Below are 144,179 nucleotides of genomic sequence, written 5' to 3' on the forward strand. Positions count from 1 at the left end.
TCTTGTTTTCGAAGACGTTTGGTTCGTACCATTCTGACTATAAGAATGACGAGCATTACACAAGTTGTAGCTAGTAAACAAAACAAGATTATTTCAGTGGTATTAAATACTGGAGATTTATTACTTTCTGGAATAATATAATCGATGGAATTCAAACCAGCAGTGGTGGTCGACATAGCGTACTCAGTAGGGGTATATCCTTCTTTGTCCAACAATACAGACATTTCACCGTCGTTAAGATTCCCTTGAACAAAACAAGTTACAAATACTGCAGTGGATAGAGTGTCGGCTGGTATTAAAACTGTTGGCCCACTTGGTTCACCAGTAAACACTGAAGATACGTTAGAACTCCATTTATAGACCAAATCAAACTGGTTGTTATCTTGACCGTTGCATTCTAATAGATATGTTCCATTTGTTAGCAACTTTATGTCTATAGACACGTCCATAGGTGGTGATATATTCAATTCGAATTTGCATTCACTAACGGCGTTCTCGGGTGTACGTGCAACGCAGCGTACCTCGGTTCCATTCAACTGTGCATTTGCGACGAATTGAAGCTGTGAGCTGATGACAGAACCATTATCATTTCGGAGTGTAATATTAGGATACACAGCACCCTCCCATCTCGGATAGTCTTCCCAGAGTCCTATTGAAGCTGAACAACCAAGTGTGATGTTTTCTCCGGCAACAAAATTCGATTTTGATTGCTCGCATTCAAAAACTTTTACTTCGGCACTTTCAAGAAAGTAACGTCTTATACCATTTGCTTCACAACTGTATCTTCCAGTATCTTGAAGTCTGACAGGACTAAACAGCAAAGTCGATGTATCGTAGGTTTCGTTGAGTATCGTATGTATACGACTGCTCATTCCATTTCTAATTGGTGTTCTTCTCTGGTGGTTATATTTATCATCACGCAACCACTGGTAAGCAAATGTATCAACTTCATTCTCCACTGTACACGTCACGCTAAAGTCTTCCCCGGCTTTTGCCACCGAATACCATGGGATGATGACAAGTTCAGGTTTGCAGGAGTATATAAAAGTAACAAGTATAACGATACACGCTACTCCTCGAAAGACCGCCATAAAATAATAAGTATGCAGGGTTTTATTAAGACAAGTCACGTAGTTATACTGGGTGTATGTTAAGCGTACGTACGCAGTGCATTATGTTCTTACTCAGTAACAACTAAGTAAAGTGTGAGTTAATTTCTACCAATACAAAAGTGAAACAAGGAAGTGAATAAAAGAAAACATTGTAAATGAAAGTAATACGACGACGTTGAATCGATATCTATCCTCGATATCGAACACAATGCAAACGATCTAAATCTCCACCCAACTAATATACTTGCAAATCATACAACGTACTCACGTGGATATAAGCGTTATAATCAGATCCCAATATTAAAGATCGAACCTCCGTCGTCGATACAACGTCACAATTTAACGTTAAATAGAACATGTTTATTGTAGTTGTGTTTGTAATCGTGCACGTTTTATATAATCATATCATTTAAAAAATAAATAAATAAATACATAAAAAAAAGCTGCATTTAGTATGTAGATTTTTTGAGATAAAAACAAATCAAAATATTTTAATTGTAAGTTCTTTATTTCGTAGTTTATTGCACAATATTGACACTGGACTATATTTCTTTTTTTATTTTGTTACAGTATTGTAATAAGTATATTTATTTTTAGTTCCTGTTAAAATCATATAAACAATAAGCTAATGGCTTGTAATAGTATAACAGTACTTAATACAACCATCGAAGAACATGATACAACAACAAACTATTGTTCACACTTCTTTCTATTATAGTTTCTCCAGATATATAACAATAACGTTTTATGTTTTCATTTCAACAATAGCACCATTGTTTACATTTGTAAAGGGAAAATCCCTTGTAATCCAAAGTACGTTTGGAATGAATGAGCTGCTTGTACAGCATTTAGCTCTTAAGATTAAAAATAAAAAACATAAAAAAACACAATAATGAAAAACACATCAAAAGAGTTTTCATTAAAAAGGAAACCCCCCAATTTTTCTAATTCCTTTACAGTCCTTTCCTTTCAAAAATATTACTTTTTACAAACACAATAGTCAATTCTCAGTACTGTATCCATAGTTTGTCCAGTATCATAGGTGTATTCTATAAAACAGTGTCACAGTATGTAACCATGTGACGCCAGTACTGTATCGTAAGGCCACAAACCTAACCTTAACATAATACAGTGATATACAATGTGAAACTATATTTAACTCTAATTTGATAGTGTACATACATTCATATTTATCAGATATAAAATATTGTTTTACTATGTATTCATGGTGTTCCTACTTGTTAGCTAGTTTAAGCCTGGTTTCCATTAAAATCGCTACACGCGCAGATGTCGCCGACACAATCGGGAAGGCTCCCCGATTCATCACAGTCAAATCGGCAAAGTTCAACCATGTTCAACTTTGCCGATTTTGTCGGCGATGAATCGTATACGCGTACCAAAGAATATTTAGCGCTTGCGTACTAGATCCTCGATAAATTCTAGCGTTTCCATAGAATCGCTACGCTCTGTCGTGTAGCGATTTTATATATCCATGTTCAATATACCAATGTATATCTATATTGTAAAGATATTGTCAACATTTGAAAATTTGCTAATATATATAGGCCTACATTTTTACTTTCAAGAAAAATAATGAAAACAGAAATTAATATGGAAAGAGAATTATTAACAATCATCTATTAATGTACTTGTGATGAGGAACAAATAAAAGTGGTAGTTTACATCACAAAAGAGAAAAAGAAAATGATGCAAGTAAACACAATAGGACTAAACATTGATCAACTATTAAATTACAAACTGCATACATTTTAAGCATGGTGACTCAGTGGTTAGATGTTTAATGATCATTCTGAATGAATAAATTAATTGAAACGCCTCATGTTAGGCCAACAACACCCGTTTTCTCAACAACAAAGTAACATTTATTATTTGGTAGATGAGGTGAGAAAATCACCTCCATACAACGTACAACACTCTCCGTCGGGTTAAGTTCTGGTCTACGATTCTCAGAGTCAGACTGCATATCTACGTTCAGTCTGTAATTGGTGCGCGAGATCATTAAACGAACCTTAACAAAATTTGCCCATGTTAGTCCAAGTGCCGGAAGTACTGAAGGCTCAAAAACATTGGATGAACGCTTCATGTTTGCCGTTACCTAAGAAAAATAATGAAAAAATAAAATGAAATCAAATGCAGTTTAGAGAAGAGTATTATGCTCTGACGACACTGTCGCATGTAACATGCTTTTGTTGCTATGAAACTCAGATTGTATCCAAGATTGTGTTCAAATAAATATCTGTACAGGTCTAGACAAACCTGATTAACACACACAACTGGAACATCGTGTTGTAAACTAAGCCAGTTAAGTTTAGCTCCAACTGACTGGATATGCTTTGCACGCTGGGCAACTTCATTTGAGTCATACTCGCATCGGAATATTGCAGCTATTGAGTCAATCACGACTAATTTGATGAGGCCACGGCTTAGAAGAATTGGAATACGCTTGGTGATACAATGCCATAGCTGGTCCTGAAACATATAAATACAATAAATCAAAATTATTGTTATAAATATATGAGAGTTGTGTGGAAAGGGGGATAATTATTGATGTTGTTTTGTTTACTGAAATAGAGATCATTAATTAGTCAAATGAATTGAGTGGTTCCGCTTGCTCGCACCTGAATAAACTGGCCACAGTCAAATAGTAATGATAGTGGGATAGTGGGAGCTACTCCGGCTCTCTTCAAGTTAGTTTGTTCACAGCCTGGTCATTCTTCCTGATCTAATTTCAGTCAGTAAAACTAACCGATATACTCTAGTTCGGGCAATTTCACTGTTAGGAAAAGCATTTTCACTCAGACTGAACCCTTTTTCACCGACCGCTCCATTTAATTTTAAATGAAACAAGTCCTGTGAGAATGAGACTAGATTAACCAAATGTTCTTACCGATTCTGATATGTGCTCAACATAGATGTGATCTCCTAACTTAAGCTTTGATGCCATTTCACTGCCAACTTTGTGGTTGAACATTTGAATCATTTGATTTAATCTTTTACTTGGGAAAGCATCCTCTGTGCAAATGTAGACAGCTCCTACATTCATGATAAAGCTATATGAATTAAACTGAGCTAGGCTTAGGTTGGGCTTGACTGGGGATATACGTAGGCTATGAATGGTATAACTAATTCTTACCTCCTTCTAAACCACCCATAGATTTTGGGCACTGAACCGTTAGACAGAGCTGAATACATAACTGGGTCTTTCCTGACGCGCTTTCTCCCGCTATTTCAGTGATACCCTGCGAGAGGATCCCTCCTTGTAGAAAAGCATCAAGATGTGGGCAGCCTAGACTCAGTTTCTGCACTATCATAGATGCGTTACATTTTTCACGTTTTATATTTAACACTTTTAAAAAAAATAATAAATTAAGCTATCAGGAGGAACTGAGCAAAATACAAAACTAACAAGCTTTTGTGACCAATATACCAATATACAATACACACAAAAATTCAGAATAACTTAAAAAAAGGAAATAAAGGCAAATAATATACTTGACAACAATTTACTTATACAAAGTAAAAATAAATTTACTAAAATAATTGATTTTAGAAATGATCATGAGGCCATTCACAACACACTCAAACATGCACATACAATGATCATGAGGCCATTCACAACACACTCAAACATGCACATACAATGATCATGAGGCCATTCACAACACACTCAAACATGCACATACAATGATCATGAGGCCATTCACAACACACTCAAACATGCACATACAATGATCATGAGGCCATTCACAACACACTCAAACATGCACATACAATGATCATGAGGCCATTCACAACACACTCAAACATGCACATACAATGATCATGAGGCCATTCACAAAACACTCAAACATGCACATACAATGATTATGATAATTAATAAACATCAAATAATATACAATGATAATACAACATAACTATTTTAGTTTTAATTCCTGGTTTAACCTCCCTGGATGATATAGGAAACTATATTGATTGTGAGAAAAAAATTAAAAAGTGCTTCCAAGTACTCAGCCTATCTATTGTAAATCTTGTACTTAAGTCAATGTGCCTCTAGTACTTTCACTTTTTATTTATTCTGTCATGGGAGTAGAATTCATACTGAATTGCATTATTTATTATTATGTCAAGGTCAGCGTATGAAAACAGTTGTTATTTTTAGTGTTACTGTTACACACCAGAGACAGACAGCTCACTCCAGTGCTTCTGGTGTTGAATTGGGCTCTTTCTCGAAGAGTGTGATGCGTTCTTTAACATGCACATAAGCCATCTTCCACACCAACGGCTTAACGTCTCATCTAAAAGACAGTGCGCTATCTACATGTATTGTATTTCAACCTGCGAAAGTTAGAACACACGGAGAGAGCGGCGATGGGATTTGAACCGTGGACCAAAGGGAACTTATTGTCTTTATGGTTCAGCGCAGAACACAGCAACTACCACCAGTTTAGCTGACTGCGCTATGCCGCTCCGTTTTGTATGCATTTTCCCAGCTACTATATGAATGTGTATGAATATGTTTCCTGCTGGCTCTGATCATAAACCATCTACCCCAAAATGGATGTTTCCTCTTCTTCGTCTCGCCTTCTAAGTATTTTCTCCAGATTTCACATCAAGGACCAGACTCCTGTACTCAGTTATATGTTAATTACTATAATTTATAAATTGTGTAATATAATTACTGTAATTACTAGACTAGAGTATGTGCTGTTGTGAAACTGACCTGTTGTTACTGGTGTTTGGTAAGCTGCCTCAGAGATGACCTGTACAAGGATATTAACCTCACGTGGGCTCAGACCAGTAGCTCTTTCCAGGTCAGGTTTTGAAAGACACAGGACCGATGGTAATGTCTTTAATCCAGCTTTAAAAGAAGATAATAAATAAATAGATCACTTAATTAAAGAAAAATTAAAAAAATTGATATTGGCTAAGTAATTAATAAATAACTTAATAAGGGGTTTTTATCCAATCAGCTAAAAAAACATTTCAACGAAGCTTTGTTGGTATATCAAACACCTTGCGCTATATATAATAATTAATATTTATATATAGCGCAATAATTAATATTTATGAATATCCTTTAATTTTATTCAAATTATCAGTTTAAAAAATTTAAAAAAAATTGTGCAAATCGCGCATTATATATGGCATAACACACTCCATGCCACCACTCCAAATACTCAACTCATCATTTGCCTATATTTTAGCCTAGCGCCCCGCCCCCTTGGACTAGTAGTAGACCTAGCGTAGCACCCGCGTAGCCTAGCTTGGCCTACCTAATAATAATTGTACAGTATGTAGGCTAGCCTCTAACTAAGGGTGAAGGTAGGCATAGCCTAGCTAGGCCGGTAGCCGATCACTCCGGCCGCGCTTCACTCCGGCCGCCGTATCAGTTTAGCGCGATGTTATGCACTTCGGCCGCTATTCAATTCGACTTCCTGTGCAAAGGGGCCGTTAGTATGGAGCGCCCATATCTACGTTTTCTATACTGTTCAGTGTTATAACAAATTCTTGGTGAATTTAAATGGAACTAGTTGAATATTTATTAGCAACAATTTTACTTTTTTCATTAACAATAACAATCAAAGAAGTTGGAACTGCTTTTTCTTTCAAACTAAACTTAACTTAATTAAATTCAATAATAAAATAATAATCAAATACCCGTCTAATTAATGCTTGAATAACAATATTTAATTTCTTTCTATGTACATTTATTTTTATAGCTTTACATTTATTAACATTAAAAATCAGTTAAAACCCTTATTTTTATAACACTTTATCTTACCAGTACCCATACTTACTAATTATAGTTAATAACAATATGTAAAATATTAATTAATTTATTTCAAATAATCAATTATTATTGATGTTTGTTATAGTTAATAACAATATTTACAATATTAATTAATTTATTTCAAATAATCAAATATCCGTCTAATTAATGTTACCTGGAATTGTATCAAGAATTAATATATAATTTTTGTACAGTCCAATTTACAATGATTTTATATTTTAATTTATATATGATAAAAATAATATGACATATAGGGTACATTGCAATAAATTACATAATTAATTACATTACAATTAATATACTAGCCTATTACATTGGATAAAACACATAAATTATTTTGTTTTAGCATTAGACCTAATTTAAAACACTTGCGATGTTGTTGTGATCCTGAAAGAGAAAAAATATACTGAATGTGATTACAAATGTTTATTTTGATTCTCTACAAAAAACGTGTCTCGGTTGTAAAAGACTCATTGGGCGCTCCATAGCTGCGGCCGGAATGAATCGCGGCCGGATTGAAGCGCGGCCGGAGTGATCTGTATTCGCTAGGCCTACCTAGTCTACTAGGCCTAGCCTAGGCCTAGGTATTATTACCTTTTTTGACACTTATTAAAATCTTTTGTGGCAAATCTAAATTATCCATTTGTTTGCCCAATGTCTGTTCTTACACAACAAACAATTTATAGGCCTAAATGCTGTTTAAACATGATTTTTTAATGTAAGTTTACAGCATCTATACTTCCGATGTTTTGACTGTGGCGCTCTTTCTTACACTCAGACGATTCCGTGCGGTCTCAGAATTAGGCGTCAACAAACCATAAAGTAGCGTCAACTATCCTATGGAATAATGGAATACTGTCATCAAACATGCCTGTATGAAAGTAATCATTCATAATAATAATAATTAATTGTATATGATTAAAAAAAAAACAAGATCTGAATTTACGGTTGTTGTTCTTTAGTGATATTCATGGTAAAATTTATTTCTGAAGCAGCAGTTGACGCTTTATAACGGTTAGGTGACGCTTGCAGGTGATGTAGTGAATATGAGCGCGAACGGAGAGTCGGTCGTCGAGCCTGGGAGAGCCTGGTGATGAGGAGCATGGCAACACCTTTCGAGCATTAGCTTAACTAATGAAGGTTTGTTTGTTTGTCTGTATTGTAGAATAACATTTTGCCATAAAAAATATTTTTAGGTCTGGCCTAGAGCAGTAGAGGGCTAATAATATAGGCTAGCTAGGCCTACCTAGTAGGCCTACTAGCTAGGCCTACGCCTACGTACTAGGATAGTACTACTTAACTACTACTACTAGCCTAGGCCTAGGCCTAGTACTACTAGGGCCAGGCCAGGTAGGTCTACTAGCTAGGCCGGGCCTAGCCTAGGCCTACTAAGTACTAGCCTAAATAGAGTAGAGCCTAGGCTAGGCCTATATAGCCTATCTATATGCCTACTAGACTAGAGGCTAGTTAGTAGTAGGCCTACCCACCCTACTAGCTAGAAAGAAGGCCTGGCCCTAGCCAGAAGTCTAGTAGTAGTAGTAATAGGCCTAGCTAGTCTAGCTATCCTAATTAGGCATATATATTGGGCCTAGAATTATAGGCTAGAATTAAATTTGTTTTGACCAAAATAAAACGCAAACGCTACTGGTATAAATCCTCTCAAAAATTCTCGGTACCTGGGGGGCTGGACATGACTTTGAAAAATTATGTTTATACTTTACAATTTTTAGGTGGGATACTACTACAGTAAGCCACCACAATCACGTACATGTTTATCAAATTGCCAACTTTGCTACAAATTTATATTTATCTTTTTATTTTCAATTACAGAAAGCCATAACAATTGACCAAGATGTCATCATGTAAGCTGTCTTCCTATCTGTATAAACAAAGTATCCACTGTAGATTATATAGCAGCTCATTATCAGCTGCTAAACATACCAGAACATGGACACAAGGATGTTTAGTACACTCAAAATATACCCACAGACAGATGAGTGTACTCTGTCAAAATTGTCAAAAGAAATATGCATTTTCAGATATTTCTTTAAATTTGATGAGAAGGAGTTGCAAAACGTTAGCATCTACAAGCAAAAAGAAGAAGAAAAAGTTGGATCCAAGTAAATTTGGCGAAGGAAAAGGGAAGAAAATTGTAGAAGTTGAGAAGGCAATGACAGTTTCCAGTCTTGCAGATGCAATGGGAGTTAAAAGAGGTATGTTTTTGGTAAATGGTACAATCTAGTGCTAAGGTGTTATGTTGTTATTATGGAATTGAGTGTAAAGCTCTGTGTACACTAATGTGATGTTCCTATATATGGACATGGTGATGTCATATCACTACCATATTTGGGCATATCACACTTTTGTTGTCAAACTAGTTTTATAGTGTAGACAGTTTTAGAGAAAGGATTCTTGATATATGATAAATATTAAAATTGTAATTTTATTTGTTTTCAGATCATATTTATGATGCAATGGAGGTAACATCAAATCTAAATAGATTCAAGCCTGATACCAGTAAGGTTCTTATATAATTTATATTAAAAATATAGACAACATTGATTGAACTAAAAGAAAAACAAAAGCTTATTTCATTTGAAATAATCATAGCCTATTTAAGGTATATCAATACTTTTGTTATTATAATTTAATTTAATATAAAAAATTTAATTTAATATAAAAAATTGATATTTTGAAATATATATATATAATAAAACAGAGTAAACCTTATCAAATAGAAATGTTACATTTTCCTCTTACAGTTTTGGATTTTGATGTTATTAGAGATATTATTAAGAAATCTAACATGGTGTACACATTTAAACGTGAAGAAACATCACAAGTTGAAAAGAAAAATCTTGATGCTGTGCGACGGTATGATTTTAACTTTTCTTGAAATCTACTTTCAAGACTACATGTTATTTTGTTCATTAAACTTTTTAACCTTCATCTTAATGTTAAAAATAAAATTCCTGATGTCATTTGCCCAATGATCAAGTCTTTTTACTTTTTTTGACGAATCAGAAATTGTATTGCCGATAGTCACTTCTGTCATGGGCCCTAAAGCCTTCAAGCATAAGCAGCTTCAATGCAATAGCCCAGGGGTGGAGGGCCCCTTACGAGTGCTAAACCAGGGGCTTGCTAGTGATCCTCATTATTCCACCCTGTGACCAGCTCATCAAGTCCATCCAGAATATACAATTGATCTCTAATTACCCTTTATTAAACTACAGTACTAAATATATTGATTTTCCTAACTGTTTGTAGACCACCATGTGATCCTGCTGTGCTTAAACCAAGACCACCAGTAGTTACCATTATGGGTCATGTAGACCATGGTAAAACCACCTTGCTAGATTATTTGAGAAAGACCTCCGTAGCGGCAGGTGAAGCTGGTGGTATCACCCAACACATTGGTGCATTTTCTGGTAGGCTTGTTTTCTTTAAAAAAACTTATACTTTTTTGACACTGTGTACACAGTTTTCTAAACAAAATATGGTTTTATGACAATGTTCTAATAAAGAAACAAAACATAGTATCAGTTATAGCCTCACAATTGTATTTTATTTGCCATAATTTATGATTTTTTCTAAATTTAGTGTTTTTCCATAATTCTTTTTTCAATTCAATTTATTTTGGATTTCACTCACATATGAACAGTATAATGAAAAATAATAATGGAACAAGAAGTGGAAAAAAAGGTTCATCCGTGACTCCAACAGCAAACTTAACCTTTGTATTTGTCACTTTATTCCATATAATGTGCGGTTCCAGAGCCTTTTAGAGTACCATGATTAAAGCGTAATTTTTCTTGTTCCATTAGTATCCTTGAAAGACAACCAGAAGATTACATTTCTGGATACGCCAGGTCACGCCGCATTCTCAGCGATGAGGTCACGAGGAGCACATGTGACTGACATCGTCATCCTTGTCGTCGCTGCTGATGATGGTGTTATGGAACAAACAAGGGAGTCTATAAAGTTTGCTGAACAAGCTGGAGGTAATTATTAATCTAAAAAAAATGAAAGTATTATTAATTAAGTACATTAATTATCTATAACTAATTGAAATTAATCATTAAGTTTTGTTTAGACATTAGACACAGCTTTCAGAGTTGTGACAGATTTTCTATGAGAATGGTTTATGTCACTTTGATGCCTACATTATATCACTTTGATGCCTACATAATGTCACTTTGATGCCTACATTATGTCACTTTAATGCCTACATTATGTCACTTTGATGCCTACATTATGTCACTTTGATGCCTACATTATGTCACTTTGATGACTACATTATGTCACTTTGATGCCTACATTATGTCACTTTGATTCCTACATTATGTCACATTGATGCCTACACTATGTCACTTTGATACCTACATTATGTCACATTGATGCCTACACTATGTCACTTTGATGCCTACATTATGTCACTTTGATGCCTACATTATGTCACTTTGATGCCTACATAATGTCACTTTAATGCCTACATTATGTCACTTTGATGCCTACATTATGTCACTTTGATGCCTACATTATGTCACTTTGATGCCTACATTATGTCACTTTGATGCCTACATTATGTCACTTTGATGCCTACATTATGTCACTTTGATGCCTACATTATGTCACTTTGATGACTACATTATGTCACTTTGATGCCTACATTATGTCACTTTGATGCCTACATTATGTCACATTGATGCCTACACTATGTCACTTTGATACCTACATTATGTCACATTGATGCCTACACTATGTCACTTTGATGCCTACATTATGTCACTTTGATGCCTACATTATGTCACTTTGATGCCTACATAATGTCACTTTAATGCCTACATTATGTCACTTTGATGCCTACATTATGTCACTTTGATGCCTACATTATGTCACTTTGATGCCTACATTATGTCACTTTGATGCCTACATTATGTCACTTTGATGCCTACATTATGTCACTTTGATGCCTACATTATGTCACTTTGATGCCTACATTATGTCACTTTGATGCCTACGTTATGTCACTTTGATGACTACGTTATGTCACTTTGATGTCTACATTATGTCACTTTGATGTCTACATTATGTCACTTTGATGCCTACATTATGTCACTTTGATGCCTACATTATGTCACTTTGATGCCTACATTATGTCACATTGATGCCTACACTATGTCACTTTGATGCCTACATTATGTCACTTTGATGCCTACATTATGTCACTTTGATGCCTACATTATGTCACTTTAATGCCTACATTATGTCACTTTGATGCCTATATTATGTCACTTTGATGCCTACATTATGTCACTTTGATGCCTACATTATGTCACTTTGATGCCTACATTATGTCACTTTGATGCCTACATTATGTCACTTTGATGCCTACGTTATGTCACTTTGATGCCTACGTTATGTCACTTTGATGCCTACCTTATGTCACTTTGATGCCTACCTTATGTCACTTTGATGCCTACGTTATGTCACTTTGATGCCTACGTTATGTCACTTTGATGCCTACGTTATGTCACTTTGATGACTACGTTATGTCACTTTAATGCCTACATTATGTCACTTTGATGCCTACATTATGTCACTTTGATGCCTACATTATGTCACTTTGATGCCTACATTATGTCACTTTGATGCCTACATTATGTCACTTTGATGCCTACGTTATGTCACTTTGATGCCTACGTTATGTCACTTTGATGCCTACGTTATGTCACTTTGATGCCTACGTTATGTCACTTTGATGTCTACGTTATATCACTTTGATGTCTACATTATGTCACTTTGATGCCTACATTATGTCACTTTGATGCCTACATTATGTCACTTTGATGCCTACATTATGTCACTTTGATGCCTACATTATGTCACTTTGATGCCTACGTTATGTCACTTTGATGTCTACGTTATGTCACTTTGATGTCTACGTTATGTCACTTTGATGCCTACATTATGTCACTTTGATGCCTACATTATGTCACTTTGATGCCTACATTATGTCACTTTGATGCCTACATTATGTCACTTTGATGCCTACATTATGTCACTTTGATGCCTACGTTATGTCACTTTGATGCCTACGTTATGTCACTTTGATGCCTACGTTATGTCACTTTGATGCCTACATTATGTCACTTTGATGCCTACATTATGTCACTTTGATGCCTACATTATGTCACTTTGATGCCTACATTATGTCACTTTGATGCCTACGTTATGTCACTTTGATGCCTACGTTATGTCACTTTGATGCCTACGTTATGTCACTTTGATGCCTACGTAATGTCACTTTGATGCCTACGTTATGTCACTTTGATGCCTACGTTATGTCACTTTGATGCCTACGTTATGTCACTTTGATGCCTACGTTATGTCACTTTGATGCCTACATTATGTCACTTTGATGCCTACATTATGTCACTTTGATGCCTACATTATGTCACTTTGATGCCTACGTTATGTCACTTTGATGCCTACGTTATGTCACATTGATGCCTACGTTATGTCACATTGATGCCTACGTTATGTCACTTTGATGCCTACGTTATGTCACTTTGATGCCTACGTTATGTCACTTTGATGCCTACGTTATGTCACTTTGATGCCTACGTTATGTCACTTTGATGCCTACGTTATGTCACTTTGATGCCTACGTTATGTCACTTTGATGCCTACGTTATGTCACTTTGATGGCTACATTATGTCACTTTGATGCCTACGTTATGTCACTTTGATGCCTACGTTATGTCACATTGATGCCTACGTTATGTCACTTTGATGCCTACGTTATGTCACTTTGATGCCTACGTTATGTCACTTTGATGCCTACGTTATGTCACTTTGATGCCTACGTTATGTCACTTTGATGCCTACGTTATGTCACTTTGATGCCTACGTTATGTCACTTTGATGGCTACATTATGTCACTTTGATGGCTACATTATGTCACTTTGATGCCTACATTATGTCACTTTGATGCCTACGTTATGTCACTTTAGCTTAAATACTGTAGTTGACTTAATTTTGGGAGCGGTTTACTTTTTAACTTGTTTTTATATTTTATGTTTTATTAGTTCCGTTGATTGTGGCAATTAACAAATGTGACAAGCCTGTCGCTGACCCAGTAAGTACACGTTAATTTCCTTCAATCAATAAAGATGTTGGTCTGCATGTACAGTACTGACTGGGTATAACCCATTGCCTTATACTTTTGATAATTTTTCTTGCAAAATTAGCTTATACCTGCGCCAGTACAATAATAATAAGTAACCATTCAAATCCTGTCTACACTGTCAAACTTTAAAAAATGTGATGTGCCCATATATGGACATGATGTCATATCACTACCATATTTGGGCATATCACTACCATTTGAGCTTATTACTACCATATTTGGGCTTATTACTTTTTGTCAAACTAGTTTGATTGTGTAGACAGAGCATTAGAGAAAGTTTAGAAGCTTGAATATGCTAAAAATGAATTTGAATTTTATGAAATATAAACAAGAAATAGAGAATGTCTAATACTTTTCAATGAGAAAGTTCCCTTTGGCCCACTTTGAGAGGTAAAAACAATTATTCTGTTAACGATGAATTAATGTAAACATAGGTACAGACTTTATTAACAGAAAGTGAAACACTTTTTACAGTATTATTGATGTATTGATTGATTGTATATAATAAATTGATAATTTCATCTTTCTTGGAGTCATTCCAAAATCTGGACTGAATAAACATTTTAATGATAATTATGATCTGCTTGATTTTTATGTATTAGTCTACTCTGTAGCATTGTTATATACTGAAATGGGGGTCACGACTTAAAGTTCAATGAATTTACTGTGACCTCCTTCCACCCCACTGTATACATATGTTAAAACTGTTATTTGAGTGGAAAAGATATCATCAGAAATACTATTCAAGTTGCTTGTTTACTTAATAAAAATACCAGAGCTTCTCCTTTCACTTTTATTGTAATTCTTAAGACAAAAAAGGTTTGTTCAGTTCTGTGAGTCATATGTATGATATAAAGTATATTCAAATACATAAGCATATAAAACTCCAAAATAAACTCCAAAATAAACTCCAAAATAAACCCCCAAAAATTAAAAAAATTTAGCTGATGGACAAACCAATTCCCACCAATGTTAAAATTATCTTCCTATTATTAAAGGTACTTAAAATATAAAGTCTTTAAAAATAATTTAACTTTTACACACTTTATTTTTATAGGAGCAAGCAAAACGTGAGCTTCTTGGTCATGGAATCCAATTGGAAGACTTTGGAGGAGAAGTTCAAGCTGTTAAGATATCTGCACTTAAGGTTCTTTATTTTATTTAATGATGACGCATAACAAAATATACTATTACTAAAAAAGAAAGAATAATATTTACGTTTTAAGGCCACAAATTACTCTCCTATTTGTTTCAATTATTTATATTACTGATTAAGTAAAAGTTGTTTAAATCATTGACGAAATAATCTTATTTATTTCCTCCACAATTCAATTAATATTATTATGTCATGCCTCAACAATTACTTATGATGTGTCCAAAAATACAAAAAGTCCAAAAGTGTTTTTCTATCAAATATTTTTTTCTTTCAAATTAAAGGGAACAAATATTGATATATTAGGAGAATCAATCATAGCCCAGGCAGAGGTGATGGAATTAAAGGCAGATGTCACTGGTTTAGTTCAAGCAAATGTGATTGAATCCAAAGTTGATAGAGGCAAAGGGTAAGTAAAGCTAGTACATAGTTTAAGATTCCAGTTGATTTGTTATGTTTAACTATTAAAAACATTGTTTTCATATTGCAGCCCTGTTGCAACTATTATTGTTGAAAGAGGAACACTAAAAAAGGGTTGCATACTGGTTGCGGGGAAATCTATGTGCAGGGTCCGCAACCTCTATAATGAACACAATCAACAGATTGGTGAAGCACCCCCTAGCACGCCAGTAGAAGTTGCAGGTTGGAAGGAAATTCCAGCAGCTGGGGAGCTTATACTGGAGGTTGAATCTGAGGTAAATATGTGTGAATTTATAACAGGTTGGTGAGATGATTAAAAACAACCTCAGTTGACTTCATAAGTAATCGTTCTATTTTGAGAAGTTTTACTTTCGATTGTTTGTTTATTTGAACTTTATGTCTTTATCAATTCACAAACAAACATTCTGGCGGAGGTAATGATTGATTTATTATTGGTTTACAGAAACGAGCACGAGAGGTTATTGATTGGAGAACACAAAATGAAAAGGAAGAACGGTTAAAACAAGATGCTGTTGTCATTGAGAAAAAAGCGCAAGAGCAACATAAGGCGCATACAGAGAAGAGGAAAGTAAACAGCCTGTTGACGTGGAAAGAGATTCGTATGCGAAAAGCAGCTGAACAAATGAAACTTGGTAAAGAAAACGTAAAGAGCGATCATCCTGAATTAAACATTGTTTTAAAAGGTGAAAAAATAAGACCAGGTTTCTTTTAATTTTAGGAGTTTACGGAACATAACGAAAAATGAATTAAATTATATCTATGATTTTATAAAAAGAGGGCAAAATAAATTAGATTGACTTTTATGTGCGTGCACTATGTTCTGTATAAACAGCTCAACAAGAAATGAAATGTGTCTGCTATAAAATCAATATGAACAGCAAAACAATCCAACAAAATACAAATGAATGCTGTTTGACCACTGTGATCTTTCCTCCTTTATCAAAACTATACAACTTGAATTTTCATATTGCAGTGTTATTGTAATTTTTTGTTTTAGGCGATGTTGATGGATCGGTGGAAGCCATATTGGATGCCATGGCAACCTATGATTCAGATCAATGCACATTGGACGTACTACACTGCGGTGTCGGTGTAGTGTCTGATAAAGATGTGGAAATTGCTAGCACGTTTGATGGCATTGTTGTTGCCTTCAATGTGGTTGTCAGCAGCAGTGCAGAAACATTAGCAAACAAACTTGGTGTAACAATTCAAAAACATTCTATTATTTATAAATTAATTGATGATTTAAAGGAAGAATTAAATGAAAGATTGCCTCCAGTTGAAGAAGTATCGGTGCTAGGTAAGTGTATAATTGCCGTTTAGGTTTTGTGTAATATACTTACTAACTAACAGGGAGCCTACAACTGAAACCCCATGGACACTTTACACACATCTGATTCTGTATATGTGCCTTTTATACCTTTGTACCTAGTATCACACACAAGGGTGTATCTAGTATTCCCCCATGAAGGCCACTGCTTGCTGTCACATAAATAAAGTAGCACTAGGTAGGTGTCCACTTACAGACAAGCGAGACATTTCTACACAAGCAGTGATCACTATGTAAGCCAAAAGAGTATTTCTAGTAAACCTGTCTTAAATAGGTTCAGTGTTAGTTTTAGGTAAACTTCAGAACCCAATCTTTATAAAGCAAAGTTAGCAATAATTGTGCGCATGAAACCAATTTACACAAGGAAATAACTACGCCTGCTTGGGCCCTTTGATGCAACCTTCAGGTGCACAGTGATGGATTTTGTATAGCTGTAAGTTTTCATGCCACCATCAAAATTTATAATAAATGCACATTCTGTCTTTTGTTACTAGGTGAAGCCACAGTGTTGCAACCATTCACAATATCGGTAGGCAAACGTAAGGTACATGTAGCGGGCTGTAGGGTTAATAAAGGCAGTCTAAAAATTGGACAGCAATTCAAAGTTGTCCGAAATCAAGATACAGTTTATGAAGGTACAGTATAGTGCAATATAGAATTAACTACCAAAATATAAATGTTCTCCCACACCACATGTGACACTGTATTAGCACATTTGCCTATGATACTGGTTAGATAATGCCATAATATATAAAGTACAAGGAATTGTTTGGTATATGGCTCTGTGGTCCAACAGTACTATTCCTGTCCTGTCACCAAAAGTCACAAGTTAGATAATGCCATAATATATAAAGTACAAGGAATTGTTTGGTATATGGCTCTGTGGTCCAACAGTACTATTCCTGTCCTCTCACCAAAAGTCACAAGTTAGATAATGCCATAATATATCAAGTACAAGGAATTGTGTGGTATATGGCTCTGTGGTCCAACAGTACTATTCCTGTCCTGTCACCAAAAGTCACAAGTTAGATAATGCCATAATATATCAAGTACAAGGAATTGGGAGGTATATGGCTCTGTGGTCCAACAGTACTATTCCTGTCCTGTCACCAAAAGTCACAAGTTAGATAATGCCATAATATATAAAGTACAAGGAATTGTGTGGTATATGGCTCTGTGGTCCAACAGTACTATTCCTGTCCTGTCACCAAAAGTCACAAGTTAGATAATGCCATAATATATCAAGTACAAGGAATTGGGAGGTATATGGCTCTGTGGTCCAACAGTACTATTCCTGTCCTGTCACCAAAAGTCACAAGTTAGATAATGCCATAATATATCAAGTACAAGGAATTGGGAGGTATATGGCTCTGTGGTCCAACAGTACTATTCCTGTCCTGTCACCAAAAGTCACAAGTTAGATAATGCCATAATATATAAAGTACAAGGAATTGGGAGGTATATGGCTCTGTAGTCTAACAGTACTATTCCTGTCCTTTCACCAAAAGTCACAAGTTAGATAATGCCATAATATATCAAGTACAAGGAATTGGGAGGTATATGGCTCTGTGGTCCAACAGTACTATTCCTGTCCTGTCACCAAAAGTCACAAGTTAGATAATGCCATAATATATAAAGTACAAGGAATTGTTTGGTATATGGCTCTGTGGTCCAACAGTACTATTCCTGTCCTGTCACCAAAAGTCACAAGTTAGATAATGCCATAATATATCAAGTACAAGGAATTGTGTGGTATATGGCTCTGTGGTCCAACAGTACTATTCCTGTCCTGTCACCAAAAGTCACAAGTTAGATAATGCCATAATATATAAAGTACAAGGAATTGTGTGGTATATGGCTCTGTGGTCCAACAGTACTATTCCTGTCCTGTCACCAAAAGTCACAAGTTAGATAATGCCATAATATATCAAGTACAAGGAATTGGGAGGTATATGGCTCTGTAGTCCAACAGTACTATTCCTGTCCTGTCACCAAAAGTCACAAGTTAGATAATGCCATAATATATCAAGTACAAGGAATTGGGAGGTATATGGCTCTGTGGTCCAACAGTACTATTCCTGTCCTGTCACCAAAAGTCACAAGTTAGATAATGCCATAATATATCAAGTACAAGGAATTGTGTGGTATATGGCTCTGTGGTCCAACAGTACTATTCCTGTCCTGTCACCAAAAGTCACAAGTTAGATAATGCCATAATATATAAAGTACAAGGAATTGGGAGGTATATGGCTCTGTGGTCCAACAGTACTATTCCTGTCCTGTCACCAAAAGTCACAAGTTAGATAATGCCATAATATATAAAGTACAAGGAATTGTGTGGTATATGGCTCTGTGGTCCAACAGTACTATTCCTGTCCTGTCACCAAAAGTCACAAGTTAGATAATGCCATAATATATCAAGTACAAGGAATTGGGAGGTATATGGCTCTGTGGTCCAACAGTACTATTCCTGTCCTGTCACCAAAAGTCACAAGTTAGATAATGCCATAATATATCAAGTACAAGGAATTGTGTGGTATATGGCTCTGTGGTCCAACAGTACTATTCCTGTCCTGTCACCAAAAGTCACAAGTTAGATAATGCCATAATATATAAAGTACAAGGAATTGGGAGGTATATGGCTCTGTGGTCTAACAGTACTATTCCTGTCCTGTCACCAAAAGTCACAAGTTAGATAATGCCATAATATATCAAGTACAAGGAATTGGGAGGTATATGGCTCTGTGGTCTAACAGTACTATTCCTGTCCTGTCACCAAAAGTCACAAGTTAGATAATGCCATAATATATCAAGTACAAGGAATTGTGTGGTATATGGCTCTGTGGTCCAACAGTACTATTCCTGTCCTGTCACCAAAAGTCACAAGTTAGATAATGCCATAATATATAAAGTACAAGGAATTGTTTGGTATATGGCTCTGTGGTCCAACAGTACTATTCCTGTCCTGTCACCAAAAGTCACAAGTTAGATAATGCCATAATATATCAAGTACAAGGAATTGTGTGGTATATGGCTCTGTGGTCCAACAGTACTATTCCTGTCCTGTCACCAAAAGTCACAAGTTAGATAATGCCATAATATATAAAGTACAAGGAATTGTGTGGTATATGGCTCTGTGGTCCAACAGTACTATTCCTGTCCTGTCACCAAAAGTCACAAGTTAGATAATGCCATAATATATCAAGTACAAGGAATTGTGTGGTATATGGCTCTGTGGTCCAACAGTACTATTCCTGTCCTGTCACCAAAAGTCACAAGTTAGATAATGCCATAATATATCAAGTACAAGGAATTGGGAGGTATATGGCTCTGTGGTCTAACAGTACTATTCCTGTCCTGTCACCAAAAGTCACAAGTTAGATAATGCCATAATATATAAAGTACAAGGAATTGTGTGGTATATGGCTCTGTGGTCCAACAGTACTATTCCTGTCCTGTCACCAAAAGTCACAAGTTAGATAATGCCATAATATATAAAGTACAAGGAATTGGGAGGTATATGGCTCTGTGGTCCAACAGTACTATTCCTGTCCTGTCACCAAAAGTCACAAGTTAGATAATGCCATAATATATAAAGTACAAGGAATTGGGAGGTATATGGCTCTGTGGTCCAACAGTACTATTCCTGTCCTTTCACCAAAAGTCACAAGTTAGATAATGCCATAATATATCAAGTACAAGGAATTGGGAGGTATATGGCTCTGTGGTCTAACAGTACTATTCCTGTCCTGTCACCAAAAGTCACAAGTTAGATAATGCCATAATATATAAAGTACAAGGAATTGGGAGGTATATGGCTCTGTAGTCCAACAGTACTATTCCTGTCCTGTCACCAAAAGTCACAAGTTAGATAATGCCATAATATATCAAGTACAAGGAATTGGGAGGTATATGGCTCTGTGGTCCAACAGTACTATTCCTGTCCTGTCACCAAAAGTCACAAGTTAGATAATGCCATAATATATAAAGTACAAGGAATTGTTTGGTATATGGCTCTGTGGTCCAACAGTACTATTCCTGTCCTGTCACCAAAAGTCACAAGTTAGATAATGCCATAATATATCAAGTACAAGGAATTGTGTGGTATATGGCTCTGTGGTCCAACAGTACTATTCCTGTCCTGTCACCAAAAGTCACAAGTTAGATAATGCCATAATATATCAAGTACAAGGAATTGTGTGGTATATGGCTCTGTGGTCCAACAGTACTATTCCTGTCCTGTCACCAAAAGTCACAAGTTAGATAATGCCATAATATATAAAGTACAAGGAATTGGGAGGTATATGGCTCTGTGGTCTAACAGTACTATTCCTGTCCTGTCACCAAAAGTCACAAGTTAGATAATGCCATAATATATCAAGTACAAGGAATTGGGAGGTATATGGCTCTGTGGTCTAACAGTACTATTCCTGTCCTGTCACCAAAAGTCACAAGTTAGATAATGCCATAATATATCAAGTACAAGGAATTGTGTGGTATATGGCTCTGTGGTCCAACAGTACTATTCCTGTCCTGTCACCAAAAGTCACAAGTTAGATAATGCCATAATATATAAAGTACAAGGAATTGTTTGGTATATGGCTCTGTGGTCCAACAGTACTATTCCTGTCCTGTCACCAAAAGTCACAAGTTAGATAATGCCATAATATATCAAGTACAAGGAATTGTGTGGTATATGGCTCTGTGGTCCAACAGTACTATTCCTGTCCTGTCACCAAAAGTCACAAGTTAGATAATGCCATAATATATAAAGTACAAGGAATTGGGAGGTATATGGCTCTGTGGTCCAACAGTACTATTCCTGTCCTGTCACCAAAAGTCACAAGTTAGATAATGCCATAATATATAAAGTACAAGGAATTGTGTGGTATATGGCTCTGTGGTCCAACAGTACTATTCCTGTCCTGTCACCAAAAGTCACAAGTTAGATAATGCCATAATATATAAAGTACAAGGAATTGTGTGGTATATGGCTCTGTGGTCCAACAGTACTATTCCTGTCCTGTCACCAAAAGTCACAAGTTTGATAATGCCATAATATATAAAGTACAAGGAATTGGGAGGTATATGGCTCTGTGGTCTAACAGTACTATTCCTGTCCTGTCACCAAAAGTCACAAGTTAGATAATGCCATAATATATCAAGTACAAGGAATTGTGTGGTATATGGCTCTGTGGTCCAACAGTACTATTCCTGTCCTGTCACCAAAAGTCACAAGTTAGATAATGCCATAATATATAAAGTACAAGGAATTGGGAGGTATATGGCTCTGTGGTCCAACAGTACTATTCCTGTCCTGTCACCAAAAGTCACAAGTTAGATAATGCCATAATATATAAAGTACAAGGAATTGTGTGGTATATGGCTCTGTGGTCCAACAGTACTATTCCTGTCCTGTCACCAAAAGTCACAAGTTAGATAATGCCATAATATATCAAGTACAAGGAATTGGGAGGTATATGGCTCTGTGGTCCAACAGTACTATTCCTGTCCTTTCACCAAAAGTCACAAGTTAGATAATGCCATAATATATCAAGTACAAGGAATTGGGAGGTATATGGCTCTGTGGTCCAACAGTACTATTCCTGTCCTGTCACCAAAAGTCACAAGTTAGATAATGCCATAATATATAAAGTACAAGGAATTGGGAGGTATATGGCTCTGTGGTCCAACAGTACTATTCCTGTCCTGTCACCAAAAGTCACAAGTTAGATAATGCCATAATATATAAAGTACAAGGAATTGGGAGGTATATGGCTCTGTGGTCCAACAGTACTATTCCTGTCCTGTCACCAAAAGTCACAAGTTAGATAATGCCATAATATATAAAGTACAAGGAATTGTGTGGTATATGGCTCTGTGGTCCAACAGTACTATTCCTGTCCTGTCACCAAAAGTCACAAGTTAGATAATGCCATAATATATAAAGTACAAGGAATTGGGAGGTATATGGCTCTGTGGTCTAACAGTACTATTCCTGTCCTGTCACCAAAAGTCACAAGTTAGATAATGCCATAATATATAAAGTACAAGGAATTGGGAGGTATATGGCTCTGTAGTCCAACAGTACTATTCCTGTCCTGTCACCAAAAGTCACAAGTTAGATAATGCCATAATATATCAAGTACAAGGAATTGGGAGGTATATGGCTCTGTAGTCCAACAGTACTATTCCTGTCCTTTCACCAAAAGTCACAAGTTAGATAATGCCATAATATATAAAGTACAAGGAATTGTGTGGTATATGGCTCTGTGGTCCAACAGTACTATTCCTGTCCTGTCACCAAAAGTCACAAGTTAGATAATGCCATAATATATCAAGTACAAGGAATTGTGTGGTATATGGCTCTGTGGTCCAACAGTACTATTCCTGTCCTGTCACCAAAAGTCACAAGTTAGATAATGCCATAATATATCAAGTACAAGGAATTGGGAGGTATATGGCTCTGTAGTCCAACAGTACTATTCCTGTCCTGTCACCAAAAGTCACAAGTTAGATAATGCCATAATATATAAAGTACAAGGAATTGGGAGGTATATGGCTCTGTGGTCCAACAGTACTATTCCTGTCCTGTCACCAAAAGTCACAAGTTAGATAATGCCATAATATATAAAGTACAAGGAATTGGGAGGTATATGGCTCTGTGGTCCAACAGTACTATTCCTGTCCTGTCACCAAAAGTCACAAGTTAGATAATGCCATAATATATCAAGTACAAGGAATTGGGAGGTATATGGCTCTGTAGTCCAACAGTACTATTCCTGTCCTGTCACCAAAAGTCACAAGTTAGATAATGCCATAATATATCAAGTACAAGGAATTGGGAGGTATATGGCTCTGTGGTCCAACAGTACTATTCCTGTCCTGTCACCAAAAGTCACAAGTTAGATAATGCCATAATATATCAAGTACAAGGAATTGTGTGGTATATGGCTCTGTGGTCCAACAGTACTATTCCTGTCCTGTCACCAAAAGTCACAAGTTAGATAATGCCATAATATATCAAGTACAAGGAATTGGGAGGTATATGGCTCTGTGGTCCAACAGTACTATTCCTGTCCTGTCACCAAAAGTCACAAGTTAGATAATGCCATAATATATCAAGTACAAGGAATTGGGAGGTATATGGCTCTGTGGTCCAACAGTACTATTCCTGTCCTGTCACCAAAAGTCACAAGTTAGATAATGCCATAATATATCAAGTACAAGGAATTGTGTGGTATATGGCTCTGTGGTCCAACAGTACTATTCCTGTCCTGTCACCAAAAGTCACAAGTTAGATAATGCCATAATATATCAAGTACAAGGAATTGGGAGGTATATGGCTCTGTGGTCCAACAGTACTATTCCTGTCCTGTCACCAAAAGTCACAAGTTAGATAATGCCATAATATATCAAGTACAAGGAATTGTGTGGTATATGGCTCTGTAGTCCAACAGTACTATTCCTGTCCTGTCACCAAAAGTCACAAGTTAGATAATGCCATAATACAGTATATAAAGTACAAGGAATTGGGAGGTATATGGCTCTGTGGTCCAACAGTACTATTCCTGTCCTGTCACCAAAAGTCACAAGTTAGATAATGCCATAATATATCAAGTACAAGGAATTGTGTGGTATATGGCTCTGTGATCTAACAGTACAATTCCTCTCCTGTCACCAAAAGTCACAAGTTAGATAATGCCATAATATATAAAGTACAAGGAATTGGGAGGTATATGGCTCTGTGGTCTAACAGTACTATTCCTGTCCTGTCACCAAAAGTCACAAGTTAGATAATGCCATAATATATAAAGTACAAGGAATTGGGAGGTATATGGCTCTGTGGTCTAACAGTACAATTCCTGTCCTGTCACCAAAAGTCACAAGTTCTAATCATGCCAGAAAAAAAGTTGATATAACAAAATAATGGTACACTTCTATAATATTTATATACTGTATTCATAATATAAAATCATATTTTTAAAAAACTTTGGTTCTGTGGTCTAACATCCTAATGCCTGCCTTGGAATCAAGAGGTCACAAGTTCTAATCCTTCTACAACAATTTATCATCGTACATTTTTTGTCATATTATTATTATTATCAACCAGCTGAGTTTCCACATTCCACCTATATAGTGTCCATACCCAGCTGAGAAATGATTCCATATTTGAAATTATATAGTCAATTCTATATCATACAGTATCTCGATTTTTTAAGTCTAAATCACATTTTAAAAACATGAAGACCATAATTATGTTGATTGAGTAGGATCATTGGAACCATATTATGTTGATTGAGTAGTATCATTGGAACCATATTATGTTGATTGAGTAGGATCATTGGAACCATAGTTTATATCTATTTTTGTATAAGAATACTTTATATTAGCTTGACTATAATATTAACGCCATCACACTCGCACGCCCTCGTGTGTCGTTGTTGCAGTGCGCCACCTTGCGCCCTATCGAGCGACCTCGTGGTCGCCGTTATATGTGTTAGTTGGTTCTAGTAGGCTTAGTGTCGATTGATATTATTTTGGTTTATTAAAAGTCTTCATATCTACGTGAAAGTGATTAGTCTTTATTGCCGTAATACATCTCTCTTGCATTATAACTTTTAGATGTAAACATCCATTGCTTTTATTTTCTTTAGGGCAAGTAACATCACTGAAACACCATAAAGATGACGTCAAGTCTGTGAAAAAGGACATGGAATGCGGACTGTCTTTCAAGGAAAATATAGAGTGTGTTAATGGAGATGTGATTATATGCTATGAAGTATCTCATATACCCCAGAAAATTAACTGGGAATTAGGATTCTGATGAATTAATAAATTTGTTATAAGATGCAAACAGTGGAAAGAGTCTCAGTTTATTACCATGTTTTATCATTACATTCTTGTCATTAATTTACAAACGTTACAAAGGAAATTCCAAGTAAAATTGTTTCAGGAAAGTGAGGCCATATTTATCTAAATGGTTTCTCTGCAAATATTCATTATTTTGTGAGCGCAGCAAGCAACATCAGGCCTGGTTGGCATGGGGAGTCATCGGCCAATATGAGTGCAAAAATGGACATTTTAGTTGACAATGCAGGATTTGGAAAGCTGGTTTAAAAAAGAGGGAGGTTGTGCGAGTTATTTGTCACAGGTCACTAATTCAAAACACATAATGTCACTTATTCAAAACACATTTACAGTATATGCAATGTTGTTTTGTACTATCATTTCTTTCTTATCTCGTGATGTCATCAGTTGTTAACATCAGTAATGTATTAGAGAATTGGATTCTGTATTTGTTTGGCAATAAAATATGGTGACAACAGCAAGGTTGCCTGTGCATCTGATAAAGTGTTCAATTCTATCAACATGGTTTTCTTTGCATTAGACACCTGATTAACCATGCCAGGAATAACTTATGCTAACAGTATCATCATGCTACATGCCAATAGCATCACCCCAAAATTAGTAGGTACATTACATAAATGAGCAAGTATAATTTTTTTTAAATAACTTATTGGTAATAGGACAACAAAAACATTTAGGTTATGTTATGCCGATTCAATTACACACAGTACACTTTTACAAATAATAGACAAAGGCTTTTTTTGTGTAGTCCTTTTTTTTTTAATCGATAATCAATTCAATTTACACATCTTCACAAAGATAAAGGGAGATTTTATTCGTCCTTAGGATTGTTGTACACGTACGTCAGACAACATTTGCCGCAGTATTGCCTGTCAAAATGGGAAGCCATGAAGACGCCGGCACCACATTCTTCGCTCGGACATTCACGTCGAAGACGAGTAATCTTGCCATTTTCATCAACCTGCAAGATGAAATTAGTGAAAGAATGACAACACAAAATTGGTAGATCTATATTTTAGGTTGTTTCTCGAAAACATAAAATTATTTAGGACTATAGCTCTGTCTACACAATCAAACTTTGTGACAAAACAATGTGCCCATATATGGACATAATGATGATACCCAGTATAAATATATATTTCAATGTCATATCAATACCATATTTGGGCACATCACACTGTTTTTTGTCAAACTGCATTTCGTGTATGATGTGGTTGCTCAGAATTCTTGTTTAGTTTCACTTTGTATTCAAAGGTGTCCTAAGAAAACATCATTGCAACTTTAATAATTGATCATATTTAGCAGATAGCTTGATGGACACTGATGTTTATTGTGCTGGGTAGGTGAATGTAGTCCTGGGAGAATCCACCTTTGAAGCCTTCCACCCAGGCTGAACTTTATTTTAAAACCTTTCACCCACCTACATATCATCTAGTTACCTGAAAGTAGTTTTTTTTTTACCTGAAAGTATGTTTAATTTTGTTCTCACCCACACCTGGATTTGTTTACATACATCCCTGGATATAATTTAAGTACAGTAGTGTAGTTTTAATGATTTAATGAAGTAGGGTGGTTGTTCTCCTTGGAACATAGCCTGTAGTACTAACGGCACTTTGAACTTTAAAAGGCTTGTTGAAGTTAAGTTGTAGGCTGTGTGCAACAACTTTATGATAGATGTCCCGAATTAAGCTTAGTTCCCACATGGACGCAACAACGTAGGCTTAAAGCAAATGAGTCGACCAATCACAAGAAACAAATAGACGGATACATCTTGATTGGTCGAATTGTTTTCGCCGCACTTATGTCCTTTTCTTGCGTCCAAGTAGGAACCAATAAATTTGTTAACCCTAGCAGCAACATATCTTACTTTGTAGAATTTCAGTACTGCAAGCTTAACCTTCTTCTTCTTGTGTTTGTTCTTTTTTGGGGTGGTGTAAGTCTTCTTCTTTCGTTTCTTGGCACCACCTCGCAGACGCAACACTAAATGTAAAGTTGATTCCTTCTGGATGTTGTAATCTGAGAGTGTACGTCCATCCTCAAGTTGCTTTCCAGCAAAGATCAACCTCTGCTGATCTGGTGGAATACCTGGAGAATCAAATGAAAAGAGTTTAGCTCTGAAGACTGAAAATCATTTTAACGTTGTTAGATATTTTAGTTTTCTTTAATTTGTTGCTCAGTTAATAAAAAAAGGTAGTTTCATTGTTTTTCAAAGGTGTCCTAAGAAAGCATCATTGCAACATTTTACAAAAGTAGAATTATAAAAAAAAAAAAAAATTTTCTACTCAATGAAATTGATCAGAAAATAAGATTCAAGAAAACTAAACCATTAATTTATACCTTCTTTATCTTGGATTTTGGCTTTTACATTTTCTATAGTATCACTGGGTTCTACCTGAGTAATAAAAGAAAAAGTATTTCAAGATTTATATTATTATAAATATCGCGCACTTCTTTTATAAAACAAAAACCAAACTGAAGACAATTAAAAGATAATTATTATTATTAAAGTGAAGATTGCATTTGCTCAGTAAAATAATAAAATTAGTTTCATCTTTTTCAAAGGTGTCCTAAGAAAACATCATTGCAGGCACTTCACTTTAATTACTACTAGGCATTAATTTGCTAGGCCTACCTATAGCTAGGCAGCACCGGCTGGTTGCTTATTTAGAGAGTCACAACGTAACATACTAACTTGCTGCTAAACTATACATTATCCGCCGCGAGAAAAAAGGCATGGCGGTGGACTCCATTTAACACGTACCTCAAGGGTTATAGTTTTACCAGTCAACGTTTTCACAAAAATCTGCATTTTCGTGGATTGGTTTGCACCTAAAAATAACAAATAGTTTTTAATATATTTATATGATCACAATTTTATTATAATTACATTTATTTTAGCCCAAATTTCAGAGAGAAATTATAGTCAATTTTGTTACTCACCCGTCGGTGGCCGCGGTGTGTGCGAAAAGGCCGAGCCTCGGCATTGAAGTTTATATTTTTCTACAAATTGATTTAAAATTATAGAGATTAAAAAATACTTTTATTGATCAAAAAAGTTAAATACAATTTTTTAGTTTTTGTTGTGGTAAATAATTTATTTAAACGTATAAAATTAGTATTTATATTTAATTACTAATAAAGCTCTGTAGGTCGCAGGTTAAATATATGTGAATATCCGAAAACTAACGAGTCTTTCCGAATCAAACATAAGCTAGGCCAGAAAATCTGTTGGTAGACACCCGCGGAAAAGCAAAATTCCTCCGGGACCGGACCGGGACTAACATTTGTTATTGACATGGCTACGTCGAAGAAAGCAGCGGCTCGTCTGGAGAGTGAAATTGAAAAGAGTAGGGCAGAATGTAACTGGGAAAAGATTTTAGATATATCAAGGCAAGCAAAAACTAAGTCACCGAATTTGGGTATGCAAAATTTAAATTTTTTTTTCTTGTTAAAAAGCGAAAATAGAAAAGGGAGGTGCTAGCCCCGACTGACTCAGTGTGACTGAGCGTAGCAGCCACCTATGGGCGATGCAGCCCTGAGGTTGGGACTGGTAGTCTAAGCCATAGCCTATGGATTCCTAGGCCTACCTCATTTTTGACTTACAAGACAGAAGGTGCCATCATAACGAGCCCGTATATTATTAAAGAAGGAAAAAATAAATATTATTAAATCATAAATGATTAATTAATAAATTATTTTTATTTATTATATTTTAATGAATTTTGAGAATAATATTATTAAAATATTAATTAATATTATATCTTAATAATAATGTGTAATCATAATGTAATGATTTAGTAGTAGGCCTGGCTAGGCTATACTAGCCCGGGATATGACCGGTTGGGCCGCCGACAAGTTGAGCCGCCGGTGATTTCTATGAAACGCCCAGTGCATGCGTCTTTTACGACATTTCGCGTAGTGATTAGGATGGTGTCCTAGTACATAAGTTCATGGTCTTGGTTTATTGTGTCATGAAAATAAATAATATATAATTACATAGGCCTATTACAATTAACACAGCAAAGGAAAGTAGTAATATTTAATAATTTAATTGTTTTTAATCTTTCGAGGAAAAAATTCAGTGCACTCATAATTTTTCTCGCGTGTAGGCCTACCACGTAAAGTAAAGCCTAGTTCATATTACTGCCGACTGAGTGAGGGGCAACATGTTTACGTCATTTTTGGCTAAAAATGATCACTTTCGGTGATGTTTTATATTTTGGAATCTACAAGCCAGATTTTCATAATTATTTCTTTAATTATAATATTTAATAATATACAGTATATACTAAAAACCATGATATATAAACGTTTGAATGTAGGCCTACATCGTTATCCCTAACATAAATTGAACGAGCACCGGCGAAAGTTAGCATTTGGCGTTCCATAGAAAATAACGTTTTTCTGGCGGCGGCTCAACTTGTCGGCGGCTCAACTTGGCCTAATCCACTAGCCCTACCTAGTAGTATTTTAAAACTATTTAGCCTATTTTAACCTTTTAGATTTTTATAATTTGTGCTTTTTGTAATTTTTCTTTTAACATTTTATTGATATTTGTCTACCATAACCAAATAGTGGATAATGTTTTATAGAATTTTATTGAACATTCTTGCTCTGCTACTGCTGACTTCATCTTCTTGATCTTTTGACAATTTTTAAAATAATTTTTTTGTTTTTCAAAAAATAGAAATACTTGTAAATGTTGCCTTGGGAGAGGCAGAACTGGAAACATTCCTCTTAAAATATCCTCCAAAGACAAAGGACCATGTTGGTAAAGCCAAGAGGGAGCTACGATCAGCCAAGCAACATTTGCAAAATGCTGTTAAAGGAACAAATAAAGATAAGGTATCATCATTTTGTATATTCTCTTGCATACAGTAAAAAACAACACCACTGTATAGTAAAGATATAATAACTGAATTTAACATACAACAACACTAATTATGGACAACCCTTATTAAGGAGAAACTTTGTTGAGTCTCTTTAATAGGGTTCTAACTGTATATCATCACATTAAAAATAACAATAACTAAAATGTTTCAATGTTACTGATATATTCATTTTTATTATGTAGCATTATTTGCACAAGGAAGCACAGTTGCTGATGGCAAAGTACCATTTTGCTTGTGGTGATTACAAGGACGCTCTCAATGTATATGACGCTATGGATTTAGACTCGCTAGATGTCCAGGACACTTCCAACAGGATGCTTCGGATGATGGCAGAGGCATTTGGTCTAAAGGGTAAGGGTTCTATAACTGCTAATTAATTTATGTACAGATTGTACAGGAACCGTTAGATAGGTTTATTGTATTAAATTCAAGTTTATATTACACTGTTCACCCATTAGATCAATGTTTAATTGGTAGGTGATTTACAGTTTACTGGAACAGCATACTGGACTCTCTGACAAGCGGAAACTGTAAAAAAAACATATTTTTTCTGAGGTTTAAAAGGTCCTAAATTTGTAAACGCATACATAATATTGATCCTTCTATATATAATACAGTAGGAATTTGTAGCCATCTTTAAAGGGAAGATAGGTAGATAAAACGAGTGATAATTGAACTATTATAAACTTTAGTGAAATTGTTTAACATCAAATTTCTTAACTCTTAATAGAGATACTTATTCTCCAAGTTATTTGTATTTGTAGAGCTTGTGGAATCTGTTTAAGGGTATTTGAAACTGGCTGATTTTTTACAAAACAAAAACACTATCTTTTGAACTGATGATTTTGTTTACAGGTATCTGTATAGAAAGATCAATGGGAGAAGGAAAAGAAAAAACTTCAGATGAGGAGAACCAGATTATATGGTATTATGAGAAGGGTGGAGATCTAGCTCTCCACTATCTGCAAGAGCTTGAGAAGCCTGGCAGTGTTTGTGGTAGTAGTATTGGTATGGGTCCAGTCTTGGAAACAGTAGTGCAGAGAGCACCTATACTTCATCTATCCAATGGGTAAGTATATTCTTGGTATATTATTCTGTAAGAGAATACATCTAAGTTCAGAATTGGTTTAATGGTAAAACTCCATCGGGACCCAACAAAGTTCCTTCTTGTTGTGTGTGTTGGCCTAGAATAAAAACATATATTATGTTGCCCTTTGTTTGTTTCAGATGAAATTAATAGAGTTTTTCCCTTGAATAGGGGTGTTCTAAAGGAGTGATTCTACTTGTACTTGTGTGTTGATGAATGATAATGAACTTTTTTCAGTGATAAGAATCGAGGAATTAGTCGTTTCCGACAGATCTTGAAAGCTGTCGAAGCTCGTAGTTCCCAGGAAATCCGGGTCACGCTGGCGCGTGAGCTGGTTGAAGTACTTCTACGTGGTATCTGTGACAGAAACTACTTTGCCCCGGTTGTTGAGAATGAGAGCGGAACAGTGAGTCGTTTCATGACGTTACCCTCAGCTCATCCTGGAATGCGCCATTCGTTGTCAAGACAATCTCTAAAACCGAAAATGTACAGTACTGACAGGTGTGTATATTATATAAATCATGTGAGATACTGTGAATTATTTGGATCTATATCTACTTTTGTATTGAGAAACCAACCATGTTCTATAAGTGTACTGTAAGGACTTTTTGAAATTAGACAGCGTCGTACGACAAGGCCCGACTCTTCTTGTTGGGGAAAAATCATACATGTTTAAATTTCTCGCGACGACCTAAAAATTACACCAACACAATATCAATGGTAAGGTTTCCCTTTCTGCAGTCTTGGTAACACTAAATACTAACAAAAAGTGTGATTGCGGCTTATTCTATAAAGTACTTTTTATGCAAATTAATCCTTCTTTTAAAATTCAAGAAAATAAAACTAGAGTTGATGGTTGCATACCAGATTAGCAATAAATATTATAACAATATAATAGATTCTTGTCATTTAGTTTGTGGGTCACATAATAATTGAAATAACTGCACTGTAGCACACTGATGGAATATAAAATATTCAATGGAGTACTGGTGGATATTATTATTTGTATAATAGCGTGATGGAGAATCTATTATTTTACTAACAATATTTCTTTTGGTATGTCTTAACTGTAGTAACATATACTTTTGTATGGTACTGTAATGATCATGTGATTTCAATCGTTTTGTTTTATTTAGTCGACCAAGCCACTGCCCGATGGAACTGTAAGTTTGTTTAAAATCCAATGGTGTTGAACGTTTACCAGCAAACCACCATCACACATCCCTGAATGAAAAACAATACCTTTAACCTATAAATTTAGCATTAAAAACCTTTTTTTAGTTTGTTTTGACTAATTTCTCACTACTTTTGTTGTTTTTTTTTATAGTTTTATTTCTTTATAATTGTTTATATTGTTACTGGTGATAGTGAAAACTGCATGTTTTAATTTAGTTTTGTTTGTGATTTTATTTATGTAGTTGATAACTTTAGTATAGCATAAAGTGTGTAGCCTGTTTTTAACCTGTTTTCTCCTTTACTTGGCACCAATGCTTGTACACAATGACTTGTTAGGAGGCATGGTTTAAATTATAGCCACAAGTGACCTAGAGTACATGTACTGTAAAGTACATAGGTATATCCTAAGATAAAGTTGAGGTATATTGCAACATGTAACCAAGGCAATCTAACAAGAAGATGCTGAGCTCAAGAATTTAAAGTGTTTATCATCTGTGGCTGCCCTTAACAGAGAATATGTACATAGAACAGTACTGTTGGTATTTGTCGCTGCTAGAAATAAAATCAAGTTCCTATCTTGGCAAGGAGAGCTCAGTGTCCTGTTGTTAGATTGCCGTGATGTAACTGTCTCCAGATCACTGACGATTCAAATTTTAACCATATCTCAATAAACCCCAGTTGTTTTTTTATTTTCTTATAAATATTTTTTGAATCATACAAAATATTTAATTTTCAGCTAGAGAGTGTATTCCTTAAAGCTACATTCATACTTGTTCCGTTTCACAGAACGGAAGAGGCCGAAAATTGAACAGTGTCATCCTACTTTCTATGAATGTAGCTTTACCCTTGTATTTAATCTTACCCGCATTGTCAATTTTATCTCTCCTCTTACACCTTGTCGACTGTATATCTGTTTTCTGCTAATAAGGTATAAGGTATATCATGTTCCTAATAATATTGTTAAAATGTTCTCCTAATTGCAATACTGTATTTTTTATTGTTTTCTAATCTGTATTGATAATATTCCTATTTACAACCCATTAACATTTATTCTAAGGTAAGGTACTAGGAGAACTACTTAGTATTAGTTAGAATGGCATGATATCTGAGGTAAGGTACTAGGAGAACTACTTAGTGTTGTTAGAATGGCATGATATCTGAGGTAAGGTACTAGGAGAACTACTTAGTATTAGTTAGAATGGCATGATATCTGAGGTAAGGTACTAGGAGAACTACTTAGTATTGTTAGAATGGCATGATATCTGAGGTAAGGTACTAGGAGAACTACTTAGTATTAGTTAGAATGGCATGATATCTGAGGTAAGGTACTAGGAGAACTACTTAGTATTAGTTAGAATGGCATGATATCTGAGGTAAGGTACTAGGAGAACTACTTAGTATTGTTAGAATGGCATGATATCTGAGGTAAGGTACTAGGAGAACTACTTAGTATTGTTAGAGTGGCATGATATCTGAGGTAAGGTACTAGGAGAACTACTTAGTATTGTTAGAATGGCATGATATCTGAGGTAAGGTACTAGGAGAACTACTTAGTATTGTTAGAATGGCATGATATCTGAGGTAAGGTACTAGGAGAACTACTTAGTATTGTTAGAATGGCATGATATCTGAGGTAAGGTACTAGGAGAACTACTTAGTATTGTTAGAATGGCATGATATCTGATAGAATGTTTAGAACTGTGCTGTTGAATAGTATTTTATGTACATGGATTGATTAATTAATTGATAACTATTAATATAATTAATAACTATAATTAATAACTTTGCAAATTTTTCCACAGCAGTCTTTATTCTAATTTATACAATATTTAATAAATCAAACAAAGATACAACAGATTTTATCTATTGACAGCTTAAAACTAATGTTGATGAAAGATGCAATTCTCAATTAGATTGATCATCACAAACACACAAATAAAACACACTTAACTCTCAATCTAGACTCAATCTTAGCTTGGTCTTGTGACATTCTAAAACAGTCATCAGTAGTAGTTCTAGTAGTTGGAAATACTGTATGCCGAATCCGATACCAAACAACAACAACAAAAATTGTTCGGGACATTGAGTTGCTTAGTTAATTTACAAGTACATATTCTTAGTACAGTTTTAGGTCCAGACTGGACTAGATTTTTTTTGAATACAATGTCCTAAAACATCCATAGATTTCTCATTATTATTACATTCCTTTTGTTTATTCAGTATATTTGTTCCTAAAAGCAGAAATGAAGAGGTATTACTTCTATTGCTCATATGCGAACTTCAGGTATGTGCTATTTGCACAATTGTCTTCTGAAAATTAAAAATTAATTAAAACATTATTTAGTATCAATTAATAGTGGCCCTCTCAAAGCCACTGTTTTGTATACAATTTTATTTTCTGCTTTGGCCTTATGAACATTGAGCTTCTGTAGAAAATCCAAGGTAACAAATTGAACTAACTAGTTATTCCAGTTTGAAGCCCTCTGTCCCTGGTTCATGCCTAGTCCAGGCTCTAGTGTTGCATTAAACATGCATGATTTAAATATTAAATATATTTGAATGAATTTTTATAGTTTATTATGTTTAGATTCAACCTGTTAGTGGCGGTTCCATCGCTGTTGGTTGTCAACTAAATAAAATAAAAATAAAATATATAAAATATTATATTATATAGGTTTCTAAAGATGTTGTTTTAAATCGTTCTCCTGAGTTTTCTGGAGCAAGAAGGGAATCGATCATGAACATAGAAGCTGTCTATGATCTTCTGTCTATTTTTCTTGTGAGAATGTCACAGTTTAATATGCTTTCTGAGGTATGCCTATACAAACAGTATTATCCAATGACATAAACATTGTTTTGTTGTACATTTGTGTTTGAATTAATATATGATACTACTGTATATGCACTAAATGCACCATTGATATAAATTCTTGATAGTATTACAACTCTTTAAAAAAATATTTCAGACTTTTGACAGAAGTATGAAATTTTCATCTGAGGAGTTTCATCTGTGGTACCAGTTTGCATTGTCTCTTACATGTGCTGGCAAGGTAATGTATACTGTAATGTATGCAATAGACTATTTATTTTATATCATGTGATCTACAATCCACCAATCAAATTAAAAGAATCTACTAAAGTTTTTTTAAATGTCTATTCATTAAAAAGGTGGCAAAGCAATTTTATTTTTCACGCTTTGGCTTAAAATCTTAAAAATTTATCGTTAAACCTTTGATGGACAAGTTTTATGTTCAAATTTGATCAAATGTTATGGTCATTAAATCATATAGTCAAATGGTGAATCGTGTGATCAGATCATATGGTCAAGTTTTATGGTCAAATCATATGTTTATACCTTAGCCATTAGTCAGTATGTTAAATGAAAAACATAATTGTTATATATATTTATATATATATATATTTCTTTTGTTTTTAGTATGCAAGAGCAGTTCTTGTTTTACAAGAGTGTCATAGACTGAAACCAACAAATGCAAGTGTGTTAATGATGGCTGCCAAGATATGCTTTAAGCACTTAGCTCAGGTATGTGGGCTTGCTTTGTTATTATCAAATGTAATAGAAACATTTACATTGGCCTATTTTATAAAAACTAGTGTTGATGATGAAACAGAGTGTTCCAACATCTTTAGGAAAGATCAAGCATTTTGCAACATGTTAGGAATTAACGTATTGTATTTGAGGCTTTAGGGAGTGAAGTTGAAAGAGTTGTTAGTTACAACTCTTGCACTATAAGGTCAGGATTGAACCCTGGACCTTGGGATTGCTAAACAATTCTAATAGATTACGATTATTTCTTTTTAAATATCTAGATTGATGAAGGCATTGAGTTTTGTAGAAAAGTTGTAGCCTTGCAGAAGAAGCAACTGTACACAGCCAGGGCCTACATGATGCTTGGTATCGGGGAGGCAATGAAAGCTGGAGAAGGTAAGACTAATTTTGGGAAATGAATTACATATTAAATTATTTTTATTTGTTGTCCATTGGTATTCAGATGTCTCAACTTAGTCAAACCATAAAGGTTTTGTTAAAACAAAAATTATAAAAAGTACCCAATTTTATAATTTGTTATTTGAATTATTAGCAACATTAAATAAGGAGAGGCAGCAATATCATAAACAATCTCTAGAAGCATTGAAAACAGCAGAATGTCTGGATAGACAAGACCACTTGATAGCATTCCATTATGCCCTACAGTTAGCGCATTCAAGACAGGTTGGTTCATTTATTTTGAATTTACTGTATAAATGATTGTATATGTGTGTTTGGATAGACAAGACCACTTGTAGCATTATATTATGGCCTGAAAGAAATACTGCAACCACTTCCCAATAGGGACATTAATAATTTAAGTCCATGGAGCGGTAGTCATGTTATGTAACATGACTTAAGCTCTGTCTACACTATCAAACTAGGTTCACAAAAAAGTGTGTGATGTGCCCAAATATGGTAGTTATGCGTCCAAATATGATAGTGATATGCCCAAATATGATAGTGATATGCCCAAATATGATAGTGATATGCCCAAATATGATAGCGATATGCCCAAATATGATAGTGATATGCCCAAATTTGGTAGTGATATGACATCATCATGTTCATATTATGGGCACATCACATTTTTTTGTCACATACAATTTGATAGTGTAGACAGAGCTTTGTCATCATTGTCACTTCCTACTCATAAAGTATGACATCTTTGTCCACTCTCAGATTCCTGAGGCACTGGAAAAAATCCGCACAGCTTTAAGTCTTTGTAGTGAGCATGCTGAATCTCTCCACCTTCTGGCTTTGTTGTTGTCCTCCCAGAAACTCTTTAATGATGCCTTAAAGGTTATCAAAGGAGCAGTAGAACAGTATCCAGACAATACAAGGTGAGTTGTACTACCAGGTACTCATTTACACTCATTACACACACACTGGTAGAGTCTTTATAGTAAACCGGTGAACTGTGGTTAGTACCAGTTTATTACTTTTATGTTGTTACCTAAAAAAATGAAGATGATTGACTTTTAATTAAACCATTAAATGTTACTTTTCACAGTATGTTATTTACAATGATCAAATTAGAAGAAATTGTACGAGGCCCAGATGAAGCACTTATGACGTGTAAAACCATGCTGAGCATGTGGAAGAAGACACACGATGACATCATGCACAGGTAGTTAGATTAGATTTTATTCTACTAGAAAAGTAAAACTTAGACTGCCTTTGATAATGCTGTCCTTTAAACCTCAATTTGTTTCCTCACCTTTGTCTACACTATAAAACTAGTTTGAAAAAAAGTGATGTGACAAAATATGGTAGTGATATGCTCAAATGTGGTAGTGATATGACATCATCATGTCCATATTTGGGCACATCACATTTGTTTGTCTTTGATATTGTAGACATAGCTTAACATTAGCTTGTATAATGTTGCAGTCTGTGATTGACATATTTTATTGTAATATTCTGTTGTCTTTGCAGTGATACTTTTCAAGGCATGGTATTGATAGAAAAGGTTGGGAGTGACAAGAGAAGTATGGCACATGTACATATATCCGAGCTCAAAGACAGAGACTCAGGTATGCCTATATATATCGAAATAAATTAAATCAAATTGTGGGATTACAGTATACTGTATAGAGTTGATCCATGAATTGTTTTAAGCTAGACCCTACAGTAGTTTCATTTTCTGCCAGGAATATGCTTTTCTAGATCTAGGAAAGTACAGATTTGGCTATGGGACTATTGGTGTGAATTTGTTTTTAATGTGGAATATGCCGCTTCATATATGGAAATAACCGTAGAAAAATAATGTGTTTTAGTAATCACAATATATTGTTGTTTTTACTATCCATATATCCATAACACTTGTGATGAGTTTGAAGTAAAGTAAGTTTTGGGAAATTCTTTTAAAATTGCAATATTGCTTCAATTATATTTCTAAAGCTCTGTGTACACTATCAAACAAGTTTGACAAAAAAAAGTGTGATGTGCCCAAATATGGTAGTGATGTGATATCATCATGACCATTATGGGCACATCACATTTTTTTTTGTCACATAAGGTTTGATAGTGTAGACAGAGCTTTACTTTGGTATTTGCGGGAAATGGGTTTTAATTACTTTGATAATTTTTATATATAAGATCCACTGTCACTTCCTTCTTTTAACTAACTTTTAAATAATAATTTAAATGAAAAATAGAACAAAAGACAACATAACATATTTGTTTTACTAACATCAGTTGTTTTTGATATCATCAGTTTTAAGAGTTTAAAGTCAATAATATTCTTAAATTTGGTTGTTTTAAAAAAACTTTCTTTACATTTATATTGTTAATGGAAAACTTTATATTATTGATCAATTTTTATTAAATTATATTTAAGCTACAGAAATTAAATGTTTTCGAATTTTAAAATGCACAAACATTAGTGATGATATTCAATATAATGTCTACTTAATTATATTGCATGTTAAGCTATTACCTACTTATAATTGCATGCATGGTGGTTGTTTTTGTTTATTGCTTTTATTATTATTGTACAGCATTACAACCTACAGACAATTTCAAAGCTCTATTCGACCATAGTTCTACTTGGATAAAGACTTACAATCAGGTTTTCAGTGTACATATAGTACATATTATAGTATAGTGCATCTCTCGGTCTCAGCCCCTGTCTTGAACAGACAAATGGTGACAAGTATTATTTTGAACATAATCTTCACAATTTATATAATACAAATAACATTACACTGTTACTATTGCAGGTTCTATTCATAATTCTTTAGCAGCATCCAGGGTTGAGCAAGCGTTATCAGAAGTGGCATCTTCAATGGGGAGTTACATACCAAAGCCTGGGTCACAACAAGTGTGGTACACACAAGCTCAAATATGGCTCTCAACAGGTATTTACAAACGCTTGTCATTGGAGTGTTTACTGGAGCTTAAGCTCTGTCTACACTATCAAAGTTTATGTGACAAAAAATGTGATGTGCCCTTATTTGGACATGATGATGTCATATCACTACCATATTTGAGCATATCACTACCATATTTGAGCATATCACTACCATATTTGGGCACACAGCACTTTTTTTTGTCAAGCTAGTTTGATAGTGTAGACAGAGCTTTAGGCCTTCTTTTCAATAATTTAACTCTATTATAATGGCAATACAATTATTGATTTCTTGGTAAACATATTAGATGTTCGCATATTAGAATGGTGTATAGAAGAATGCTTGTTTTTACATTTCAACATATGGGCAATGGATGCGTAGGAGCCCATGACTTAATATGCTTGTTTATACATTTCAACATATTGGCAATGGATGTGTAGAAACCCATGACTTAATTAAATCATATTCGTATATAATCCCTGTCCATGGGGCTAGCTTTTTAAGCTGACCATGACAATTTAACATATTAATGAAATCATAACAATTTATCAAAGAAAATGGGAAATTTCCATAAAAAAATACCCAAAAGATGTGAACTGTGGGAGTTAACATTCTAGTTCTTTAAAATAATATCTATGGGATTAAGCCATCTGTGTGTATTCCATTCCTCATGGAAGATTCCATTAATATATTTCATATATATTGTTTGTTGTAGCTGAGATTTACCTAGCTGTTGGTAAGCTGAGTGAGGCAAGATCCTGTATGCAAGAAGCAGTTAGCATCTTTCCACTGTCGCATCAAATATTACACATGGTAATGTTTATTTCATCATTTCATCATCATGTTATGATAATAACAAAAAGATAAAGAAACTTATTAGTAATCTAATGTATTTTTTTAATTAAGCAATGTTTGAATACAATTACATTTTTACTGTTATGTTTAAACATTTAGTTGGGATGTATTCAGGACCATAAAGGTGAACTGACAGAGGCTAAGAAATACTATGATAATGCACTAGCTATCAATCCATCGTATGTCAAAAGTCTACAGAACCTGGGAATGGTGTACTTAGAACAACAGAACTACACAATGGCGGAAAAATTGCTAAAGGATGCAGTCAACATTGATCCAACTTCTCATGTCTCATGGTATGTCAATTTAATTTTAAGCATGCTGTTTTGTTGTTATATTTAAAACAATCGTGGCTATTTCTTTCTTTTTGTTGGTATACTGTGACCCAATGAATTATTATTATGATGAAGTACCTATAGAATTTGGCTTTGACATTATTTGACATCAAAAGACTATCTTTTGTGCTGCAATAACAGGATTTTTATGCTATACATTTTGAGGCACCGGAAAATTGCGTTCTAAAACCATCTGTAATAATATTGAAAGTATATATAATGTATAGAAATGTATTGAAAGTATACATAAATGTTTTTTGAACTTGAAAAAAAAATAGTGCCTGAACTCTCTTGATATTGTTGATACAACACAGATTATTATGTCAAAATGCTACATAGTACTGTACTACTAAATTGTTATTTTTAGGAATCATCTAGGAAGAATACTAATGTCACAGGGTGAATACGAAACGGCAAGTGAGTTTTTAATGACGTCATTAGAGCTGGAGTCAACAGCACCTATTGTTCCATTCAGAGTTATTCCAAGGATATTATAAAGACAGACAGTAGAGAAAAATGGAAAATACCAAGTACTAAGAACAATGTATAAACATTGTATCACCTGCAAACCATTCTGCTCTAAACAAAACAAACTGAAAACAAATATAGTGGTATTAACATATTGTTACAAGATGGAAGACGTTCAAGAAGAGATTAAAATAAGACTTACCTACAATATAATTCTATAGGTCTGATTTACAGATGGAACACTGACTGATAATTGAACTAAGATACAGTATTCTAAAGTAAAAGTGTAGGGTTATAGTATGTGTGAATGTTTGGTGTTTACTGAAAAACCAGGGTTGTCTTTATATGAGCTGTAGTGGTGATCATAGATTCTGTAATGTCACTGTGATTGAAAGTTTATCTATCCTAAGTTTCTGTAAGTTTTATGTGATCATGTTATGGTTTTGGAAAGATTTTATGCTGAGAGCACCATGGAATATGATAGCACTACAGGTGAACTAATAAATCTAGATAATGTTTCTATCTTTAGACACTATTCGGACTCCCTTTGAACAGAAAACAAATATTTGTACACTAGATTTATATGTAATTTTACCTATTTTTATATGCATTTATATTGGTGGTTTATCTTATTGTGCTAGTAGTGCCATAGTCTAGAATATATTATATTTATCTGAAAAAGCCATTTGTAATATTTGTGACATTTCCTAGTTAAAATATCATGTTAAGGGACCACCTCATTTAGAAACATTCTCATTTGCTAGTAAGTTCAAATCTCGCATTAACGGACCTCATCATTGAAGGTACATTCATGTAGCGGGAGGCAGTGCTGTTCAATTCTTTTTATGATTTTTCATTATTTAAACAAAAGGCAATGTTATCAGTTCCATGAAATATAATAAATAAGGATCAAGCTTTGTCTACACTATCAAACTAGTTTGACAAAAAAGATGTACTTCAGGTTTGGTGCTAGGGAACACGTCCATTATGGTAGAGGTTGATAGAACCAAATAACTATCAGTAATTACAGTATTTATAATTATTTATCACATTTTATATATACTGATTACAATATTAATTTATAATATATTTGCATAGTATTAAAACTATAATTGTTGAATTTAATATATTACATTACATAATATAATTCATTTATTTAATTATAATTATTATTATTAATTATAATGTAACTTTCAGTAACAGTAATAGATATCTATAAATAAAGAACATATGATTTCTAGTTAACAGGCCTATAGCAGGGTCAACGATTGTCTTAGTGATGAGATGTTTTTGAACCACTTCTGCCTCATGTTTGCTTGATTAAAGCCCGTTTTCCACTACGAAAATTGAAGGCACAATTGAATGCATATTTATATTTCCTTCAGGAGTAGTGAGGATAGTTCCTAGTGGAAAATTATTACAAATTTAGGGCAAATTTTTTATTTGGTATATGATTTGGTGAAAAACCAGCTTTACAGACAAATTTTAGGCAAGCAATGCTGGAGATCACATTCTTTAAATTTATATACTTTTTATACTTGTGGACCATACGTTGTGCAATATGCTTAGCAAGGACCCTGTGGCTGTATTCTCTTATCACACTGACAGTAGCAATATATTACCTTTAAAGATGCCATTTTAATGTCAAGTAATAGTTATTCACTGTGACCAAAAACTTAGTAAAAAAAATGATTTTATTATTCTTCATTTATAATGTTTTTATGGGGAAACCCTAAAGTGCGAAAGGTGATATGGCCACTGTCATTTATACTCTGATTTGTGATTTATTAAAAGAATAAAAACAAATGATACGGTTTTCTTATTGATTTAATTTATTTTCATTTATAATTAAAATATTTATATATTTTGGTATAAATTCACAAATTACATAACATACTATTTTATAAGTAATATTGTAATGAATTTAGATCTTCAACATTTTGTTCTCTTAAAGAGATTGATGTAACATGTACTGAAGTACAGTAAGAATGAAGTAAAGTTGAGAATGTCTAGATGCAACAACATTTATTCAATATTCAATATTTTACAAAGTTTATGGGTTAAGATACACAGAAGCCAAAGTGGCTTGTCTTTGTAGTCCTAAGCATAAACATAAAACATATACGGACGCATTACATTAACAAAAAATGACATTTTGAGACAGAAAAAGAAAAGAAAAAAATATTTTGGTTGTTATGCTACAACCATCCTGGAGAATATCTTAAGCTTTGTCTACGCTACCAAACTAGTTTGACAAACAAGTGTGATGTTCCCAAATATGGTAGTACTGTAATGTGATCATCATGTCCATATATGGGCACATCACATTTTGTTATCCCATTCAGTTTTATATTATAGACAGAGCTTAATTCATAATGCTTTATTGGGTTTATTCAGACAAATTATCATCCTGAATGAACTCTGATCCATCCGCTTCCAATTACTACCACCATCGATGATTGGCGCCGCAAGAGTAAAATAGATTAAAAAAGTTTAAACATCAATTGAAAAATTCTTTGTTAAATTAAAATATTAAACTTCTTTTGCGTTTATAGCATCATGATTTTTATTTTAAAATTTGTTTTTTAAAATGTCCTTTTGTATCTAGGCTATCCTACATGGAGTCAAGAACTGCATGTCCAAAGAAGTCTTCTACCAAGGTAAGTTGTCCAAATCAACATTTCCCCCACATAGTACAATGCATATCCTCTTGACCGATGCTGGTATTCGGTTTAACTGATCAGACAAAATGGCCGCTACACCTACTGCAGCAGCAGGTTCAATCACAAGCTGCAAACATAATGTACAAGAAAAACTGGTTACTGTTTTCTGTCTACACTATCAAACTTTATGTGACATTAAAAATCAAATTACTGAAATAAAACAAGAAAAATGCTGTGGGTAACCGAACGAATATACCTTTAATCGTTCCCATGTAAATTTCATAGCCGATATTATTTGTTCATCCGTCTGCAGAGGAAAAAAATAAATTGTTTTTTAGTTTTAATTAGCATAAAGGCATTTTTTGCTATACATTATAAAATGTTGATATAACGTTTGTGGCACACCAGGTATATTAGAAAAGAACTGTTTAGTTTAAACAACATTATTTATTCAACATCAACAGACAGTTTACATTGTTTATGGTCCAGACACACAGAAGCCAAAGGGGCTTATCTTTGAAGTCCCACGGACGCATAACAATTACAAAAAATGACATTTAGATACTAGACAGAAAAAGAAAAAAATACAAAGTGAGATCAAGCATAATAAAAAACCATATTCATAGAAATATAATGCTAGATTAACTGAACAGTTCTTTTCTACATGTGTATGGCCAATATTATATAAAAATATTGATTTCGCCATGCAAAGCTTAAAACAATATACATTATAAAAGTTACAATTTTAGTCTCACCATAGTAAAAACCTCTTTCTCTGCTAATTCCTTAAGAATAGGCCATGTGACCTGACCTAGTTGTTGAGTTGTCAGTGCATCTGCTACACTAGTCAGGGATTGCGGTGGATTAGGCCAAAGTCTCTCACCTAAAACGAAAATATATTCTCTAAATTATCTACGCCTAGATGTACCCAACTGTTCTAATTCATGGATTGGGTCATTCAGAAGGTTCCCCAAACCCAACCAACAGCAAAAGAAATGCGCCAATAACAGGAGGGTATGAAACAACTAAATGTCATAAAATCCTACCAGCTCTTAGTGATGGCTCTGTGTCTTTTCCTTTTGGTTCTGCAAGATATACTATAAGAAAAACGAAAACAATTCATAAATCATTAGCCTATATGTTTTAAATACTCAGTTCTACCTAGAGTCATGCTGAAAGACCAACTGACCTTTGACATTTTCCTTGATTCCTTTAGCCCCGACAGTAATTCCAGATGTTAAACCTCCGCCACTTACAGGAGCAATGATGGCATCCAAATCTTCAATTTGTTCCATTATCTCTATTCCAAGTGTTCCCTTTGTTAGAGAAGAAATTCTTTTGTTTTGCAGTATGCGCAAAAAACATTCAAATTTAGCCAATCAAAAGTAAGTACTGAAAAATTCATCCAATCAACAAGCATGAGTCATAATTTAAACTGAGCTTTACATTTCTTTATTCCATTCCTTCTGTTAAAGGGGATATGAAACATAGGCTGTAAGTGAAGGAAGGAAATTAGCTATTTCTTGGAGAGGAATTGCTTAACATACAGGGTCCGACACTGGTAAGGTAAACAAATAATGTATATAATGGTAACAATAAACCAGTTATTAAACCTGTCCAGCCACAACATCCAGGTGATCATAAGGTGGAATAAAAACCATATCTCTTTCTTTCTGCACTTTCTCACAGGCTTCCTTTCTAGAAATAGAAATAAACCTTTTAGTTCCTTTTTTGGGTGCCTGGCTAGAAATCTTTACCACAAGGTGAAGTGTTTTTTTCCTTCATTAACAGATATAAGAAGGATTGGAAAGAAATGTGTGTTACTACCTCAACCCATATGGCAAGACTCAGCATAATACACTTTGCTACAAATTCCACTTTCATGTATTTAAACGTTCTTTTCTTTCCCTTCATGAGACATCAAGAGTGCAATACCTGTACCTCCTGCAATATACATACCTAGCAAGCTGTGTTGGCTCACAGAAGACAATCTCAGCTCCTGAACTTCTGATCTCTTTTACCTTAAATTCTGCTGTTGTCTTTGGCAGGACTACACAGCATGGCAAATGGTTCAACTTGGCAGCATATGCAACAGCTATTCCATGGTTGCCAGAGCTGTGAGTTGTCTGAAATTTAAAACACAGAAACCCACATTAAACAAACTAATAGTGTTGGTATGAGTACTGCTTACCTGATAAATCAACAATATAGATTTTTGTATCCAGGTCAGCTATACATGAAATAGACTCAACATGTTGGTGCAGTACCCATTACCTCCTTGAGCTTGAATCTATAACCAATAGTCATCAGCACAAGCTTGGTAGAGGTGTAGATGTATTAATGCCAGGCTGATATGGACATGTGTGAGAGTGTCAGAGTTGGGTTAAACAGATGATGTACAGTATTTATATAGGTCTAAATGTAAATATTACACTTACTACACCACGTAATGACTGGTTCTCTTTGAGAGATATCATCTGGAAAAAAAAAGATGTTTGTAAGCTTTTTATGTTCATTTAAACACAAATATTATGGTATATGATAATATATTAAGCTATTTTCTATTAAGTAAGGATGAGATTTGATATTATATAGCTTTATGATTATTAAAGTATGGATTTCTAAAAAGGAAGTAAAATAAAGTTGATTGTCACAACATTTTGATTGCAGATTTTCAACTATTTTACTTCTTTTAATTGTATCGCAAACAATATTTAACTAAATTTGATAGGCAATATTTTGTGCTTGAACATAGCTTTATTCATTTTATCTGTTATTGAGAAATGTAATTGAATCGTATTAACAATATGTTTCAAGGCATATCAAAACATTTTCAGAAGTTTTACCGAGTTAAGTGCACCTCGAATCTTAAACGATCCCGTCCTTTGCAGATTTTCACATTTGAAGAAGATTTCCCTCCCTGTTATTTTATTTACTGTTGTGCTTGTGATAACAGGAGTTTGGATGACAAATTTTGAAATTCGTCTAACAGCCAATAAAACATCTTCGTATGACATATCTGGAGTAAAGTACAAGAAAGAATAGTGTTATGTAAAGAAAGTTTTTAAAAATATTTGCTTGCCTCACTTTCTGCTTATCAAATTCTAGTTGTGGGCTCTTGGAACTCTGTGACCAACTATATATATTGGAACCCCGTCGTTGTTGTAGGGTCTACTTAGAGTAGCAGTACAATTCAATTCAATTCAACTTTTATTTCAGACAATTGTCCATATGGTATAATACATTACAAAAAAAAAGATGAAGGAGAGAGGACCAAAACTTGTATCTATTGGTATATAATGCCTCTCTCCATTTGTAGTACATGTTTGAATCCATCAACAAATATTTATATACAAATTAACATTCTGTTTTCGCTTTTCATTATTCTTATAAGAAATCGGTAAGTCGAAATCCTCAAATATTTATAAAATGATGGAATATTGTTTTCCACAAACAAATTCTTCGCACTAACAAATCTTGGTTGTCCCAACAACCTCCGGAAAGCATAATTATAACAAACTTTAAGTACAGTACTAGTATATTATTATTACTAGTCTAGACTAGTAGTAGGGCTTACTACACTGTAATAACTTTGGGGAGGCTACTAAATTAATAGTAGTATAGTAGTAGTACAGTTGTAGCAGTAGATAATAAGATAGTAGGCTACTACTAGCTACTAGCTAGACTGACTTTAGTACTCACTATAGATAGAGGCCCAGCCAGATAGATACGTAGTAGAAGTACGAAACTACCTAGTTTAGTTACCTTACTTACTTATTTATTTACCTTACTAACTACTTACTGTCTATTTTTTATCTAACATGGACACTCTAATGATGTATTACATGGATGGAGGGGTGTAAATTCAGCCCTAATTTTGATCAAATAAAAGATTCATAACATTTCTGAACTACAGTAAACAATAATAAATGCTGCCCTCTCTCGTTGTGCACGTGTTTGTGGTTTCCGGTATAATCGATCAAGGTAGATTATCACTGATTGGTTTTTGTAATTGCTCCGCCCACTCATGCACCAATGATCATGCTCGTTGTTCGATCAAATCGGATATCGTCTGCCAAGTGAATTTTCAAAACTGATTCGAAGTTCAAGTTTACACGTCTCGTAACTCATCAAAGTTACCAAGGTAAATACATTAAGTCCTTTTGGTTTACTTATTGTTTAGCACAGGTTTATATTATAGTTTATCATAATTATTTAGGCCCCTAAATATTGGAGCTAGGGTCCGGGTAGGCCTAGGATAGGCCTAGGTAGATAAATAAATATAGGTAGGTAGCCCAGTCAGTGAGTGTCTAGGCTAGGCCTAGGCTAGCTAAGCTAGGCTACAGTAGGCCTAGGCCTACCTACTGCTGCTGTAAGGGCCAGGGCAGGGGCCTAGCCAAGCAAGTACTGTATGTGGTGGGTAGTCTAGGGCAGGTTTAGGTCCAGCTAGTAGTAGGCCCTACTACATATATATAGGCTACTAGCCTAGGCCTGTCACACCAAAATCAGTCCGGGCCAAAATCGGTCCGGCGGATATTTATCATGACATGCCTACTATATTGTATTTCTGTTATGCGCGATTTGAACGATTTGCGCAATTTGAAATTGCGCAAAAAAATCCTTGCGCAATTTGAAATTGCGCAAAGAATTCTTGCGCAATTTAAAATTGCGCAAGGATTTTTTTGCGCAATTTCAAATTGCGCAATCAACTTGCGCAATTTCAAATTGCGCAAGAAAATCTTTGCACAATTTTAAATTGCGCTGCACAATTTGTAAATTGCGCAAGATAGTTCTTGCGCAATATGACACCTTTGCGCAATTTGAAAACGAACTACAATCGGTATTATAATAATTTATTGGAAACTAAATAACTCAAAATAAAACATAATAAATGCGAAGATAACATGTGTATAATAAATACATAACATTTATTATTACAATTAAATAATATTATCACTGTACCTTGAAATAAATCAAAATAAATGTAAAAATTAAGTTTTTAATATTAGTTTAAGCTAGGCCATGTAACCTAGTCAGTATCAGTAGTCCAGACCCTAGCTAGGCTAGAGTAGTACAGCCGGCCGCCCGCGCCGCGCCCGCCTGGTGGAACACCACCGCTTCGTTTTCCTTCGTCGGTTCTTCGACGGTATGCTAACTTATAACAATATTTGCACTACTAAAATAAGGAAATGCGATATTTATCTTTAATTTTGAATCATTCTTAGAAATTACTATATAAATATGGGTGTGCATGATTTCACAATCTGTCGAAAAACCTTGCGCAGTTTGCAGATTACTTGCGCAATTTAATACGTTGCTTGCGCAATTTGAAACACATGTTTCAATTCAAATTGCGCAAGGATTTTTTTTGCGCAATTTCAAATTGCGCAAATCGTTCAAATCGCGCATAACATTTCTACTAGATAGGCCTAGCCCTAGCTAGAGGCCTACTTAAGCTAGGCCTAGGCTAGTACTTGTATTAGGCTAGGTAGGTAGGCCTAAATGATCAAAATTGAAATATTAATTTTACAATTATTCAAAATAAAGTTTTTTATTGCAAATAGCGTTCACGACGCATGCTGATGGAAAAGGTTTGGGAGCAATCGTCACAACTCGCACATAATTAATAATAATCTCCCGGGGGGTTATACAATTAACAAGTGCATAATAGGAATTCCTAACTAATAAAAGTTAAAGATAGGTCCTAGCCAAACTATTTCCTAAATATAACTAAACCTAACCCTCTATGTATAAATAATTTTAAAATATCAATCAGAGAATCGATACCATGATTAAACTAATCATTTTTTTATGGGGCCTAACTAAAAACTGACCAAAATTATGAAAGGGAAGCCATGATTCGATGGTTCGATCTTTATTTAACCATCAACAGTGAATGAACAATAATTCCAAAGACACTAATACTATATAGCTTATTTAATAATTATTTAATGAAATTATAATTTGTTTTCTTTTTTTTTAGATGTGTCATTTTATAATTGGAAATATTTCAGTTTAATTTCTACCTTGGATTTTATATAGCAATGAATCAACGGCCAAATAGCCTTAATCTGGATAAGGGCAGTGGTAGTAGTCATTTTGGTCGCAAGGTTCCCAAATCTCCAATGCCGAAAAAAAGAAGCAAAGTAGTTCCATTATCGGAGCGAGTAAGTATCATGATATATATTTAGGAACTAATTGTGAAATAAATTTTATATTGTGCCTTTTTCATTACTGTGGTCTAAAAAATTGTACAAAGCCATCGATTATTATTATCAACCAAATTGAAAGTCCAACACAATGTCTCTGCAAAAACTAAACATTACAAAAAAGATTTTTTCCAAACAATGGAAAAATGTGTAAAACTTAAAAGCAATTAAGCTTTTGAGTTATATCAAAATTGACAACCGTTCATTTGTTAAATAAAATTGCTTTGGTTAAAAGAACCTAGTGTACAACCATAGAGATTATGATTTTGTATTGTATTATAATGATAGAGATATTTTATTCATACTGTAGTTCAATCTAAAACCAGGTCAATGCAATACAATTGTTTCAAGGATATGAAAATCACATTATTGTTTTATACAGTAAGGATTAAAAAAACATAGCAAACCATATAGTACAGAATCATAATCAATGCAACATTTATTATTATTATCGAATATACAATTTATTCAATCTGAAAATTACAGTATTTTATAGGTGATTTGTTTTTCAATATTTATAAACCCTATCATTTCATGTAAATTGCAAATTAGTATAATACATAGATATCTCATCATCTAGATATTTATTACCATTTATCTAGGATAGGATTTATTGTTACTTGGTTAAAGCAGGCACACCACAATAGGTATTCCGCAGAGACGTGGGCTGTACACATCTACAAGTTAAATAAACTAGTCATGCATTTATTAGTCAGGCTTTCATGCAACTGGATTATTCATTATTAATCCATGGATTATGACAACAATTCGATCAGGAAGTGCCTTTTGGGCTTTGCAAATCAATTAGGAAAATTAATAAATTACTAAATGGAATTTAAAGTATTCATTTAATATATAATTTAATAATATTATGTCATGAATTGTTGTACTACTGTACTTATAATTCAACATTATTCTTTAAACATAGGTTAATTTAACAGTATATGTTATTGCAATTATGATAATAATTAATTTAATTTATTAATTTAATATTTAAGTTAAGTCTGTATACTGTACATTTATAGTTTTAATCGAACAATATTTTTAAGTGTCCATATACTCAATGATATCAAGGTTTACTAATTGAAAGAATAACACTTGAACATGTTCAATTCAATAGGATTATATAATAAGATTTTATATAATAGGCTCTCTATGTCAATTTACACTCAAATAGTAGTAATTTTTAAAGTTTATTTTATTTTTTTTATATTTTTTATTTATTCAATTTCTGCCATATACATAAATAAAGAAGACAAAACAATTATAAAAGGAGGCACGGAAAGACCAAACAGGTGCTAAACACCTATGCTAGTTGGTCAACCCAGAACAGAGAAAAATAAATAAATTACGTTCTACAATAAAAGCATCGACAAGAAAGCGACCAACTACACACATTTTCAATATCAAAATTATTTAAAAAATAAATATTGAGATAATTAAGTAATTTGGTTTTAAAAGAAATTGCTTACAAATTGTTAGTGATTTGGGTGTAAAGTTTTCATCATTATTGGATGCAAGTGTAACTGATTTCCACTGAACTGTACACATTTCCACTTCGCTAATTAATACTAATTATTAATCAATAATAAGGCAGATGATACACGGCATTAGTACTTTGGAAGGAATGAGATCCAATATATAGTACTGTAGGTGATTCAATGAGGTCCTTCATACTGTAGGAAACGTTTTGAAATGTTTAGAGTCACACAAGCTAGGTTACTGTAGCCTACCCACAGGTCTTTTGTTTCAATGCTTAGAAACTATTAAAAGATGTTGTGAATTGTTTATTACATTTTGTCCAACTTTCATTCAGTGTTTTTAATAGGATCATGACAAAACACCAAATACAGTACACTTATCAACAGGGAAATGTAACATTTTCTGAAACAGTGCAACAGACTGTCATTGTTCCCTTTACAAATTGACATAAAAGATTGTAGTTTGATAGCAAAACTCATCAACTAAAGCTTCGTTGAACTTCAATAGCAAATTCTTAACCTACGGGTTTCTAATAATAGTGCAAGTAGTCGTGGTCAAGAGTTAAATAATGAACCTTTTTGTGTACGTCAGGTAGTTTGCATTTAATAGCTAACCTTCAATTTAAATACAGAACAATTTTTAGTCATTAGCTGTACTTTTTACTAGTTTTTATTGCAACAATAAAAATGTTCTATTGTAAGATACACGTTGATAGATTTAAAATAGTATAACGACCCATAGAATTAGAAGAGGTCATTAATGATTAATAAACTTTAAGAACTGTGCTGTCCAGTACTGTACTCCCTAAAGCCAGGTTTACCATAAATATTTAGTGAATAAATTTCTCCCTACTGAAAAGTGTCATAAGAAAATATAGCCTAAAATAATTAAAGAACTGTCTAACTGCAGATTAGTGGTAGGCTAGACTATTCAATTCTGTTTCATTCAGTCTACAGTACAGTAGTAAGTAGGGCCCTTGAACGAAAAATGCTCAGTAGGGGTCAGTGATGTGTGCGAATCCTCAGAATTTTGTATTTCTGATAATTGAATATTCCCTTTATTTAAAGAATATTAATATTTTGTGTGTTTAACCAATTAAAATAAAAAATCTAATTAACCTGACATCTGAATGTGAACTACTACTGTACAACATCCCCTTCCTTAAGTTTTAGTGACCTACAACACACTCCTTCCTGAATGAAATGAACTACAGTATAAAACATCCCCATGTGTGTAAAACCCCTTTTTGAGCTTCCTCATTTTTTTTCAATTAATCTGGCCATTTCTACCTAAACCTTGGCGACACAAACACATTTAGGAATCGCAATTTGCACTTCCCTGTTCAATCCACAGCGTCTATCTGTCAAATCCATAGAGGAAATGTACGTTAATTAGCCTCATGATTTTACTTGGTCATGATTCATCAAATGTTTTCATACACCTATTTCTATAAAGCTTGCGTTCGAATTACTCAAGTTTTTTGAAGATAAAAGCTGTTCATTTGTGACATACTTTCTCTTGTGGATTGTTAATTATCAGTTTTCCTGCAAAAATACTGAATTCAGTTTCCACCTGGGACTTTATTGCCCTCTGAATTATACAGAAGAATTTATTTCTGTCTTGGGTTTTGTACTAAACGTACAGTATTGTACTTTGTAAGGACATTCTTGAAACATAATGGTAAGATTTTAGTACAGTTTACAACTTGATTAATATTTTTGTTTTTTTCTTTAGTTTCTTAATTAAAGATGGCCTAATGTACTGTACATTGTAATTTTTGGATTTTATTGTATTGTAGGTAACGTTAGAGCGAGTACTTGGAATTACTGTTGCTGATGGCTCTGCCCTTGCTTGTGATCCTAATACTGGACTTGTGGCCTATCCAGCAGGGTAAGTCTTAAATTAACATTAAAATAAAACTATTAAAACTACTTTATACACGTTTCTGCCAAAATAACAACAGTAGTCTAATTTGTATTAAAAATAGCAATGAGCCTCATTTTTTAAAGCCAAAATTCATATATTTGATAAAAAGATACAGTAGGGCTATGCTGTCTAGAATTCTAAACACTAAACTGGTAAGCTTTGGGTCTGTCTCACCCACTCATGAAAACTCTACTACTCAACTGTATACTCTACTAATTCACAGTATCAACTAAAACTGTAGTCCAAGAATAGTACAATCAGAACATTTTGACAAATGACAAGCATTTCATTTTTCACTGGCTGATTTTTACGTTAAAACGGTGATTCATAACAATAATACAGTACTGTATACCACCACATTCTACTACGCAATACAAAGCATACCCAATAGTACTGTACATGGACAAGCATTTCCATAGCTTTGCATTTTAAGTACTGTATTAAATATGCTAATTAACCAGTTAATTAATAATTTGCTAATACGAACCCTGCCCTTAAAACTGAATTTAAATAGTTCATTTGTGTACAGTAAGCCTTACATTTGATGGTGTGCAACTGAACACATACAATAATTTCTGTGGTTATTTTTCACAAACAGAATAGATCTTTAACATAGAATAATGGTGACCATTATTCAAATGATTCACTTTGGCCTATCTATTGTACAAGGTCATTTGACCCTTCAGTTTGTAGTTTTATTTTAAAGGCTTGATAGTCCACTCAACATTGACCATCTGATGGTAGCCATAGCAATTTTGATTATTTACAAAATTTATCAGAATATTATTTAGCGTACCTGTGTATGTTGGGTTTTAATGTATTGTTGTATAGACTTGACTCAATCTACTTTTTGAAAAGATACACAGTGCGAATACATATTGTACTATATTCAATGTGATGAAGTTCGAAGTTCTGTATCTGTACTTGGTAAAGAGCGCCTCATACTGTAATATTCAAATGATTTATATATTAAATATTAAATACTATTGTACCGTATTAATTACAATTTTACATTTTATTTAAAAAAAATTTAATTTTTATAATGAACTGCTCGGTTAAATGGCCAACAAAATATTAAAATATAAATTAAAGATTTTATTAATAAATGACAACAAAATTCTTTCATTTAGAATTGTTTGTAGTACAGTACAAAGTAGACTTTTCTTATTTTTTAATCTGTATGTTTGTTGCTATACTGTAGGTAGTGGCCAAAGCTTATAACATTAAGTACAATTTGACTCAAGCTTTCAATTAGGAAGGCCTAGACTGATTAAAAATTGTTTATAGTTGTGTGGAACCATAACAGATGTGTTACCAATTAATAAATTAGCAATTACCAAGATAATTTATGTGTTAATGTATGTGGGTTAAAGGTTAAAGTTAGCGGTATAACATTCTCTAATTCATGTTGTTTAATACAAACAGCAAATTAGGCCAGTGTTTAATTAGTGTTTATTTGTTATTTTAATACCAGTGTTTGTACATATTATCAATAGTTTGCTGACCGTCCAAAAGGTGTATTGTTTTGTCTAAAATGATCCGATAAATTAACAGTGACAAGTTGATGAGGGAGTGCTTCATTTAAACAAAACTTGATGGTACAGTTGTAATGAATCAAGTGCATGTCTTTTTGGAAAATTATCAAATTTATTCCAATTATTACACTTACATTGTAGACGTTATGTTGTAAAAGTTCATTCTGATGTCAACGCATTGTTGAACTTGAAGACAATTAGAATGTGTTCTGGACTTTGTTCACAAACATTGTGAATTATAGTCTAACAGTGAGAGTAGACTGAGAATCAACATGTTTAGGCCTATAACTTTAATTATTATAGACAGTAAATTAGTATAAATGAAAGTCATTAATTGATGTGGATTTTTTTAATTGATGGAACAAAAATATAGTTTAAAGCCTGTTTTCCACTACTGTAGTCAATTTTGTTTACGAAAATTAAAGCATTTGCATTTGTGTATTCATATTTTCGTCTTCCAATCTCAGTTCATTGAGTTTTGTGCTTCAGAGAAATTAATAGTTTATACTTTTTGTGAAGTGCAAATTAACTAATAATACTATACAGTAATTAATGGAAAACAGGTATTTTTTTGTTTTCATCATATATTAGTCTACAGGTAGGCAGCTGATACATCATCAAATGTATTTAGCATGAACAGTATTACTTTCACTGGTTACCCAGGCATAATTTACAAGACACTGTATTCATTGTGTGTCATCTCCTGTGTTTTCAATTCAATTATGATCCAAAACCTTGATGTCTAATCATTAGTGCAGACATCCCTCTGAAATGATAATGAACTGTTGGTTGGTTGGGATGAGATTTAGGGCATACTGTAAAAATGCATGAAAACCACCAGATGGGAAATGGACCAAGGTTTAACAATTAGTTTAGTGTACTTATACATGTTTGCTGTTCAGTTTTCTGCATGCAACACAAAATGGTTGTTTTATTTTTATTAGTAATTGGAAATTGTGAATAAATAACATATTTTCCTCTTGCAACTACTGTATTACAGTAGGCCTAATACAGTTCCCTGATTAGGCAAAATTTTCCAGTTATTTTTTTCAGTGACACTGACACAGTTAGTAAAAAATGGTTGAAATCACTATAGACTGCTTTGCTATTGTGTACTTATTTTTGTAGACTAAGATTTGAGACGAGACACTCTTACTGGTCTTTACTCTTTAAAGTTTGTCACAAAGAACGTTTTAACCACACAAAATATCATATTTACGGATACTGTGCTATCAGAAAAGACGGATATTAAAATTAATATTCTAATCTATCAATTTACAGTTTAAATAATAGTGACTGTGTGTTTACGTACATAATAGTTAGCTATTGTCTTCTCATACCATACTGCAGCATCTGCATAGCTTTGTTGTATTTAAACATGCCAGTAGAGTACTGCTATACCAACAGTACTGACAGTAATGTGTGATTGAAAGGTTGATTGTCAATGTCAGCTATTATTTTTTATGTCATAACAACAACATACAGTATTTCAATGTAGTGAACATCATCATGTAATTTAATTATATTTCAATGTTGTGACTGTATCATTCTTCATAGAATGAAGGTTGGCAATGGTTGTGTCCTCTGTAGTCATTAGCAAGTCCTGTTACTGTACATCATAGTAATGTCATTTACAGACAAACAAGTCATACATTTAATGTGACAGACAGTGTATATTATAAACAGTATATAAAGTGTAAATTTAAATTAGCTATTTTAAAATGGTATTGTCAAATAAGTTATAAACGCCACACTGTTATTTAACAGGTTTTTTTTATTACTGTACAGTACTGTAGCTGAAGAAAAGGTACTGTACAATAAAAAATGTGTTGCGAATAAACTTAAAAGTAAGGGAAAGATTTTATACAGTTTACTCAGACTTTCTTTAGACACTATAATGTATTATTTATCAAAGTGTTGTGTCTGAATTTACCTTTACTGTGTAAATTAATATGTAGGCTACAGTACTCAATTGTGCTGCTACTATGCAATGTATTATGTATACAGGATGACAGGTAGTTGGTATAGTTAAGCCCTCCTGTTGTCAAAAGTCTGGAGTTTAAACCAAATGTTTGCTCAACTACTTTTACTTGCATAATCTTGTGAACTTGAGGTAAAGCTCTGTCACGTATCCACCTCAAACCTGCTGACTGTTATCCAACTGAACCTTTTAATACAGAATGTTCAGTGTAAAACTGTTGATAATTTTGTATGATTTTATCCACCCCTATTGTTGATAACAAACACAGTTTGTAGACAATATTGTATACTTTATTTTAGGTTCCATATTTAGGGAGGCATTTCTTTTTTGGGTTACTAATTTTGCTATGGTAACATTATTCAACATGTACATCAAATAAATTCGCCAATCAGTTATACAGTTAGTAAATTATAGAAATTTGCTGTTATTTTGCAACCTTTAATAATATTAAGCAAGTTTGTTGGTTAGCCCCCCTGTCGTCATGGATGATGCTTTTTAATCTAGCCTCTTTGGTTTAATAATATTGTTGCCATTTTTGGCCAAATTATTTCTACCTACTGCTGATCAAGAGGCAGATAACATTAATCAATGATTAAAAAGTGTAAACAAACTTTCAAAGGCCCTGTTTCTGCTGCCAACTAAATACCGTATATTATACGGTATTTTTTTAATACCGTATATATACGGTATATTTTTGGCAGCAGAAACTGCGCTCATAAAAAATATACCGTATTTTGTATACCGTATTTTCCCCACAAAATTTGTGGATAAAATACGGTATTTACAAATTTATACCGTATTTTTTGTACCCGTTTCTGCTGCCAATAAAAAATACCGTATTTTCTTTTACATGACAAAAGGTCACCATTCGTGTTTTTATTTTCTGTCGCTGTCAGCTGCTTTATACACGTGTATAGATATATTCGGCAAAAATGTGGAGCGAAGACGTCACAGTTTTACTAAATAAATGTGTGTGGGGAAGCTAAAATGTCTGGCCAACTAAAAGGTAATAAAAGGGACAACCACATTTATAAAGACATTTCTAAAAAAATAAAGCAGGAGTATGGAATAGACTTGTCTCCAAAGCAAGTAAACTCAAAGCTGAAGAGCCTGCGAAAGCAGTACAACATTGCAAAATACAATAACTCGGGGAGGGAACGAATTAATTGTCCCCATTACGATGCTTTCTGTGCTCTCACAACATCTCTATCACTAGGGCTAAGCTGTTGAAAGTGAGACGTAAAACTTCCTTTATTGCGACTTTTAATTATCGATCAAATAAATGAATGGCAATTGGGGTAAAAAAGATGAAATTTAACACGACCACCCAAGAAGTATTGTTAGCAGAAACGGGATACTAAAAAATACGGTATAAAAAATACCGTATTTTATACCGTATTTTTATACCGTATTTTGAGCAGTTGCAGCAGAAACAGGCCCAAAGACATTTTATAAAATGTAAGTCTTTCAATTACAGTACAAAAGTAATATAATACTGTACGCTTGCGGTTGGTTTACATCAAAACAGAAATTGTTTCTGTTGACATGTGCACTATCAGGTGTAGGCCTAGTACTAAAGTATTTTTATGGGTGACTTCATCATAAAGGATACTTGATAGCTGTTCTGCTCAATGTAAATTTTATTAAATATGATTGATATATTTTGTTTTATTTGTCAATATCAGTTTATTTGATTTGAATTAATTTTTTTTACAGTTAATTATTAAAATTAATGCAATTATTAAAATATTAGGATAAAAAATATTTAATTTTGAACTACTGTATGTTTTAAGACCAATTTAAAAGTTGCTACATACACTACTGTTAAAGTTGCTACACTACTGTAGCTTTAAATTAGATAAAATGTTAACATTGAATGAAGTAGACTGTACATTGAAAACTGTAAAAGTAATGGTGCTTTAATCACAGCATACAGTACACTGGGAAACAATGGTTAAATCTCAGATATAACAATGTCTCTTCAATTAAATTTGTTGACAAGGCTTCAGAACATCAATGTAATACATTATTCATAATTTATTCTTTCAGATGTGCTGTGGTATTGTTTAATCCAAGGAAAAATAGACAGTCATTTATAATTAATAACTCAAAGTAAGTCATGTAACAAATGTATACTTAACAATACATTTGATAATGTTACATCATGCTGTGTTATTTAGGTAAATTGCACAGTATTAAATGTTACATTGTAAACATTTTTCAATTTAGGATGATGTACAGTAATAGTCTAGTTTAATAAGTCACAGCACTGTATGTTGTTTAAAACTGCTACAGTACTTTGTGACAAAGAAAATCCAAGAAAAGCATTGTTTTCATACCATAGCCATCAACAAATTCACAAAATGGAAGTGGCACATATTGAATAAAAAAAATTACTTTTGAACATTAATTAATAATTTATTATTCACTGAGTGAAGAGAATATTTTCATTTGTTGAAAGTTGTACTCATTGAATAAAAAAGTCAATATTTCAACTCAAGAAAACGTTCTGTACATTATAGAAGTTATGAAAGATGATTATATTATGAAATTATTATTTATGACTTATTTTATGAACAGGAAAACTATTAAAACATTGGCCTTCTCAGCAGATGGTAAACATTTGGTCACAGGAGAGGTAAGAAACTTTATAACTTTGCATAACATTATGAAAATCATAGGAAAGCCTGTAGGGTATTTCCTGCTGGGAAATCAAGTGAAGGTGTCTGTGAGCCATATTGTGCTTTTGATTTCAATTTCTCGATCCTAGGTTCAATTATTGGTTTAATCTTTTACAGTACTGATTTACTGTACTGATATGGCAAGCAATACAGTACATTATACAATTTTCGTTGAATCCTTAAATTAAGGTTGAATTTGGGAAAGTAAACAGTACGTTTGAAGGTATCTTCTTGGTTCTTTGGGTGGTTGGTTTGTTGAATTTAGGCTGGAGGGAAGGCCTTCAAATATGTTTTAGATTAGACTGGGTGGAAAACTTTATTAATGTTGGGTGACTCTGTCCTCGATCCTCCATACAATCACATCAATACACCCATCATTGATGATTTCACCTGTTACTGTATATAGTGTTATGATACTAGATAAACACAGTATCACACTACAGATGCAATATACTGACAGTTAAAATCGGAGTGAAGAAAACTATTTATCAAGTACTGTACACATCCATTTATATTTAGAAGCCTGGCTTGAAATGGCAAAATAGTATCACTTTTTATTTACGTTTACACGCAAGTAATGAAAATCACTACCCTTGTAGTGTACATTGTACTTTATAAGAGTTCACACAACAGTCAAATGTTCAAAACGTCAACTGCGTAAATGTTTCCACTTTGCTTAAAGCAAGCTGGGCCAAATTTAGCCATATTAATTACCAGCACAATCCAAAAGTGTAAATGGAGGTCTTTACATTAGTTCTGTTTATAATATGGAGACTGCATCAGTGATATACAGTATAGTATAGTTTGTTGCTGTCAATTCACTAAAGGAATTGACCTAAACTAATCTAAACCAATCTAAGGATTATGGCGTCAATATCCAGCCTAAGCCCAATGGAATATGTCTCTGATCTAACTAATCTAGGCATTATAAATAGGCATACAAAGTTCACCAATTATTGGTTGTAAAAAGATAAAGGTAATTTCACTTCTTATGCAAATGTGAAGTAATAGCAATATAGACAAACTAGTCTACAGTATAATTTTCCTACTTTACATATTCCAGCATTCAATAGATTTCAAAACTAGCATTTATATAACTAACTGTACAGTATGTCCCCCACCATCAATTTAGCCTAAAATTTTATTTGATTACTAATTATATACCAATTAAATTTAGGCATGACATACCTCCTTTTTCCATCTAAAACTAACAGCAAGTATATTAATGTTGCTTACACTTTTGTGTTTTTTTAATGACGTTACAAAGACACAGCACACCATGTTTATTTCTATCTCTTGATTGCACAAGTAAGAGATGTGTATGCGAGTATAGTTATTACCTCAACATGAAATCCGTAATAAAGTAAGAAATCCAGTTTACTTTGTATTTCAATATACTATTTCATTTTCCACAGAGTGGACATCGGCCAGCTGTCAGGATATGGGATGTGGAGGAAAAAACACAAGTGGTGGAATTCCACAGTCACAAGTTTGCAATTACATGCGTTGTAAGTGTAGTGTTTGAATAACAGTTAATGGAAGGAGTCCTACTTTTATTCCGATATACAGTATAGACCCCATATTAAAGTGGAGACCTTCAGGATCTATCAAATTCCACCACCACCACTCCCCCCCCCCCTCCTCTCTCTATGTATGAAAGTATTTGAATTCATTTTTAAATATGAATATGAATGAAATTTGGCAAGTTGGGATTTGGAAATTAGGTATTAAAATGTTGCATATATGGAATAAATTAATTAATGGAAATGACTGTCGCCATGATGAACACTAATCTTACACAAAAAAGTGGAAAATAATATTTTTGTAATCTTTATTCATTTTCAAAGAGCGAAATTATATTCATGCTCATCTTAAGATAAAAAAAAATATAAATCAATCAATGAAATACAAAAACAATCTATTAAATATTCAACAATATCATGTTTATTAAAATTTCAGATAATATGAAATAATTAATAAGTACAGTATGAATAATTCATTATAATACACCTGCCTCAAGCTCCTTAACAATTGGGTGAAATAATACCATCAGTGATATATTTCACATCACTTCCTGGCCATTCTACCTGATCTCCAACCTAGACAACGTTTACATTCAGTACAATAGCGACAAGCTGTCAGGACTTGTAGTTACACGCTTTCATACACATATTACGCTTCAAGAGATTTGTTGAATAAAATTAGTGGAGCAACAAATAATTGTGAAATTTATCTTTTATTTATATCTTGATTTGTTTCAAAGCAAATGATATGATTTAATTTTATTCCACTGTCCTAATGTTTTTAAATTTATAGAACTGTACTCTTTACAGTACTAGAAAATTACAATTTACTGTAGATTTCACATAAAATAAATGATTAAATCAAAGAAAATTTTATTTATATTTAATTAAAAAATGATTTAAATAATCAAGTTTACATTATATCAATACTTTTAATTATTAAAAAAATATTGAAATTAAAATTTTTTTTGTCAGACATGGGTTCATCTTATGATTTTTAAAATAATTTAAATTTAACGTTGCTATTTATTTTATAGGCTTTTTCACCGAATGGCAAGTATGTTGTGTCTGTTGGTGAGCAGCACGATAAGACAGTGAATGTGTGGGATTGGAGGGGAGTAGGTCTTGTGGCATCTGGCAAAATTTCATCCAAGGTATGTACCGTATTCATCAACAACAATATTATATAAATATATACAAATTGCAATCTCAAATAGTAGTTGGCTACTCATTTGTGGTTTTTAATGTTGGCTACACAAAGAAAATTAACTTTATATTATAAAGTGGTTTAAGTTGTGTAATTTTGCTACTCTACACATTTTGCTGGTTTAATGCCATTTTAGTACAAATAAGACAGTACTGTAGATTCTATCTACCTGTATACAGAGATTTTAACTCAATACTTCATACAAGTATTAAAATCTTGAACATTGAATTGTTTTTCTGAAGTTAAAGAGGGAAATGGTGGTTATTCAAGATGTTATTGTGTATAGGGAACAGCTACTATTTCAGAACTAAGTCTCTGTAATTCGCAAAAGGCAGACAGTGAAGTATTAGGCCTACCATATTTTTATTAACCACAAATAAGGCAATGATGCTAAAAAATGGGGTGGGTGGAAAGATTCATTACTGTAGGAGGTTGACATAGGGAATGGATGTTTGATTCTTGGGTTATTGGTATTAATGCTACCCCCTACCCCAAAAATGTCTTTTTATTGTAATTTTGAAGAATAACAAAATTACATGACAATTGGTATTAATGCAGTGCAATTTTTTTCATGTTAACACACATTTTGTTATTCAATGTCAGTAAACACAAGTAAAACACAATTAAAATGAAAAGTATTGAAAAAATTGGAGATTTGATATTGAAATGTATCTCATTATGGCAAATATTTGCAATTTTGCAAAAGGTCAGTGACCTTTTTGACCTCTACTCACCTTAAACATGGTTCAATTAATTTTATTAAAATTCTATATGGTTAAAAAACACGAATGCTACACAACGACACAAAGATCATACTAATTAGATGTTTGATTCTTGGGTTATTGCTATTAATGTTACACCCTACCCCAAAAAATGTATTTTTATTACAATTTTTAAGAATAAAAAATGATAATTTGTGTATAATGAACTGCAATTTTAATCTTGTTAACATATATTTTCTTATTCAATATGTCAGTAAGCACAAGTAAAACACAATTAAGATAAAACATATTGAAAATTATAGATACTATGTTGAAATTTATCTATATTTTGGCAAAAATGTGCATTTTTGTAAAAGGTCAATGACCTTTTGACCTCTACTGACCCTACTAATAGTCCGATTAATTTTATTAAAATTTTATAAGATTTTAAAAGATGTATGCTACACAATGGTACCAAGATAATACTAATTAGGTGTTGGATTCTTGGGTTATTGGGATAATTGTTACCCCCTACCCCAAAAATGTCTTTTTCTTGTAATTTTGAAGAATAACAAAATTACATGACAATTGGTATTAATGCAGTACAATTTTTTTCATGTTAACACATATTTTGTTATTCAATATGTCACTAAACACAAGTAAAACACAATTAAAATAAAAAATATTGAAAATTGGAGATTTGATATTGAAATGTATCTCATTATGGCAAATATTTGCAATTTTGCAAAAGGTCAGTGACCTTTTGACCTCTACTGACCTTAAAATTGGTTCGATTAATTTTATTCAAATTTTATATGATTAAAAAACATGAATGCTACACAACGACACCTAGATCATACTAATTAGATGTTTGATTCTTGGGTTATTGCTATTATTGTTATCCCCTACCCCAAAAAATGTATTTTTATTGCAATTTTTAACAATAAAAAATAACAATTTGTATATAATGAACTGCAATTTTTATCTTGTTAACATATATTTTCTTATTCAATATGTCAGTAAGCACAAGTAAAACACAATTAAGATAAAAAATATTGAAAATTGTAGATACGATATTGAAATTTATCTATATTTTGGGAAAAATTTGCATTTTGCAAAAGGTCAATGACCTTTTGACCTCTACTGACCTTAATAATCTTCCGATTAATTTTATTTAAATTTTAAAAGATTTTAAAAGATGTATGCTACACAATGTTACTAAGATAATACTAATTAGATGTTGGATTCTTGGGTTATTAGGATAAATGTTACCCCCTACCCCAAAAAATATTTGAAGATAAAACACTGATGATCATTACAAATGACGCAAGTACATACAATGCATCCCTATATTTTTCTTGTTAACATCGATTTTTTCACTCTATATGTCCGTGGGAAGAAAATGATACCGGGGTGCACGGTAACCCCCCTCCAGCCCATGGACTACTTCTTGTATGCTTCACATTCTTTGTCAATCAGTAATGTTTCAATAGGCAACAGCAGTCAGTTTAAAGAATGCAGCAGCCAGGTTACAACAATATTATTTATTCATTATACTTGTTACATTTGTGGCAAACATTTTGTATAACATTCTACAGTATATTGCTAGATTAGTTACATTTTGGTGTGACTTTTTTAGAAAATCAGGAATTAGAAAAAGGAATTTTCTTTTATAAAAATATAATATTATTAATTTTTTATCTTCAAATTTATGTAAATGGTGATAGAATAAAACAAGTGTACATTAACTTCGAATAAACAGATACTGACAATTCAATGTTTTGATCTATTTGACCATTTCCAAGAATCTTGGACTTTATTCAGTGAATCTTCTGGTATTTTTGACATTTTTAAAAGTACTGGATAGTTACAACAATAATGGCAGTGCTACCAAAAAATGTATGGTTTCAATTTCTAGCTGTAAGATTATGTAACATTAGCTGCTTGTTGCAGCAATGATTGTGTAAAAATTAAAGTTAATTCATATTTTAACAATGGTGCATTCAATGTTTAAAAATTAGTGCTTGCTGTGACACACAAAACAAGTACATTTACATAATACATCACTTTTAGAAAATGATAATGTATACCTTTTCTAGGTTAAAGCTCTATCTTTTGCTGAAAATGGAAGTTACTTTGTAACTGTTGGTAACCGCAATGTGAAATTTTGGTATCTTTCTTCAAAACGCAAAGTAAGTGATAATTTGAGTATTTTTAAAAAATAAATAAAAGGTTTCCATACACCACACATAGTAGACTTAGAGGTTTTTACCTCACTGTGCAGGTATTCTGTATAGGGATGGTCAACATGTTATTTAGCATAATATTGTTTTTATTTTATGCTCTTTAGCAGCTTTATTTGCGATCTATATTTGTTTACACTACCACTCATTACCTCGTAACAATTGTCATCTCAGCCAGCCACATTCATTAGCCGCAGGCACATTCATATCTCAGACACCAATACACCTTCTTCTCACTTACCAACAGCTAGTAAAAGGATTGTTGGCAGTTATTTTCTTGTATTACTAAGTTCACTCTAACTTCTGTATAATTACAATTAAACTATACCAGGCTGGCTTTTAATTTATTATCCCTTTTTACCTTTTGTGTCTCAGACACGAGAAGCACTTCCTCTGTTAGGCCGGGCAGGTATCCTAGGAGAGCAGCGGAATAACTTCTTTACAGATGTAGCGTGTGGCTTGGGTGAGAACAGCAACAAAACGTACTGCGTAACTACATCAGGCTTGCTGTGTGAATTTAATGAAAGACGTTTGTTGGACAAGTGGGTAGAATTGAGGGTTAGTAAACCAACTTGGAACCAAATCAATTTGCTACAATTCTAATGAACCATAAAGCCATCCTGTGTCAATTACCATTCAATAAAAAACAGTTACAGTACGTACAGAAGAACAGCACAGAACTTTTAAAAAAGGCGATACCTTTGGAACCTCAACAAAGTAATTTCGCCAGTGTAGCATAGCAAAAGGCTATACAAAACAACCTTATTGCTACACATTTTGAAAATTGTATAGCAAAAAAAATACAATACAAAACTATATTTTAAAATGAAATTTTTCCCTGGCCTTATTGGCTGTAGTGCTAAAACATATATTTCCCCTTTTGTTTCATGGGAAATATTCCCCTTAAGTGGTTGTCCTCTGAATGGGGAGTGCCAGAGTACGGTTTCTATTAAGTATTCACCAGCAAATGGTGTATGTAATAAGTGTACCCAGTGTACCACCTTTGGCAGTCTGTTTTGATTTTTATTAGAAAATGTAGATGACCTTGACTCATTTGTGTTTTAAACCAATGTTGCGATTTGTCAAAATGGCCATGGTTTTGAGAAATGGTTTTATTTTAGTATGAGAAACTTGTTTATAAAACGAACTACCAAACCTGGTATCGTAGGAAACTGTTCTTCCTCCTTAAATAAAAACAGATCATTACATCTAATTGTCAGTTAAAAAAATTAATTGACTTTCCTTCCGTCAGGTATCAAGTGCAAACAGTTTATATGCAACAGAAGAGCATTTGTTTGTTGGCTGCAATGATGGTGTTGTTCGTTGTTTTGATGCTTCAACCCTTCATTTTGTTGCAACGTTACCCCGGCCACATTGCCTCGGTGTCAACGTGTCTGATGGAATAGATCCAAGGTAAAGGTTTTCTAAGTATAACCTCATTTTCTAAACATATAACTAATAAAAACAGCTCATGATGTACATGAAACATATGTTCTATACTGATCAGAAAGTTTCCGACCTATGACTGAATACATCCTGTATAACAGCTCATATGCCGACATGTCTGTTCCACCATATACCAACTTAAGCTCACACATTTTACACGGGTGTAATGTGTGACGTGTGTTCAACTTTAGCAAATGAGTCTAGGCCTAACAATAAAAAAGTACAGTAACTAGTTGAGGAATCTATTGCACTATTAGTATTTGATGCAAAAGTAGTGGCATCCACTGGCAAAATTTTTACCAACTACAAAATAGTAATTTTCACCCTTTTTTAAAGAAAAAAATCTCCTACTCCTTCATTCAGGTCTTAATAATTGTGTCCATGCAAACACTTATTTACCTCTAAGGGTCTTGCTCATTTAGATATATTTTTTTTCAAGGACATGATGAAATGCAGCATTCTGAGGACTTTGATTTGACCATTATGTTATGTAGAATATATTGTTTAGCAAGATAAAGATGACATTTAAGAGAATGTAGAATAGTGTTCAATTGGAGTATGCTAAGAAGTGTAGGAAATATTAAGTGAATAATTGTGAGAATGTTTGATTGAAAACATATTGAGATGGGAAATGATTAATTTTGTAACATTCTTTTTTAGATAAAAATAAAATATTGTTTATTTAATCTAAGTAACCTTTTGTCTTTGCATAAGAAACAATTTTAATAGGTCATATTAGGTTGTAATCATTTAATTTTATGCTTCTGTTCCTTTACAAGATTCACAAAAACGATTTTATTGGTTGAGAGGTTTTGTGTAGTAGTTAATGATTGCTGTTTCCTCCATTTAGAAATATAACTGAAAGATTGAATAACATTAGATCAACATCTTGCAACATAATAGTCAAAGTGAACTCATCAAATAATACAAACTTTTTTTTCACATTTCATATTTTATAAAACAAACACAAATATTTATTGTAGGTTTGTAATGCATGATGTGTTTCAATAGGAAATAAAGTATGGCTGAGAATATCTCTAAAACAAATTTCTTATTAATGTATTTGCGTGACAGTGAATGATTAAATATACACAGGAAAATTAAAAGTTGGCTAAAGATTGACAATTTAAATTAGAACTGCCAAGTGTGACACGCCATTAACAAGAAAAGGGGATATTATTCAAACCACTGTATAAAAGTTACGGTATGAAATTAAATCCTGACATTGTCATACTTGTTGAAAGACAAATAAATGTCTTCTCTTTTAAAATCCATGGACATTTGTTTGGTATTGTTATTTCATATGATAAATCATAATTATAATTTGCACTAGATCAGATGAGGTTGATATTAATGTCACAGAGTGTCCAGACTGGTGGTAAGTTTGTTAGGAAATATTTTCGAAAAAGCAAAAGCAAAAATGTAGAATCTGATACAAACTGGTGCACATGCCAAGACCATTGTCCTAGTAGTACTGTTTAAAAGAAATGAAATGAAAGTATGCTAGGTTCAGGGGGTACTGTAGTTTAAGATGAATGGCCAAAAGGTGTGAGTGAAAACATCATACTACCCTAGTAGTTTAGTGGGCTTCTTAGAGTGCAAAGCCTAATAGGCGATTACAGGTAGAGGATTTGTTAAATGTTGTTTAACTGTCAAAAGTTATGAGTTTGCGCCCCTAGCCCCTGGATTGGTCAGAAACAGATTAGGATGGTTCCATCGTCGAGGTCTCCACTTCGCACAACAACTGTACATCATTTTGTACAATTTTAAACAATTTAACATATTCACCCTCATTAATGTTGTAAATTTGTATGTAATAAGAGTATCTCTACCTGAAGTAATGAAAAAAAGAAGGGGTCGGTGGTGCAAGGATAAAGGTGGGTTGTTCTTATGAAAGACAAACGAAAAAACATAATTTTAATGTTTTAAGGATGTGTGATGAGCTTTGTCAATGCACAGGAAATTTGCCATTTAGCATAGTAGTTTAGTATAGGAGATATTTGTGCATAATTGCTTAACATGTAAAGTCTGGTGGCAGTGCCTTGCAGTGTGCTTTGTATGATACAAAAATCTTGATTTATATAGTATTGCATTGATTGGTAATAGTTTCATGAAATATCATTTTCAGATACAGGAATGTAATGTGTGTAGAAGGTATGAGGCAGCACACAACGTATGGACTAAAGTATGCACACAAGATGCTTAAATGTGGCATACTAAACATTAATATTGGAATGACCATATTCTAGTGATGATTAAAAACCCCACCCCAAGTTACACAAAATTCTCCAAATGTTTACAAACACCTGAATGTGTAATGTACCACCTGGATGTGGAATGGAATGCCTAATCTTGAGGATGGATCTAAATAATGCACAGCATGTGATAACTACATAATCAACCAATCAAACGGCAAAGATACACCTGTGTTATCTAGAATCAGCCTCCTAGATTTAATTCATTTTTAATAACTTTATAACCAATGCTAGTTTCCTTGTATTTGTTTATCGGCGGGCTCACATGTGTCAAAATATATAGTTTTATTCCTATGGCTGCAAACATCAGTTCCAATACGTTTCCAAAATAAAACAATGACTAGGTTAGTGATGTATAATTCAGATAATGGCACAACCTGGCATGAGAAATATATTTAAACATAAATGTGGAAGTAATTATTAGTCGTAATATATAGATTATCTTTGTCGCCTTATATTTTCTCCCTGTTGGATTACTAATAGTTATATTTATAGATGTTTGTATCAATATATAATTGATTAAAGCATAATATTAATAGTATCAAGAATTTTAGTTTATGGAATATCAAAACATTTTTGGAACTTTCTCTTACTACGGCAGAAGAACACCGTCTATTGCCCAACATGTCATCTTAATAGAGGTGTACCCCGTAAAGGCATTGGCTGTAGTGCTTTGTAAACGTTATTGTTTACAATGAAAGTTTGCCTTTTTTAGTGTGCCTTGAATAGGGGTGTCCCAATGAAGGAGTTCTACTGTATGATTACCTCAGCTTAGTAGACATAATCAATAATGAACACAGTGAAGTAACATCAATGTTGTGAAGATTATTATTATTATTATTATTGAGTGCAATAAAGTAATGTGTATTTCTTCACTTCGGTCTTGAATGAAATTCCTGTGTGGACTTTCACCTGGTTGAGTATCTCTCTATAAAATATACCATCTGTTCATTTGGAAAGGCATTCCTATTTGACATCTTAGAATCAGTCTCTAGTGTGAACAAGACCTTACATTCTTAATTTATTTTCTTTTAGCCACCTGTCCATTCATAGAGATGATGCAAATTACCCAGATGCCATTGCACTCAAGGTTGATGATTATAATAAAAAGGTATTAAAGTAGTAGTTTAGTAGTATTTATTTGAACAACTGAATGCCGTTTGGTGTAACACAAAGTGGAGAAGAAGTTGTTGTATGTGTCGTATGCAATTCACAGGTTATTCAAATTGTGTTTTCACTAGTATTGTTCAGGGCGTTTTGTTTCACTACGCCATAAACGATGTCGCTACCCTCCCCCACCCCCACACCCCAACTCTTAAATTTATTAATGTATTTTTAGTATGCTATATCAAAATAAAATCTTAAATGTTTATTCAAATTACATTTTTTTATGTAATCATCAAAGCTTAATTATAAATATGTAATTATATAATTTCTTTTGCAGTTAACTTGTGTTTATCGTGACCACAGCGTGTACATTTGGGATATCCACGATGTTAAAATGGTCGGTAAACAGTGGTCGTCATTATACCACAGCTCTTGTATATGGGGCGTGGAGTTGTACCCCACCTTAGGCAAACATCAGAAGGATACGTTACCACCGGGTTCGTTTATTACGTGTTCTTCCGATGATACGATACGAGTTTGGAACCTTAACCACACTAATAGCAACGATGTATTTAAGAAGAATGTATATAGCAATGTAAGTATACAGTATTGTCTTGGTGTGCCTGCGCCAATTTGTTTGTTTCTAGTTTATCTATTTTCTTAGAATACACCAGTGACGTAACAGATATTATTGGCGTAATGGTAAGTTACTAAAATTGTGCCCTCCAAACTACTGTATCAAATTAGCCAATTGAGGGCCTCATCATGGTGGCAGTCAATGGTTAAAGGTGAATGACCCACATACCCATGAAAAACTTATGAATATTCATGACTTCTTACATACAAGAACAACTTATGAATATTCATGACTTACCCCCTCCCCCCCCCCCCCCAAGAACAACCTATGAATATTTATAACACTGTTTTCATACATTTACTTCTACAGGAATTGATGAAAATAGTTTATGTTGATGAAGAGAAAACCCACCTAACAGATATAAAACCAGACACGGACGAAGGGAAGAATGGGGTACGCTGCCTATGCATAACCTCTGATGGACAGCACCTAGCGTCAGGTGACCGGTCTGGTAATATACGAGTCCATGACCTCGTTCTTATGCAAGAGGTCAAGTGCATTGAAGCACATGATTCTGAAGTGCTTTGTTTGAGTTATTCAAAAGCAGAGACAGGTAGGAAAAACTAATGTTATTTGTTAAGCTCTGTCTACTTTATCAAACTTTAAATGTGATGTGCCCATATATAGACACATCACTACCATATTTGGGCATATCACTACCATATTTACTTTTTTTGTTAACCACCTGGTACTCCACCGTAGTAGGATAATATTGATTGTCTTTATTTAGCTTCATCAATTCTGATTCTTGCTGCCTATTATACACTTTTAAATATAACGCAAACATTTCGTTAAAATCGGTCAAAAAAATATATTTTATTAGATTATATGCTTCGAATGACACATAAAGTGTTTTAATATATTTGCCCCCTTTTTGTCATAAGTACTGTATAAGTCTAGACTGCTTCCAAGCACAACATGCATGATTTGCAATACGTGATAATATTTCATTAATGTCTTTTTGAAATTAAATTATGATTCAATGTTATATAAGATATACAGAATAAATGATGACTACACACAGTGCATTCTGTGTGTCACTGATATTTTACATGTGCATATTTTGTAATACCTTTCGGTATTGTATACATCGTGTGGAGCTCTATTTACACTTAACTAGTTTGACAAAAAAAGTGTGATGTGCCCAAATATGGTAGTGATATGACGTCATTGTGTCCATATATGGGGACTGACATCTCATTTTGTTGTCACATAATGTTTGATGGTGTAGACAGAGCTTAAGAACATTCATTACTCTGAGTAATATTGAATCAGTATATTTGGTAGTTAGCACACTTTTACAAAAACCATCATTTAATACCTAAAACAAGCTTGCACATTTTCTTAGAATATAAACAGAAAGATTTCATTTTACTGGCCTTGGAAAAAATAATAAGATTTTACATTTATGAATTTCCTTAAATGCTCTTTTTCCAGACGGATACAAGATTATATATTTCTATCATGGCGACAACTGCAAATATCCTTGATATTATTAATTTATTTCATATTTTATTATTTTAAAATTATTTATTGGCCAAAAGTGTCCTGTATTTGCTCTGATTCCCACACATAATCAAGCTAGTGAAAGGATGTACACATTTGTTTGTATTCATTACTTATAATGAATGACAAACATTGTTTTTTAGATATCTGTTCATGACTCTGCTACAACTATAATTTTAACAATTTTTAGCCTCTTAACTTTTGTGTGTGTTTTGTAAATTGTATTTTATATTTATATTTTTGTATTTTGCCAGTTTTCAAATCACATTTCTGTTTTTTTAAATGGACAATAAAGTATATATGACTATGACTATTAAGAGTACTGTGCAGCATAAGACAATGAAATATTAATGCCTCAATTATTATTCCATCTCACTGTTGGTGAACTAAACTTTTCACATTTCAAACAGTAATTTTGTTTAAGGGTGGCTAATATACTGTTATTATTTGATGAGTGTCAGTTAATTGCTGTGTTTGTCTCTAAGGTATACAGAATATTCAAATCTCACACTAGGTCTCAGCACACACAATCTTGTATACAGCAATGATACATATCCAAATAGCATGTGAATGCGTGGGAAATGTTTCATAAATTGAATTTCCTTTTAGCTGTACCCTGGGATTTGTTGACAAGTGCCTTGGGATGGCAACCATTACCACATGGTTATCGTTTAGTGATAACTTTAAGGGAAACATCAAAGTTTAGCTTACTAATTGCAATGCCTATGGTAATTTGTCTTTACTATTTTCAAGTTGATAGTGACTCTTTTTTCTATATCTACTAAGAGTAATGTCTTATAAATTTAAATTCTTTATTTCTTTTTAGATCTCTCAGTAGTAATTTATTAATGTATTCATTTTATTTCCAAATTATGTACTTACCTGTAATTATTTAGTAGTTTTATTAAATTCCATTAGAAAAGTTTAGTTTATATAAAGCAAAGATTTTATTGAAACTTAATTAACAAAATTATGTCATTGTTATATTGTATATTAAACACTCTCAAATTATCTCTTTGAGAAAATTCTTCCAGAAATAAACCAAAACTGGTTTAAAATGATGAAATTGCATATTGTACAACCATACTTCCTAGAAAACCAAAAATTTCTTGGATCAACCGAAATATGTCTGGTATTGAGAGATAGAGCTAACTGTATATTTACCTTTTTTATGAGGGTCATGATGATCAAACATGTTTAAGCTAAATAATTTATACATTCATAATTATTAATATAAATATTTTCTTTCAGGTCATAGTTTATTAGCATCATCAAGTCGTGATCGTCTTGTTCATGTGTTCAACTTAGAAGATGATTATTCATTGGTCGAAACACTTGATGACCACTCATCCTCAATAACGGCAGTATCGTTCGCTGGTATGAAATATTTCATTCCATTTATATTCTTATATTACATTTTTTCATTTTTTACCATTTTATTTTTCTGTTGTCAACGGTTCGCATCCCATCGCCGCTCTCCATATGTTTCATTGGCAGGAATACATGTAGATATCGCACTGCCTTTCAGGTGAGACGTTAAGCTGTTGGTCCTATGTGCAACATGGCTCATATGCATTGGTGTGAAACTAATGTGAAAATAATAACTACTATGTGTGTATGCTGTTTCATGCTTGCCAAAATAGAAGCACTGGTGGTGAACCGTGATGGGTGGTGGAAGAGGAAGAATGAACCGAAAGTGAAACATCCTGGGTACTAATTGTACAAGTTATCAATCAAAAAAGGCTCATTATTACTATTTTTATTTTGTATAGATGTAAATGGGCAATTGAATCTGATAAGTTCAGGAGCAGACAAGGCATTGATGTGTAGAAAAGCAGTTGAGGTAGTGTTATTTATACTATATTGTAAATTTCTAGAATTATTTACCAAATTATAGATTATATCATTACAGAAAACTTATACAAAGCAAACCTACACTGCATATCCACAACATTTTCCAATAACAATTTAGAAAAAAGCAAAATACATTACTATAAAAGCAATTTGCACTCAATATGCTTCATATAAAAAGTTTTTTACAATTACTGTTAATAATATTAGTGAAATAAAAATGCTTAACATTGTGTCTTTTGCTTTGTACAATAATAAGTTCAACGAAATAAAACATTATCATGTGATGCAATACCAACAGCATGTTAGCAACTTACTCAGACCAGACCTGACTTCCGGTTCAATAATTCTGTTTGACATTAGTTTTAAACCATCTTTGTTTTTACCTTTATATTTTAGGAACCTAGTTTACACTTTTCTCGTAGTCATCATATCGTTTGTAAAGCCACGTTTCATGACCTAGCCATAGATCCCACCAATAAGTATGTTGTCACAGCATGTCAAGACAGGACTGTAAGGTGAGTTGACCCCTTGAAGTGGCTCATAGCGTGAATGTGAATTTTTTTAGTTGTTGCTGAGGAACAAACTCTGATACCAAAAAATTACCCTTTTATACCAGGAAGGACACAGCTTGCATACACTGCCTGATGAAAATCTTCACCAATCCGCAGCACCTTATTCAATCTGATTGTGAAACTTTTTCTAGCATACAGTAGTATTATAATATTTCTTCCATTTTTTAACCCAGGATACACCATCTAGCAACCGGAAAAATAAGAAATTCGTACAAAGGGGCCTTAGCCGAAGATGGCACATTAATCCGCGTTGAAATTGATCCTTCTGGATTGTATGCTGTCACCAGTTGCTCGGACAAATCAATTGCAATTTTTGACTTCAATAGTGGTGAATGTTTGGCGACTATGGTTGGCCATGCAGGTTAGTTTAAATTTTTGAGTTTTAATTTATTTTTTTTCAACTTGAAAGAAATGTCAATCACATTTTACAATTAAATTATTTATTTGGAAAAAAATTCATTAAATTATTTACTACTTTTAGTGCAAATTTATTTTAAGAAATTCAAATAATATTTTTTCAGTAAATAATAATTTATGCATGCGATAACTATCTCTCGTACATCTGTTACAGAGCAATAAAAGATCGTTTACATATTGTGTTCACGTTGTTTAACCCATAGCATTGTGCTGTGTTTCTTCTACCTTGATTTTGTCCCATTGATCTTACCTATTGTTTTTGTTTTGTTTACTCAGTGTTATTTATACTGTTGGGTTTACCATAAGCAGGACAAACATATACTATTGTTAATTTGTGGTTAATTAGTTTCTATTAATTAATTAGTGTCAGATATTAATTAATTAATCTTAAGTTCAAGGATGAAACATATAATAATACCAGTCATGTTTCCTGACTTTTATCATAAAATAACAAATATATTATATGTTAACGTACAGTTTCGACATTTGCCTGAATTTTTATTTCTTTTTAATGTCATATTAAATATTTTAATTTTAAGAAGAATATTTTTTTGGGGAAAAGTGCCTAATAAAGATACTTTACTATTATAAATTTCTACTTCAGATGGGATGTTGAGCCAGTTTTTACTTATTATTTTCTAAAATAATTGTCATGTTTATTTTTATTGATAAATTTGTTCATTTATTCAACAACAGAGATTGTGTTTATAAAGTTTAAACTTTTTAATTTAGAATTGGTAACAGGAATAAAGTTTTCCAATGATTATAAACATCTGTATTCGGTGTCAGGAGATGGGTTAGTGTAGTTTTTATTTTTTTAATAATCATTTATGAGCACAATGTTTAACATTTTTATAATATTATGCATTTGTTTGAGATCCAAATTTGCTATTTGTATAGCTCCTTGATCTTTCTACTCATAGGTGTATATTTGTGTGGAAACTGCCATGGGGAATGACCTACTCAATGAAATCCAGATTTGCCGAGATTGAAGCATTGAAAAATCCAATACCAAAGATGATAGTAGAAAGGTAAATGATCCCATGAGCATCTTTTAAAACTTTTTTTTTTTAATTAGTAGTTAAATTATTATCAATCATTCTAGTCTCTAACCTACCTAATATGAACACTTTTCTTGGTCAAAAGAATGCCATAAAAACCATTACTATAGGTCTGATGATAAGATCATAAGACTGCCGAAGAAATGAGGTGTTAAATAATTTAAAAAGGTTATTCATTTACTTTTAAGGAGGGAAACATATATTGTACCACCAGCAAGTCTTCCGAATCAAGTACAAAACACTACCAAAAGAAATCACCGTAGTTCCATTATTGTGGATGATACGTTATTTCAACCAGCAACCGAGTCGTTGCTGTCATCGGAAATTAAATTACAACATAACAGAACAACAGAACTAAAAGGTTAGTGAGTTCTCATATTTTGCATGCATCACCTTCTTGTTGTGATACTCCCTTTGCAGCTCAAATAGTGCGATACTGGGTACAGGTGAATTCTGATCAGTACAGCAGACTCTACTTCTGTAACCAGATTTCAACCATAACACCAGAGTAGGTACCCCACTATTCATCATGTCATCATTTAATGTTCCACACAATGTATATGATATGTGTATACTGGATATCTGTTTTCAAGTATTGAGAATACTTTTTGAAAGACCTTACAATATAAGGCGTTAATTCTAAATGGGAATGGCATTGCGTTACACTGATTTAATTTTTGAAAATTGCATTTTATATTAGCGGAAAGTTCTCCTGACTATCGCTTCAGTGTTGGACAACTACCATCATGGGCAAAGAAACAGGTAATATATATTTTGTTGGTGCCAAAATTAATGCATTTAGTGTTCTTCAAAACAGTTTTCAGAATGCGACCCAAAGAAAATGTTATGCTGTAAACAGTGATCTTAAAATTTGTAAACAAGTTTCTTTACCACAAAACTACTTCACTTTTGTTACTGTCCATTTTTTTAAGAAGTTATATACTAAGATTTGAATTTTGAATTTGAACCTTCTGCCAATATTATATTTTATGTGACAATTTGTAGGTAATGGGACAAGATGACCAGGCTAGCCCTAGCACATACATCAGTCCATCACAACCTAAAGGTCGCTGGGCTCAGAGGCTAGACAAGGGCTTCAAGGTCAAGTCGGATATTAATGAAAGTATTCTGTTGAATCTTGATGACTGTATGGGTAAGGAAAAAATATCAATCATTACAATTAATGTACAGTCGACGCTACAAACCAGACTCTCTAAAAACTGGAAACCCCCTCCCATAACTAGACTTTTCTCAAGCTCTATCTACACTCTAACTTTATGTGACAAAAATGTGATGTACCCAAATATGGTAGTGATATTACATTTTTTTGTCAAATAAAGTTTGAAAGACAGTTTAAAAAGGTCCCAAACTGACCACTGAAAACACATTCAGATACCAGAATTTCTGGGAAACCAATATAGGCCAGCCCAGGAGTGTCCTGTATTGGCGTATTAGAGAATTGATTGTATTAAAAGTTAGTGTTCTGCCTCCAAATCAAATCTGTCTTGTTCTTAGATCGAAGACGATACACTGTAGAGCCTGACAGTATATCTGATCAAGTGAGTGAATTCTTAAACAGCTTATTTACTGTAAGTAATGTTTTAATTATTTGAAATGGCTGGCTTATGGTATATATCAGCATGCTGCACCCCATGCATACAGCCTCAGGTTTGACTCATGGTGTGTTATCATTACTAACATATCTGTAAGTATGAATAATGATATTCATGAACATATATATTGTTTTTATATATATTTTAAAGGCATATTTACTCTAAACCACACAGTAATGATCGTAAAGGCCCATTTACACTAGGACGATAACGATTGACGATAAATAGATAAGCATGCATTTTTTTTTATATAAAACAAAATAATTTAGAAAGGTTTTTGTTCTAGAATTATAGAATACTCATTTATGCTGTCTTTGATAAAATAATATTTTTTAAAAATCCAATCAAATGACGTCATGATCAATAAACAAAAAATATCGTTGTATTGTCACGATATTATTGCTCTTACTAATCATGACGTCATTTGATTGGACGTCTGAAAATATCATTTTCATCAAAGGAAGCATAGATGGTTCCTAAATAGTCCTAGAATAAAAACTTTTTAGATTTCTTTTGTTTTATGTATGAGCAATGCATATTTGTTTATTTATCGTCGATCGTTATCGTCCTAGTGTAAATGGGCCTTAATAGTGAACTCTGGAAGACCAAAAGGAGTCCTAATTTTCAACTCACCCAAACTTAAACTATGCCCCAGAACTTTATCATTAGGCTGCTGTTATTTGTATATGCATATATCTCACAAACACATACTATTATGTTATATAGCCCCTCATAATGTTTATCAAATGATAAATAATTTATTTAATATCTTCAAAGAAATTTATTATAATAACTATGGTTTAGGGATAATTTTAAATATAGACTTCCACAATATATCAGAATTTATAATTTCTTTTGATTTAAATTACATTGTAACATTGCAAGTGAGTGCTTTTCTAACACAGTATGAAATTCATTGCTTGGTTTCTTCATTTTAGTCTCAATTAGCAAAAAAGTGTAACGATCCTGTCCCAGTACTTCCACAGAAAATAGTTAAGAAGGTAACAACTACTGAATATGTTAATGTGATTTATGTTGAAGTGTGCTTTTTATGTTATGTCAATTTGAAAATGTTTATAAAACAGTGTTTTAAAGTCAGTTTTAAAAAGCTCAACATATAAAGAATGACTACGTGAAGAATGTGGCTTATTCATTGTTTGGTCTTTTTCTTTTGTTTTCCTGTTGCTGTATAATTTTTATGAGGAAATTATCTCTCAATGATCAACATATTTTTGAAAATTAGATCCGACTAAAATAAGCTTTTGTGGTGCCATTTATAAAAAATTAATTTACCTGAAAATCCATCCATAACATCTATTCTGCATTTACTTCACTGCATACAGTGTGAAGATAGAGTATCTATTCTAAACCATAACTTTTGATGAACCAGTGTAGTTTGTTTTGTACCATGTCATAATATCTGTGTGTTTGCCATGCTTTAATCATTATCTTCACTATATTAACATTGCTATGTATAAATAACCTGTATTATATCAACTTGCATTTCGTTTGTAGTGTTCATTGTATTTAGTGCCATTGCTTTTGTTGCATTCTTCCTCTACAGTGCTTACTTAATTGTCTTTCTTTGTCTTCAGTTTCGCATTATACCAGAACACCTGGTTAACCCCCTACTCATCACAAAGTATGTGAGACTTAAGTTCCACCATCTATGGAAGAATATTACTATATGTTTACAGTGTCCAGCTTTAACTGCTCATAAACCACTCAAATAAATTGTATTTTAAAATAAAACTAGTCCACATTATTTATCGGTTTCTGTAAATAATTATTTTCTTACATAAGGTTGAAAATAATTAAGCTGTAGTGGTATGAATATTGGGGCTGTAAGTGTAAAATATGGTGGAAGAACCTCAGTTTCAGTTGCATACTAAATATGAACGTCTTGTTTTGTTTGCTAACTAACAACTCTGTATAATGTAACAAATTGCTTTACTGCTTGTGGTGTCACGTGTTTAATTGTTTTAATTAAATTATGTTTGATAAATAGCTATAGATTAGCTGTATTTCAAAAATTGTCTTGTATTTGTCCATTAATACAATTTTTCCTTATTGTGGTCAATGTCCAGTAGCTATTTCTGAATATGATAACTAAATTAAATACTAAAATTAATAATTGTAAAGAAAATTGGTAAAACAAAATTAATATAACAAATTTTATTTTGTTTGTTTAGGATGAAGACTATAAAAATGGGAATGACGATGAGGTAAAGAATCTGTCATTTGAATCAATAACTATCATTCATAACACGACAATGATTTGTATTGTATACCACTGACTTTGGTACATTATGTGTAATTTTTACAGTATCATAGGCGAATTCTTTGATACAGTGTAACATGTGAACCTGTATTTATTTACCACATCAAATTTCGCTCCTTATAGAATTCCGATTTCCCAACTTGAAAAAATAAATGATACTTTCTATAAAAATTTTTTAATGTATCCAACATATAGGGTGCAATTGCCATTTAAAAATCTTGTGCATTACCGTCTATTGTCAAATGTTTAGAAATATTTTAATTATTTTTACAATAATTGTTGTAAAATTGATTTATTAGGAATTAGATATTAAGGATGAAGAATTTCAACCAGCTGAGCAAGTACTTGGACTACAACATCATGAACTACAGGTAATTGGTTACCATCTGACCCATACAATACAGCTTTTGATAATGTAAATCTGTATTTTTTAAATGTATGGTTCTAGTTTTAATTCTTGTATTTCATGTCTTGTCAAATAAATTATTTTTTAAAACTTGATTTAGTCTTTTGATATGCTGTTTATTATTGAATATGAATCAATTTATTAACAGACAAACAGCAATGTTACCGTATCCAGAGGTAGTGATTCCAGCATACAGTATGATCCAACTTCTGGCAGCAGCCAGTGGCAACCAGCGTCATCTCTTGACGATCAAGCACTGTTGCTGGAGAGTTTGGAAGAACAAGAGAAAGTGTTCTTTGAAGATGAAGAGGATGATGATGATGATGAGAATGAGACATCCATAATTATCTATCCTACTATTGGTGACACATCATCTGCACAAGACAGGTAAACTTATACCCCTTTCTCATCACCTAGTGAATCTCAAGAATTTACACACATGTGGGTATACAGAACTCCAAATCAAGATTGGATAGCGACTTTTCAACACCTTATGTTGATGGAGATCAAGTTGTTCCACTGTATTACGTTGAGGGTGTTAAGAGTTATTAGTTTCTATATTCCTTTGAATTAATAATTTGTATTTTTAATTATTATTTTCTTTAGTGCATCATTTCAAGTAACAGAGACATCATTTATTGGAAGGAAATCACGGAAAAGTTCACGAGAGGAGAAAACCGGAGGAGACCAAGACACAGGTAAAACAAAGATATGACCAATACTTGAAACTTTATTCTGTATTTAGCTTTTATATTATGTGTACTTGTTTCCATCCATAGAGATCACAGACATAGGATTATGTAAAAGAAAGGTCTCAGCAAAATATGTGATTCTGTATGTAGCTCATCTGTATGTCTATTTCCATTCATAAAGAGAACTCAAAATCACAGAAAAGTGTTCATATGTAAGGGAATTAAAAGCGACACAAAGGAGAATTTTGCACCAAAAAAATAAACCAAAAATTATATCTATGGTTAGGAAATGTATTAAAATTGCAAACTATTATTTGTTCTAGTTCTGTTACCTTTTGTTCATCATTACAGTTAAAACTCAATTTACTTTAAGTTAATTGATTAAAACTTTATTGTACACAAAATTCATATCCAAAATGATTTTTGTTCTTATATTTTCTGTGTTAAGCTCTGTCTACACTATCAAACTTTATGTGACAAAAAAATGTGATGTGCCCATATATGGACATGATGATGTCATATCACTACCATATTTGGGAACATCACACTTTTTTTGTCAAACAAATTTGATAGTCTAGACAAGGCTTTAGGAATGTTTTTAAAACATTAAATTGTGATTATAAGCTTTGGAAAGTTATGGATAAAATACATAATAAAATACATGGCATTATTATAGGTGGCATTGCCGACAACTCTGATGATGATGAGGATGATGAGGAGGAAGAAGACGAAGATGAAAGTCAGGAATCATCACCATCTAACAATATTGAAGTGAATGGCTATAAAGACAGCCCTCAGACACCGGATGACGAGGATGATCAGAAGTTCCTAAAAAAGAATTACATATTCAAAGAGAAAGCATTGTTTGGGAAGTGTATGGAGCAACTTGAAGCCCAATTTGAAGCCCAATTCGCCAGTGAGTTAGATTTCCCTGGAAGACTGAGCTTGTCATCAAAGTTCTTGTCAAAAGCTCAACACAGTAATATAAGGTATGATAATGTTTATTGTATAGCGCCATTCGAATGGCACTGTCAAAAACACAAGTGTGTTTTGATAAGTGACTTGAAGCTGTCCAGAGCCTAGCTCCAACAATCCTATTTTCCATAAAATCATTTCTAATCTAAAGTTTTACAATATACAAATAATAAAATATTTGTATAATTTATTCATAGAGGACGGATTGAACCTGTTTCCATCAACTTTCACATACCAGTAAGCACAGGCGAGGTATGTATAACTAATATAAATTACTATTATATGGTATTATACAGAAACGTAATATAATGTTCTACATTTTGTTTTAAGCACATTTTGTTTTACTAATATGAAACAATGTAAGGTCAGCACAACTGTACATAAGTAAACACTGTTAAACCAGAAGAACTACTGACACTCCAGCAAAACAACCATCCCACACGTTTTTATATTCATGCAATGGAATAAATAATATGATTTAGTTCATTTGTGGGAGGCCCTGTTTCATGTTCTGGCTGTTATTTATTATGTTTGTGTATTTATTATTTTGTTACTGTTTAAGACAAATAAATGAAATGATATGAAAAAAAAACACGTTCTATTTTCACCTCATGAAAATAATTGTACCCTTGCACTTATAAACATGCATTATTTGTATATATTGTAAGCTAGTGGGAACCATGTGCAGTGCTTTAATGCGTGTTGATGTTACAGAAAAAAGACTTTTTTAATAAGTATATGCTATTCTGGGGCATGTCTTGTCATCCTGTAGATGGTAGGCTTGGGAAGAGCTGCTGTATGGAATTTTTTGTAAAATTAGTACAGTATAATAGAAGGTTTATGTTATTCATTTTGTCTGCATCATAATTGTTGTGTGATGTATTAGTACCTACAGCGAAGAAAGGAAGAAATGGCGCGGGCCGTTGACGAGACTAGGAAACGTCTACAAGCCGTAAGTGGTGCCACACAATTCACACATATTGGACCTAATATTCCCTGCGATGCTTTGTTTATATCTTGTTGCTAGGCTTTTTGTGTGATGTCATTTTTGTACATTGGTGTGGTTATAAATAGTATGAAAAGAAAAGAGATCCAACCTTTGTTGAATTTGTATGTAAATTGTTCACATTTTTACTAGTAATAGGAAAACTTATTTAGTATTCCTATAGTGCTGGGGTTAAGTCATGACTCAGTACCTTGATATTTCAAGTTGCCCCTGTCATTCTCAAAACCTTTTGATTACACTTTTTTTTTTCAAAATTTCCACCCACTCATGATTTTACTTTAGGGTAAAAAACCATTAAAAGGACATGTTCAGAACCCAACAAAATTTCACCTGAATGTTTGCTATCATGAGTGTCCACTTAAGCTTGGTTACCAAAGGACGAAAGCACAGTGACAAGCGATGGTTCAAATAATTCATCGCTTGGATCGGTAAATGAGTTGCGCTTACGTCCTTTAATAGGGTGTTTTACAAGGAGTGTTCTACTGTATTGCATATATGTCATATAAATTCAACATGTGGTTATTCTTTTTTCATTACTCTGCTGGTCTTTGAATGTTTACTGTAGTCTTAGAGATTGATCTGGTAGTTTTTACAAATCATATAAACAGCAAGAAAAACATTCATTTATTGTTTATTACAGTATGATTGATGCATGGTGTCCTAATTCTGAGTGATCAAGTATTCTTTATTAAAATTGTTTATAAGAGTGCTCTAACAAACACATCACCGTTTCATAATTATTAATATTTTTATTTTAATATTTTTGTTTATTCAATAATATGATTAATTTGGATTTTAATGAATTATTATTTTTGTTATTAACTCTCTAACACATTCCATATTCCATGCATGATGTTTGTCATATGTTTGAATTATATTCAAACCAATTCTATAGTATATTCCAGTATATTCACATTCTTCACTGAGGAAACTGCAAAACATTTCCACACTAAAAATATAAAACAAAATCATATATTATTAATATTTTGCTTTTTATTATTATTATTAATATTATTTACACTTACTAAAAAATATTTATATTTATTTTCCACATTTTTACTAAACAATTGTTATTTCCACTTACAACACAATGGTATGAAATATTTTATTTTGTTTTGATATTTTCACATGCAAGAGCATTTTTGCTTGTGTGAAATAATAAATATTATTTCTATATTGTTTTGTCTTTTTGTAAATTTTGAAGTGTAACAATAAATTAAAAGAATGAAGAATGTAATAGAAAGCGAAGGACATGTGTCATATGAATATTTTTGTTATATTTTTTATTTGAATCCCACTTTTTGTTTATAATTATTAACATAGAATGTGTTCTTAAAGAACTAAGTATTCGGTCTCTAAGTTTAGGCAAAACATCTAAATTAATTTAACTCTCTGATCTAAAAGTTAACTGTATGTTATAGTAGTATAAACATCAATAGATATAGTATGGTAATTAATGCAAAGTAACATAGTAATATTGTTTACAGCAGTTAATCAATATATAGTATTCATTGCTGTTATAACTATTAATTTTATAGTTGATCTCCAATTAAAATTAATCTTTAATTTTTGTAGAAGCTACAACTCTGTGATTGTTGAATACAATATAATTTGCTTTTGTAGAATTTACAAATTACAAAAGTTCCTTCTTCACTCCCTATTAGCAACACATTTGTTTTTAAAACACTGACTCCCTGTTGAATGATTCATATTCAAGATTTTCACTTTTTGCTTTATTTTAAAACAATTATATCTAATCATTTGTGATTCTTCCTGTAAACTCTGTTCATCCAGCAGACTTTCTTAAAGGCTTACATTTCTAAAAAATAAATAAAATCTTCTGAATAAATTACTCCTTTCTTTTGCAATTTCATTCATAAGAACCTTATTAGAAAAACTGAGTTAATATCATAGGTGTGATCATTGTTTAACTTCTGCCGTACCTTGACTGATTAAGGATGATGCCATATTGGTTGGATTGAGAGCTGGATCGTGTTGAAGTTCACTCTCTAGTAATATAATACATCATATTTTTGGTTTTTAAATTATATTTTTGTCAATAAAACCTATTACAATTTGTTTACAGCTTGGATGGAATTCTACAAAGAAACCAGATGTTGTATGGGACGCTGGACTCAAAAGAGTCGGCGATAATTTAAAAGATACAGATTCTATCAAAAAACTTAAAAATGTCTCACCAAGCAATAACAAAAAGATCATAAATAACAGTACTATCACACAAGAGAATACCAATGGAAGAGTGTTGCAAGAAAGAGGCTGCCATCGTGATGTCACACCAGACCACCGGAGAAACTTGTCTGATTCATCCACAACCACTGAGGAGGATTCGCCGCCTTTGAACGACACTGAGAAAGAGAACTTCAAAAATAGATATGAGAAAAAAAAAGTATCTAATACAAGTAAGAACAGAATGGATAGATTGAAAGCTAGAAGAGGAAGTAAAGGAACAGGTGATATGAAGAAAGCACAATCTATGACTGACCTTAGGTCACCGGAAGGTAAGTAAAATATTTTTTGGATAGTGTTGATAATTCTTTAGTAGTATAGCTCTGTCTACACTATCAAACTAGTTTGACAAAAAAAGTACGATGTACCTAAATATGGTAGTGATATGTCCAAATATGATAGTGATATGACATCATGTCCATATATGGGCACAACACATTTTTTTGTATTCACATAAAGTTCAATAGTGTAGACAGAGCTTAAGCAATAAAGGCAGTACTGCCGATACCTCTTGAACACTACTCTTAACATTCTACCACTGCTCTACAACTACCAAGACACTTATGTTGCTGCTTATTAACACTACTAACTACTACAGTATGAATTATGGTGCTACTTTACTACAGTAATACTTGTGACTTTCATTACCACTTCTACTATACTACTTCTAACATTCTACTACTATTGAATACTGTACAAATACTGAGACACTTATGCTGCTACCTACTAACTAACACTACTAACTAAAAAATGAATTATATATGGTGCTACTTTAATACTACTACTAACATTCTACTACTGTTACGACTGCTCTACAACTTCTGAGACACTATGCTGCTGCTTACTAATACTACTAACTACTACTATGAATTATAGTGCTACTTTAATACTACAGTAATACTGGTGACTACCATTTCTACTAACTACTTCTAACATTCTACCACTGTTAATACTAATAAATATTCTACAACTACCGATGCTGCTGTCTACTAACACTACTAACTATACTACTATGATTTCTGATGGTAATCTACAGCTACTGAACATACTAGTACTGATGATTTCCGATTACTACTCTCATTTCTACTACTAATGCTGCTACTCTACAGTACTACAAATTATACAGTTGCTATTAATACAGTCAACTCTCCAAGTCCAAAAAACACATTGGGAATACCAGAATAAAAAAAAACCAAAAACAGATATGTTAGACCAGAGCATGGATAAATACTATTTCTTCATGACCAGACCAATGGTTTCCGGTATTTGGAGAGTTTACTGTGTAGTACATCTATATTCTATACTACACTATACGAATGCTAATACTGTTCAACTACTGTGTCTTACACTACTACTAACATTACTACCACTTCTACTATGAACACTGTACTACTTCTAAACTACTACTAGTACTGCTACTACCATTACAACTTCTGTAGCTGATGATACTACTGCCAATACAATGACACTGGTTTTCCACTGGTACCATTACAAAATTATTTTGTACCTTTTTTCATAGACATAGAGGACGATGGCAACTCAAAATCTCCATCCAAAAAGTTAGTCCAGCGATATCGTACACGTAGTCACAGCCGAGACCGTAAACAAATTGATGATCAGTCAACTACGAAGCTTAAACGTCGTGCACGGTCTGAACAGAACTTGCAGGCAACCCCGTCCAGACCAAAACGATCGTATGAAGCTGGAACAATGAGCTCGATGGCAAAGAAGACCTCAAAAACACCGCCTCAGTCGCCAACGTCAAAGATTGCAAAAGGAAAATCACTTGAGAACTTGTCTTCACGAAGACAAAGTGATCCTAAAATCGATCCTAAAAATCTTTCTGGAAAAAATAATTCTTCATATTACAAATCAACAGATAGTTTATCGACTTTAAATAAGAAAATTCCACAAACTGATAATGAATCCAAATTTTTACGGAGAAGGAGTAGAAGCGTCTCAGAAGAAGACAAGACATTAGACATGAACTCTAAACCTTTGAACTCTGAACCTTTGAATTCTGAAGTACCAGCGGATACTTCTAACCGTCCAGAATCACCAAGATCAACCCCACTGCCGCGAGAAAAAAGTAGAAGCCCACCACACATGCGTAGCCGGTCTTCTCCGGCCACGGGAGAAAGAAAACAAGAAAAGCGAGCAAGTGACTATGCAAATAATAATGGTAGTAGCGATGACAACTCAACCAAAGATTCTTTAGATAAGAAAATGATGCCGCCTCCAGACACAAACACGATCATCAAGAATAAAGTAGGAACAGCGCCGGGTAACATGCATTCCACCAAAGTTAGTCCTGAACGTCTTGATAGGATAACAAAGCATAAAGTAGCCAGTCGTATTTTAAATAAGAATGCATCGATTCGTGTATCGGAAATTCCAAGTGACATTTCTAATGTGAATGACTCTATAGAAAGCAATTCTATAAATGAACTTCCAAAGACAATTAGCAATAATGTTAATAAGCAAGAAACTGAAATGACAACAATTACACCGCTTGAAACAAAACAAGGTAATCTATTTTAAATTAGCGAGATCAAGAATTTTTATTTTTTAGCTTTCAAAGTTGATTTCAATTTGTATAAAGAAGTAAAAGAATAATAAACGATTAAGACAAATACACATTTTTCTTTTGTAGATGAAATTAGCATCAACGACTTCTCGGAGTCTATCAATGAAATGAAGTCTGCATTTTCCAAATGTTTGGAAATGTTTAAAACGGTAAATTTTTATACTTTTAACAATAAATCCTTGAAATACTGTACTTCTTTTTGGACAAAAGATTAATAGTATTGAGGCTGTTGGGTTTTGTTATGCTTTTAATGCAGATAGGTGTACTGTATAAGTTGATAAATCCAAAGGCAAATTACTGAAAAAATGACCATGCCTTTTAAATTACTGAAAAAATTACCATGCCTTGGCTGGATCTTAACGGAGATACCAGAAAGTACAGTAAGTCAGAAACAGCCAGAAATAAATACACCAGATAACCCTTCCTCATTGCAGATGTAACTTAATAATCAATTTCTTCATCTAGTTTTCCTCCTTGGCACAGTAAACCATTGAAAAGTTCTTGGCATGCTTAACATGTTAAATCCATCTATTATTTATTTTGTTATTCAGGTTCAAAGTTCGTCCACTTCAGTTGGTGAAAATGATCGCCAATCAATGGTTGACATGTTCTCTTCCACCTTTCAAACAATGGACCAATCAGCCAAAGACGCTCTTCCATCTTTACGTTCATCCCCACGTCCGGTCAGACACGGTAACAATTCTCCCACTCCGTTTTCCATCACAAACTTTGAGTCTTTCAAACCTACCAATCAGCACTCTAAACTTAATGGTGGTGGTGACCTGGAGTCGGCTGGAACGTACTCTTTGTTAGAACAGTACTCATCAATGTTAGTGAATATGGTACAAAATAAACTGACGGCAAGTGAAAAGAAGCAATCGTTAATAGATGATACGGACAGTAGCAGTGCAGAGGATACAACCACCGACAAAGTCTGTTATGTTTAATAAATAGAGGAGAGACAGCTAGTAGTTAACCTTCCATTCAAGAGTCTTGGGTTCAAATCCTTCCAGATGATACGGACAGTAGCAGTGCAGAGGATACAACCACCAACAAAGTCTGTTATGTTTAATAAATAGAGGAGAGACAGCTAGTAGTTAACCTTCCATTCAAGAGTCTGGGGTTCAAATCCTTCCAGATGATACGGACAGTAGCAGTGCAGAGGATACAACCACCGACAAAGTCTGTTATGTTTAATAAATAGAGGAGAGACAGCTAGTAGTTAACCTTTCATTCAAGAGTCTGGGGTTCAAATCCTTCCAGATGATACAGACAGTAGCAGTGCAGAGGATACAACCACCGACAAAGTCTGTTATGTTTAATAAATAGACGAGAGACAGCTAGTAGTTAACCTTTCATTCAAGAGTCTGGGGTTTAAATCCTTCCAAAGTACCGAAGATCTTTTAGGTAATCTGTGTTTTTTTATATTTTATTGTTTATTTTCAGGAAAAAATAACAAAAATAATAATAATAATAATAGTAATGCTCTTTAAATATGCACAAGAGGATATTATTATTATTATTTACTTTTGGCAGGAACAAAATGTAATTCGATAAATTTCTGCTAGATTTCAACATTAATATTACTTTTCTTCAGTACTTTAATGATATTATTTATAAAGGAACGTTGCTTTTAAGTACAGTATTCGTAACCTCACAAATCAAGAAAAAGTTTGTATTTTGATCAGGAATAATTTTGTATTATTTTTTATGAGCACAAAGATCCAGATTGTGAATAGTTGTGTGAACACGCAAGTAGTCTGGAAAATGTTTTAGTGATAATGTTCATGTTAACATGTTAAATACATTGATTTTATATTTCAGGAAAACTATGGACAGATTAATTTATCGTTTCTGATTAAATTTGTACTTCAATGCATATCTTAATGTCTATGCAGTGTGCGTAATGTAGTACAACTCCTCCACACAAATTTGATCTTTAGACATTGAATATGAATTTGATCTTTCCTTTTGATTTCCTATTTAAAAATCAAGACACCACCAGATTCTTTGTGTTTGCCCAGAATCATAGGAATATTTGGTATACAGCATCTCATTTGAATCACATGTATTGCCTGCCTGTATCATGTAAGGTTAAGGTTGGGGTCATGGTATATGATACTAGGTCATACATGTCAAACACATGTGATGCTGTATTATGGAATATTCCTATGATACTGGAGAAATCCAGAATCTGGCACTGAGAATCTGGTGTACATTCTGTATCATAAATGTTCTTAAACAGAACATTTCTTGTTGTTTTTTCGTCCAGTTTTTATGTACTAAAGTCCACCAAATCTCCACCTTTTTTGTAAAGATGCTATTGCTAATTAGATTTTGATATTAAGGTTTTTATACAGAGTCGTAATTCGTGCACGTTTTTATAGAATTGAGTTTGATTTATATAGAAAATGGAAAACAATTTAAAAGTTAAATGAATTATAATCATTTATTGAGTTCTGTAAGTTGCAATTTAGATATTTCCTACCATTGTAGGAATAGCTATGATATAATAATATTGCTACTACCTTGATAAGCAGTAATAAAGAATATATCGCTATTTATTTCATTCATAAAATCTTATCAAATACAATATCATGACATTACACAAAAGATACATGTGCACTTGTTATATTAAATAATGTTTCTACTAAACTTATTGATCACTAATATAAATTCTGATTCACAATTTCAAATACGGTTCTCTTGACGTCATTTCGAGTGAAGAATAATAATTAAGATGATGTAAACAAAATGAAGTGTTATTTTTAACATGGAGGTACCTCTAGAATTGTTTGTAGCTCTTCAATTCACATTTAATAGTTTTTTGGAGGGATCATGTCAAAAATATACTACTGCAGTAACTAGCTATATGTTTTACTGCAGTAAAGTTATGCCTTTATTTTTGTTTCAGGGTAGTTGATAAGTCACATGACCATAAACAAAATGTAGTTTACTGCAGAAACTGATGTTACTGCAGCACAGTGGAATATTAATTTTGACATTGTACCTTTCTAATCAGAATATTATCGATTCAGAGCATATTCACTGAGTCCAGAGCTGTATAATATTTTGGCAATTAGTTTAAATCGATTCTAGTGTGAGTAGATCTGATTGGTCAAGACACTCCACTTGACTATCTTGTCACCAACAAGCGAGTGGTAGATATTACAAATAAACTTCCAGCACTGATGTTCTGTTGTAAAGGACATCCCTTGCGGGTGGTAAAGTTCACAATTATTCTATTTTTTTATGACAAACAATTGCCAATATTTATACGGCTCTGACTAGAAATTTCCACTGCATTATTTATCACTAATTATTAACCATGCAAAAACATGTTTTTGTTTGATTTATTCTTTAAAACAATGGGTAATAATTATGATACAGCACAAATGTTACTGTTGTGAATTGTTTCAACTGTTAGAGCACTGCTGCCAATTTGGCAGTTTGTGCGCTTTATATTCTTTATTTTGGGAGGGAAGAATGAGGATAAAGGGAGGACGGGTGGGATTAAGGTTGAATGTTAAAACATAATATGTAAATACCCATTAGTTTGTAAACTGTTTAACGACTAGATCGCGTGTCTTCACATTGCGTTTGATGTCATCCCTGTATTATATTTTAATGAGTGAAACTCAAGTGTGTATATTTCAGTGACATTTAGGTCAATTAGCTAAACTTCCATTTTTAAATAAAATTAATGTCGTATTGTTAAGAATGTATTCATAATATGACACCAAATCTCCGACTCCGTCGATATTGCTCGTCTTCTTGCCGAGAATAAAACGCTTTGAATTCAATGTATTGTACTAAAATTCAAATAAACACGTCTTCCAAAAATGATTTTGTTGTCTTTGTCGTCTTCGTAGAATCGATAATTAACAAAATTATCTAATTGTTTTTTGTCACACACTTTTGTTCACAATACTCTTTTTTCCAACAGGCATACTATGTTTACTGCACTGGTATTATTGTTTAAATATTTGTGTTTTTTTTTTTAAATGTAGGCCTATTTTAGTTGCTTTTATATAAAAAAAGGTGTTTTGCTTATTTGTTATTTCAAACGTTCTTTCGTTCATGCACTTAAAAGTATTTATCTCTCACCGTTCATTTGTTTTATTAAATTCATTATCTATTTATTCATTCATTTGCTCATTCATCATTTCATTTATCTTAAACATCAGCAAAAAAAATACAGTAAAAAGTAAATCAAATCGAATTAGTTTCCCGTTAAAAAACAAAAGAAACAAAAAAAATATGAAACATTAGGCCTAAATATATTCCAAGTTTATGATAAAATAATATGTATCTCAAACTTGTATATAGATTTAAGCAAATGTAATACTGTACCTATTTGTACGTACCTATTCAGGTAATATGCGGTACTCCATTCAGTGGCTAATTCAATCTTCTGTCCATTCATTTATTAATTATCCGTACATTTAATTTCTTATTCAATATTCAGTCCATTCAGTGACTTATTCAATATTCAGTCCATTCAGTGACTTATTCAATATTCAGTCCATTCAGTGACTTATTCAATATTCAGTCCATTCAGTGACTTATTCAATATTCAGTCTATTCAGTGACTATTCAATATTCAGTCCATTTAGTGACTTATTCAATATTCAGTCCATTCAGTGACTTATTCAATATTCAGTCTATTCAGTGACTTATTCAATTTTCAGTCCATTCAGTGACTTTCAATATTCAATCCATTCAGTGACTTATTCAATATTCAGTCCATTCAGTGACTTATTCAATATTCAGTCTATCCAGTGATTTATTCAATATTCAGTCCATTCAGTGACTTATTCAACATTCAGTCAATTCAGTGACTTATTCAATATTCAGTCCATTCAGTGACTTATTCAATATTCAGTCTATTCAGTGACTTTTTCAATATTCAGTCTAGTGACTTATTCAATGGTCAGTCCATTCAGTGACTTATTCAATATTCAGTCCATTCAGTGACTTTTTCAATATTCAGTCCATTCAGTGACTTATTCAATATTCAGTCCATTCAGTGACTTATTCAATATTCAGTCCATTCAGTGACTTATTCAATATTCAGTCCATTTAGTGACTTATTCAATATTCAGTCCATTCAGTGTCTTATTCTATTATTCAGTTGCAGTTTTACCAAAGTCATTGGTTATGTAGTCGATCGCGTGTTTGTTTTTCTGTTTGTTAGCCGGATTACTCAAAAAGTTATTGCCAGATCTTTAACAAATTAAAACCACAGATAGATATTTGATCAACGACCACTCCAAATTTGTGGAGGCAATCCGGTTCATGGTCCCAATTCTGGACCACTTTTTATTATTATGTTCATACCAGCTAGTTTTTTTTATAAGATAATAGGAGATAATTTTAAGAAATCTTTTTATGATGGAGAATTTTACAGTAGGCTGGGGTGGTATGCCCCTTCGGAGTGTCGTTTTAGTTCTGGATGTTACCGTGAACAAATGTCCATAATCCTACAATAAACGTTTGCAAATTTCGAGTCCTGCACACTCTATTCAAATAAATGGGACATTTGCCATGATTTATTTTATTAAGAAAAGTGAAATTGAAACTTAATTTATTAATACGTATAATGTTTGTATAATGATGTATGTGTGTATAACTACTTTTGAATTGCCTTTTTTTTACCTTCATCACTAATAACACACCTTTTAAGGTAATGGATATGCAGCTTTATAATATGTTTTAATAACGTATTGTAGGTCTATAAGGTACAGCGATCTTAAAATTAGTACTTTACAACGCCCAGTACGATGTATTGTAAATTAGGAGAAAGCTATCTTTTAGCTTACACTATCATTTTGATGCTGAAATGCGTGTCGGGCTTCGATCTCGGTATTTTGTACGAGCCAAAAGATAAGACTATTTTGGAAGGAAGAACAGCTAAATTCCTATGCGTGTTTTCAGACTGGACGCAAGGTTTAACATGCCATTGGAAACATAACGACAATACGCTAACTCATGAGAGATGTCTGATTGACTTCAATGAAAAGCATGATTCATGCTTACTTAGCATATCAGAAGTTACTTTATTAGATGCTGGAGAGTATAGCTGCCATGTTGTTAATAGCTCAGACGTCGTTCTCAAATTATCTGCTATTGCTACACTCAGTGTTGTTGTCTTTCCAACACCTACTTGTCAATTGAATGAAGAATCTTACATTGTTGGAGATTTGCTTATTTGGAACTGTATCGTAGGGATTGTAGAAGAGATTTTTGCTAACTCTTCAACACTACAATGGAATATAGTTCCCAGAAATATTTCGGCAGTAAAACCAAAATTAAGCAATAATATCACCCATTTGATACTAACAAATGAATTTTTAGTCAAAGAAGATTTCAATGAATTACACATTTATTGTATGTTGAAAGGCACAAAACCTCGTCTTAAAGATGTTAAACGAGCGTATTGCAAAACCGTAATGATAAAAGTTCAAATAAATGTCACAATTTCCACATCTGACAATTCTGAAGCTGGAGATGCAGTTGTCTTTCAATGCAAGACCGGACATTACTGTCCAAAATGTAAATACAAATGGACTATGAACAATACAAATTTACTGGTCAATAGCTCGTACTTTAACTTGACCATCACTGATGACATGGTTGACAGTGTGCTTGTATGTCATGTGACATCTTCGTATGATGTGTATGGATCAGAGTCATATGTCATACAAGTTGATAACACCAATTCTGAACATAATGAGACAGCAGCCGAAATAGACCACCAGCATACCAAGACGAGCCATATTTTATTTTATATTATATTTGTACCTATTAGAGGTGTGTTTGTCTTAATGTTTATAGTTGGAGTAGTTATCTGCAAAAAGACCAATAATGCAGCAAGATACCCAGTTGAAACTTGTAGATGAAGACTTCACTTCGTCTACAACGGATTCGTATGAGGTTATAATTATAAACAAACATAACATTAATAATCCGTACACGTAGGATAACATGGTTTGCTGTCTTGTTTTTTCTTAAATAGAGCTGCTGTTGGCCGAAAATGGCACAATTTTAAATATGACAAAATATACAAGAGTCTCCAAGACTTCAACCCCACCAAAGCTAAGCTAAGAAAATTTGAGAAAATAGAGCTGTTATTTCGTGAATTTAATGTCAGAATTTAATTAATTTCATAAAGTCAATATAAAATCCCTATGTATGGACATTTTTCGGCCCGAACATAGTTTTTTAACACACCATGTTTAACTTTAAATGAATTGTAGATTGGCCAGGCGAGTTTTCAAGCTTTAAAAAGTATTTAAAAATTTCTACCACTCGCTACATTGTACATTTTCCATTTTCCATGAAGTAAGTAGGTAGGCAGGCGTGTAAGTGCATCTCCCCTACCTCCACAACGCTTAACCAAAGTGTCTAGATGCGGCAATTGCAGGTCCAAATTAGGGAGTATCATTACTTTGTTTTCAAAGAATTATTTTTTGAATGATTTAGGTCCGGCTGCAATATTCCACGCGATATAGAGACTGAATAATGTTATGTAGGCTTATATGAATATTAAATTAACCAATTGTAAATGGATCTGCATTAATTAATCTCCTCAATCAATAAAGCAACGTGCAATGTAACTCTCAGTCACGACAGAGGTCAGTATGTTTGGTATGTTATCTTTTTAAGGGTCTTCTTCTTGTAGGATAGGCCTACATTTCTTTCTACACAAACAAACTCAGATCTGTATGGCACTTCTTAATATCAACTACGCCTTTCGGAACATTCAATACAAAGCAAATTAGCTCGCAAAGTAGCTCGCAAAGTTCATGCGTTTCGCGTATTTTTTTTTTTTTTTCTCTTTTGTGGCGTTAACCACTATTTATTCATTTCATTTCATCAACAGATTAATACAATTATTTCTAATAATAATAATAACTATTCATTGTTATTCTTACTTTTGTTTGGTTTGGTGTATTTATATATATATATATATATTTTTTTATTTTTATTTTATCAACGTTACTGTTCTTGGAATCAGAGCATTATTTCTTTTCTGTTATCCACTTTTTTCATAATTTTCTAGTATTTTTTTTGTTCTATAATTCTCAACATCTAACATTGTGAACACTTAACTAATAAATGTACTGTATGAGATACATTTACTAATGTTGTATAGTTATTTTCGGTAGTATTTTTGACATACAATTCATTTATACCCTATATACAGATTATATACATTATTTTAAAATACGAATAAAAAAAACAAAAACAAAAATATTAAAAATGCTTTTCTTACTCCTGTGTCTAGTTTTATGTCTCATGGTTATATTTGTTTGCTTATCTTCTCGTGCGTTACTTATGTTGCGTTACGTTTCTTTTTTGTTTTCAATATTAATTTATACAATTTTTTTTTTTTTTATTTATATTTCATATAAGGTAAAATGAAACTGCCTATGTGTATTATACAACATTATTATGTAATATATTTTAAATAATCAGATTCACATCAATATAAATTATAATAGGTGGTTAAGGTAAGATCTTTTGTTTTTTTCCGCCATAAAAAGACGAGACAATGATCCGGTCCATTTGTTTACATTTTTCAAAGTATGTGCCTTGTAAACGCTAAAGCATCCAATAGAGAACATGTGGTCTACATATTTGTTTCCTGTACCTAGTACAATGTTTCGATAATTTGCCTCGATCCCAAATTTGTGCATGGTGTAAACGTTAATATATTCCCATAAGGGTTTTACTTCAGTGCATTCATAAAAGAAATGGGCATCATCCTCTACTACGTTGCATTGTAGGCAAGTATCTGTGTTTCGCGTATTTTGTGTCCATCGCGCGCGCATGATAGGATATCATATTTTATTATTTTACTTTCAAAGTTTGAGTGCATTCATTATGAACAAAATTTAAATAAAAATATAGTTTATAACTTACACTTTGTCGTCTCAGAAGGAATAATATGCCAACAAGCATTTTTTCTTTATTTTGCATTTATATTTCGTAAATTTACATATTCGTTCACCAGAGCCACGCACAAAATGAGAACATATTTAAAAGCGCTCATATACACTTTCTTCTCGTGTTTACTTTATTCTCAACTTGCGTCATAAGTTAACACTATCTTTCCCTCTAATGCGTGTAGGTATGCGATGACCATATTTGGCATCGTCTTTTTTTGTATTAGAAACGCTCTGTCTGGAGTTTGACAAATTAGAATCCTTGTATACAGCGTCGGATACAATGTTTTGTAATGTTATTACTTGACGTTTATTGTGAATTATATTAAGTTATTAAGAACAAAACTGTATCTCGGAAATAGTTAATATACATTACAAGGGCCAAATGCCTATATTTATTAAAATAAAATCGCAGGCCTACAGTAGACCTACAGAAGGCCTACTATACGGCCTATGTTTAAATCTCAATCAAATTTTGAATGACTTTACAAACATGCACAACATAATTGAGCGGAATTTCTTGAACAAAACGTAAATCACGTGCCTCCCAAATTCTGGCCGACTTTTTTTTTTGCCAATTAGGTCGCTTCTCTGTACAATATATATAATCTCAAACCTTTATCTATCTCTATGCAGAGGAATTATTTCCATGCCCTATACTTTTCATTTTCGAAATTAGCCTATCTTCACTTTGCTTACCTTGTTTACGTTAATAGGTCTATTTGCTTAGATCAAAACGTCATGTCAACGCAATTATAATTGAATCATGATACGATTATAATTAGGCCTAATACAATGCACAACAGCAGCGCGCACAGTGCATCAGTAAATCTATTAGTATTTTATTTTATTTTATTCAGTCAAAACCAACAGCGATAAATTCCGCCACTAACAGGTTTGAAACATAAAACAATACAACATCAAACACGGTTAACAATAAAATATTAGTAAGTTCTTGGCGTTGTACTAGGTCATTGCGTCATTTTTTTGGAAAACAAGCTACAGCGAACTGGTATCAAATTGTAATGTATCTCGTTTCGTTATAACAGTGCTAGGATGATCGTCTTACTAATTAGCGATCATATTCAGAAGGTCATTTATTAGATCATAAATGTTTGACCTGACAATGTCACCAATTAGGCAGGGCAATACCGTGTTACCACCGACACAATTAATTATTACCAACTCGTTTTCAAAATAAAGGTAATCTATTTTGTAATTAAGGAGGAGCTGCATCACCTCCTCCCCCCACCCTATCCAGCGTGCGTATGCCTGACGTGTAGCACAGAACAACTCAACACATCATTATTGAACAAATATTATTATTATAATCCGCTGTAATCGTTTAGCCTATCGTCGTGATGATCAGAATCGTAATTAATTATCTTAATTATCAATATAATCGTCATCGTAATACATTTCTTAAGTAATTAATTTTAGAGAACAAAACAAAAAACAACGAATACAAAGCTAATTTAGCGGTTTTTTATTATTAAACTAAAATGTAAAATTGGTACATTGCGGAAGTTGATTGTAGCGTAGACCTAAAGGACGATTATGTACACTATCGTAAAATTGAAGGCGTATTTACATCGTTCTTATGCATGGAATCAAATACAGTAAAGTGTAAAGAGTCGAGGGTACACTGATAGTTCCACGGTCAGTGTCTGCACTCACCAGTGAGATATTCTACTTAAGCCAATACATTTTTAAATATTTCTTTTAAGTGGTATATTTACTAATGAATAAATGTTAAGGGTGTTTCCTCACCTTAGTGGGAACGCAGGTTTAGACAAGATGGATAGGTAACATCTATCGATACGCGGGCTATCACTAATTCAATCATTCTTTATTCATGCTGTGGCGCAAACATTATTAAAAGAAGGTTGGTATGAAGAAACGCATCGACAAAATCGAAACAAGTCTATAATAATTATATTGTTGGAAATAATATCGTGTGGCCACACACTTACATTCAATAACTTTTAACCGAAAGAAAAAACGGGTTTTACATTCGCTTCAGATTTTATAATCGTTTTGGTTTCGTTATGTTAAAGTTTAATTTACAATTGTTTACAAAATTAATAATAACAAATTACGATCATACTTATTGACAGTTACGTATGTACAGTATGTAAACTACTTTCCCTCCAGATTGTTTGTTTGTTTTTGTTTTCTGTTTGAGAAAGTAGACACGTTTACGTAGAGTGAAGCATGGACTTGTATGATATTGAGTAGGCATAATTGTGTACGTATATCCGCAATTTCAGCCTCGTCAAAAAGAAACTCCTTTTTCAAACATCATTTACAAAGCCAAGACGTAGTTTAATTTGAACGCATGTGGTTTGTGTGAGTCGTGGTCTCTGTTCATCTCTAGAACCAAACGGACTTCTCCGTCGTGTGAATTGAATTCAAAATTGTTCTGGCCTTGTCTCACGGGACTGTCTTTCATACGATGTCTGCTAGTGTTTTCCTTCATTGGTTGTTTACCGTCCACTATCATCTCTTTACGATATCCTTTCAGTTGGTATATCTTAATTCCCATGTGTTGTGGATCAATGAAACATCTGTAATTAAATTTACTCATTGTAATTAAATGTATTTAGTAATTTTATTTAAACATTTCTCCTACGCAAACAAATGTGTTGCTGGCTGTGAGCGTGTATAAATATAATCCTGGCGTACGGTACATCATATTCAAAATGCCTAAAATAAATACCGGTATCTTTTAAATAAATACGATTATTTCTTTTATGATATGTAGGAAGTTTAAAAAATATAATTGCTAGATATAGAGGCTGTAGACAAAGATAGTGGCATGCTACACAACCTCTGGCATCTTATAAAAAAGATTGTTTTGAACTTGGAATTTCAATTATAGAAACATTATTAGATACAAGCCAATTATCTGAAATTAATAAAAACACAATGTAATTTTACTATGATGATGATTTAATAGCTTGTGTGAACCATCATGGAACGCTAGTAATTATATAATATACTGTCTATTGAACGCCATGTGACCCACAATCGTCCAATCAAATGACATGAATCTATTTAGGAGTTATATAATAATCATTTTATACCACATCTTTCACCAACACCAACATCATAACTATTGATTGCAATGAATGTTAGCCTTTTGACTTACTTGAAATCATCACCAGTTTTCCCATATTTGAATCTGACCTCGATTGACCCTCTGGGATTTGTCCAAAGTATGTATCCCCTATCAGCACTTAGTTCCACGTGATCACATGGGTTGAATCCACTGTGAAAACAATGATTATAGTTAATTTTTAGTTTCATTTACCATGTCAAACGCTACTATCGTAAATGGATTTTTAGGCAATAATATTCAAATAAATAGAATCAGTGTTGTTTATTGATATTAAAGAAATACACTTTGTCGTCTCAGAAGGAGTATATATCAATGAGAGTTGCAATGAGACTTAACAAGCATTTTTCTTTATTTTAAAATCAGATAAATAAAAAAAAAAGAAGAAAAAAAAACAACAATATTTAGAATCAGTGTTCTATATTTATTGATATTAATAAAATTTATATCAACAGTTAACCTCTAAACAGACAATATCTGTATGATAATTATTATGGATACAAGTGTCTATGGCTAAAATGAACCATTTTGACAACTATTAAATATATTGATTGTAAGATAGTTGAAATGTCAAGGGTTACTTGCGGTTAATATACATGTATACTTAGAACGAATCATAATGTCATGGCACATTCTTCTGATGAGCTCAAAGTACTTTTACTAACATGATCATAGCGGCTGCTTGTAGTTTAATTAGTTTTGTTAGCTTTGAAATAGTTAGTAGGGGATGAGCCAAATTGAGCCGATTTGATATTAATTACACACAGTTTAATAGAAAAACTAAATAACATATAGTAAACAATAAACTCTCACAGAAAATAAGGGACATAAAGTTACAAACTCTTAGTGATCGGTTAATTTCTAATTGAAAGAAAAAAAGTTTTATAGACAAACTATATAATAATTTTAATAATTTGCTTGTTAACCTGGACATAGTAGTCCTTAACTATGAGTCAGATTATCCCCACCGGTATCAGAACATTACAATACTACGGTAACGGTAATAGGAAAAACAAATAAATCACAACATAAATAGAATATAAGGGAATGTCAAACTTGTAGTGATTTCTAGAAAAATAGTGTTTTTCTTTTTTCAAAATCCATGTAAAGTTTTATCAAATGTATATATATAAACCCCAGTTTAAAACAATTTAATCAAATCCATGTAAAGTTTAATAAAATATATATATATAAACCCCAGTTAAAAACAATTTCTGTAAACATTTATATAGGTTCACTCCGATTCGTTTTGTAATTGTCGATTCTGTACAAATGCTATATGCCTTGTAGGCTTTACCTTTTCTCTATATACTCAAATAGCATAATTAAAATAGTACAAATACTACAGACCTTTTATGAACCTGAGCAAATGGTAACCAAAGAAGAGTTTGTCTGTTAACTATATTGACTGTAGAGTGGTATATAAGAATGGATTTTGGTAAACTCACTTCTTCCGACTGGCAAACAAGTCGTTGCACTCATCCCCTCCCATACTCAAGCACAATTTCACTCTAAGCATCTAAAACTGCTCTATATAACACCATTTTCTTTTCTTCCTACCTTTCTTGAGCCAAAAATCTACTAGAAGATTTCATTAGTCGAATGGCAGGGTCATCGCCTGCCCGTAAAGTCAATACGGTATCTTTATCCCAAGAAGCATCCAGGCATCGCAAGTCGATAAAAAACTTTGGCACATTTGGTGGAATAAACAGCCGACTCATACCTCTTCCAACTCTTAACACAGTTTTAATGCAAGCTTAAACCAGTTTGTAAAGTATGCCTAAACTTGAGTAAATATGCTAAATGTCTTTTCCAATAGATATGTCATCTAAGTTTAAGAAAACTTCGTATTTAAATTTAGGTTCGGTATAGTTGTTTTAAAACTGACATTGAATTTCTTGAAGCTTGTGATGTAATGGAGCAGCTGTTTAAAACATAAAAGGCGCTACCAAACGACCAAAGTTATTATGGACAAAATAATACAGAGGGAGGAACGGCAGTAAACGGAACTGTAACGGTACCATTTAAATACTTTGTTTGTAATTAATAGTAATAGAATTGTAATTTTATTAATGGTTCGATCGATCTTCCATAATAATATGGATTTAATGTTATTTCATGTGTTTATTTTGTTATTTAATTTGTTTTGAAATAACTATTCAAGTAGCTTTGTGTGTCATAGGTCAATTGGTCATACTGTACTTACAGTAGTAGGCCTATTAATATAAATTAGGCTTGCAAGACGTCAGAGTATGGCAAAGATCGGACCAATTAAAATAGTAGTTCATATCCGTAGTATTTTAATAAAATTTAACAAATTATAGCAAACTGTCAATCCGTAGGTTAACATTATATTAACTAGAGTTTTATATCATCAACACCTGAACATAAGCTATATAGGTCTATTCTAGTTATCCTATAACTGCAGTTAGGCAAGTTATGGATCAATGCCTTTTAATGACCATGAAAGATGAGGGGTACAAATTATATTTACTGAATTAATTATTATGATCTGGTAAGGACATTCTATTCAAAAGTACCACTCCCACTGAACCATTTCTACCAATGGGCAAACTTGTTTTATAGTTTTCAGATTGACTAATCATATCTCTTGTTGTATAGAACTCATTAACATTTAATTAATCACTTTCTTTCACGTTTCTTATGGCGCGCTATTGAGGGGGCTCTTCATAAAAATAAATTGCAGGCAACCAAGTCGTTGAAAGAAATAATTTAGGTTAGAACTAGTTTGCTATACCATTTTAGAAAGGAGGCGCCATGCAGATTACCTATGGTGGGGATCTGAGATGAGATACATTTCACCAGAGAAAAAATGGATAAACATATACTGGCAAAATGCACTAGCCTACCTCCCACCTCATAGTATTATAAAACATCTAATGTGGACCCGCATAGCCTCCAATATTACGTTGTAACCGATAGTAAGTACTTTTTTCTCATTCATCGTCCGGAAGAATTAGTCTAGATCAGTTTCAGATTTTTCGTATCGTATACTGCCTCTACTACTAGTAATACTAGGTCTAGCTTAGGTAATAGTTGTCTTGTAAAATCTTTTAACTTCAACTTCGGCTTCTGCATGAGAAAACTGAGAAATGAGAAATTAGCGCCCTCAATGGCTTATGATTTATAATACATGTCTCTCTCGCTCTTATATATATATTATATTAAACATACATTTTCATTATTCAAACACTAACTGTAATGGTCTTCTCGGATAAGGACTATAAAAGCTAGTGATCATAACTGAGCCCTATGGGAGAACAGTCTTTGACTGAAGAAGAGGTCACCCAGTATAGAGAAAAACAACATTAAAATGGTCAGGGATTCCCTAATATGGTATTATAATTTCGGTTTTACAAACATTTAATCAATTATGTGTCTGAATGTTCTAATATTTATTATAATTTGATTGTGTTTACTGTAGGCCTACCCACGACTCCCAATACGAACTTTATGGAGGAAAACAAAACGTTTCAAACGTTATATAAGGCTTTATATATAAAACATGAACGCATTCAAATTGAAATATTTTATTTTTAATGTTGGTCATACACATTGACAGGTAATAGGCTAAGATATGCTAAGTTGTTACAAAATCAAACATCCATCGACTATCGCATCATTGATTGGCTGAGCCTTCTTTAAGCCGTGTTAATTGAATCAATTCAATATCATTATATAGAACGTGTATCAATCATTATGACACGTTCATTACCAAAAACAGGTGCTAATTATAACAGCTATCGTCGATGTGAACGATTTATTACCACACTGCAGAGGAACTGTATGCATCCATTATGCTAGGCCTACATCAACCTGAATCTTAGTTCACAGAATCACATTCATTTTAATAGTAATTTAAGTTAAACTCTTTTTTTCTTTAGTTTCTTCATTAAATTAACACTGAACACACCGCACCGCAGCCGTGTAAGTGCATTGTCAATAAATCACGCTGATAAATGTATTACGGTACATCTATCAGCATACATTTGGGTTTCGCAGTACGCAAAGCAAGGACGACGACGTAAACGCAATCACGACGCTGTAAATCATAGCGTCGTCATATTACTTTTTTTGTGTCGCATTTACGTCCTAATGGGAACCAAGTATTAACATTTCATAGGCCCATGTACTTTGATTAGCTTTTAAGAAACATTCCATCTAATAATAAATGCGAGTAGGCCTATGTTTATGAACGCATGGAGAGGCTCTGATATTACGTTACACAACTCACAGTGGTTGTTCACAAGCTGTCAACATCTTACATACCTTAGGCCCAAAATATTTATTAAAATCACCAAGATGCGTCATTCATTCCTAATGTCAAAATATTGTTATGTATAAATTAGGTTTCATTTTTGTTTTCCTTTTTCATTATTTCATTTTTTTTTCTTTTTCATTATTTCATTTTTTGCTACGATACCGGGTACTGCATTCTAATCATCAGAACATATTTATAGGCATAAAGTAAAAGGACGTATGAAGGCATATAAATCAATTTGAAACGTTGCCGATCGCCAACTCGAAATAATTAAAGTTTTTTCAATAGCTACTAGTAGCTGTATTAATTTGGTTCAATCGCCTCGAAATGTGTAATGTTATTAATTCGCCTAAATACAAATAAATAAAAAAAATAGTTACATTACAAACATACGATAAAATAAAATAATATATCCCACGTGTGGATATTAGTAGTACACGTATTTATAATTGGCCTAAACATTAACGTTCTATTATTGTGATTTGTGCGATCGAATTTCGATAGTTTTATCGTATTCATTTGGAAGCATTCAGACGATATATTTATCAAGATAATATATAGCTTCATGCATAGGCCTATTATAAGCCTTGGTATGAAGGGGATTGTTTTAATTACCAATGTATACATCATACTGCGTGTACTATGTTGGCGTACATTAAATGGAACGTTGCCAATGTAAATGATAATGTAATATAATAATGAATAGAACACCGTGCTAATAAACTAAACGGATTCCTTCTATTAATACAAATAATTCATTACATTACATTTGTATATAATAAAAACACTCATGAAAAACCTCTGATTGTGGAACTGGCACTAATTAAGTAAATATAGACAAATGAACGGAGGATGAGTATATATTTTATCCAGTAATGATGGTAAATAAAAAAACCTCTTACCTGACGCTAAGCCTTCCTCTACCCTCATCCGATAAAATTTTTATACTCATTTTTGTTTATAATAAACCGTTTAAATCCACGTATAATGAAAAGTTGCTTCTCATAGAAACTATGATGCAGTAAATCCAAATGTTGAATTAAATATGCTCACTATAATTCATGCACATGATTCACAAGCGGCGCATGTTTTACACTACAATCATCGATTCGCGATTGGCAACAAGTCATACATCAAAATCCGAATACCTCAAATGCCTACGTCACTTCAATATTGTCTTCACGTATTGTGGTCGTCATCGTCCCTTAAGTTATCCGTCCAAACCAAAATTGACCAATTAACAATCAGAGCATCGTGGTTTTTCGTCATATTCTGCCCACAGTGTCTCCCGAACGAACAGCTAAGCAATCGGATGAACAATAACGTCGTGATCGGATCATTCCTACGAATTAATTAGGTTTTGCTAAATATAGTCATGGGCCATACCATAATAGAAACCCCCCGGGGAGACTTCCAGAAATTCCTAAACAATATTAATAACTTTTGCAAAGAGGGAGCACTTTTGATGCATCATACGAACGCCGTCAAATAGGTTTCTCGTTCCATTCGTAAATTGCATAGATTTAGTTTTTTGACTCCACAGCTCACTATGTCGGTCGGTCGGTAAACACTATTAGAGTTGTGAATAGTGAAGAAATTGATCTGGTTAGGTGTATTCAAATTTCTACACCAAGTGGGAAAAAATCATTTGTTTTGTGCGTTTTTTGTGCCGTATAATTATATGGAATATTTATTCCGAAATAAAGTAAATATCAAATATGCGAGTGGCACAAAGACATATGCATACATAGGCTTAATAGTGCAACGGTAATTCCGTGATGTCTTAACTGAATTAATCAAGAGCTTAAAATGCTTTTGTATGTAATTTACATACCTCATAACTCATTTCTTCATAATTTGTTAATTTTCAGATTTTGTACTGAAGAGCGTAAGAATAATACAAAGTAAAGTGAGTTTGAAAAAACTTTCAATTATTTTATTTCCAATTACGATATTACAATTACAATATATAGCTGCCTAAATTCGTTTATATTATATGCGTTGTTCGGCTACTCAACTATATAGGTCAAATGAGTATTTTAATTCCGACCGATGACGTAATTTTAATCACGACCGATGACGGGATTCGTCTTAAAGCTTAACACACATTTCCATCAGCTGAAAAGAAAAAAGATATCAAATTAGAAATTTTCGAAAAAGTATTGTCAATCATTTGACCCAAATCTCAGACATTTGATCTTGCGTCTGGCTGCGACAAATACTAACAGTACTGTGTACATACCGTGTCGCAGGCAAAGAAAAGCCCTTTGATTTCCGGAGCTCAGCATCTACTACAATGTGCTCCAGTGGAAGAACTATTTTGTATAGATAATTATTACGTATGAAAACATATACTTACATCTTCAATCGTAAGTGCCACAGATTTCTCATTCGACCCACCAAGCTTTTCAAATTTCTCTGCAATGAATATAGATTAACAATAAATTCAATGTATGAAGTGGAATACCAATCTACACACTGGTCGGGCTAATAGTGGAATCACCAAGCGCCACACATCGGTGGGGCTAATAGTGGAATAGCCAAGCGTTATATAATGGTCGGTTTAATAGTAACTTACTAATAACGTATCGAAGCTTTGAAACCATGAGGAAAAATTCGTCGTATGTAATCTTATTGTCACTGCCAACGTACCGACTCACTAGGTGCTGCAATATGGTGTCACTGGTTTTAAGACCTGAAAGAGAAAGTAATATTTATTTCTTATGTGTGTTTTCATATCTTTATACTGTAAAACAATTGTATTAGGCCCTACAGTGCGCAGGCCTAGGAGTGGTTGAAGCCGTCGCCTAAAACATACCTGCTCGTGATAAAGCATCTCTCAACTCGCTCGCATCAAGAGATTTACTGTTGTCTTTATCCGATTGTAGAAACGTCATCTGGAAAAATCAATACGATTTGGTTTAAATAGAAGTTGTAGAACCCATTATAAATAAATAATGCATTATGTTGTATACTTACGTCACAATAGAATGACAACGCCCCAATGGCCATGCCTTCATTGACGGAAAGTGTTCGAGAATCGTCGTCCTATTAAGAAGGTTAAGTTAATCTAATCTAGTATAATACATAAAAAGGTTTCCAAGTATATCTTGGCGACAGTTGCGCTTATGTCCCTTGCGTGGTGTCCCTATGTGTGAACCAAGGTTTAGGCTAATATGCATTTAGTACAAAAGGATACGTCATATAGAGCGGCGATAGCTGCGGATGTTTCGTGTGAAATATCAATAGGAATTATTTCTGAAAGAAAAAATAGAATATATATTCAAACTTTCCATTTAAATTAATTAATGTAAAGTAATACATTGCATTAAAAAAAATGCTACATACGTTCCTTTTTCCAACCTGCGAAAAACGCATCTAGCTCCGAGTTGTCCATTAAGCCATCCTATAAACAAAAGAGTAAAACGGTATAAACAGGCAAGAGTGAAATAATATAACAGTCTACTTTATTCTTTTCTACTTACCGCACCGGCTTTTTCTTTAAAGAAAGATTCAATAATCGATGACATCATAGGATCAAGATCGTCAAACTGAAATTAAAATTAACATTTACAATACAGTACAGAAGTATACACTATTAAGAAGTACGGTATAGGTTTTACTATTTATTTCGTTTCATTATAGTCCATAGCTTACATTTTTCGTTAGTGTTGGTGTGTAGACGGTTATGCAACTTGCCGATCTAAAAGAAATCACAATTTAGTAAAGACCATATAATATTAAAACAATAGGCCTATATATTCTTATGTGTGAACCGTAGCCCCCAATGTGAACGGACGCCTACAGAGCTCAACCAAAGCTGTACGGATTATTTATTTGGTAGATGAAATCGCCCACCCACAGTCCTATATTAGTCTATACTTACGCAGTCTTGGAAGAATATCCAGCGAAGAAACGCAACAAGAACGGAATTTCTTTGTTCTTATTAAACGTTGATGGAATGACGACGTAGTTCCCCGGATCTAGAGTCATGAACAGATTAATTTCTCGTATTCCCTCTTTGTGTACAATTGAGTGAAGTGGTTTGTTGTTTTGAAGAAACTTGCTGTCGATTGGAGAGTCTTCAGTCTGTTAGCAAATTGGAAATTCATCAGTTGGGAAATGTGTAGTTTCGCAATATTCGTGTATGCATAATTAGCAATATTCAGTACGCAATTCGTTTTCAAGAGATCGCCATTACCTTGTATACATCGAGACCAATGTTATATCCATCCCACGAAGTTTCTTGTCTGCCTCTTCCAACTGCCATCAGAGAGACGACCACTAAATCACCATCATCGTCAACCTTTATATTGTATTGGGGATTGTTATGGAAATCTACAAGACACAAATACAGATATATATTTTTCGGTAAGTCTACATTTTTGTTTTTTATATTGTAATTTTATAAATAAAATCAAAAGTAATAAGCAACTGTTTTTGTAAATAAATTCCTGTTTTGTACAAATTTTCCAAAAGAATAATCATAATATCAGTCGAATATTCCAAATTGTTTTATGACCTTTTGAAGCAAGCTTTTGAGCGTTCTTTTGTAACATAGCAAATTCGAATAGGATGGTATGGATCACTTACTTTCTTTGTTAGCCTCATAACGTCCCATTGCAGTCGAACCCTTCTGCCACTTATTGAAATGCTCGGTTACAGTCCAGTTTGACTCCTTTTCAGACAGCTCCGGTGGAACATGGAGAATCCTTAGCTCTTTGAATCTTTTCAGAACATCTTTGATATCCATCCTTAACAAGTATTGGAACAATTTAAATGATACATGGAATATCATGATAAAAAACAGAAATTAGGCCTAAATGGTTTAATTAGTATACTATTTACCAAAAATCGCCATCTACTTTGCTTTTTATTTTAAACTCTTCCTTGATTTCAGCACTCAACGACTTCATCTCTTTCGACCTGAAATGTCCAATGAGGTTTTTTTTTTAAAATGGTACACTAGCTAGTTTTTTTTTAACCTTCCTTTTCGTGCGCAAGAAACATTGCGCGTTTAAGTCCGAATATTGTCGGAAAGACGCATACAGATATCTACTTACTCGTCGCCCCAAGGTCCAGTCCATTCACAACGTTCTGTACTGAGAACTCGAATGATATTTGCCCAACACATAATGTTATTGTCGTTGTACATTACCTGAAAGATGGTAACAAAATTGCAATAAGACATTATATAAAACAAGTACCCTGTCCATTTCATTTATTATTCAGTACAAAGATATTGCCATTTCTAAATAAATCTATTGAAACTGTATAGTGAGGATTTTGGATAAGCCAATACGTTTAGATGTAGATATGTTGCCAATGATTGGCTTAAATATGGTCAAGGCTATAACTTACTTTTTTTACGCTTCCATTTAGAATGTACAATGTTTTCGGTTTGAGACCACAATAATCCGAATGTCCGAAAGCTAAAGTAGCGGTCACGAGTGATCCGGTTTTTCTGCACATTTTCAATTTTGAAGAAAGTGTAGCCTCTGTACAATCGGACACTTGTACTCTCTCAACAGTACCACCAGATAGATCGATCAACGCTTCAGGAATCTCAAAAGTACAATCCATCGCTTCGTAACGCATCAATAGCCTTTAGAAAACAAATATGATTATGTTATAGATTAAACAGTAATATAATCTAGGTTAAACTTATCTAATTGATACGGTAGCTTACTTGGCCAATGCCTTTTCCATGAGAGGGGCCCAGAATTCATCTTTTGATTGGCAGCGACCAAACATCAGTTTACCATCCAGTGTTGGCAGTCGATCGTCAATTACAATTTCATACCAAGATCCAAATCTCCAGAATCTGAACCTAAAGATGCCTTTATAGTTGTCTTTGAACGACTGTTCTGGACACACGTAGTTGAGTACGGACGGAACAAGCGTCATCCCTGCCAATGCGTTCATAAATGACGCGTTTGCTGTAGGAAAATTTAGGACAAACGTTACAATGTTGTTTGTTGCAAAGCGTTTCGCCTATAAATTGTAAAAGAACTTTATACTGAATTTATAAATTAAAGACACCAAATTCTTACCAAGGCCCTCGTCTCCTGCTAAAATAACCTCATTAAATGATGCTCCATCTTTAAAGAAGAATGCTTCCTGCTTGCCTTCTAAGATTTCCTAAGAGAAAACACAAGGTTTTGTGGATGGAACCCAAAATGTTAGACCTAGTTAAAAGGCAGCAGATTGAAAAATTCTAGCTAGCTTATATGCCCTAGGCCGTTGCAAATAAAAATCGTATGGGTTCATGGAGTAGTTATTTCTACATTTATATAGTTACCGCCTAATTAAAGTAAAGCGAATAATATTGCATACCCATGAATATGCCTAGTACAATTTATTAATGTTAGTTATTGTAAGTACTATTTATTGAATATAAAAACTTACTTTTGGACGTAGCCACTTGATGTCATTTCGCCTCTCGTAGAAGTCAAACAAAAATGTATCTTCTTTCAAGAAGATAGACTCGTTACATGCCCCAAACCGGGGATCTTCGAACAGGTTATCCTTACTGTACTGACTATCCGCTATCAAATCAGCATACGTTTGGTCCCAAAGCGTGTTTACTTGTGTCGACACAGCCATGATAATAGACGTGAAACTCGAATAAGTCCGAATGAAATAGGTGGGTCTATAGTAAACCGGCAGAACGTGTTGTCTCGACGACAGCAGCGGTAAGACTAAATGTACAAACCAAAACCAGGTCTATACACCATGTTTCTGAAACTCCCGTGTTTTGATTGGATGAAATTGTACCATGTGACACATACCACACCTGCATAATTATTACCAGGTGAATTAATACGCTGGCTGGCCAATGACTGAAGCTAAATTTAAATGCAAACTGTATGACTACATAGACATTTATGTGGGAATAATACATGCCACATTTGGGACGCGTTACTATTAAGTCAATAACATACTTATTTCCACGTTACTGGTATTCGTAGTAATGAAATATCATGTTTGTTAACCCGTTCCTATTGATATTCCATATGTGTTGACGCGTTATTATTAATTAGGCATTAGACAAACTTGTATTGTTGAGGTACACTTGTTTAGGCCTGAGCCTGATACTTTCTAACCCCCAGACAGCACCAGCTTACGCCTCTGCGAGGCAGCAAGAACTTGCATTATTAGGCTACTATTTTTCGTAGCAATGGAATATTACAGACTCGCTTATGTTTGTTATTGTGTATGGTTACCCACAAAAAGAAGCTTGGCTCAATAAGAAGAAGATGTTAATTTAATTCTATCGGAATAACACCAATGTAAGTAACCTCCACCTTTTTGTTGCAACGTTAGGTAGTATAAATAGTTTTATTGAACTAAGTATTACTTAGTTAATTTTAGAATCTCTGCTTTGAATAACCAGAATACCTTGATGTTCTTGTGTTCAACAAACCAAGTCTATTCAGCCCTTTATGTGAAACAATAGTTATTGCCTAGCCTAGTAGCATTGATTTAGAATGGTTGTTAATGAGTGTACAATGGATTAAGGTATAGAAAAATATCCATGAATACACACAAAAAACACAAAACCATTATTGAAAGGAAAAACGTGAATACACTACTGTATCAGTAATTTACTTATTTCATGCTTTTAAACGCCTACAGCAAACATTAAAATAGGATTCTCGACACAAAGTTAAACAATATATAATGTTATTTTTTACTCTGAAATGTCTTTATAGTATTTTGGTAAGGAGATCATTAGGTGTTATGCGAGATGAAATAATATGAGTTAAAGAATTTAGGTTGTAATTGAAAGTAGTATTCATACTGAATTAACAAGGCCAATACATGGCGGCTGTCGCGTGCGCAAATTTGAGTTAGTGTTTACCGACCGACCGACATACTGAGCTATAGAGTCGCGTTGCACGCGACTAAAAACGTTTGAAAATTCCGCGGCGTCTTCTGCCAGTTGTTGCTTCCTTGCCGGCAAACAATGACGTAATTCATAGCGTGTCCTTTGGATGCCATTGTTGTAAGTGACGTCACACCCACACAACTACATTTTTTAAATGGAGCCAAAACAATAAAATGATCAGTAATAGGACAGAATTTTATTTATTGTTAAAGAAACAGTTTGTGAAGTTTACAACAAAACTAATAAACAATATAAAAGATATAAGAAACTTTATTTGTCTTCGTGACAGCAATTCCAATTAAAAAGAATCATATAAATGTCTATAAAAATGGCAGTAATATTTAAAAAAAATTAGTTAAAACCGTAAGGTTACAAATTACAGTCTAGAGACACCGGTGTTAAAAATATTATTAGAATTTGGTAAAGACGAATTTCTAAAAAGACTATATAGATTCATGATTTGGAGTAGATTTACGGCAGTCTAAAATCATTTATTTTGTTTTACTGACATACTGTATATTAATTACCATTCAACAAACCTATTTATTTCCTAACTTACATATTCCTGAGCATTGTCGCAAAGAAACACGTATAAAATTTACACTCGTTCTTGGTTCAAATTAACACTCGTTCTTGGTTCAAATTAACACTCGTTCTTGGTTCAAATTAACACTCGTTCTTGGTTCAAATTAACACTCGTTCTTGGTTCAAATTAACACTCGTTCTTGGTTCAAATTAACACTCGTTCTTGGTTCAAATTTCACACCCAATAGACAATAAACTAAAGCAATTTTTTAAACTTAATTTTATTTTCAATTATGAAATATAACATAGTGTTGTGCGTTGTAGGAGTCTACACTGTTAATATATGTATGAATCTCCTAAAGCTTGACACACATTTCCAACAACTAAAAAAGAACAAAAAGAGAAATGTGTATTAAAGTAATGGACCCACACCAAAACATGTATTGACTTTCACCGTACGGTACAGTATTGTCACAATAAAGCAAGAACAACAAGTAAACAATTGAAACACAGAACAAAAATAATAAATGGTTAAAAAAAAAGATATGAAAAGCATAAACCACCGAAATCATGGACCAGCTGAGACTTCATGCGTCTAAGAAACATGGATGCATTTGGTTGCTAATTATTGATGATGTTTGATGATGAGTACATGATACTTCCTGATATTAACAATATGGATGAAGGTCTTTTAACCATGGCGGTCATTTTAATTTCAATATGACGGCCACTAGGGTCTTGTTTTTTGGTCTCTATGTGTTGTGATCATTTGGTAGCTGTGGGAAGTTGACACAAGTACACGATTCTTCTCTAAAATCAAAATTAGCCACCCTGCAGTACTGTTATATAAATCCTAGTAGATCATAGAGTTTTGTTAGAACGTTTGTTATAGTGAAAAATGTATCTATTTATTCCAAATTCGACACATTAATCGTTATTGGCTATGACGGGTCTAGAGTTTAGCATGGGCAAAGCCCAACATAGCATTAGTTATCTCTAAAGCCTGGTTCAATACAATTGCAATTGAAAATATAAATATATAAAAGATAATTATGAAATGTTATGTTGCACAAGCAAGTGAAAAGCAGTGTTGTAATAGTAGTCGTAACTTTTTTAATACACTTATCGTATTTTAATAATAGAATAATGAACAAAAGTGGACTTACACTCACGATAGAGAAAAAAATAGTAACGTGCTAAAAACTATTCTGAGTCAAAACAGAGGACGCTATAGGATATTCACTCATACATCTAAAATGATAATGTATTGTCCCCCACAAACATAAAAAATGAAGATCAATCTATAGGTAATTTCGCAGTTTTAATAAATTTATTAAAAAACTATCATAACAAAATATTTCATAAATAATAGAAAACAAAAAAATCCATTACATTGTCTTTTTTCAGGTAAAGAAATTAGTTTGTCACATTAAAATGGCATGTTTTATATAACCTATAGGCTAAGTTATCGTCGATCGATATCGTCCCAGTATAAATGGGACTTAAGGTCTAAGTACACCGAATGATTTACTTACATCTTCAAGCGATAAGGTCACAGATTTCTTAGACGAACCACCATGCTTTTCAAATTTCCCTGTAAGAAATAGTTTAATATTATTTTCTGTATCACTTACGCTGGAATTACCAAGCACCATAAAGTGGTCCTGCTTATAGTGGTATCGTACGTTACACGGTGGTCGTGTGAATAGAGAAATCAGTAAGTGTCATACGATGTTCGAAATAATGGTGGAATCATCAAGCGTGGTCGGACGAATATTTATTTGTAACGTATTCGTTTCCGTTATCCTATTCGTAATGGTGAAAAACCTCCCTATTACTAAGTTAGCCGCGCGTATGAGTTACTGTATTATCAATTCAATTTCAGACAGGCAGTCCACATACAATAGTTACGATTGTTTTATTTTATTTTACTAACGCCTGTTTACATTAGTAAACATTCATTGTTTCTGATTGGTTGGACACTTTTTTATGTTAAAATGCCAATACGCTTGCGCAGTAGCGCCACTTATGCACGCATGCGTATTGATATTGACATCTTAAAAACTGCGACGAATTCTAGATCGTTGAGTTTATCCAATAGATGACCTATCTCAAGGTGGAAGCCTATAAGTTGAATCTTATCAACATCAGTGTCACTCTTATTCCTTTCTATGTCGTATAGTTAATTGTTTTTTTCCCCGTCGTATTAGTTCTTCATTTACTCTTTAATCATGCCTCATCGAAGAGGTCAGCAGATATGTTTCATTTCACCAACAACTAATTAATTCAACATTTTGTTTGAAGTCCTTTGTATATTTGTCTAATCGAACGAGGTGGTTTGAAATTGTATTACTGAAGTATTGCGACAGCTTATTTTCTGTAGTAACATTTTACATACACGTATTGTCTATTATTTTGAGTCCTGTTTAGACATTTTAAAATTATACTCGAAATCGTTTTATACAGGTTTTTGTTATAGGTTGTAGGTGAATTGACTTTGCAGTTTTGGATGTGTGTAAAACACGATTTGATAGTAAAATGACAACTCCGTCAGTAACCCAAGACGTTTGGATGAATGAAGCATGCGAAATTCTCAATACGGAACGTTTCTATATTTACGCATTACCAATTCTTTACGGATTTTGTGTAATCGCTTTCTTTGCGAACATCTTCATTTTAATTCTGATTATTTCTTCTAAAAGGCTCCGAAAGAAGCAAAACGTTTTTGTAAGTTTACTTGCTTCAACTGACGCAGTTAATCCGATGTTAACCATAGCATCGTACATTTTATTGTTGAACAAACATGATGGTTATAACTATCTATTCCGAGTATTTAATGGAACATATTTGGTATCTGCCTGTTCAATCGCTTGTATCGCAATTGATCGTTACATCGCACTTGTTTTGGCACCGATGAAATATCATCTTATTGTCACCAAGAAAACCTGCGCAATTGCCGTTTTAACAGTCCTAACAATTCAAATTGTTGTTACGATATACATCAACTCTATAAGTTTTTCAATTATTTTATTGGTATATTTGTTTATTAACACATTTTTATATGTAACGATTTACTTCAGTATTCGTAGACACAGCAAACGCAATCAATTACCAGGTATGAATTCTACAAAAATGTTGACGACTTTTTGTATCATTGTAGGCGTGTTCATTTTAACATGTGTACCTGTGTGTGTAAGCACTCTAGTTCTCGTAAAAGACAGTAGTAGTAATTACGTTAGCAAAGATGTATTTACAGTATATATATTTCATTGTTTGTTATTTTTAAATTCTATTGTAAATCCTTTTATTTACTGGTTTCGACTTACAGAATTCAGAAAAGCGTTAGGCGATATTTGGTGCTTTAAACGGAACTACTAATATATAAATACTGAACTTAAGTTTCAAATTAACAACCCCTAATTTTTGCGATCGTTAAGGTCGCGTGGACATTTAGGGCTTTTACAGAATGCCGGAAATCACACTACTAACTAAAGTTAATTAATATTATTAATAGTAACACGTAAATTGATTTATGAATCATAGTTTACTAATACATTTGGTTTACTCTTGTTGAAGTTCTCTGCATATTTGTTGAATCAAACAATGCATCATCCTGACTATTGTGTGCAGGACGGGTGACATATATAAATATTGAATTCTATCATACCTATTTATTTCTTGCTATTATAAATTATAAATTTCGCATGTAATAAGGAAGATTCTTTACTCTCATTGCCTTGTCCTTCATCAACATCTTTGTTTTAATTCTGATTATTTCCTCTAAAAGGCTTCGAAAGAAGCAAAACGTTTTTGTAAGTTTACTTGCATTAACGGACGCAATTAATCCTATGTCCAAACGCAATCAATTGCAAAGACCGACTTCTACAAAAATGTTGACGACTTTTTGTATCATTGTAGGCGCGCGTGTTCATGTTAACATGTGCACGTACCTTTATGTGTAAACAACATAATTGTCGTCTTAAAGGGCAGTAGTAATAATGATTTCGGGAACGCTGTATTTACAATATATATATATATATATTATTGTTTGTTATAAATTCTATTGCGAATCCTTTCATTTACTGGTTTCGACTTACTGATTTTAGAAAAGCGTTAGGGAATATTTGGTGCTTTAACAGGTGCTTTAACTACGCCTAATAAACAAACTTACGACTATTCTTAATTTTCCTTATCATTGTCATATCGCGAAAATTAAGGACTTAAAGTATTACCGCATCACATTACCTAAAGTGTATACATTCTGGGACGTGATTGAAATAATCTAAGTTAATTAGTTAATCCACCAATCACTATCGCTTATTCTTGTTGCAGTCTTTTCCATATTTGTTAGAGCAGGCAGGTTTTATCAATATTGCAGTATACTGTGACTTGGAAGAAACTCTGTGGCTAAAAATCTTTCCAAAAAACTTGAACCAAAAGTAAACATAAAAATGAGCCAGCAAAATACAAGTTCGTTGATAGATCAAGCATCGATCGGTTCTTCATTTACGCATTACCAATCCTCTATACATTTTGTACTTTCGCATTTGTCACCAACCGATTTGTCTTGACTTTGATTATAATTTCTAATATACAGAATGTCTTTATAAGTCTACTAGCTTTTTCTGATTCTACGGGATCTCTTCTGGTTCTGTTCTCTTACGTATTTGTATTACTAAAACAGCATGTTTATTGGATCCTATGGACTTATATGAATGTCGTAATGTTGATATCAATATGTTCAATCTCTTGTATCGCTATTGATCGCTACATCGCACACTTGTTTGGGCTCCGATGAAATACCATCTTATTGTCACCAAGAAGACATGCTCATTAGCCGTTATAGTTATAATAGTAAGCCAGATTGTTATTAGTATTTGTTTTGGGTTATGTCCTATATGCCTGACTATTGTCTACTTGTCCGTGTACTTGATAGTAAACGCAGCAATTTATATTCTAATTTACAAATCCATTCGAAAACACAAGAGAAATATTCCAGTTTCAACGCAAAGTGTAGACGCATCTCGGAAGATGTTAGCAACGTTTTGTGTAATAGTCGGTGTGCTAACTCTAACATGTGGACCAATTTGTTTACACAATATCATCAAGATTTTGCATGGGTATTCTAGTGAACCGAATATGGAAAATATTCTTACGCTTTATATATATAATTGTTTGTTAGTGATTAACTCTCTTACTAACCCGATTATTTACTGGTTTCGCCTTTCTGAGTTTACTGTAGAAGAGCAGTGAAAGAAGTAACTCACGTTTGCAGAAGTGACAATTTGACAAGAAGTTGACTGTAAATAAGGATTCAATCTCTACTTATTTTTTAATTATAGGATACCTTACATTAGACAAATCATACCAATAACTGTTTTGTTTTCATCTCATAATACTTTGCACTTGCGTTTTCTAGTGTCACGCTTGCGCGGTAACGTCGTGTCTTTCTGTTGTGTCATTATTATACTTCGTTGTAATTGAGATGTATTTGACAGAATGACAGATACTTTGAAAATTAACTTAGATGATATTAAAATCAGTGTGTTGATTATATATTGTGAATAATAATTAGCTGACAGTGGCATGGTTGTCAATAATTAATGATTACATTAATTTGATGAGATTGCGTCGTACAATAACAATGAATGTTAATGAAAATTGACATTATGACGTGATAAGGAATTAAATATATTTCTTGTTCTTTGATAGGATAAGTTTAATTTTGTAATGTTTTTTTTAGGTGTAATCTAACTTTCCAGATTGTATATAAGGAAGTTTATGGTCAAGATACGTTTGTGTCTAACCTCAAGTCGTAAGATGTGTGTTCTTGTTTTAAAGGTGTAGGATGTGACGTAGTTAATGCGAAATGCAATATTATTTTAAAATTCTAGTATTGTTTTTATGAAAATAAAAATAAAAAAGCATACATTTACACCACATGTTGTTCAAAGACGAACACGATTTTCTTCATTGCTTCTATAAATGGATGACTAGTAGACCAAACCTAGTAACCGTTTTGATATTACGATCACTCGGGAAATTCATAGACCATAATTATTAGGTTTGGGAACAAAATAAAGACATGTACTTGTCTATGTATTTTTGATTTTATACATAATAATTGTTTCAAAATAGTATTTTATTATATTCATAAACGTACTAGAAAATGAGCTACAAGTATAAACCGATGTTCAAATTGTTATGTTTTAATTAATTACAGAATAAATATTTACAGAAAAGCAATGTATATTTTGATACACAAACAAGTTGGTTGTAGCCGAATGCTATTAGCCTTCCATATTGTTATTGTCAAAGTACAATAAGTCCTAATAACAAAATAGTAAAAACAACTTGATTTTGTTATTTGATGTTATTAAAATATCAACGTTAAACAGGAATCACATATCATTAACCAACTGTTAATACGAACAAAAATATTCGGCTACAACCAACTTGTTTGTGTATCAAAATATACAAACAAGTTGGTTGTAGCCGAATGCTATTAGCCTTCCATATTGTTATTGTCAAAGTACAATAAGTCCTAATAACAAAATAGTAAAAACAACTTGATTTTGTTATTTGATGTTATTAAAATATCAACGTTAAACAGGAATCACATATCATTAACCAACTGTTAATACGAACAAAAATATTACATCGTTTTTAACCGCCTTTTAAATGTTCAGTGTCTTCCGCAACCAGTAAACATTTCTTCAATTTATTTTAAACCGGTCTGTTTCTTCAACCGATTTTTAAAATCTTAAAAATTCGGTTAGCCGAAACCGATAAATTTTCCTTTCAACTAATATTAAAACAAATCGTTTCTTAAACAAACTTTTTAAATTCTGGAACCAGTAATTGTTTTTTCAACCTTATCTAAAAAACGGTTCTTAAACCAAAGTTACAAATTCAGTAAGCCAAAACCAGTAACGTAACCAATATTTAAACAATTCGTTTCTTTAGAGTCTTTTTTTGAAATTGAATAAGTCAAAACCACGACAGTTAAAATGTTTCTTTCCAACCTATTTTTTAACTATGTGTTTCTATGTTTCTTTCAAATAATTTTGTTTATAGAACAAACCGTTTCTTTAAATCAGTAAATGTTTCTTCAACCCATCTAACACAAATTGTTTCTATGTTTCTTTCAACCATTTCTCCAAACGCATTTTCAAATTTAGTTACCAGTAAACGTTTCTGTCAAGCATTCTTTAATAACCCGTTCCTTTTTAAATTCAGTAGGCTGGCGAAATCAGTAAACGTTTCTTTCAAGTAAGCTTTAAACAAACTGTTTCTTCAAACGCCCTTTTAAATTCAGTAAGCCGGAACCAGTAAACTATAGGATTCGCAAGATAGTTTATGGTCAGCATGCAGTAAGTAAAATACATTTGAAGCATAGACCCCAAGTTTACTTTAAAAATAGGCCATAAAAAGATATTTAAAATATTCACCAATGAAGCGAGTCCTACTGTGAAAATAAACACACATACTATAATAGAAAACGTCTTCAATATCATTTTGGACTCTTTTACTCGGTGTGTCGACCGAGAGATACTGTTTCTACAGTTGACAATACTTCTGTAAATTGTGATATACAGAAACGTGGTCAACATGATGTAAAAAAACATACCAAAAACAAAACATGGTTCACACAGAATGAATAAGCTCATCGTACTGACATAAACTAGGTGACTTACAAACAAAATAATAACGGTTATCGTACAAGTCTTCTTTGTGACAATAAGATGGTATTTCATCGGTGCCCAAACGAGTGCGATGTAGCGATCGATAGCGATGAAAGCAACCGCACAAATTGATATAAAGATAAATGACTGCGATACTGCAAACACTAAACAGTAATATCTGATCTTGAGCGGTATCAGTGTAAAGACCAGAATGTTAAAAACAGAGCTCCATGCATCAGAGAACGCTAGCAAACTTATGAAAACATTCTGTTTCTTTCTCAGTTTTTTCTTAGCCATAATTAACATCATTACAGTGATGTTCATTACACAAGCAAGCGCACAAAACACGTAATAAATTGGTAGCGCGTAAATGAAGACTTGTTCTTCTTGTATGATTTCTGTGGCATCATACATCCACTTAAGTGTAATATCACATCGTTTGTAAATCGAAGAATGTCTTTCGTCTGCTGTCGTTTCAGTTGTATTATTTACCATAATTGTTTTTACACCGACAATTTACAATTGTTGAAAACCTGTATAATAATATCAGCAATTAGTACTATTAGGTATTCCTGATTAATAATTAACTTCAATAGTAATATTATATTCGCATAACAAGTTTTTCATCCATGCTTTCTTAAACCGTCGGAATAAGAAAACGTTGATCACAGGACTGTAGGCCTATATTTTAATGAATGACGAAAAGCAGTTTGATGTAAATTACAATAAGATATTGCCAAAATAATAATTCACATCAATCAATTTGACATGGTATAATTGAACTTAATTAATCGGTCGGATAGGTTTAAATATTTACTTAAGATATTAAAGATGTATTGGCCCCCAAAACATGAAAATGATGAAACGAATTCACTTAAAAAAAAGTTCTTCACTTTATAGAAAAAAGAAAAAAATTAAATTACATTTGAATTTTACAAGTGAATAATTTTTAATTTAAAAAAAAATTCATATTCAACAACAATGAAAATATATTTTTTCAGGACAATAGGCCTATATCTTTAATAGTAACAGCTAATTTAGCTTTAAAAGTAAATATCAAAACAGTGATTAGTTATTGAAATATACATTCTTGCTAAAAAAATATACTACCTTTTAGCGTTTAAAATGATATTTTCGCCAGGAATGATAATCTTAACTCATAAACATTGAGGAAAACTATGAATACACGTAGATAATTATTAGCGTGCCCATCGGTTATTATGATATTACATACTAATCAACTCGATGACTTGTTCGCAATTTCCCTTTATTATAGAATGTGCTATGAGCCTTATCTACGCAACCAATCTTATGGTTCTCTTTATTATAGAATGTGCTATGAGCCTTATCTACGCAACCAATCTTATGGTTCCCTTTATTATAGAATGTGCTATGAGCCTTATCTACGCAACCAATCTTATGGTTCCCTTTATTATAGAATGTGCAATGAGCCTTATCTACGCAACCAATCTTATGGTTCCCTTTATTATAGAATGTGCAATGAGCCTTATCTACGCAACGAATCTTATGGTTCTCTTTATTATAGAATGTGCTATGAGCCTTATCTACGCAACCAATCTTATGGTTCTCTTTATTATAGAATGTGCTATGAGCCTTATCTACGCAACGAATCTTATGGTTCTCTTTATTATAGAATGTGCTATGAGCCTTATCTACGCAACCAATCTTATGGTTCCCTTTATTATAGAATGTGCAATGAGCCTTATCTACGCAACCAATCTTATGGTTCCCTTTATTATAGAATGTGCAATGAGCCTTATCTACGCAACGAATCTTATGGTTCTCTTTATTATAGAATGTGCTATGAGCCTTATCTACGCAACCAATCTTATGGTTCTCTTTATTATAGAATGTGCAATGAGCCTTATCTACGCAACCAATCTTATGGTTCTCTTTATTATAGAATGTGCTATGAGCCTTATCTACGCAACCAATCTTATGGTTCTCTTTATTATAGAATGTGCAATGAGCCTTATCTACGCAACCAATCTTATGGTTCTCTTTATTATAGAATGTGCTATGAGCCTTATCTACGCAACCAATCTTATGGTTCTCTTTATTATAGAATGTGCTATGAGCCTTATCTACGCAACCAATCTTATAGAAAATAACTAATTCTAAAACATTTTATTGTCATAACCACAACGGAAATAAACATGTTTAATTGGTGACTGTTTGTGGCCGGCTATCCTGGTCAAAATCTTTACGTCAATTGTCTAACATTTCTTCTTAAAAGCCTACTTGAATGATAATCTTTGATATCATGTTTTCTGCTATTAATTGAAGGGTTATATCACATTTATATTTCTAATTTTAATAATTAAATATAAATGTATTAAATATACAATATACTATTTCTATTGATAATTTCTTTAATTACTATTTGTTACATTACCGTATGTCTACAGTCATATATGGAGTTTCCCCAGATACAATAATAACGTTAGGTACATTTTACAATATTGTTTAATAGTATGTAAACTGCATATCTTGAGCGTTAACTAACAATTTGATCACAATGTCTAATAATACACAATCAAACACTTATGTTTTTTATCTAAAGCATTGTCTACACTATCAAACTTTATGTGCCCATATATGGTAGTGCTATGCTTAAATATGGTAGTAATACGACATCATCATGTCCATATATGGGCACATCACATAAAGTTTGATGATAGTGTAGACAGAGCTTTAGAAAGTTAATGGTCAATAATTGTAAAAAAAAATTACAGTGATGCACAATTTGATTAAATTAAGTAACTATACAAGAGTGTAAAATGTAAAAAGTAACAAATTTGATTAAACTTTCAACCGGTTTTCAGCTATTAAAAACAATTATCGTAGGAGGAGATAGGAAAATGCGAAGCGTCCTCGCATTTTTGTGGCGGGTATTTTTCAAGATGGACATCCATTAGACAGTGTATACCACGATCGGAAAACACCCCTATCTGGGGCAAATCGTTGAACCTAAATTCGTTTTAATCGTCAATAGCTAATTATCTAACTTAATTTAATTAGTAAACAGGGTTACATCAGGTGGTTAATATCAGTACCGAAAGTACGAACCAACTTTACATACCATCGAGTAAAAATTCTAAAAGTAAGGCGCGATTTACCGAATTTTGCCCTTACGTAAATTTATATATAGATAAACTAACTATACAAAATAAAAAAAATGATAGTAAAAAGTGTAATGTAGGAACTACAGTTATTATTATTATAAATACTTGTAATGTTCACAATTTTCGTTTACATTCCTTCTTTCGATTACAACAATATATTCTTCATAACAACTACTTTTTAGTATATAGTTATGCAAACGATTACTGAAGTATTTACGTGTCTTTTAATGAGAACAAAAAATGTCAACAAAATGTTTAGGTTTTATCTGTCAGTATTTCTAGGTCTCATTTCCTGAAGCTGTATAACAACCACAGGTCGTGTTCGATTGGTATGGGCAACGTTTGGTTTCTTATCTTTGCTTAAACAAGTAAAGCAACAGTTGATAATTGTGTATAGATAGGGATTGACCGAGGAGTTAATTGGTATGATGAACATTGCAGAAAAAACATACATTTGCACAGGAGGTGTCCACCAATCCAGTTCAGCACCAATTGCCATCAATACAATAGGAAACCAGCAACAAAAATCTGTGAAAACTAGAAAGCCTATTTTCACTGCTAGTTTGATATCTTCTTTTCTTCTTCGATTTCTGTTAGCACCTGCTGATGTGCGTTTGATAGACACGAAAATGATTATATAACTTGCAGAGATGACGATAAAACCTACACTGTTGAATCCGATACAGGTAGCAAAAGCATACTCCCAGCCTGGCCAATGGCTTTTTGATAACGGCAGTGCAAGGCACACACTCTTTACTCCATAATAATTATACCCGAAATAATGCCACGCCACGTCGCGGTCGTAGTAATGGTTGTCTGTTATGGCGTTTGCTACTAGTGGAAGAAAACTGAGCATAATCCAACATACCCATGCAATTCCGATAATAATCCTACAAGTTCTGCAACTAAGACGTTTGGTACTAAATGGATAAGCGATGTTTATAGCACGGTCGATGCTTAAAAGCATTAATGTAAAAACCGAAGACTGACCAGAGAGAGTGGCAATGGCACCAGCCAAACTGCAAAGAAAACTCCCCTTCCAATTCAATTCAAATTGTGCATATCGCCCTCTGTAATACATATCTACACTTAAAATGATAATCAAATAGATTACCATTAGCAGGTCCGACACGGCAAGGTTGGTGATGAGTGAGGTTTGCACTTTATTAATTTCGTTTTCATTACTTTTGTTGTTATCCTTTTTACACTGTCGTGATATGATAACGACTGAATTGCCACTAAGTGCTGAAATTACAATGATCCACATCAATACCCGTATGTATTCACTTCCTAGTAAGTCTTCACATGAAGCAAATGGATCTACCTCATCGGGATAGCAATATTCAATGTCAATGGAACAAAAACATGATACATCCGAGAACCTATTAGAGGAAAGTTAAACATAATTTAATAATAAATATTTCATCTTTTAGAGGAAACATTGCAACTGGACTGGAACTTTTTGTATCATGATAATGAGTAAATTATATAGTCTAATGAGAAAAGGAAATAATAAGATGTTTGTATCATTACCTTCTCAAATAATGTAAACAACTACCTAAAACGTCGGACGGGACATTTATGAATTTTAAATGCATGTATGAAATTAATAAACAAAAACATTAAATACTAACGTAACTATATTAAGTTTAAACAAAAAATGTTTTCACATTTTGATGCAAGGTTTATGAAATAAATAGGATTTTTAAATTTCCCGTCCGTAACATCAAATATATGTTTTTTATAATTAATATTCAATAATTTAAAAATCAGAAAAATTACAAAAATATTTATTAATAAACTTCAACATTTCTACTTTGAAAATGGCCAAGAGTTGTATCAAAATCAGTAAATGAGCATTTTCAACTCACGAACCAAATACTGTGGAATGCCCCTATGAAGGTTTTGCTGATGACCTGGATGCACTGTGCTACAAACGATTTCGAGAAATGGGCTTAACTAAGATTTCATGATACATGACTTTGAATCAATTCCGCCAACTCCAGTGGCAGTTTGTAATCACACAGTGCTCGTGTATAACAATGTATAGACAAAGGCATCAACTTATATTCGAAAAAATAGAGATGTATTCAAGCTAGATCATCTTGAACCCACCCCTCTCGACAGATTTTAATCGTCAACAAACCGATTGTAATACATGTAACTTAAGTTAAGTCAAAATCTCTCTCTAAAATAGTTCATACATTTTTTTTCTAATGAATCATGTTTAAAAACTATGCATATTTCTCAAACCTTTCCTTTTGAGAAAATGGCGGCCATTTAGACCACTTATTTTTTGCTGACCAAATAAGCCTATACTTACAATGTTTTTAAGTTTGTCAATTCCTCAAAAGTACTCAAACTGTAATACTGTAAGTTGTTATCTTGTAACCATCTACAGAATAATAGTTTTAGATAATTAAATCAAGCATAGGCATAAACATGATTAGTAAAATGTGTAACACAACAAACACTCCCCGCAAAAAAATCTTATTCGAAGCTTATTATACTCTGTAGTGTTTATTTCAACAGAATAAAAAATACTGTTAAATTGGTATTGAAATTACAACAGTGTTTAACTTACAATGATGTCAGTGATGAAGCAAAAAAAGTAAATGCATTTCGATCTATTGTAGTTATTCTGTTGTTATCTAAATGCCTTTAAAAGATAAATCAATTAGACATAAAATTGTATATGTATATTACATTATGGAAGGGTACAACATATATGGGGAATAATCAGATTGTATTTAAAAGAAATTATAAATACTTTAAACACTGGATTGATTCCGGTTTTATGACAATTAGAGACGTAAATATGTTTTATAAATTCAGACACGTTATTAAGAAAATTAAAAAGAGAAAAGGGGTAGCAGAATTCTTGTTAATATACAAAACATTCAATTCTATTCAACTGGAAAATAAAGATATTTTTTTTTTATCTTTTGTGGCGTAAACACCACTTTTATTCACATTCATATTATCTTTCATGTCATCACATAAAATCATATTATTTATCACATTTTTGTTAATTCCTAATGTCATTAGAATTTGATAAACTTCATCATTTTTAAATCTTTGTATTTTATTTTAATTTTATTTAAAACATATTTATGCCTTTACAGGATAAAAACATATCAGGTATAGATGTATCACCTGTTTTACATATGGTCATGTTTATAGTAAATAAAAGGTTAAAATATGCATACAGTTTATACAAAGACGCCGTTTGGTCTAAATAACCTAAAAATAATCTAAAAAATAAAGATAATCATCCAAATGCATGTGTCAATAATCATCCAAATGCATGTGTCAATAATCATCCAAATGCATTTGTCAATAATCATCCAAATGCATGTGTCAATAATCATCCAAATGCATTTGTCAATAATCATCCAAATGCATGTGTCAATAATCATCCAAATGCATTTCTCAATAATCATCCAAATGCATGTGTCAATAATCATCCAAATGCATTTGTCAATAATCATCCAAATGCATGTGTCAATCATCAAAATGCATGTGTCAATAATCATCCAAATGCATGTGTCAATAATCATCCAAATGCATGTGTCAATAATCATCCAAATGCATGTGTCAATAATCATCCAAATGCATGTGTCAATCATCATCCAAATGCATGTGTCAATCATCATCCAAATGCATGTGTCAATAATCATCCAAATGCATGTGTCAATAATCATCCAAATGCATGTGTCAATAATCATCCAAATGCATGTGTCAATAATCATCCAAATGCATGTGTCAATAATCATCCAAATGCATGTGTCAATAATCATCCAAATGCATGTGTCAATAATCATCCAAATGCATGTGTCAATAATCATCCAAATGCATGTGTCAATAATCATCCAAATGCATGTGTCAATAATCATCCAAATGCATGTGTCAATAATCATCCAAATGCATGTGTCAATAATCATCCAAATGCATGTGTCAATAATCATCCAAATGCATGTGTCAATAATCATCCAAATGCATGTGTCAATCATCCAAATGCATGTGTCAATAATCATCCAAATGCATGTGTCAATAATCAGCCAAATGCATGTGTCAATAATCAGCCAAATGCATGTGTCAATAATCATCCAAATGCATGTGTCAATAATCATCCAAATGCATGTGTCAATAATCATCCAAATGCATGTGTCAATAATCATCCAAATGCATGTGTCAATAATCATCCAAATGCATGTGTCAATCATCCAAATGCATGTGTCAATAATCATCCAAATGCATGTGTCAATAATCATCCAAATGCACGTGTCAATAATCATCCAAATGCATGTGTCAATAATCATCCAAATGCATGTGTCAATAATCATCCAAATGCATGTGTCAATAATCATCCAAATGCATGTGTCAATAATCATCCAAATGCATGTGTCAATAATCATCCAAATGCATGTGTCAATAATCATCCAAATGCATGTGTCAATAATCATCCAAATGCATGTGTCAATAATCATCCAAATGCATGTGTCAATAATCATCCAAATGCATGTGTCAATAATCATCCAAATGCATGTGTCAATAATCATCCAAATGCATGTGTCAATAATCATCCAAATGCATGTGTCAATAATCATCCAAATGCATGTGTCAATAATCATCCAAATGCATGTGTCAATAATCATCCAAATGCATGTGTCAATAATCATCCAAATGCATGTGTCAATAATCATCCAAATGCATGTGTCAATAATCATCCAAATGCATGTGTCAATAATCATCCAAATGCATGTGTCAATAATCATCCAAATGCATGTGTCAATAATCATCCAAATGCATGTGTCAATAATCATCCAAATGCATGTGTCAATAATCATCCAAATGCATGTGTCAATAATCATCCAAATGCATGTGTCAATAATCATCCAAATGCATGTGTCAATAATCATCCAAATGCATGTGTCAATAATCATCCAAATGCATGTGTCAATAATCATCCAAATGCATGTGTCAATAATCATCCAAATGCATGTGTCAATAATCATCCAAATGCATGTGTCAATAATCATCCAAATGCATGTGTCAATAATCATCCAAATGCATGTGTCAATAATCATCCAAATGCATGTGTCAATAATCATCCAAATGCATGTGTCAATAATCATCCAAATGCATGTGTCAATAATCATCCAAATGCATGTGTCAATAATCATCCAAATGCATGTGTCAATAATCATCCAAATGCATGTGTCAATAATCATCCAAATGCATGTGTCAATAATCATCCAAATGCATGTGTCAATAATCATCCAAATGCATGTGTCAATAATCATCCAAATGCATGTGTCAATAATCATCCAAATGCATGTGTCAATAATCATCCAAATGCATGTGTCAATAATCATCCAAATGCATGTGTCAATAATCATCCAAATGCATGTGTCAATCATCCAAATGCATGTGTCAATAATCATCCAAATGCATGTGTCAATAATCAGCCAAATGCATGTGTCAATAATCAGCCAAATGCATGTGTCAATAATCATCCAAATGCATGTGTCAATAATCATCCAAATGCATGTGTCAATAATCATCCAAATGCATGTGTCAATAATCATCCAAATGCATGTGTCAATAATCATCCAAATGCATGTGTCAATCATCCAAATGCATGTGTCAATAATCATCCAAATGCATGTGTCAATAATCATCCAAATGCACGTGTCAATAATCATCCAAATGCACGTGTCAATAATCATCCAAATGCATGTGTCAATAATCATCCAAATGCATGTGTCAATAATCATCCAAATGCATGTGTCAATAATCATCCAAATGCATGTGTCAATAATCATCCAAATGCATGTGTCAATAATCATCCAAATGCATGTGTCAATAATCATCCAAATGCATGTGTCAATAATCATCCAAATGCATGTGTCAATAATCATCCAAATGCATGTGTCAATAATCATCCAAATGCATGTGTCAATAATCATCCAAATGCATGTGTCAATAATCATCCAAATGCATGTGTCAATAATCATCCAAATGCATGTGTCAATAATCATCCAAATGCATGTGTCAATAATCATCCAAATGCATGTGTCAATAATCATCCAAATGCATGTGTCAATAATCATCCAAATGCATGTGTCAATAATCATCCAAATGCATGTGTCAATAATCATCCAAATGCATGTGTCAATAATCATCCAAATGCATGTGTCAATAATCATCCAAATGCATGTGTCAATAATCATCCAAATGCATGTGTCAATAATCATCCAAATGCATGTGTCAATAATCATCCAAATGCATGTGTCAATAATCATCCAAATGCATGTGTCAATAATCATCCAAATGCATGTGTCAATAATCATCCAAATGCATGTGTCAATAATCATCCAAATGCATGTGTCAATAATCATCCAAATGCATGTGTCAATAATCATCCAAATGCATGTGTCAATAATCATCCAAATGCATGTGTCAATAATCATCCAAATGCATGTGTCAATAATCATCCAAATGCATGTGTCAATAATCATCCAAATGCATGTGTCAATAATCATCCAAATGCATGTGTCAATAATCATCCAAATGCATGTGTCAATAATCATCCAAATGCATGTGTCAATAATCATCCAAATGCATGTGTCAATAATCATCCAAATGCATGTGTCAATAATCATCCAAATGCATGTGTCAATAATCATCCAAATGCATGTGTCAATAATCATCCAAATGCATGTGTCAATAATCATCCAAATGCATGTGTCAATAATCATCCAAATGCATGTGTCAATAATCATCCAAATGCATGTGTCAATAATCATCCAAATGCATGTGTCAATAATCATCCAAATGCATGTGTCAATCATCCAAATGCATGTGTCAATCATCCAAATGCATGTGTCAATAATCATCCAAATGCATGTGTCAATAATCATCCAAATGCATGTGTCAATAATCATCCAAATGCATGTGTCAATAATCATCTAAATGCATGTGTCAATAATCATCTAAATGCATGTGTCAATAATCATCTAAATGCATGTGTCAATCATCAAAATGCATGTGTCAATCATCAAAATGCATGTGTCAATCATCATGAAGTCATACAACTACCACAATTCAATTTAAACTAATGATATTTATACAAATAAAAATTAACTCTCCGAATAAATCTCAAATAAAATGGGATAGAGAACTTAACATAGATATTGAATGGGAAAAGGTATGGACACAAAAAAGTATGCAAGATAAAGGAAACAAAATATGGTGCACTTTAACTTTAAATTATTACACAAAATACTGCCAACAAACAAAAGGATTCATACATGGAAGGTCAATAGATTATAACATATGTCTAAAATGTCATACAATCGAAGAAGAAACACATGCGTATACGCCAAACAAGTATGGACTACGATACATGAAATAACAGAGCAATATTATAAGCTTTGAGAATATCATAATTGTAACAGACTAGATGGCACGCTCGCTTCGCTCGCGTACCATCTAGGTCGTGCCCACAGATGGTTCTCGAATACACAGTATTTCCAGCGAGAAAAAAATGGAGATTTCAAATGTACGTACTGCCGGACTATAATACATTGTCGTTTACAGAAACGAATAAATATACACAATGATTTATGTAGTCAGCTAAAATTAGCACCCTGGGAATTACTTCCGAGAGAGAAACAAAATGAGTCAATTTTTTTTATTTGGACTCATTTAAACAAACCCAATTTGTGTTTTGTATGTAACATTAAGGGTTGAGGGATGGGGGAAGAAGATAGGTACAAAGAGGAAACATTTTAAAATATATTCCTATCCACTCAGTAACGAAATATTGTTTTTAATGTTTTATAGGCCTATAAATAATATACCACTAAATACAGTAAAACATTTACGATTTAATACGGTACTTTGTTAAAACTCTCACTGTCATAGTCGATTGAAATAGTAAAGTACATGTAACGATACACCACTACGACGTTTATATATTTTTTAATTATTAATTAATACAAACGTTGAGAAGCAACTGTCAGTAATAACGTTTATTTATTTGTATATTATATGTTTATAATCTAACAGTAGGGCCTACCCACATTCACAGTAATAAAGTTTATTTGTATATATTTTTATATTACATCTAACAGTACCAACACTCACAGTAAGAAATTTGCGATTCAAATTGCGATCAAAAGTGGTTAATACCTTAACAGTATTGTACAGCATTGCAATACTATTTATGTTTATTCTCCAAGGGGGCCCATAAATCTAAATCTATACCTCTATGGTTAAACCAAATAATTTGGAATGTTTATTTGTATATTATATGTTTATAATCTAACAGTAGGGCCTACCCACACTCACAGTAATAAAGTTTATTTGTATATATTTTTATATTACATCTAACAGTACCAACACTCACAGTAAGAAATTTGCGATTCAAATTGCGATCAAAAGTGGTTAATACCTTAACAGTATTGTACAGCATTGCAATACTATTTATGTTTATTCTCCAAGGGGGCCCATAAATCTAAATCTATACCTGTATGGTTAAACCAAATAATTTGGAATGTTCCATTCATCACAAATCAATACATTTGTAAAAACGTATATTAAATGTATCAAAATAGTATTTTTTAAAGAAAATCGGCCTGTCTTCAACATTATGATGGTGTACTCTAGCTGTTCAACCGGTTTTCAGCTATTAAAAACAATTATCGTAGGAGGAGATAGGAAAATGCGAAGCCTCCTCGCATTTTTGTGGCGGGTATTTTTCAAGATGGACATCCATTATACAGTGTATACCACGGTCGGAAAACACCCCTATTTGGGGCAAATCTTGGAACCTAAATTCGTTTTAACCGTCAATAACTTATTATCTAACTTAATTTAATTAGTAAACAGGGTTACATCAGGTGGTTAAAATCAGTACCGAAAGTACGAACCAACTTTATATACCATCGAGTAAAAATTCTAGAAGTAAGGCGCGATTTACCGAATTTTGCCCTTACGTAAATTTATATATAGATAAACAGTTTAAAAAAACATATTTTCGGGTTAAATTATTGTAAATGTCAATGGGCAAACTGTATGGTATCAAATGAAAGCATACACAATATGCTACCCATTGCTACCCAACTTGTTTTGTAAATGTTTAATTATGAGGCTAATTTTATGGAAAATGTTCATAATTTGACTACTTTTATACATCAAAAATGAATATTTGGTAGCGTAATTGTTGTGTTTATTTATATAATATTAAATAATTTAAGTGTTTGGAAGAACTATTTAGTATCAAATAAAAGCCCATACACTATTCTATCCATTGCTACCCAACTTGTAATAGAAATCTGTAATTATGATGCTAATTTTGTGAAAAATGTGCATATTTTATTGATAATGCAACAAGAGAAGCGAGCATCGTCACTTGGTTGGTGTCGAATGGCACCAGGTGGGACCAAGGGACCGTTTTAACAATTAAAAAAAGGGTTACTTTATATACTCACAGTATCTTCAATGCTGTCAAATCAGCAAATGCAGTGGCTGACAATGTAACTATTTGGTTATAGCTCAAATCCCTTTAAAAAAAGAATGCAAAGGTAAAAATTATAAATTAGCGGCGGCACCAGGATCGTCCCGACAGAGGGGGGGGGGGGATTGATATGCAACAAGCGAAGAGAGCATCATCACTTGGTTGGTGCTAGGGCCACAGTTAGGGGATCCGGGGGAAGAATGACGTTCAGCGTATTTAATTTGAGGCCATTTTAATGAATAAAATAAGTTAACTTAATGTACTTACAGTTCTTTCAATGCTGTCAAATCAGCAAATGCATTCGCTGGCAATGTACCTATTTGGTTATGGCTCAAATCCCTTTAAAGAAAGAATGCGAACGTAGAATACAATTATACATCATTATTATTGTGATAAATATTTACTACAAAATACAAACTATTTCAAAAAATTACTTATTTCATTCAAGGGGGATATGCAACAAGCGAAGTGAGCATCACTTGGCTGGTGCATATCAAGGGGCCCAGGTGGGACCAAGGGGCCGTTTTAATAATTAAACAAAAGGTTACTTAATATACTCACAGTTCTTCCAATGCTGTCAAATCAGCAAATGCATTGGCTGGCAATGTACCTATTTGGTTATTGGTCAAATCCCTTTTAAAAAAGAATGCAAAAGTAAGAATTATAAATTAGCGGTGGCACCAGGATCGTACCGACAGGGGTGGGGAGGGGGGTGATATGCAACAAGCCAAGCGAGCATCGTCACTTGGTTGGTACATGTCAAATGGCACCAGGTGGGACCATGGGACCGTTTTAATAATTAAAAAAAGGGTTACTTTATATACTCACAGTTTCTTCAATGCTGTCAAACCAGCAAATTCATTGGCTGACAATGTAACTATTTGGCTATAGCTCAAATTCTTTCAAAGAATGCAAAGGTAAAAATTATAAATTAGCGGCGGCACCAGGATCGTCCCGACAGAGGGGGGGGGGGGGATTGATATGCAACAAGCGAAGAGAGCATCATCACTTGGTTGGTGCTAGGGCCACAGTTAGGGGATCCAGGGGAAGAATGACGTTCAGCGTATTTAATTTGAGGCCATTTTAATGAATAAAATAAGTTAACTTTATATACTCACAGTAACGTCAATGCTGTCAAATCAGCAAATGCATTGGCTGGCAATGTAACTATTTGGTTAAACCTCAAATCCCTTTAAAGAAAGAATACAAACGTAGAATACAATTATACATTATATTAATGTGATAAATATTTACTACAAAATACACATTAGGCCTACTACAAAAATTACTTAATTCATTATATTTCATTATATTATATTTTGTAATTTTAGCATGACCCGTCCTAGTTTACAAAATACCAAAAACGTCGGCCTCTAGAACTATAACTGCTGCTGCTTGCTTTAGCTTCTGAATGAGTAGACCTCTTGGAACGTAGCTGGCTAAAGCTGCGGCGTGAAAAAAAGAGTTACTTAATATACTCACAGGATTTCCAATGCTGTCAAATCAGCAAATACATTGGCTGGCAATGTAACTATTTGGTTATTGCCCAAAAACCTTTAAAGAAAGAATACAAACGTAGAATACAATTATACATTATATTAATGCGATAAATATTTACTACAAATTAATACAAACAATTTACTTATTTCATTATATTTCCGCTGAACGACACGAAATGACAGAAAAACAGTTTTTTATGGAGTTTTTATGAATGTATCTCTGTGTTATTATTTGAACAATTGTTATGGCTGTATTTTTTTTAATAGTTTTTGAAACATCGTCGGCATTGACATTTTAAAGTAAGATTTCAATTTTTCAATTTCAATTTCTATTTAGATGATCTCAAAATCGTACTATGTTAAAGTAGACATGTTCGTAACATTGTTTTATTCTGAAAACGAAAACGTCTATAACCTTTGACCTGGTACACCATGCTTCAAAATCCCAATCAGGCTTTCTAATGACCTAGTGTTAAATGCATTGGCTGGCAATGTAACTATTTGGTTATAGCTCAAACCCCTTTAAAGAAAGGGAGTTCAGGTTATTATTTGCCATTTCTTTTGTTTTCTCATGTTTTACTATTTTAAACCATTTTTACCATTCATCATTATTGTTGATACCAATATAATAACCATTTGTAATTAGCGCGCCTACATAGGTGTGTAATGTTGGACAAATTGCTCTGCATACCATAGTCACAGCAACACATTTGAAATAATTATATCAATAGACAACACATCGCTGATAATAAAACTGTCTGTTAATTAAATTGTAAACTGTAATTGTGGTTTGTCTAACAGAATCTTGACTTAAAATAGGACTATGGGGGAAAATGTCACCTTTTATTAGGCTATTACCTCAGTTTTCATAGTTAAAATATCAATTTTTAATACATTTATAATAACGTGAGAGTGCCATTTCCGACCATCTAGAGGTGTTATATTTTCAAAATCGCCTAAAACTCAGCCCAACATGGTTGGTGTGGACTCTACAGTTGCGCCCCCCCCCCCCGCCTTCACAAAATCCTGGATCCGCCCCTGTGGCCGAATGACGTATTTTAAGGCCGTTTTAATGAATACAATAAGTTAACTTTATATACTTACAGTGCTTCCAATGCTGTCAAATCAGCAAATATATTGGCTGGCAATGTAACTATTTTATTACCGTACAAATACCTTTGAAAAGAGAATACAAAAGTAAAATTTACAAATTAGCCGTGGTACCAAGGTGATATGCAACAAGCGAAGCGAGCATCATCACTTGGTTGGTGCAGGGCCACAGTTGGGGATCCAGGGGAAGAATGACGTTCAGCGTATTTAATTAGAGTAGGCAGGAACCTAAAAGTGAACCTAATCACTATAACAAGAGTTCAGGTTCCGTACTCCCAAAGTAACAACAATGATATAAAATAAACTATATAAAAATATTTAAAAAACAAATAGACGAATCAACAGTGTCAATATAAAATAAACGGATAAAATACATAATAGTCGATTCAACAAAGTCAATATAAAACATGTGATTTAAGTGAATTTAAAAATATTTGAAAACTGTCTAAAATTAAAGAATTTTTAATCATTTCCGGTAATTCTTCCCACAACCTAGGGAATATATTAATAGCGGAATGATGAAGACAATTGGTTCGAGCATAGTGATGAATGAACTTAAGTGTATCAAGGTGACGGCCATTAACAACTAAAGATTGACGAACACTACTACAATCAACCGTTCCAATAAGTGATTTACAAACAAAGGATAACAGAAGATAATTTCTTCGATTAGATAGTGTAGGCCAATTTAGCTTAGTGAGACGTTCCTCGTATTCCATTTCACCTCTTGTTTGTTTAAGGACAAGTTAACTTTATATACTTACAGTGCTTCCAATGCTGTCAAATCAGCAAATATATTGGCTGGCAATGTAACTATTTTATTACCGTACAAATACCTTTGAAAAAAGAATACAAAAGTAAAATTTACAAATTAGCCGTGGTACCAAGGTGATATGCAACAAGCGAAGCGAGCATCATCACTTGGTTGGTGCAGGGCCACAGTTGGGGATCCAGGGGAAGAATGACGTTCAGCGTATTTAATTTGAGGTAATTTTAATGAATAAAATAAGTTAACTTAATATACTCACAGATCTTCCAATGCTGTCAAATCAGCAAATGCATTGGCTGGCAATGTAACTATTTGGTTATAGCTCAAACCCCTTTAAAGAAAGGGAGTTCAGGTTATTATTTGCCATTTCTTTTGTTTTCTCATGTTTTACTATTTTAAACCATTTTTACCATTCATCATTATTGTTGATACCAATATAATAACCATTTGTAATTAGCGCGCCTACATAGGTGTGTAATGTTGGACAAATTGCTCTGCATACCATAGTCACAGCAACACATTTGAAATAATTATATCAATAGACAACACATCGCTGATAATAAACTGTCTGTCAATTAAATTGTAAACTGTAATTGTGGTTTGTCTAACAGAATCTTGACTTAAAATAGGACTATGGGGGAAAATGTCACCTTTTATTAGGCTATTACCTCAGTTTTCATAGTTAAAATATCAATTTTTAATACATTTATAATAACGTGAGAGTGCCATTTCCGACCATGTAGAGGTGTTATATTTTCAAAATCGCCTCAACTCAGCCCACCATGGTTGGTGGTGTGGACTCTACAGTTGCGCCCCCCCCCCCCCCCCCGCCTTCACAAAATCCTGGATCCGCCCCTGTGGACGAATGACGTATTTTAAGGCCGTTTTAATGAATACAATAAGTTAACTTTATATACTTACAGTATTTCCAATGCTATCAAATCAGCAAATATATTGGCTGGCAATGTAACTATTTTATTACCGCCCAAATACCTTTAAAAAAAGAATACAAAAGTAAAATTTACAAATTAGCCGTGGTACCAAGGTGATATGCAACAAGCGAAGCGAGCATCATCACTTGGTTGGTGCAGGGCCACGGTTGGGGATCCAGAGGAAGAATGACGTTCAGCGTATTTAATTTGAGGTAATTTTAATGAATAAAATAAGTTAACTTTATATACTCACAGTTCTTCCAATGCTTTCAAATCAGCAAATATATTGGCTGGCAATGTAACTATTTGGTTATTGGTCAAACGCCTTTAAAGAAAGAATACAAACGTAGAATACAATCATACATTATATTAATGTGATAAATATTTACTACGAAATACAAATTACTACAACAAATTACTTATTTCATGATATTTCCGCGGAACGACATACAATAAGTTAACTTTATATACTTACAGTATTTCCAATGCTACCAAATCAGCAAATATATTGGCTGGCAATGTAACTATTATTATTATTATTATTTATTGCCAAAAACCAGTTACAAACAAACAAAACACAGAAACTAAGGGAGTAGGCAGGAACCTAAAAGTGAACCTAATCACTATAACAAGAGTTCAGGTTCCGTACTCCCAAAGTAACAACAATGATATAAAATAAACTATATAAAAATATTTAAAAAACAAATAGACGAATCAACAGTGTCAATATAAAATAAACGGATAAAATACATAATAGTCGATTCAACAAAGTCAATATAAAACATGTGATTTAAGTGAATTTAAAAATATTTGAAAACTGTCTAAAATTAAAGAATTTTTAATCATTTCCGGTAATTCTTCCCACAACCTAGGGAATATATTAATAGCGGAATGATGAAGACAATTGGTTCGAGCATAGTGATGAATGAACTTAAGTGTATCAAGGTGACGGCCATTAACAACTAAATATTGACGAACACTACTACAATCAACCGTTCCAATAAGTGATTTACAAACAAAGGATAACAGAAGATAATTTCTTCGATTAGATAGTGTAGGCCAATTTAGCTTAGTGAGACGTTCCTCGTATTCCATTTCACCTCTTGTTTGTTTAAGGACAAGCCTAGTAGCCCTTCGCTGGACTGCTTCGATACGTTCTGTAAGTTTTTTGGTTCGAGGCAACCACGCTGGAACACCATATTCAAGGATGGGGACAATGAGAGCTTTATAGAGTGAGAAAATAGCTGAAGGGGATGATCCTCCTGCAATACTAGTAATAAAACCCAATATTCGATTTGAACGAGAAATAATTAAGTTTACATGGTCATCCCAAGTAAGTTCACTATTAATCGTGACCCCCAGATGACAATGACTAGATACGGATTTAATAGGCAAGTCATTTATACGATAAACAGGTCTATACTCTTTCCCTGATCTTGTAATGTGGAGAACCTTGGTTTTATTTAAGTTAAGCTCCATTTCATTTAGATCACACCAAGAGGAAAGCCTGATCAGATCGCACTGAAGAACAACTTCATCGTCTACAGTAAATATATTTCTATAAATTATCGTGTCATCGGCAAACAATGCACATGGAGAAATAACAGATGAAGGAAGGTCATTTATAAATAAGTTAAAAATAAGGGGTCCAAGTACGCTGCCCTGTGGTATGCCAGAGGTAACTGGGGATGATGGGCTAATGGATCCTTGATACAAGACTCTTTGGGAACGTCCCAATAGAAATGACTTGATCCATTTCCAGACATTGCCTCTGATATTAAAGTGGCTAGCCAGCTTATTAAAAATAATATGGTGAGGCAGTTTATCAAACGCTTTGGCATAGTGGAGAAAGATAACATCAATTCTGGGGGCTTTAGTTTTATCTAGCGAAGATGCCCAGGAATGAGTTAGGTTGGTAAGTTGGGTAACACAGGAACGTGAGGGGAAAAAACCGTGCTGGACATCAGTAATTGGACAATTATAAGCAACGTGATCAGATATACTTGAAAACAGTATTTTTTCAAGCAGTTTCGAACAAATAGGGGTAAGGGATATTGGTCTGTAATTACAAATTGCATTTTTATCACCAGATTTAAATATAGGAGTGATATGGGACATTTTCCACTTAGCGGGGATTTCCCCCATACGCAGGGACAAGTTAAACAAATTAAATAATGGTGGAGCAATAAATTCGGAAGCAGATTTCAATATGTATGGATGCACGGAATCAGGACCTGGAGATTTATTAGATGAAAGTCCATTAATCACCTTCTCAACATTGTAGACGTTAAAGTTAAGTTGAGAAAGTTCAGGGATTGGGACATTACAAACCGGAGGTTCACAGCTGGGAATTATGGGTGAGTTAAAAACAGAAACAAAAAAATCATTAAATGAACTAGCAATTACAGGGTGTGACGAAACATTCACACCATTTTATTACCGTCCAAATACCTTTAAAAAAAGAATACAAAAGTAAAATTTACAAATTAGCCGTGGTACCAAGGTGATATGCAACAAGCGAAGCGAGCATCATCACTTGGTTGGTGCAGGGCCACGGTTGGGGGATCCAGAGGAAGAATGACGTTCAGCGTATTTAATTTGAGGTAATTTTAATGAATAAAATAAGTTAACTTTATATACTCACAGTTCTTCCAATGCTAAGAAAAACAGTTTTTTATGGAGTTTTTATGAATGTATCTCTGTGTTATTATTTGAACAATTGTTATGACTGTATTTTTTTTAATAGTTTTTGAAACATCGTCGGCATTGACATTTTAAAGTAAGATTTCAATTTTTCAATTTCAATTTCTATTTAGATGATCTCAAAATCGTACTATGTTAAAGTAGACATGTTCGTAACATTGTTTTATTCTGAAAACAAAAACGTCTATAACCTTTGACCTGGTACACCATGCTTCAAAATCCCAATCAGGATTTCTAATGACCTAGTGTTAAATGCATTGGCTGGCAATGTAACTATTTGGTTAAAGCTCAAATCCCCTTAAACATCGTCGGCATTGACTTTTTAAAGTAAGATTTAAATTTTTCAATTTATATTTAGATTATCCCAAAGTCGTGCTATGTTAAAGTTGACATGTTATTAACATTTTTTATCCTGAAAACAAAAACGTCTATAACCTTTGACCTGGTACATCACGCTACAAAGACCAATCAGGATTTTTAATGACCTAGTGTTAAAGGATAGGAGACAATTTGTGGACTGGTAATAAGTCTTAACGTGACACGTAAACTGAAACTACTTTTCCAAAAATTGTATGTACAAGTGGGAAGAGTTATAATTGTAATGTGAAAACATAATTTGACTTTTAAAACTCAATTTCAAGAAGCGAGCATCATTTGGCTAGTGCATGTCAAGGGGCCCAGGTGGGACCAAGGGACCGTTTTAATAATTAAAAAAAAAGATTACTTAATATACTTACAGTATTTTTAATAATGTCAAATCAGCAAATATATTGGCTGGCAATGTACCTATTTCGTTAAGGAACAAATCTCTTTAAAAAGTAAAGTAAAAAATTACAAATTAGCGGTGGGGGATGGGAGATATGCAACAAGCGAGCATCATCACTTGTTTGTTGCTGGGTGTCCAGGGGAAGAATGACGTTTAGCGTATTTAATTTGAGGCCATTTTAATGAATAAAATAAGTTAACTTAATGTACTTACAGTTCTTTCAATGCTGTCAAATCAGCAAATGCATTCGCTGGCAATGTACCTATTTGGTTATGGCTCAAATCCCTTTAAAGAAAGAATACAAACTTACATTATGTGATAACAATTTACTACAAAATACAAATTACTCCAGCAAATTACTTAATTCATTATATTACATAGCCTATGTAAATACGCGAACGTGATTGGTTGAAACTGCATCACATGACTACCGATGCGAGGATCGTAAATCTTATATATCCTCGAGTACGATGATATTGACTGTGTAATTTTCGTGTGCAACACTCGCGTTTGCCGATAAATAAACAAAAGTCATCTACTGGGTCTTGAACTTGTGATGCGAATTGTCACTCCATCAGAAGACAACGCTCCAACCGCTGCGCCACGGAACTTGCTTGAAAAAATAAATCTTCTAAACTATTTAAGCTATGCATACATAGCGCCCTCATTTCTTATTAGTCCACCCTAAATGTGGTGAAACACCGTTTGTGATTGGTCAATACTCACGGTAGTAACCTAGTAACTAGTACGCGCTGAACATCCGGTGATTCGGCTCCTCGAAGAGAAGAAGACGAATTATTTATTCGGCCTACCTGATTTAATTATTAATAGGCTTATTGATGGAAATTCTTCTGTTAATTTAAACGACCTAGGCCTAAGTGAATATTTTATTGCCAAGGAATCATTAATTAGTAATTATCTGTATATTATTCTTCGCAAGGTAAGGTGTCTAGGCAGGCTTGTTTAAATACAATACATAATACTATAGGAGGCCTAGCCTAGCTTCACCCAACCCAGCAGACTTGTTCTTGGCTATATAATATAACAGATATTGCCTTTTATATCGGTTAAATATAAGATTTGACATCCCCTCGGGAATGATATTAAGTTCTCGGGGAATATATATTTCACTCAGCTGGCGCTTCGGGAAATATATATTCCCTCGAACTTAATATCATTCCCTCGGGGATGTCAAATCTTATATTTAACCTCTAAGCAGTCAATATCTGTATAATATTTCCGCTGGACGACACGCGAAATCACAGAAAAACAGATTTTAAAATGTATCTCTGTGTTATTATTTGACCAATTTTTATGACTGTTCAGTATTATTATGCCTATATAATTATCTACAGTGTAATGTTATTAGGTGATAATTTAGAATAAAATGATCACCTATTGTTATTGTATGAAATCTGTATTATTCAAATCAATTTCTGATTAAATTAGAGCACGTTTCAGGTAATTTTAAGCGTTTAAAAAATTCCCACTGGTGCGCGCATTTTTACGCGCGCACGGCGCAGGGAACGCGTATGAGTCTTTCTTTTTTACATAAATTGTTTTTTTTCAATCTTCGGTTAACAATTTTACGTTGTTTTATTCATTTTCCAAATTTGAAATGGTGTTCTACGAGTACGTTTAACATGACAGGTTGCGCAGGAAAAAGTCATTAAATCGTGAAACAATACAGTTCATCAGAATACAAGGTTACCCCCATTTTTTATTTTATTTTCTAACAGTCTATGAATCATAGGTGTGATTTAATATAGTGTTGAATGTTAAAGTGTGTTTGACGGCTACATTATTTGCATATTAAATATAATTTTTGAATTTTTTTTCATCGAACAAACAAAAATATTTTCAAAGAGCAAAACATAAAACGTAACGTTTACGTTTTTTCGTCACATGTCATTGTATAAAACTTGAAATTATGCACTTTCACAATATGTGACTTTTTAAAATTCGTACGTGAAGATATCATCATAGTAAATATTATGATTTAGTTTGGTATGTAATACTCTATTTGCATCGAGGGGTTCACCACATACCGAATGCATGAGAAATCTTTCTTAAGATGTTATTTCCGGTGTTCAGATGGCTCAATGTGTGCAACCGACTTTGCTATTAGAGTTACGGGAGCGAATTCCATCATAGGAAAACAATTAAATAAAAGGATTTATTTTATTTATTTGAAAGGACAGTTTAATTTTGAGCTACTTTTTGGAAAAGTCATAACTGAAAAGATCTTGAATGCGTTACGTTTTGTTGCGGTCGGATAACCAAACTCGTCCTAAGTGACGAGTTTAAATCTAGTTGTTGTTCGTCTTCTTTCTGTACACTATTTTGTGTAACAAATATCTCACAAAGTAAAATGTGAACGATCACCAAAATTTCACAATATCTTTCAAATAATTTAACTTAATCCTAATAAGCTTTTCAGCGTGATCACTCATACGAGACGTTAATTATACGCCATTTTGTGAAATTACATTATCAATCACATCTCCATAACTTGTCATCAAATATCAATACAATTCACTATAAAGTAAACTTCAGGTGAAGGGTAAAAATATAGCAAATAAAAACCGCCGCGTTCCAAGGTCATGCGCATGAAATTACGCGCTAAAAAAGCTCAAAAATAAGTTTTGATCAATTTAGAGCATGAATTAAGCCATTTGCATATTTCAAAAAAAAATTCTGCGCAAAAACAAGTTTTTGAGCAGGCTAGGCTTTTTTTTACCTTTTGTCGTAGATTATCACATTCAACAGAACGCATCATCTCGGTTATTTGAGCTCGAATTTCGCACACACTTTAGTATGTGCTTGCTTAATTGTATGT

At 33.1% G+C, this 144,179-nt stretch overlaps 8 protein-coding genes and 3 non-coding genes across 18 annotated transcripts; 3 read left to right on the plus strand and 8 right to left on the minus strand.

Moving 5' to 3' along the window:
• Nucleotides 1–1,626: 1,626 nt before the first annotated feature.
• Nucleotides 1,627–7,684, minus strand: LOC140060195 (DNA repair protein XRCC3-like). The gene is made up of 6 exons (XM_072106304.1): nucleotides 7,519–7,684; nucleotides 5,854–5,991; nucleotides 4,267–4,479; nucleotides 4,021–4,166; nucleotides 3,390–3,602; nucleotides 1,627–3,228 (listed from the first exon to the last, which is right to left on the minus strand). Exons 1-6 carry the CDS (start codon nucleotides 7,565–7,567, stop codon nucleotides 2,950–2,952), a joined length of 1,038 nt encoding a protein of 345 aa, XP_071962405.1. The 5' UTR covers nucleotides 7,568–7,684; the 3' UTR covers nucleotides 1,627–2,949.
• Nucleotides 7,685–7,990: 306 nt separating this feature from the next.
• LOC140059888 (translation initiation factor IF-2, mitochondrial-like) lies at nucleotides 7,991–26,207 on the plus strand. The gene is made up of 14 exons (XM_072105864.1): nucleotides 7,991–8,064; nucleotides 8,755–9,137; nucleotides 9,382–9,441; nucleotides 9,687–9,798; nucleotides 10,192–10,352; nucleotides 10,749–10,925; nucleotides 14,016–14,065; nucleotides 15,174–15,263; nucleotides 15,554–15,678; nucleotides 15,760–15,964; nucleotides 16,153–16,393; nucleotides 16,708–17,010; nucleotides 17,535–17,675; nucleotides 25,698–26,207. The coding sequence occupies exons 2-14, from the start codon at nucleotides 8,777–8,779 to the stop codon at nucleotides 25,865–25,867; spliced, it is 2,196 nt and encodes a 731-aa protein (XP_071961965.1). The 5' UTR covers nucleotides 7,991–8,064; nucleotides 8,755–8,776; the 3' UTR covers nucleotides 25,868–26,207.
• Nucleotides 26,208–26,646: 439 nt separating this feature from the next.
• On the minus strand, nucleotides 26,647–28,885 carry LOC140059889 (ubiquitin-ribosomal protein eS31 fusion protein). Its single transcript, XM_072105865.1, has 5 exons — nucleotides 28,852–28,885; nucleotides 28,673–28,740; nucleotides 28,249–28,303; nucleotides 27,779–27,996; nucleotides 26,647–26,872 (listed from the first exon to the last, which is right to left on the minus strand). Exons 2-5 carry the CDS (start codon nucleotides 28,718–28,720, stop codon nucleotides 26,723–26,725), a joined length of 471 nt encoding a protein of 156 aa, XP_071961966.1. The 5' UTR covers nucleotides 28,721–28,740; nucleotides 28,852–28,885; the 3' UTR covers nucleotides 26,647–26,722.
• LOC140061383 (small nucleolar RNA SNORD58) lies at nucleotides 27,125–27,190 on the minus strand. The gene has a single exon (XR_011847432.1). It is a non-coding gene; the product is annotated as a small nucleolar RNA SNORD58 (small nucleolar RNA).
• On the minus strand, nucleotides 28,080–28,148 carry LOC140061384 (small nucleolar RNA SNORD58). Its single transcript, XR_011847433.1, has one exon. It is a non-coding gene; the product is annotated as a small nucleolar RNA SNORD58 (small nucleolar RNA).
• LOC140061385 (small nucleolar RNA SNORD58) lies at nucleotides 28,431–28,498 on the minus strand. Its single transcript, XR_011847434.1, has one exon. It is a non-coding gene; the product is annotated as a small nucleolar RNA SNORD58 (small nucleolar RNA).
• A 316-nt stretch (nucleotides 28,886–29,201) lies between the features above and the next one.
• Nucleotides 29,202–43,433, plus strand: LOC140060136 (tetratricopeptide repeat protein 7B-like). Of its 3 annotated transcripts, none has more exons than XM_072106215.1 (19): nucleotides 29,202–29,330; nucleotides 30,599–30,756; nucleotides 30,986–31,154; nucleotides 31,659–31,872; nucleotides 32,128–32,391; nucleotides 33,027–33,053; nucleotides 35,287–35,350; nucleotides 35,741–35,878; nucleotides 36,033–36,116; nucleotides 36,503–36,607; nucleotides 36,895–37,009; nucleotides 37,167–37,297; nucleotides 37,796–37,956; nucleotides 38,127–38,243; nucleotides 38,552–38,649; nucleotides 39,838–39,975; nucleotides 40,682–40,779; nucleotides 40,921–41,117; nucleotides 41,524–43,433. In XM_072106215.1, the coding sequence occupies exons 1-19, from the start codon at nucleotides 29,207–29,209 to the stop codon at nucleotides 41,651–41,653; spliced, it is 2,532 nt and encodes an 843-aa protein (XP_071962316.1). In that variant the 5' UTR covers nucleotides 29,202–29,206; the 3' UTR covers nucleotides 41,654–43,433. The 3 variants fall into 3 exon arrangements, with proteins under 3 accessions (XP_071962316.1, XP_071962317.1, XP_071962318.1); XM_072106216.1 differs by having other exon boundaries at nucleotides 39,859–39,975; XM_072106217.1 differs by lacking the exon at nucleotides 33,027–33,053.
• Nucleotides 43,434–43,552: 119 nt separating this feature from the next.
• Nucleotides 43,553–48,200, minus strand: LOC140060379 (serine racemase-like). The gene is made up of 10 exons (XM_072106561.1): nucleotides 48,090–48,200; nucleotides 47,134–47,306; nucleotides 46,726–46,764; nucleotides 46,247–46,413; nucleotides 45,901–45,985; nucleotides 45,477–45,603; nucleotides 45,334–45,384; nucleotides 45,043–45,170; nucleotides 44,544–44,594; nucleotides 43,553–44,414 (listed from the first exon to the last, which is right to left on the minus strand). Exons 2-10 carry the CDS (start codon nucleotides 47,302–47,304, stop codon nucleotides 44,277–44,279), a joined length of 957 nt encoding a protein of 318 aa, XP_071962662.1. The 5' UTR covers nucleotides 47,305–47,306; nucleotides 48,090–48,200; the 3' UTR covers nucleotides 43,553–44,276.
• Nucleotides 48,201–48,356: 156 nt separating this feature from the next.
• Nucleotides 48,357–92,283, plus strand: LOC140059844 (uncharacterized). 5 transcript variants are annotated; one of them, XR_011847260.1, is made up of 36 exons: nucleotides 48,362–48,431; nucleotides 50,271–50,454; nucleotides 53,777–53,868; nucleotides 59,470–59,532; nucleotides 60,001–60,058; nucleotides 61,517–61,609; nucleotides 62,662–62,778; nucleotides 65,632–65,724; nucleotides 66,151–66,333; nucleotides 67,028–67,188; nucleotides 70,512–70,587; nucleotides 70,921–71,178; nucleotides 71,530–71,773; nucleotides 73,978–74,103; nucleotides 74,499–74,569; nucleotides 74,977–75,095; nucleotides 75,326–75,513; nucleotides 76,302–76,365; nucleotides 76,493–76,600; nucleotides 76,819–76,991; nucleotides 77,331–77,392; nucleotides 77,636–77,783; nucleotides 78,146–78,189; nucleotides 79,182–79,244; nucleotides 80,436–80,468; nucleotides 80,824–80,895; nucleotides 81,079–81,317; nucleotides 81,537–81,628; nucleotides 82,299–82,611; nucleotides 82,795–82,849; nucleotides 83,484–83,549; nucleotides 85,690–86,122; nucleotides 87,370–88,377; nucleotides 88,504–88,586; nucleotides 88,989–91,834; nucleotides 91,865–92,283. XR_011847260.1 is itself a non-coding variant. In XM_072105788.1 (35 exons), the coding sequence occupies exons 2-35, from the start codon at nucleotides 50,332–50,334 to the stop codon at nucleotides 89,382–89,384; spliced, it is 5,517 nt and encodes a 1,838-aa protein (XP_071961889.1). In that variant the 5' UTR covers nucleotides 48,357–48,431; nucleotides 50,330–50,331; the 3' UTR covers nucleotides 89,385–92,283. The 5 variants fall into 5 exon arrangements, 4 of the variants coding, with proteins under 4 accessions (XP_071961889.1, XP_071961888.1, XP_071961890.1 ...); XM_072105788.1 differs by having other exon boundaries at nucleotides 48,357–48,431; nucleotides 50,330–50,454; nucleotides 88,989–92,283; XM_072105787.1 differs by having other exon boundaries at nucleotides 88,989–92,283.
• Nucleotides 92,284–98,859: 6,576 nt separating this feature from the next.
• On the minus strand, nucleotides 98,860–106,044 carry LOC140060267 (uncharacterized). Of its 2 annotated transcripts, none has more exons than XM_072106406.1 (3): nucleotides 105,691–106,044; nucleotides 100,540–100,659; nucleotides 98,860–99,955 (listed from the first exon to the last, which is right to left on the minus strand). In XM_072106406.1, exons 1-3 carry the CDS (start codon nucleotides 105,738–105,740, stop codon nucleotides 99,694–99,696), a joined length of 432 nt encoding a protein of 143 aa, XP_071962507.1. In that variant the 5' UTR covers nucleotides 105,741–106,044; the 3' UTR covers nucleotides 98,860–99,693. The 2 variants fall into 2 exon arrangements, with proteins under 2 accessions (XP_071962507.1, XP_071962506.1); XM_072106405.1 differs by lacking the exon at nucleotides 105,691–106,044 and adding an exon at nucleotides 102,067–102,433.
• Nucleotides 106,045–106,698: 654 nt separating this feature from the next.
• Nucleotides 106,699–111,616, minus strand: LOC140061329 (calpain-B-like). The gene is made up of 18 exons (XM_072107839.1): nucleotides 111,197–111,616; nucleotides 110,842–110,929; nucleotides 110,478–110,727; nucleotides 110,150–110,393; nucleotides 109,852–109,946; nucleotides 109,637–109,714; nucleotides 109,382–109,542; nucleotides 108,990–109,126; nucleotides 108,675–108,877; nucleotides 108,446–108,491; nucleotides 108,274–108,339; nucleotides 108,137–108,194; nucleotides 107,988–108,046; nucleotides 107,768–107,836; nucleotides 107,607–107,685; nucleotides 107,367–107,483; nucleotides 107,148–107,206; nucleotides 106,699–106,906 (listed from the first exon to the last, which is right to left on the minus strand). The coding sequence occupies exons 1-18, from the start codon at nucleotides 111,392–111,394 to the stop codon at nucleotides 106,880–106,882; spliced, it is 2,034 nt and encodes a 677-aa protein (XP_071963940.1). The 5' UTR covers nucleotides 111,395–111,616; the 3' UTR covers nucleotides 106,699–106,879.
• Nucleotides 111,617–144,179: the final 32,563 nt, after the last annotated feature.

The sequence above is a fragment of the Antedon mediterranea genome, chromosome 10 (assembly GCF_964355755.1).
Source record: "Antedon mediterranea chromosome 10, ecAntMedi1.1, whole genome shotgun sequence".
NCBI classification, from domain to species: Eukaryota; Metazoa; Echinodermata; class Crinoidea; order Comatulida; family Antedonidae; genus Antedon; species Antedon mediterranea.

Bases quoted from the DNA above. Each gene is read 5' to 3' on its own strand.
- LOC140060136 (XM_072106215.1), top strand. From the start codon at position 29,207: ATGGCTACGTCGAAGAAAGCAGCGGCTCGTCTGGAGAGTGAAATTGAA. The intron at 36,608-36,894 runs GTATGTGGGCTT...TTAAATATCTAG, and splicing joins GCTTTAAGCACTTAGCTCAG to ATTGATGAAGGCATTGAGTT. The intron at 38,244-38,551 runs GTAGTTAGATTA...TTGTCTTTGCAG, and splicing joins CACGATGACATCATGCACAG to TGATACTTTTCAAGGCATGG.
- LOC140060267 (XM_072106405.1), bottom strand. From the start codon at position 102,227: ATGAGTCGGCTGTTTATTCCACCAAATGTGCCAAAGTTTTTTATCGAC. The intron at 100,660-102,066 runs GTAGGAAGAAAA...TTGTTTTCACAG, and splicing joins AGATTTTTGGCTCAAGAAAG to TGGATTCAACCCATGTGATC. The intron at 99,956-100,539 runs GTAAGTCAAAAG...ATTTAATTACAG, and splicing joins AAAACTGGTGATGATTTCAA to ATGTTTCATTGATCCACAAC.
- LOC140059844 (XM_072105788.1), top strand. From the start codon at position 50,332: ATGAATCAACGGCCAAATAGCCTTAATCTGGATAAGGGCAGTGGTAGT. The intron at 80,469-80,823 runs GTAAAGAATCTG...TTGATTTATTAG, and splicing joins AAAATGGGAATGACGATGAG to GAATTAGATATTAAGGATGA. The intron at 88,587-88,988 runs GTAAATTTTTAT...TTTGTTATTCAG, and splicing joins GTTTGGAAATGTTTAAAACG to GTTCAAAGTTCGTCCACTTC.
- LOC140059888 (XM_072105864.1), top strand. From the start codon at position 8,777: ATGTCATCATGTAAGCTGTCTTCCTATCTGTATAAACAAAGTATCCAC. The intron at 15,679-15,759 runs GTAAGTAAAGCT...TTCATATTGCAG, and splicing joins AAAGTTGATAGAGGCAAAGG to CCCTGTTGCAACTATTATTG. The intron at 17,011-17,534 runs GTAAGTGTATAA...TTTTGTTACTAG, and splicing joins TGAAGAAGTATCGGTGCTAG to GTGAAGCCACAGTGTTGCAA.
- LOC140059889 (XM_072105865.1), bottom strand. From the start codon at position 28,720: ATGCAGATTTTTGTGAAAACGTTGACTGGTAAAACTATAACCCTTGAG. The intron at 28,304-28,672 runs GTACGTGTTAAA...TTTATTACTCAG, and splicing joins GTAAAACTATAACCCTTGAG to GTAGAACCCAGTGATACTAT. The intron at 26,873-27,778 runs GTAAGATATGTT...TTCATCTTGCAG, and splicing joins CAGTACTGAAATTCTACAAA to GTTGATGAAAATGGCAAGAT.
- LOC140060379 (XM_072106561.1), bottom strand. From the start codon at position 47,304: ATGTCATACGAAGATGTTTTATTGGCTGTTAGACGAATTTCAAAATTT. The intron at 45,986-46,246 runs GTATGTATATTG...TTCTATTTCTAG, and splicing joins GAGCCAACACAGCTTGCTAG to AAAGGAAGCCTGTGAGAAAG. The intron at 44,415-44,543 runs GTATATTCGTTC...TTATGTTTGCAG, and splicing joins TTACATGGGAACGATTAAAG to CTTGTGATTGAACCTGCTGC.
- LOC140060195 (XM_072106304.1), bottom strand. From the start codon at position 7,567: ATGGATAATTTAGATTTGCCACAAAAGATTTTAATAAGTGTCAAAAAA. The intron at 5,992-7,518 runs GTAATAATACCT...CTTCTTTTAAAG, and splicing joins TTTAATAAGTGTCAAAAAAG to CTGGATTAAAGACATTACCA. The intron at 4,167-4,266 runs GTAAGAATTAGT...TCATGAATGTAG, and splicing joins TATGGGTGGTTTAGAAGGAG to GAGCTGTCTACATTTGCACA.
- LOC140061329 (XM_072107839.1), bottom strand. From the start codon at position 111,394: ATGGCTGTGTCGACACAAGTAAACACGCTTTGGGACCAAACGTATGCT. The intron at 108,195-108,273 runs GTAAGTAGAAAA...TTTTGTTTATAG, and splicing joins TTAAAGAAAAAGCCGGTGCG to GATGGCTTAATGGACAACTC. The intron at 108,047-108,136 runs GTATGTAGCATT...TTTTTCTTTCAG, and splicing joins CGCAGGTTGGAAAAAGGAAC to AAATAATTCCTATTGATATT.